The sequence below is a fragment of the Zootoca vivipara genome, chromosome 3 (genome assembly GCF_965207765.1).
Source record: "Zootoca vivipara chromosome 3, rZooViv2.hap1.1, whole genome shotgun sequence".
Taxonomy (NCBI): Eukaryota; Metazoa; Chordata; class Lepidosauria; order Squamata; family Lacertidae; genus Zootoca; species Zootoca vivipara.
This window is the reverse complement of record NC_142586.1, coordinates 6,922,511-7,066,689: the sequence shown is the minus strand read 5'-3', so window position 1 is coordinate 7,066,689 and position 144,179 is coordinate 6,922,511. Positions and strand designations below refer to the sequence as shown.

Here is a 144,179-nt window from a genome sequence, read left to right as displayed (position 1 = left end):
TTCCAGCACAGCTGTACTTTCTGCAGGACAGCCAACTGGTTAAATAGAACTAAAGAGCATGTTTAGGTTAGAAGACCTTATAATTTTCTTCCAAATAAAATCACGACTGTTGTAAATGTTTCTTAAGAGCATGAAAAATATACAAATGTTTTAGGTCCGGTCTAGTCACTATTTTTTAAAAAAAACTTTTAAAAGATGATAGCATTAACTACTTAGCGCAAACAAAAGAGCTTAGTGGTGAGAGCCCTGATGGATGTCATTCAGATGGATTTCAGCTCGTAAACCCACCCATAACAATCACGTTTTGATTTAAGAGGGACCAATTGTTTTGTGGCTTTAGTAGGCTATGTTTACCTACTGTTGAAGCATTTTGCTTCTCTCCTTTTTACTGGTGTGGGATTGGAGATATTACCAGTGCCAAATTTCTCAAATAAGAGATGCGAGGCCTGAAGCGCGACTAGAAGTAGCCCACTGAGGTCTTGAAGCCATGATCATAATTTCCACTGTTAATGGTAAGGGAATGCACTCTGCACATGCACTGCACCTATTCCAGGATTAAAACCCTGGCACTGAATTAAACCTGGGTTCAAGCCATGCCTCGTCTTCTCCCCTAAACTAATCTCCCTTCATGGCCAAAGCTTTGTTTTATTGTCCTAAACACTCTCATTTGATTTTGCCCTCTTCAGAAGGAAGTGCAGTTTCCAGCCATGTGTTTTCATTGTCAGCTAATGACTCCTCCCCCCAATTAAATAGTAGCCTTTCCTATTAAGTACTGTACTCTATTTTGTTGATCTGTTTGGGGTTATAATACCATAATACACAGCTTCCCAGCTGATAGGATAGTGGTACCCCAGTACAAAACCATCAATGGCAGAAGAGGGGGTGGATTTCTGGAGAGTTGCCAGCCAATGACCTTTCTCATCTTCCCCTTGTCTGAGGAAGCTCCCTTTTCCAACTTTGTAAGGTCAGGAAATTGTTATTTTCTTCTTTCTGCAGCACGAGGAGATATTAACAATGCATGCATTGCCAGAATGTAAACTGTTAAGCTCCATGCCAGTGTTAAATCCTTTCTTAAAACCAGTCTTCAGATAAAACCACTCCTTTTCAAGAGTGGAAAAATACTCGAATATACCACTTTTCAAGAGAAGGGGAATTTTATTGCTTTCACCAACGTGATTTATTTTTGTGCATATCAGGTTATTAAAGGGGGACATCTACATATACATATAATACTGAGAGGGTTTGGGGTATGTTTGTGTGTACAAACACCCCAAACCCTCTCTGTATTATCTCCCAAGACAATCGGCTGCAATTATAACACATTAATGAATAATATGCCTTGAGAGTATTTTTTTTTGTTTTGTTATTGTTCATCGCATGATGTTAGACGGCTTTTACAGGCAAAGGAAAGAGAAAGCAAACGGGTTACAAATAGGGAATTATCCCTCGTTTAGCATTAAAATTCATTTAGATAAAATTGCCACAAACATTTAAATGGAGAGATTAGTTCCCCCTCACGCCTTATTGCACACTCTCAATGGCTCCGTTAAGAACATTTTACACGTTGGAAATTCCGCCTTCTCAGCCTGCTTGCTGTTTCCTAGCTACCCACATTCAAAGGAAAGGCAGCAGCAACAGAAAGAGAAGGAGGGAGGGAGAGAGTGTGTGTTGGGGGGGGGGCGGGAGGGGGAAAGTTTTTTTATTATTATTATTTGGCAACCAGACTGCAATTCATACACTTGGATCTGCTTTAAGTAAAGGAGAAAATAAAGAAACAGGCGGTTTCCCTCCCTCTTAAAGCACCCAGTAACCCTATATGGAGAGACAAGCGCTGCTTGCCGTAGCCGTTGATCCACTTCTCCTCTTCCCCACTTTCAAAAACGAAGCTGGGAATGAAGTTTTTCCGAGAGCCGTCTAGCACAAAGAAAGCGAGATTAATTTATGTCTGTATTGGAAAATGCGTGTGTGTTTTGTGGGAGTGGAGCGATGGGGACGGGGCGGGGGGCAAGCGAACAAAGATGTCCTGGTTTCTGGCGCGTCTGCTCTGTTCCGTAGATTCCCAGCGCGCGCGCTGAGCGGTGCGAAAAGGGAAGCTCTCCAGCGCGCGCGCTTAAACGTCTCCCGTTTTGCAGCACTGTGAGCGGAGTGCGGTTGTCTGTATTTAAAAATCTCTGGAGGGATTAGTTTGAAAACAGATCAGTTGTCCTCCTCCTCCTTCCTCTCTCTCTCTCTCTCTCCCCCCCCACCTTCCTCCTCCTTTCTCTCTCTCGCTCTTTTCCCCTCTCGCTGCCACCCGCTGCAGAGCCCAAGGAGAAGGAATGTCAGCTTCGACTGCCATCTTTTGGGGATTTGGAAAAACGACCCGATAGGTAGGAGCCCGCCGCCTCCTCCTCCTCCTCGCTTTCCTTCCCTCCCGTCCTCGTGCTTCTTCTTCCCGAGCCCCCCGAGTCCAAAACTGGGATCCCACTTGTGCTTGCTAGGGAAAATTCTTTGGAGCGCAGGAGGAGACCTGCTCGGGCAACTCGGCGCCTTGGCCATTCTGAATGGAAGCATTTGCAGAGAGGGAGCTCGTCAAGGGGCTTGGCTGGAGGGGGAGCCCCCGATCACGTCGCCTTTTTCTCCCCCAAGTTCCGCGAAAAAGTTTTCCGACGTCCCCGCAGGTCTTGCTTTTTTTGTGTGTGAGAGCTCTTTCTCTCCCCCCGCCCCCGCCCCCGCCCCCGCCCCCAACTCTGCAAAGATTGTCCGACGCTGCCGCATGCGCGGTGGGGCTTCCTGGCTTCCTCTTCGCCTGTTTTGTGCGCGGCGAGGGTACCGTATTGCACCGAGTCGAGCGTCAATTAAGAAATTGCGAGAAAGCCCGCTTAACCGGCGGGGTGCGGGTGTGGACAGCTGGTAGTAGTGGAGAACTTTTACCGTGGTGTTTGGACATGATCCCTCCTCCTCCTCCTCTCCCTCGCCTTTAAACCCCCCAACCAATGTGCTCCGTAGAGTCCTTGCGCGGATAATACATTTGTTCCAAGATTAGGGTCAGTGCGATTAAAACAATACTTTTGTTTTATTCTTTATTTTTATTTAATACACTTTGTCCTTATTTTTTATCAGTGCCGCCGGCGGACCCACCCCAAGTCTGCTGCTGCCCTTGTCACTTTTCCTGTGTGTGTTTGTGGGGGGGGGTGCGTGTGTGTTTGGAGAAGCTGAATAATGGAGATCTTGTTGTCTGCATTTGAACACCCGGCTTCTCCCAAGAGCCTGCAGAGCGGAGTCCGGTGGGGTGGGCGAGAGTGGGGCGAAAGGCCCCCGCTCGAGGCAGCACCCCGGCCCCGAGAGGGTCGGGAGGGACCACTAGCCCAGCCGGGCAAAGGACTTTGCCAGTTCGCCTCTTTCTGCATTCGTCAGCAGCAGACTCTGAAGCGTCTCCGTCCTCCTCCCCCCAAGTTAACAAATGCCACCTCCGGTTCCCCTTTGGCTGTTGTGAACAGAGAGACCTCCTTTTCTCCCCAGCTCGCCTCGGCGCGACCCCGCTCCTCCCCTGCCTTTCCCCTGACTATGAAGTGGCGTTGGATATTATAGGGCAGGCTTATTCAGAAAAGCAAAAAAACCTGAAAGGCAAAGCAGTTGGATCGATACGACACGGATTTGGGAGGGGGATTTCTGTTGTGGTTGCTGTTCGTTTCCTGGGGCGGGGGAGAGAATGCTGGTGTTTGTGTGCTGCTGGACGGAGGTCTCCCCCCCCCCTTTTCTCCGCCTCCCTCCTTTTTAAGGTCCTGCAAAACTTTCCTCGGCCACCTTTGTTTGCAGACAATCCCGCGAAGGGGGAAAAAACAGGAGCAGGCGAGAAAAGGGCGATTTGCTCCGCTCCTTTCTGGTCGTGGGGGCGGGGTGGGATTTCGTCCCGGAACACGTGTCAGCTGGCAAAAGAGGCACCACGTGTGAGTCTGCCCCCGCCGCCTAAAATGCGGCATCACAAGCCGGGATTAGCTGTTATCCCCTCACCCACTCAATTTCCCAGCCTCCTTAGACTCGGAAGATAACCGCTTTGTTTCTTTTCTTGTTAAACCCAGTCTGCTCTCGGTTGTCTTCTTCGGCCTCTAATGCCCACCTCTCAGTACAGCCCTGGCGGTCAGGCCCTGCCCAGCCTCTCCCTCCCCCCCCCGACCAAAGCCCTTTTCTGCGGGTTCCTCTGCACTGGAGGGAGGGGGGGCAGCAGCATCCAGCCCAGAAAAGGGAACCTGGGGACATTTCTGTGCTTGGAGTGGGAGTCTCTCTCCCCCCCCCCCCACGCCTTCTCTCTCTTTCTCCAGTGTCAAAAATCACAGTCGGATTCTTCAAAGTGTGTGCGAGAGTTTAAATAATAGAGCCATCTCCTTACCTTTTCATCCCTTCCTTCCTGCAAGGCGTGCAGCCTGTGTGTGTAACCAACAAAGGTTATTCTTACTCAGACTCAAGCTCTAAACCTACCTCACGTGAGATCGGGGAGATAGTTTAAGTTCCATATATCCTCTTCTACTTATTAAATCCATCCAACGTGTGTGTGTGTTGGAAGGAATACCCGTTTAAGGGGGTGCGCGTGGAGCCTTTCCAGCGGAGCGAAACGCACCCGAAAGTCCGAGGAGGAGGCCGTAAAGGGACCCGGGAAAGCAAAACTCAGCCAGTGGCTTCTCCTCGCCGCTGCCGGTCACAAACCTCCCAAGGCGATCGACTTACCTTTTGCCAGCTGGTGTTCTCCAAGGTGGCGGACACTTGAGTTAAAAGTGGCACCTTTAAAAGTCCTGGGGGTTGTATGTTTGGGAAGATGGGAAGGTGTGTGGAGGGTCCCCCCATTTTTTTTTAATATAAAAAGGTAAACTATGCCATAAAAGTGAATCTGTCTCTCCTCCTGTGTGCAAAGCCTGGCGCGGGAGGGGTCACTCCAAGCAAGGCTTGCTCCACAACTTGTGAATGAATTTTGGAATTGTGCCCAAGTGTGGCTAGCAGTGAAAACCAATTTTAGGCTGACAAAGACACCACCTTCCACGCACACACATGAGCGTTCAGACTCACAAACCCTTAAGGGGCAGGTTTTCAAGGGAACCATTTCAGTTAGAATGCATTGCTGAATGATTGTGTTGAAGAAGGCTGCAACTCACTCACCTAGGAGTAAGCGCCACTGAGCGCAAAAGAATTTACTCCCGAGTCGACCTATCGCATTGCACTGCCAATCGGTTTTCATGAGAAGCGCACCCATCACAACTAGTCAACAATATAAGCAGTTATTCCAGAGAGTTTAGGTAGATGTTTACGCGGGCATCATGACCGAGAATTTTAGAAAGTTTTTCGCAGGCGGCTGTTCCTCTGGGTTGCCTTACCCGTAGATCTTAAACCCATGACTTGTCAGAATGTCCACCCGGGGATCATAGCGAAAATCTCCAAGTGTGTTTGGAGGAATAGGTTGTGGATGTGAAGAGTGTGCACTCTATCTGGTATTCTAAAGCTACCATTCCGTTAGTCTTTGTGTGTCTGTCCTCTTTGTGTGACTTCCTTGTGTTTACTGGAGGTGTAAAAAGGACTCCCCGTCTCAAGGTTTGGAATCACAAAAGGGCCGCCCTTACTTGAGCGTTAGAAGACGCAAACTGCACTAAGACCTTCTGTAAAAAGTGTGTGTGTGTCTGTCTGTCTTGATAAGGGGCGGAGATTGACTTTGCCGAATCGGGCCATTTGTCCTAGAACCGTGATAACGCAAGATCTGCTTTTGTTCAGCTTTCCGAGGTTCTCGCTAGAAGGTAGTTAATAAACTCCTAAGCAGTCTCAGCAGCTTTGTATTTTATGTAGTGGACAGAGGAAAACTTCCAGGGCTTTAATGTGTGAAATAACTAAATGCCCGCGTGGCAGCTGTTTCTAAAGCCAAAACTAACTCTTTGGATCCATGGGGGGGGGGGGGCTGGAGCGGGAGAAGGAGAGTGAAAGGCAAAAGAAAGGACTGCTCTTTTCTTCCTTTTTTTCCTTTGGTGCCATTTTGGATGTCATCTGTTTCCTTGGTGACTGTGTTCAGGCCCCCAAAGCCCCTGGGCTCCCGGACTGTTAGAAAAAAAGCCTGCTATTTTTGCAGCGTCATTTATCACTGTCACCGCATAATGATTCCCCTTGCAGCTTCTTATTGATGTTTGTAATTGCATTATCTCATAAAGGGGAGGGGTGAGATGGGGGGGGGAGTGAGATGATCAATGAAACCGAGCTGTGCATTGTGGGGTCAGGAGATACGCGCGCGCACACACAACACACACACAGAGAGAACTTTAGCGCTGCACAGGGGCGGCGATCTGACGCGCGCTACCTGATTCTGCAGGGACCTCGCCACCACGATTCCCTTCTCCTTTCTTGTTAAGAGGTTGGCGTAACCTTTTGGTGTAATGTAAAATCAAGGCCCTGCCTTGCTGCGTTTCAACGAGATAAGGAGCAAGTCCTTGATGGGGAGAAGGGCGGGAGGCTCGTGATACGCGCTGCCCAGGATACGCGCAGGAAAGTTGAGAATAAGTACCCGCGATTCCTCCCCGCGCCGCCTCCCCGCAACTACCCTCTCTTTTGATGAATGGAGCTCTACAGGGAAATTGACAAAGGCTATATCTGGAAGCACTTAACAGCCCGCAGCACTTTAAAGCCTCTCTTTAAAGCCCCACTTTCCTCCCACCCGCACCCTCCGTGTCGTTAATGCGCGCTGCAGATTTAGCGTGATCGCCTCCAGATTCTCTCTTAGGATCGCGTCGCCTTAGGTAGCTGACAGCCAACGTGTTGGTTACCTGATCAGTCAAGAAAATGAAATCAGTCCACACCTTGTCCCCGACTCGGGAACAGGGTGGCATCGTGGCATGGCGTGGAGCTGACACGAGCCACGGGGCAAATCGAGCCAGCGTGTGGCACAGGAGAGGAGGGGAGAATAGGCAAAGGGCGGCGTGTCTGTCTGTCTGTGTGTCTTGTACTGTACTCCGATCCGAGTAAGTTCGCCTATTAGGTGGTACTGTATGTCCCACTGATTTCAATTGAAGTTAAAAATAAGAAAAGGAAAAACACCCCCCTCCCCATGCTCAGGATTGCAGCACCCCCGCGTAAAGTGTGTAAAATGGTCATTGTGCGATTCTCCGACCCTACTGCTGTATTCGTTACCAAAATATCTAGACACTGCGAAGATTATTTGTTTAGCCATGGACTAGGGGGAGAAATATGGCATATTTATCCTCTGGATGAAAAAACCGCTTGGATATTTCATCCAGAGGATTGTGCCTTGTTCAAGGCAGCAATTTTCGAAATTCGTCATGTTCCCTTTAATATATTTCTATATATACGTAATTTGGATAAGTGGGAATTGTTAACCAGACATCTCTCATCCCATATTTCAAGGCGAAAATAAGAAGCTGATGCTGCTGGAAATTCCAAACTTAGGCAAAGGATTTCCATTTTGCTCCTCCCTTGTTTACTCCACTATGCCACACTTAAAAAAAATATCTCCAAGTCCTGTGTCCCTGCAGGAGATGACCCAACAGCACGAAGCAGGACTTTTAAAATAAACGCAATACGGAATTGAAAACCCATGATGTTAGACGGGTTTCGGTACTCATCCTCGAGTACTGTGTAACAATCGTAGCACACCTATTTTCCGAGCAACAAATCCAGTTAACATTTGTGGGATTTAAGTCCCGAGTAAATGTTATGAAATCTGAGCGCAATTTCATGGCAGTGAATTCTGCGATAAGGACTGCTTGTGACTGTATTTAAAATCGGGGTGTGAGGCATGAAAAAGCCCCTCTCTAGAAATCCAACTCAGAGGGTATTTTCAGTCTCCTGGGGTGTATTTATACTGTCTTTTCCCATTGAAAGTCAATTGAACTGCCACCACCCGAACTTAAACGCCCTTTCAATGAAAAAGGAGGAGCACTCGATTGATGGGGCCAGACTTCAGGTAAATGTATCCGGAATCTGCATGTAAGACGACAGCACCTCGAAAACATGCGGCGCTTGTGGGGTGGGGGCTAAAGCCACCGATCTGAGACCTTTCTGCACTGCGAAATTGCCAGCAGAAAACATTTCCTAGTTAATATTATTGCTGTTTCACTTTTGAGGTCCAAAAAAATTCTGGAGGAGAAACTACACGCTGGCAGGTTTCCCTCCTGCTTAGATAGATCACAGCTTTACAGTTGAGCGTTTCTCCTCGATTTTAAAACGGCAATATCGGCTAATAAAACAATCTGGATGTTAAAGTCATTATTGTCAGGATCTCCTTCCTCTTGCATCTTTTAAAAATTATTTCTTGTTCCGCCCCTCTCTCCCCACCCACTTTTGACCAGTGCTACAACGATGCAGGCAGATAAATATCTTGAATTTTGAAACGACATTTTTTATTTGGATCAGAATTTTAGGTTGGGGTTGTTGAATACCATCTCAGAAGATTTATTTTCTCTTCTTCCCCATTAACGAAATAAACAAAACCTTTGAACGGTTTTTTAAAGGAAAGAGATTGAGTACTGGAGTTCATGGTTAAAAATCCTGATTATTATTTTTTGAAGTCTCTCAGTTCAGAAATTATTTATTTATAGAACGAACATAATTAAAGTTAAAATAAATAAATAAAGTGCAGCTGCAACACCAACAAAAAAGCCCTCCCTGATTTACGATTATTAAATCTTTGATTGCCATGTTAATGTTTCTTATTCTACCTTTCATTTGCATTTTAATCTATCGAATCTTTACAATATCCCTGCCTCCAGTGATTGATTACAGATCTGAAAGGGGTGGGGGCGAGACCAGCGCCGGCCTCCCAGCTCTCTGTGCCTTTTTCTACCCCTCTCTGTGCCTTTTGCTGTCTAGGAAGCCTTCCCCAACATTGTTAAGGCAAACAGGACAAATTAATTATGCTCTTTTAAATGTCAAAGGTATAAATAATTCCCCGCCTCCGCCTCCCAAACGCTAAATTTTTCCGCCCCTCGTTCTGATTGTTAGGATCCTGTTAGTTTGGAATGTGTAGTGTGTGTGTGCTTGTTTGTTTGGTCCCCTCATCCTTATAAAATAGAATTAAAGGCTGTTGTAAAAGAGGGTTAAAAGAAACCGAGGCGATTGTCACTAAATGGTACTCTTTCGCGTGTTTTGTTTTGGTTCTGTTTTTCAAGGTGAGAAGTTCAGGAGTGGGCCGGCCGCGGCGTTTTTCTGCCTTGTTTTGGCTGCAAACCTCGCCAAGCCCAAGCCAAACTGGGAGGGTGGGAGTGGGGGAAGTCGCTGACAGACCAGTAAACGAAGACAAAAGACAGGAGACCCCACCTTCCCCCCCCCCGCCTTGTGTTTACTGACTTTCCCCGGTCTTCCTTTTTGCGCGGCACGGAGGCTCCCCAGAACCAGGAGCGGCTGCGGCGCCCCGATGCTTGCGGCGTCTTTTGCCCTTTGAAGCAAAGTTGGGGAGCTGGGCGACCCCCCACCGACCCCACTCGCTCCCTCCTACAGAAAGCGAACTGAAACCTTCTGTAGGCAATTGCCAACCCTTCATCCCTAGAGTTGCTCAACGAAGTGTTAATGGAGGGGAGAAAGAAGGGTTTTGAAATATATTTGTATTGGGGGCAGGACAAGCAGGGGCGAACCCCGCACTGTTGAAATCACGGGGCGAGATCGGGGTGGAAGGAGTTCGCTGTAGCAGAGCTGGCAGATTTCTTTTAGGGAGGGAAGTGGGGGTACGGCGGGGGGTGTGGAGGTGGGGAGACTCGCCCTGCTGCTCCCCGGCTCCCCTCGCCGTCTTATCTGCCACCCTGAGAGGCGAGCGTTGCTGCCCGTTCCCACGACTCGTGTCCTCAGGTCAGGAGAGATGTGGGCAGCACGCGCTAAGCTTACCGCTTGTCGGGGAAACATCTCAGGCAAGCAAACGGGATGGAAGGGCTCTTGAAGCAGGGGGTGGGGAGTGGGCGGCGGTCTATTGCTGCGAACGGCGGCCGTGGCTTGCTCATGCAATGGAGCTGTCCTTGGGGGGTTAGGAGGATTGTGTGCGCGCGCCAGGGGGAGCCAACCTGGCGCCCTCCAGGTGCTGCTGAACTACAACTCTCTGCTTATTGGCTAAGATGGTGGGGGGCTGGTGGGTGTTGGGGAGGAGGCGTCCGGGGTGCCTGTACGTGGTGCGCGCGCTGGCTTCAAGAACTCCGCCGCACCCGATGTGCTTGGCAAGTCCATCGGCCCAATCCCGACGGCTCCCTTCCAAACGGTGTGGTTAGAACTATAGGGGGTCAGCCGGCCTGCGGCCACTGAATATCCCCCCTTTCTTCTTCCCCCAAAGGCGATTTCGATACGAGCCAGTGTCCTCCTGCAGGTTGTCAAGTGGCGTTGATGAGCCGGAGTACTAAGGCGGCTGCCCCGCTGCAGCAAACCGCGGAGACAGAGCAGCGGGCGGTCAAGCTCGGAGGCATGAAAAGGGGGTCCGGGATACAGATCCGAGGCACGAGCGGAGAGAAGGGGCGGGGGGGGGGACAGGGGAAAAGGCATGGACGACCAAACAGTATTAAAAGGAGCTGTCGAAGGTGAAGATGAGGCCGGGCTGGGGAAAGTGGAAAGAAAGATTTAAAGAAAGATTCTTTAAAAAGTCCGCGCGAGGCGTCCCATCCACCGCAGTTTTCTGGCGGCGGGAAGGAACCGCGCGTGATTTATTTATTGCCGGGGGTGTATAGGGAAAGTAACGACGGAGAGCTGGTCTCTTGGTCTGTTGAGGGGAGCGCGCGCGGGCGCGCAAGGAGAGCGGAAAGTGAAAGTGGCCTCCCTCGCGGCGGAGCAGGAGGGAGAGCGGGCTGCAACGCTGCTACATAGCCAAGGTGACGCGCGCCTCGAGGGGGACTTTTCTCTTCCCTTCTCTGGTTAAAGAGGGAGAAAATAGAGATGTTGCCTTGAGCAGCAGCCGCCGCTGTCTTGAGAGGTGGCGGGAGGTGGGGGCGGTGTTTGGGGAGGAAGAAACCTCTTCCCTCCGGCTCGCCCAAGCGGACGGGGCTTCCGCACAGCACGGGAAAGATTTTCGGGACCGCGCCGGGAATGCTGGCTGGCTAATGCGCAAAAGAGCCCGGCCGAGCGCAGCAAGGCTGGTCAAAGCCCCGAGAGCCCGGCGGGGCGGGGTAATCCCCTAGCCAGGAAGTGGGGGTGGAGTGGGGTGGAGTACAGCCAAAAAGGGCATGCGGCGGCGTGTTGTTCAACATCGGTTGTGGGGGCGGTTTCCCCCCTTAAAAATCAAAAATCAAATTCAAGGTACCACCTCATTTTTTAGCCTTGTGCGGTGTCAGGCCTCGGGGGTGGGCACTGCCCCAGTGTCAGCCCTGTTGCCCGTCCCTGGGGGTCTTTGTCGACCTCCGCTTTGAATTCCGCGGAACCGACCCCCCCCCGTCCTGCTCAAGCGACGGTCAGGGTTAAGGATGTGCGCAAGCCGCGCCCAAGGGCCGCGGCGGAATTCTATAGCCCAACTGTATTTTGGGATCCTAAATCCTCCTGGCCTCGGTGGTTTCTTAGGGCGCTGAAGACTTTCCCCAGGTCAGTGGTGCCCCAAACTCCAGGCTAACACTGCGCCCAAAGGGGGCTTTTTGGAAAGCTCCCTACCTCCAGTCTCCTCTGGCCTCTGAGGAGCCGGAAAGAAGGTGGCGCTCGCTTTAGTTTCGGAGCCACACCCGAATTCCTCCTCTGAGCTGAGCGGCTCCCAGAATGGAGGAGAGGCAGGCACGACCTTGGCGCGGGGTTGCCGAGGTCAGAACCGGCGAGGCGGCCTCAGGGGTCCGCGCTTCTCCACCTGATGTGATCTGATCCGAGAATAGGCTCTGTGTTCGCCTGGAACTAGGCGTCCCGGCGAGCGGGGCCGCATCCCGCCTTGTCTGCCAGGGGATGCGCTGTCCAAAGAGACTCAGCGCATCCGCCGCGCCCTGTGCCCAGCCCATCCTCCCTGCGCCCCAGGTCGCTTTCTTCGGTTCAGAGCTATCTTATTTCAGCTCACAATCACTGCTGACATTCGGGCTTCCCTTTGATCGAGGCAGGCTCAGAAAAGGCACCTGAGACGGAACTGCCATAATCCTGAGGCCAGACCACAGAAGATGTGCGTTTGTAGGAGATGCGGAGGTTGCAAACCGAGAGTCTGAGTCCTGCAGACCTGCGCGCGCCCTCGCGTTTTTTCATTTATTTGGTTTTTCCAGGAAAGGGAGGGGGGGCTATGCTTTCCATGCCATTGAGTTCTAACTGTTTTGTGTGGCACCCGAACAGATTTGTTCCCTGAATTTCCACAAACGACACCTAGCTCATCAAAAATCTATTCCAAATCCCGAGCACCCAACATTTGCCATAACTACGTTCGTGGGTGCGCCTGACCCAATTCATTTTTCCAACACACACGTCTATTCACAGTGCATATAAAGAAAACAATTATTGGCATTCTGCTGCCCTCAGCTTGACAAGTTGTCTGTCTCACTTCAAAGGACGGTTACCTAATTGTTTCCAGAGGTTAAAAGTAATTAAGCTACATTAGAGAAACCTAAGTAACAAAGAGAAGGGTCTCCCCCTCCCTTTCACACTGGACCTCTTTCTTGGACATAGGCGGCTCTGTCTCTTTCTCGGTGTCCTTTTGAAAACGCGAAACTGATGGAATCTGCCAGTTTCATAACGTAGCTGAAGCTCACTTGGCTATAGCTACAGATTTAATTTAAAACCGGGTTATGGTGTCCGATGCCTTAGTTGAAAAAAGCCACGGTAATTGAGCATAGTTAATGCTGAGAGGACACATATTAGCCATCAGATATTAAACTATTTGTACATACGTGTCATGAGAACTTTGAAAGGTATTCTCCCTGCCCAATAATTCTCCCAGGCTATGAGAGTGTAAAACTGCACAGTCCTCAGCAACTGAGAAGTGCATTTGATTACTGTACTTCCAATAATTTGGAATACGCTTAGAATGAACAATTGAGAATTTCCATCTTTTCTGCATGTGTGTGTTTATATAGAAGCCATCACTTCACTAATAATATTTGCTTTCTTGAAGTTCTGATTGCGAAAATAGCACACATAGTAGTAACGGTAGTATTTATGTGAGTAGCCAGGATTTTTTGTTGGGGGGTGGGAGGAAGGACTTGGGGGGACAGGACTTTTGTTTGGGGGGCAGAACTGATGTGATTGGTCAGTTAGTTAAGTGTTTCTATTGTTTTACTTGATCTGGGGGGGCATCTGCACCCCCTTGGCTACGCCCATGGTAGTATTGTTAGCAATTACAAAGCAATACACAAATTACATTACCTGCTTGCCGTGTTCAGAGATGTTTTCCCACTTCTGATAACTTTGGCAAAAGAGAGACAGCCGTATATAAAAAATATAGCCATGCTGTATTTTTGTGCTATATTGGTAAGCAGTTGGAAATGTTGAAAGAAAAATTGTTGATAAAAATGGCCAAATGTCCCAATTAAAATTCACATGACTGACTCCCATTTAAAACAAAACAATAAGAGCATTTTTACAGCATAATCTTAATGGCTGTCTACTGTGAAGCAAATCCCAATAAATTTAATTATAATGCGTATAATTATAATATATGCTAAGATTCTCCTAAGCATGCTTGCTTAGAAGTAAGCTCCATTGAAATAAGTAGGAATTAATGTCAACTTTACAGGCTTAGGGTAGTAAGTATGTGTAAATGAGGAGTGTTTGAAAATAAGGGGGAAACCACTTTCAGATAAGAGATAAAAAAACTATTATCTGAAACTACTTTCCCCCTTATTTTCAAAAAATGGACTCAAAGCATTTTTTAAAATTCCATGCTAGTAGATCATCTTTTGAATTATGGTGCTGGAGGAGACTCTTGAGAGTCCCATGGACTTCAAGAAGATCAAACCTATCCATTCTGAAGGATATCAGCCCTGAGTGCTCACTGGAAGGACAGATCCTGAAGCTGAGGCTCCAATACTTTGGCCACCTCATGAGAAGAGAAGACTCCCTGGAAAAGACCCTGATGTTGGGAAAGATGGAGGGCACTAGGAGAAGGGGATGACAGAGGACGAGATGGTTGGACAGTGTTCTCGAAGCTATGAACATGAGTTTGACCAAACTGTGGGAGGCAGTGGAAGACAGGAGTGCCTGGCGTGCTCTGGTCCATGGGGTCATGAAGAGTCAGACACGACTAAACGACTAAACAACAAAAGTAGATCATCTGCAATTTTGTACATGAGTAAAAACCAAATTTAGGGCACAAACCCCACTATGAACTCAGTCTTTAAAGAGAGGCGATCAGGAGATATGGTCACAAAATATTTGTGTGTGTGGTGGAAATAGAGTTTAGTTAAACTGGTGCTCATTTTTTAAAAGACTTGTGAATACTCTACAGCTCAACATTTTAAAAATCCAGCCCAATCTCTCTTTCTCTCTCCCTCCCCCCTCCCCTCTCGTAACCTCATCAAAAGAAATATGATCCAAGTCAAGACAATTTGCTGCCTGAGGTGGACTGCCTAAATAGTGCCCTCAAGGGTGGTAAAATACAACAATAAATTAATACTTGATCGCCTGTTGCCCTTTAGTGATGCATCCCAAAATCTGCCTCTGGAGGCAGATCTCCTTACTTCCAAGATGATTCCTCATTCTCTCCATCCTTTGCAGACCCATCTCCTGTGTTTGCTTTCATCCAGGAGTAGCCAACATGGTGCCCTTCAGATGTTGTTGGATTCAATTCCTAGCAGCGGAGACCCTTTCCCAGGTTCAAGGGTTCAAGGACACACAAAGGGGAGCTTCCAGTCCCCCTTACTTCAGTCCAGCAATGACCGGGGTCACTGTTGTAAATGCACATTCAGAGGCCATTTCCATTTACAGTGACTGATCACCTTCTGCAGGGGCTGGGAACAAAAAAAAAGGGGGGGGGGTCTGACTAGAAAAGGGCAGTCCAAGTGACACAACTCCATCCGCAAGTTAAGTGTGTTGGAATGTAACCAGTGGTGGACTGAAGGTAAAGGACCCCTGACTGTTAAGTCCAGTCGTGAAAGACTCTAGGGTTGCGGTGCTCATCTCTCTCTATAGGCCGAGGGAGCCAGCGTTTGTCCGCAGACAGCTTCTGGGTCATGTGGCCAGCATGACTAAGCCTCTACTGGCGAATCAGAGCAGCGCACGGAAATGCCCTTTACGCCAGTACCTATTTATCTACTTGCACTTGACATGATTTCAAACTGCTAGATTGGCAGGAGCATGGACCGAGAAACGGGAGCTCACCTCGTCGCGGGGATTCGAACCGCCAACCTTCTGATCGGCAGTGCCACCCGTGGACTTGGGGCTCTCAAATTTCAGCAGTGCCCTGCGCGATGCTAAAATTTGCCACCCCCAACTCTCTTGCCCCGTTCTTCAGCACTGTTGTGGCGCCCCCTGCAGTGTGCCACCCTGGGCACCCGTGTACCAGTCAAGCTACCCTAAAACCACGCCTGCTGGAACTCAGCTTGCACTGGAGGCTGATGTGTTTGCATGGGAAAGAGCAGGCAGAGAGAGGAACCTCATGTTTCCTAGACTGTCCTTCCTAACTTTACCTGTGCTGACCTCTTACCCTGTGATGTAAGAGCAAGTGCCACTTCTCCACCTTTGTTAGATAAGGAAGATCCCTATCTCCAGCAAGCATGTATTTCCTGTAATAAATTCAGCTTTCTTGTTTTTCTAAACTTTGCAATGCGATTACAGTATATCCAGGGTAAAGTGTGCTCTTCCAACATGGATTCAGTGTCAAGTTCAACTTCTGCTGTGCATTTTAACTCCACATCTCAACACAGGGTGGGTGCAGCTTGGCCTGTTCTTCTAGTGCCATGCCTCTGATTTATGCACTTCCCTGTGTGGTCTGAGTTAGGGGTCAACACCCTTTTTTTAGCTTGTGGGTCCTGCAAGACTCTTGTGTTTAGGTTTCTCTGACTCTTTAGGTGCAAAGGTATATACACCCAGCAGGCATAGTAGCTGCAATTGCTTCCTGCCAATGTTCTGGCCAGGATCTTGTTTCCTGAAAATCTTTACAGATCTTGCTGTCAGGTCGAAGGATGAGCCTGTTGCACTTTGCGCCGCACTGGTTCCTCTATAAACTACAGCAGGGCCTTCTGCTGCTTAAAACAACAACAACAAAACCAAAGACAAAAACTTGTGCTGTAACCTATGGCTGTGCTTTATAGGTAATAGGAACCAGTTGCTTCCTTCCCCTCCTTAAACAGAAACCATTCTATTCCCGCTATTGTTGCACTGCAAAACTCAACTCTATTAGTAAGTCCTCTGCCAGCAGCATCTCAGCTGAGGGGAGATGACAGGATACAGGAAAACCCCACCAATAGCTGGTGAGTTAGGCTATCTTTTTAACAACATGCCTGAACAGGGCTCTCCTTTGGTCGCTGAAGTTGTGTTGAAAAGGCTGGTGTTCAAGTGAGTCAGCCAAATTAGTGCTCCAAACCGCAGCGTGAAGGCTGTTTGGAGAGTGAATCATGGCTAAGCTGTGTGCACTTGAATTAATGATGCTAACATTGTGCATGTGGCTCTCTCTCTCTCTCTCTCCTGCACCCCCATTGCCAAAACGAGAGAGAGAGAGAGAGAAGCAAAATACTTATGACCCCAACAGATTTTTGAATGCCTTTGTGATAGCGCAACTGCATTGGAACCACGAGCTTATGAATCAGGAGTGTTCATGGAAATCTTGCAAAGCTTCCTTTCTCTGGCTTAAGTAAAACCGTGCACAGAAGACCACCATGGTAGAGACTGAGATTCCCTACCATCACACACACAATGGTATTCATTTAAGTTGTTTCAGGTGTTCCATATGGGTAAATAAGGAAGAAATTGCTCCTGTCTATGTATCTCTCCAGCTGCCACACCTCCTTCCTTCCTTCCTTCCTTCCTTCCTTCCTTCCTTCCTTCCTTCCTTCCTTCCTTCCTTCCTTCCTTCCTTCCTTCCTTCCTTCCTTTTGACATGTGGTAGGGTTATGTAGGGGTAACTCACTATCCCAGGGATACAAGGGCAGTGTTTAGTCCAGGAACCCCCAAACTTGGCCCTCCAGCTGTTTTGGGACTACAATTCCCACCACCCCTAACCACTGGTCTTGCTAGCTAGGGGTGATGGGAGTTGTAGTCCCAAAATAGGTGGAGGGCCAAGTTTGGGGATGCCTGGTTTAGTCCCTTTAATAATTTGTAAGGGGAATCATGCCTTGTTAGATTTTTGCCACACTCACAGAGCAGAGCAGAGAGCAAATTCATGATATACAAATGTGCAAGGCTGTTAGCTGATTGATTTGTTCTCTGCTTTTGCACCTACCATTCCAAAGTGGCTGCAACCAAATCAGTGATGGCTGGTGTGCATTGGGACTGGTGGAGTGGAGGGCCAGGAGCCCAGCCGTAGGGGGATCTGGAGGCAATGACAGGGAGAGTCAGCCCTCCCCATAGGTTGTATGGAGGGCTGGCCGAGCTTGGTGGAGCAGTGGTCCATTCGCCCCAATGCACTAGCCTCCACTGAACCAAGCAACCACCGTCAAATTGAAATCCCATGCTGGATTGAAAATATGTATTTCTTCCTACAAGAATCCCTCGCAAAGCAAGAAACAGATCCATCCCTTTTCCTTGCTCCTCACTATGCCTGAAGGCGCTTCAGGTGTCACCTCTCTCTCCCCACCCAACAGCCCTCAGACTGACATTCCTGCCCACAGGCATGCAATACAAGATGGGCAGCTTTTCCAAGAGAGGGGAAATAGAAATGCTTGGGGAACAACAGCAATGAAATGTAAGGGGTAAGCAGAGCGGGAATTCAGCTGCAAACATAATGAATTAAAAGAGATGATTTAAGGCGCTTTTTAGCATGAGTAACTGTGTTTGATCACGTTCATTCTCTGTAGCTTTTTGTTAGGGAAGATCTACACCATATATTTAAAGCACATGACTCAAAGAATCATGGGAACTGTAGTTTCCCACTGTAAGCTCTGCAATTTCCATTGCTGTTAACAAAACACAGGTCTAAGGGGGGGGGGGAGAGTCATGTGCTCTCAATGTATATGTATCCACCCTATTGCCTTGCTCTCAAATCACATCCATACCATATATTTAAGGCATACGACTCCCCCAAAGAATACTAGGAAGTGTAGTTTGTTATAGATCTTTGAGGAGTAAACTAGAAATCCTAGGATTCTTTGAGGGAAGCAGTGCTGGGCCTGCCCACGAGGCAGAGGGAAGCAGCCACCTTGGGTAGCAGAATCCCTTGGCACAACACCATCATGGGTGCCAAGCTCACCCCTGTTGCTGCTGCCAGGATTGCGCAGCTGCAGTGACAGCTTCTGGCGAGATCTTGTGAGATCTCACAAAACTCTTGCAAGATCTTATGGAACTCTCACTAGAAGCTGCTGCAGCCACACGATCCCAGTAAATGAGGCTTTGGCAGTGGGTTGCAGGGGAAAGTGTGACCGTCACGTTTTGCCCCAGGTGGTGAAATGGGATGGGCCACCCCTGGGGGAGGGGAAGCCATGTGTATGGTGTGGATTTTTTTTTAGCCAAGGACTCTCTTTTTCCTCTCCTTAAGTTGCCTCCCCTTCCCTCCCTTTGGTTCCTTTCTTTGTTTATATTACTCTGCTAGTTTATGCTGCTCTGTACAGCACCATTCAGGCGGAATGAATAACCACCGCCACCACCAATATCCATGATTGCCAGGTCAAGAAAGAACGTGTGTATCTGCTCACACCCCTGCTTGTAGACAAGGTATTTGAAGGACAATTTGAATCATGTCAAACAGGCTCCTGCTCCACTTAAGCTGGTCCCTTGAGGTTTTCAGGGGAGATGTTGCAGGTCAGCTGAATGATAAATCTATTTCAAGACTTTACTGATCAGCTAACATGATAAAGGTAAAGGGAGCCCTGACCATTAGGTCCAGTCGTGACCGACTCTGGGGTTGCGGCGTTCATCTTGCGCTATTGGCCGAGGGAGCCGGCGTACAGCTTCCGGGTCATGTGGCCAGCAGGACAAAGCCGCTTGTGGCGAACCAGAGCAGCACATGGAAACGCCGTTTACCTATTCATCTACTTGCACTTTGACGTGCTTTCAAACTGCTACCGGTAGGTTGGCAGGACCAGGGATCGAGCAACGGGGGCTCACCCTGTTGCAGGGATTCGAACCGCTGACCTTCTGATCGGCAAGCCCTAGGCTCTGTGGTTTAACCCACAGCACCAACCACGTCCCCAGCTAACATGATAGATATGCCTTAATTCATTGTAGGAGGCAACCACATTTCCAGTTTGTTTCTTTGCAATGAAGAGGGATAGAAAGTTATGAAAGAAGGAGAGAAAAGCATCCTTCATGGTTTGGGAAAGTTATGTCCAAAGTCCATTTCAGGGGCCTAATCTGGCCTGCTGGTTGGTTTAATCCATCCCCTCCTGTGGCAGTTTCCAAGTTTATTTCCTGGGGTAAAATCCTAAAAGAAAAGCTCAACAACTTGGGGGTAAAATCATAAAAAGCTTGACAACTTGAATCCTAAAAAAAGGTCAACAACTTTGGCTGGCTCTTTGGTCAGCCCTCACGGCCCTTCACTTCATCAAATCTGGCCCTCTTTGAAAAACGTTTGGACACCACTGGTTTGGGAGAATTCAGGTTGACGCCCTTTCGGGATGAATGTCTACGCCATATCTTTTGACCTCTTGGTTTGCCCTAGGGTCTGATAACTTCCCATGTAAGGATCTTCCCTCTTTATTTTCTCCACCATGAAAAGACCCACCCTTTAACCATGGAAATCTGAATGGCCTCCCCAGTCCCCCTGAATATTTGGCCTTCCTGAACAATCAAAGATGGTGTTTTGCTACCACAATTGAGTTATTAGGTGGGAGGGAGAGGGATAGAGAACGAACACACCAGATTGTCCCCTCCTGGCTTCTAGCATTTATTTCATTTTATTTCAAAGACCATTGTATCAAAATATAAGATCCCTCCCTTTGCTAAACTCCACTACTAAAAGCAAAACAAAATGCCACACAAAAAGAGGAGGAAAAGGGGACCGAGTTTGACATCTGCGGTCAATAACAATGAACTTTACTAAGCTTGTACGTCACTGCTTTCCCCTGCTTCTCCTTTCAGAGCGATAACAGTCCCACTGACAGAGAATGACAGATTTGATAAAAGATGGTTATAAAACTTCATCACATGCTGGTAACTTTCCCACCAGTGTGCTTTTGCTAGTGCAAAAGAGCGTGTCAAGGTTGTGTTCCATAATCATATCTGCGATTGGTAACAGAATAGGAAGGCCAAAGAGATAACAATTTGAAGCATTGGTTATTTATTCACCTTTGAAAGTTAATGAATTAATCAGCGTACTGAAGGCTTTTCTGATGACCCAGAGGAGAATCTAATTCTTAGATGAAGTACAGCACTCACGGTATAAAACTGTGTGCGTGTACCTGTGACACAAAGTGTACATACCTCACACAAAGATGACGTAAGTCCCAGTTGCTGTTGGGTGTTCCTGCCCTGACTATTCTTTTGACTCCTTAATTGATGAGCTTGTCCACTGCCTCCCAACTCTTTGCTTTTAATTCCTCTGTGGACGCTGACCCTGGATTTATGCAAAAAATAGGACCACAGCATCAGATCCCTGGCTTAGTTTAGTGGGTCTCATGTCTTGCCCCTGGAAATGGCCAGGACTGAGTACTTCAAAGAGAAAGAGCAAGTAACTCTATAATGGATGATTATAGGAACATAGAAGTAGCTTTCAGACTCTCATTAGCTAGTAGTTAGCTTTTGCCCCGAAGCACAAAGGTTTACACATCTCCAGTAAAAAATTCTTCCTTGTGTTACATCCTCATTGCCCATATAAATGCCTATAATCCTTTCTGGGGTGGGGGTGGGAATCTACCAAGCTTCCTGACTTCACAAAAATGAAATGGTACTATGATTTTGAAAGAGGAATAAGCAGCTTATAAATAAAGTTACCAAGTAATGACTGACTGAGCTGTTAAATTTGGATAGCTGATACATAACAAACACAAATAATTCCATCAAGACGTTACAATTCGGCAAAGCCTCTCTGCTTGTTGCTGTTATAAGAACAGAGAGACTGTTGGCTCTTTGCAAAACATTGACAAATTAATCCTCACACCACCCCAAGGAGTAAGATTAAGCCACAATATGAACCCTATTGTACAATTGGTAGAAAGGGGACATGGATAGGAAGGATGGGGTGGTTCTCAGGAAAGCTTGACCTGCAGGGTGTGTGGAACAAACCTCCATCTCCTCCAGGGCTGGCCCACCCATGAGGCAAGGTGAGGGCGCATGCTGCCCACAGGGGCAGCAGATCCAGCCTCCAAGGAATGCTTTGCCCGCTGCTGCTGCTGCTGCCATGGTGGCAACAACGCACCAGTAAAAAACAGACCAAGAACTCAGGCCAATATAACATTCAATAGTGAGAATAATCCCTACTGATAAATCAAATTTGAATTGCAAAAACAAGAATACATATAGCCATACAGAATTTGTAAACTCAAAGCTACAAGGATATATAAAGTGAATTCATATAAAAGGTGATAAATTCTTTCTCAACTTTAAGACACGCAGAGAATCTCCGGATACACATTGATCTTCTTAAATTTAGGTGAGGAACCATATGAGTATATGCTGTTTTACAATTTTCAAGTTTAATCCATGCAATTAATGTATATATATGTTTTCTTATTCAATGTTTATTTTTTTTCAGTTGTTAACTCTGAGAAATGCAAAAAATAATAGGATACACTTATATGATCTCTTTATACTTAGGTGAGGAACCACATGTTTAAATGTTGTTTAATGATTTATAAATGATTTAAAAGCAATGACAAACCTAGACAGCATCTTAAAAAGCAGAGACATCACCTTGCCGACAAAGGTCCGTATAGTTAAAGCTATGGTTTTCCCAGTAGTGATGTACGGAAGTGAGAGCTGGACCATAAAGAAGGCTGATCGCCCAAGAATTGATGCTTTTGAATTATGGTGCTGGAGGAGACTCTTGAGAGTCCCATGGACTGCAAGAAGATCAAACCTATCCATTCTGAAGGAAATCAGCCCTGAGTGCTCACTGGAAGAACAGATCCTGAAGCTGAGGCTCCAATACTTTGGCCACCTCATGAGAAGAGAAAACTCCCTGGAAAAGACCCTGATGTTGGGAAAGATGGAGGGCACAGGGAGAAGGGGACGACAGAGGACGAGATGGTTGGACAGTGTTCTCGAAGCTATGAACATGAGTTTGACCAAACTGTGGGAGGCAGTGGAAGACAGGAGTGCCTGGCGTGCTCTGGTTCATGGGGTCACGAAGAGTCGGACATGACTAAATGACTAAACAACAACAATGATTTATAATTCCAATTTCAATTTATGTAACTGGTACATAAATGTGTTTTCATGTAATGTTTAATACTTCCAGCTGATGAAGGTGAAGACACCGAAACAGGGCCCTGTCCTGGCTTCTGATTTCTGACTGACTTCTGATTTCTGATTAATGATTGAGACTTTAAGACTTTTACATCAAACACGACATTGATATATCCTGATTTTGGACTAGCATGAACTCGACCCAATTTAAAGACTCTCGCATCTAATGCTGTAACAGATTATTGTTGTATATATCCTTGTAGCTTTGAGTTTACAACTTCTGTATGGCTATATGTATTCTTGTTTTTGCAATTCATATTTGATTTGTCAGTAGGGATTATTCTCATGATTGAATCTTATATTGGCCTGAGTTCTTGGTCTGTTTTTTATTGGTGCATTTACTAATGAGAACTCCAATTCATTTAACTTTAGTATCATGGTGGCAGCAATGGCTGTGGCGTGTTCCTTGGAGGGTGGATCTGCCCCTCCCCCATTGACCAATAGAAGGCACTGCTGGTCTCGTCCCACACTTGTTTCTGGTGCAGATCTTTATTCCCCCCCTTGTTCCCAACGTAGATCTTCATTCAACCCTTCTTCCCTAGTTGGAGAGCTGCCATTTGTCAGGAGTATGGGCAGAAGTCAGGCCTGTAGTGCTTTGCAGGACTGGGGCCTGCCTCAGCTTGTGCTGGAGAGGCAAGGAGTGGTCACTCAGGTGAGGCCACTTGATACCTCACTGCACCTGGTGGCAGGAGCTGGGAGGGATAAAAGCTCAGCATTTCCCTTCAGCTCTTGGCCACAGCAACACTACCCCTGCCTTGTTGCATCTGGCATCCTGTTCCTTGATCCTTCGCCTTGCTCCTCGACACTTGGACCTTTGCCTTGCCGACGCCTTGCTCCTTGGACCCTCGCCTTGCCGACACCTTGATCCTCGACCCTTGGACCTTTGCCTTGCCGGCGCCTTGATCCTTGACCCTTGGACCCTCACCCTGCCGACGCCTTGCTCCTTGACTCCCAGACCTTCGTCTTCGCCTCTGCCTTGCTCCTTGACCCTGCGACTGCCTGCTGCTGGACCCTCAGCCCTGCACCTGTTCCTGCTTCTACACCACCATCTTGACTCTGGTCCTGACGTCCTCAGCCAGGGCTTCAACCGCCCGCCGACCGGACCGTGACACCATTTTGTGGTTCTCCTCTGGTGCCTGATCTCCCCTAGCATAAGTTTTGGACTGGAAAGCTTCTTGCCTTCTTGTTACTCTTCAATGCCTGGTGGTTCACAACTTGATCCTTGCTATCCTTGCTATCACCCAGCAAGGCAAGGAGGGCCATCAATTACATGGACTTCTGCAAATGTTATCTGCCTGCAATTCTGTGTGCAGCCCAAACAGCAATATCCATGCACAAGGGGGAAGTTTCAGCAGCCGCTCCATAGTTTAGTAATAAGCTAAAGCTCCATAGTTTAGTAATAAACAATTCTTTTATTAGAGGTATTTTCTGTCTTTGCATGGAGAAGGCATTCTGCAAATACTGTGTACAAGTATTTTTCTTTGTTCCTTGGTACTGCATCCTTTAAAATAAAATATTCTCAAAAAGTAATGTTCCCCAAGGAGTCTGGTGAGGACTGAGCATGCCCAGAGGATGATGTCTCTGTTGGGGACAGGGAATGGAATGGACTGGCTAGGAAAGGACGATGCAGAAGGCAAACATAGATATTTATAGGACAGAACCATTTCATTTTCTAGATAATTCACCAAGAATCTGTTTCCAAATATCCCTAGGAAGAGAGTTGCCCATATGTGGAGAAATCTAACATTTCCATGTAACTGAGACTGGGCACTAGTGTGTCCTCTCCTGCAATAAACTAGCCCAATAAACTCTGGGCACGATCCATGTGCATTGAATGCTGACTATTTGGGGAGGGGAGACCCTAAAACAGAGGGTCTTTTTTGTGAAATGGAGTGTCAGGAACCTTGCACAAACTCCACGTTTCAAATTGCCCATGAGCTCTGCTCTCCTACTAACATACTGTATTAGCAAAGCTCCTTCTTCCTGCCTATAATTGGCTGTCACAACATGCAGGTGAACAAGTAAGACCTCCAATGAAGTTTTTGGAATTTGAAACTAAAAAAGTATTTAAAGCTCCACCTCCAGTAAGAAAGGCTTTAGCAAGAGGGGATGCATCCTTTTCCTAGATCAGTGATGGTGAACCTATGACACGTGTGTCATACGTGACACACACAGCCCTCACTGCTGGCACACGCCCCATCGGCCCATTCGCGCTGTTGTTGTTGTTGTTGTTGTTGTTGTTGTTTCCCCCCATTTGTTCTCCCGTTCCTCCTACAGCTTGTCTCCGCTAGAGCTTGTCTCCACTGTTAAAACCCAGGTCCTTTTTTGTTGTTGTTGTTGTTGTTGCTGGTAGCCAGAGATTGGTTGTTTAACTCTTTCTGTGCTGTTTTTTCTGGCCTTTGGCAGACTATGATTGGGTGTAACAGCGTTCATTTTTTAACCCGTTCTGTGCTGGGTTTTTTTGGTGCTTTGGCAGACTATGTCGGTGCTGCGTGTTAGTTCCAGCGAAGGTATTATTCATCATTTATTTCTGTTCTCTTCCCCCCCCCCCAAAAGCGCAGCAGCTTTGGGGCATCACCCCCAAAACAAAGCAACTTTTGCTCCCCCCCCAAAAGCCTCCAACTTTGATCAGCAGTTCCCCAAAAAAAGCTCAACAACTCTGGGCACTTTGTGATAAATAAGGGGTTTTTGGTTTGATTTGCTTAAATAATAAGGTTTTGGTTTATTAAATACAGTTATATATTACAATTATACATTTTTGTTATTTAAACTATAAATATCACAAAATTATGGTTTTTTTCTTGAAGTGACACACCACCCAAGTTATGCTCAGTTTTTGGGTGAATTTTGACACACCAAGCTCAAAAGGTTGCCCATCACTGTCCTAGATGATCCCACACCACTGGGCCAGAGGTGATTTGTCATCTCATGCACACGGCAGTCAGAGTTGTATTGCTCTATGCCCATGACCCATAACTTTGCAATATTGTTTACTGGACATGCTCAGAATAAATGTGTGTTTGTGTGTGCATGCTGTCAGTAGCAGGATTCCAGGATCAGATGAATCTGTATTTGCCTAATGATAGGAAATGCCCACAATGATGTTGAATTTTCCATTCTTAAAAACAGGAATAAATTATGATCTTATGAGAATGGTCACCCAGTCACCCTTTTTATGGTTTACTACTGTATTTTGGAACGTTGTTGTTCTTACCCTTCAATAACACCATTGTCGTCATCAATTGTCATCATGATCAACATCAGCAACCGAGACAGAAATACTTGTAAGTGAGAAGGAACATAAGATAATCTAATATGCAGCTGATACCATTATTCTCTTTCCTAATTTAATATTAGACCTCCAAAATTTAATTAGCTATTGCTTAAGCAAATTTCTGGTTTTAAAATTAATTATTACAAAACAAGCTTTGACTATTCCTGTTCCTTAGTCTTTTCAAATTAAATTAGGAGGTACAGTACTTTTTCTAAAGTCAGCTAAAAAATATTTTCCCAGTCAGAGCAGAAGGGAAGTTGGTGTGCCTATATCCAAAGCCTATTATGGGCAGGTGACATTTGTATCACCCACAGATGTCATCTTTCCAAAATCTATTCTCCATTGCTTGTCAGCTACATTTATTAACATCTGCCAACCTATTTCCCTTAGCTACATAACAGGTAAACTGGTGTATAGTATGTACGCGGCACAACTTTACTAATCTAAATGACCCCAACAACAATGATTAGCGATGCTGTATATGTTAAGTTTGCTCTGATATGGAGCAACATGAGGGATTTGTAATTAATACAAATAAACCAGATTTATTAACAGGCATTCTTAAACTAGGCCAGGGTGTCTACTACTACACAGACACCCCAATAAATTAGCTAGTTTATTACATTTATATATCGCTTTACACATACAGAGGTACCTGAAGTGATTTACAGTAATAAAATGCAAAATTTTATTACACGAGAAATTCAATAAAACAATGCAAATATAAAATACTAAAAATGCTCAAAGAAAAGCAATCTAAAGCAGCACCAGGGGGAGCACTGGGGGGTGGAGAGCAGGCAGGGCGGGGCTGGCGCACGTCCTGGGCTCCCTCTGGACTCCTCTTCCTCCGCCAGTGAGCAGCACAACACAGGAGAGGCACCAGCAGCTATTAAATGTCAGGCCACCAGGGCTGTTCAAATGCCCAGTGAATAAAAATGTATTTGCTTGGCGCTGAAGAGATGACACAGTCCATTTCCTTGGGGAGTGTATCTCAGGGTATCTGCTGTCTGAAGCGGTTGTCCCTCTTTGCCTAATGGTTGGGCTGGTCCTGGTCCTATGCTTACCTTCCAAGTCCCGGACTGCAGAATCCGGGAGCGGCAGCCGTGTGACACCGGAAGTTGCGTCGACGTAACTTCCGGTGTCGCTTTGCCCTTCTATGGGCACCAAAAATGGCCACTGCCGGCTTCGAAAATCGCTTGTACGCATGTCAGGAAGTGCGTCGACGCAACTTCCGGTGTCGCTCCGCCCATCTATGGGCACCAAAAATGGCCGACACCGGAAATTCAAACTCCACGTTTCAAATTGCCCATAGAAATTGCGTCTATGCACTTCCGGACATGCGTAGATGTGACTTTTGAAGCCGGCAGTAGCCATTTTTGGTGCCCATAGAAGGGCAAATCGGAAAGGAAAAAAATGGCCGACGGCAGGAGAAAATAACAGAGAAAAACGGGAGACGAAGTGATACGGGGGGCCACTGGGAAAAGGTAAGTAAAAACGGGGGTTTCCCGGGGGAAACGGGGTACTTGGCAGCTATGGTCCTATGTCTGTAATCAAGCATCACTGAAGATGTGGATTTTCTGATACATCATGCTACTGATATTGTTCACCAGTTTCAGTGCTCACAATCTTCTCAGTCTTGAGAAGCTGACATGGACAGGCATGAGGCCAGCCCAGTTTGTATATTTCACAGAATAACATCCTCAAAGCTGTCGTAGGATTTGATCCACGCTTTGGTGTGCATTTCCTTGGGTATGGGCAAGATTTGCCTGGAGGAATAAAACAAAAGTTACACACTTTAACCTCATCAAAGGCAAGAGGATGGATACAAGCTCCGTAGAACTGAGTATGCTTACAATTTTCTGTTGGGGGGTGTCGGAAGGATTCAGGGAGATAGCTCTATTATCATTTCTATCTCTCTGCTTAACGAACTTTGGCTTTATGAGCCATAGATTAGCAGGCAATGTCAAACTTAAGACTGTGACTCAAGAAAAATGTAAATGTTTTTGAATTAATATAGCTGACCTGGCCATAAGTATTTTTATTAAATACACACACACACACAGACACAGACACACACACACACACACACACACACACACGGCTCCCCAATCTATCACTCTGTAAGGAATTTATGCATACAATTCCCATTACTGTTAATGGGAAATAATCACATAAATCCTCTTCACATCAATAAGAGAATAAACCATTAAATCATTAAGCTTTAAATGACAATAAGAACCAAATTCTCCTCAGATTTTCATCTTTGAATTGTTGCTGCAGTGATCAAAATGTGTTGCTGAAGGTGCTGCTGCTTAGAATAACCTGTCTCCTAAGGTTGCCAGCCAGATTGACTGAGGGATGAAGCTTCATAATATTTGGTAATTGTAGGAAGTTTAAGCTCCTTTTTTTGTCTTCCAAAGAAATATGCATATGGAAACATGACGAGGTATTGGGCTGTTATAAGCAGTTATAAAAGGGAAACAGGTAAAACCAAAATCAAACCACATGCCAGTAAAATATTCAACAATAGATGGAAGACTGGGAGGAGAAAGTTTTTTCGTGCATTCAGAAATGATTGTAAGGATGTCTTTTGGTAGTTTAAGCGTAGGTTGACAGCATTCTGAAGGTTGTTACGAGGAAGCATTTATTTATTTATTGCATTTATATGCCACCTTTTCCTCCAAGTAACTGAATTTGGTGTACCTGGTTCTCTTCTTCCCCATTTTATCCCCACAACAACTCTGCGAGGGAGGTTTGGCTGAGAGATGGAGACTGGCTCAAGGTCACCCAGTGAGCTTCATGCCTGAGTGGGGATTTGAACCCTGCTTTCCGAGGTCCTTGTGCAACACTCGACACCATTACATTGAAATGGCTGTCCAAGTGAGTATTTGTAAGTATGTAATTTGTATATCTAGACCAGTGTTTCCCAACCTTGTGCCTCCAGCTGTTTTCGGACTACAATTCCCATCATTCCTGACCACTGGTCTTGCTAGCTAGGGATGATGGGAGTTGTAGTCCCAAAACATCTGGAGGCACAAGGTTGGGAAACACTGATCTAGACATCATGCCAGTGAATCCCATTCAGAATGGAATTTGAGATGTAATTATGGTTCTTTTCATCAGCTATAAGTTTTCTATATATTTTTATTTCTTCTTTGCTTTTCCCCCCAAGTATTTGATGAATGTATCTCAATGCTTGTTTTTTTTCTTGTTCTTTTTTACATGAGTGTATTTTAATGATTTCTTATCTTTGCAATAAAATTTAATAAAATAAATGAATAAATAAAAAATCAGCTATAAGTTTGTCTCATTCCAGTGCCGTTTCCTCAGACATTATGGGCTCAGAGAGGCCTCCTGCGTCTACGTAGTGCAACACGGCCCAATGGTGACAACATTATTGTACCACACTGGTGAAAAGAAGCTTCTGCTCCCTTGTGGCTAAAAGCAATTTTGGTCCTTCCTGAACTGCTGGGTTCTCATGCGCACTGGCACTGAAACTGCATTTCAGAATCTGAAATAGATTCCAGAGCATAGAAGCTTGGCAAACACGAAACGGATTCTGGAGCAGAAACCAGCCATTCTGTTCTTCTTTAGATGTGTGAGTCATGTGACACATTTGTGACGAAGAATTGATGCTTTTGAATTATGGTGCTAGAGGAGACTCTTGAGAGTCCCATGGACTGCAAGAAGATCAAACCTATCCATTCTGAAGGAAATCAGCCCTCAGTGCTCAATGGAAGGACAGATCCTGAAGCTGAGGCTCCAATACTTTGGCCACCTCATGAGAAGAGGAGACTCCCTGGAAAAGACCCTGATGTTGGGAAAGATTGAGGACCCATAAGGAGAAGGGGATGACAGAGGACGAGATGGTTGGACAGTGTTCTCCAAGCTACCAACATGAGTTTGACCAAACTGTGGGAGGCAGTGGAAGACAGGAGTGCCTGGCGTGCTCTGTGTGGCGAACCTATTTAGGAAGAAGGTTGAGCAAGTAAGGGGTTAAGTTTGGAACCTTAGAACCCTCAGGGGCAGGGTATAAAAAACCCTTCCCAGTGGCAGTTAGGGCAGTTGAGTTGAGTTGGGGTTGGAGTTGGAGTTGCAGGTGGGGGAATTGTGGAAGGGAGGTGGAGGTGTCAGTGAGAGTCAGAGAGCTAGGTGGATTATTGGGGGAAATGAACACACAGGATAGGAGTTTGAGGTGAAACTGGTGGCGTGGTTTAATTAGAGGTATAGGCCGGTAATTAATTTAGCAGGTATAGGCCGGTATAGGGTAATAGTTATAAGTTTATGTATGGCTTTATGCTTTCAGTAACCACACGCTTCTGTACCAACAAATAAAACACCCTTATTATTTAAAACCTATCCTGGTCTGTGTTATCTGAATAAAGTGCAAGTATCCAGCTGGCAGCCTGAGGGAAACTGCAGCCGCGGATACAAAGTGTCATTGGTGCAGCATCAATCGATCGAAAAACATCCAGTGGTGCTGTACAGGTCCATGCAGGACCGTGACACTCTGGTCCATGGGGTCACGAAGAGTCGGACGCGGCTAAACGACTAAACAACAAAAGTTCAGTGATTAAAATGTCCAACTAAAACTAAGGAAGACTCAGGTTCAAATCTGAATTCAGCCATGAAGTTTATTGACAGTACTCTGGCCGACCTTTGTTACCTCACAGGGCTGTTGTCAGGATAAAATGAGGAGAGCAAAAGCACAAACACCACTGTGGAGGAAAGACAGGGTATAAATGTCATGGTTAAAGCAAATAAGTGGCTAATCAATAGGACGGGTTGTCATGGTGGGCACAGGTGTCAGGAGATTCCTAAGTTCATCTGGCACCTTCACAATACTACTGTCGGAAAATGTCCTGGTCTTTGACATCCAGGATGTGTTTGCTTTAGGACCCACCCTATTCCTGTGACTGTGATATGTTTTAGCTGTTTTTAATATTGAACTTTAGTATTGAACTTTAATATTGAACTGCCAACCTAGCAGTTCGAAAGCACGTCAAAGTGCAAGTAGATAAATAGGAACCGCTACAGTGGGAAGGTAAATGGTGTTTCCATGTGCTGCTCTGGTTCACCAGAAGCGGCTTTGTCATGCTGGCCACATGACCTGGAAGCTGTACGCCGGCTCCCTCGGCCAATAATGCGAGATGAGTGTGCAACCCCAGAGTCGGTCACGACTGGACCTAATGGTCAGGGGTCCCTTTACCTTTACCTTTAATATTGAACTTTAAATATTTTTTTTTAATAATGTGGTGGTGGTGATGAAAATAACAATAATAGACAATGCCCGAGAAAGAATTTGGTGCCGGAGTCTTGCTTCCCTGGGCTGGCTACTGTCTGAACTGAGGTGATTCCAAGAAGCTGAAGAGAGAGCATGCTAAACTAACCTTGGAAGAAGGATTAACTTACATTCTTGAGTCTTCTTAGATGTTTTGCCAGAAAGGAGCTGGTTGGCAAGATGACTTTTAAAACATCTTTCAGCTAAATTAGAGATCCGAAGGCAACATTTAGCATGAAAGGGATATCATGTGGGTTTGTGAGCCTCCCTTGAAACACTGGTGCGAAAGATAATTAATACTTAGGCCTACCCTCATCCATAAATTTCATTGTCTTATCTGAATTGGCAGTGCAATTTCCATGGAACCGTTTCAAGCAACCACATGTGAACACAAGAAAACAGACGGGAAAATTATTCCTACAGCATGTTAGAATGACATGAAAGCATTTCATAGCATGAGGCCAGGCCTCTTGGTGGGGGGAAAAGGCTTGGAGCAGATTTCCAGCTGTGCCGAGTTTTGCCGAAGTCATCGCCATATGATATAGGTTTGACATAAATGTGACTCACATACTTATGAACAAGGACTGACTTTGACAGCCACGGAAGGTCGACACCTTCTTTATTTCATGCACAAAACTGGAAGCAGCCAAGATGCCGACTTTTCCACGTGGCATCCGGAAGTTAGTGTTCTGGTTTGCGAACTTTTTTTTTGGAAGCTGAATGTGCTCTGTTTTGAGTGTTACACTTCCGTTTTGAGTGTTACACTGATGATTTGAGTGTTACGTTTCCGATTTGAGTGTTAACGCTTCCAATTTGTGTGCCACGCTTCGGTTTTGAGTGTTACACTGAGGTCTGTCTGTTTTTGCTATTTATTTTGCTTTTTTTTGTTTTTGCTGCTCTTTTTTTTTGGGGTGACTGTGTAGAACCCAGTTCAGCTACTGATTGATTGATTGATTGTGTGACTGCAGTACATTGTTTATTGCTTTCATTTTATGGATCAATGGTCTTGTAAGATACTAAAATTCACGTTAAATTGCTGTTTTAGGGGTTGTTTTTAAAAGTCTGGAACGGATTAATCCGTTTTGCATTACTTTCTATGGGAAAGTGCACCTTGGTTTTGGAACGGACTTCCAGAATGGATTAAGTTTGAGATCCAATGTAAAACTGTATAACCATCCTTTCTGCCATTATAAATGCAGATCCTGGCTGTCTAGAGGTTTTCTGCATTTCTACTAGACCCAAAATGTTTAAGCAACATGACCTAAAGTCACTTCTGGGGTCCCTTTGATATTAGGGGCCCTGAAGCTTAAGCTGTGGGATGGAACACTGGGGCAGACAAGTCACAACAGTTCCTAGAGTGTCCACTAAGAGGAACTCACCTGGAGGGACACCTGACTAAGCTCAGTTCCTGTTCCTCCAGATATGCAGATGAGATGGATTAGCTGGCAGAGAAAAGCCCCTAGCCAGCAGCCATTCTCTCTCTTAGCCATTTCTCCTTCAACGGGAACACATCTCCAGAGAATCTACAGTTAGGATGGTTCTCCCTCTTGGCCTGCTGCCAAGAGAGAGACCAGATGGAGCCTCAGTTTACTAAGAAGACTCCAGATGTATATATTTGTAACTTTTCTACGTGAGCCTGCCTTTCTGAGATTATGCTGTTAACTCAGGATGTCATGTGAGTAAACTCTATCTTATTTTAATACTATTGTGTTGTGTATTTCTTTTAAGAGGGAAAAAGGGGATTTGCCAGGAAGTGTAATATTGAAGTATAATATTGTTGTAGAGGTTCTAACAAACCTAACGCTCACGCTTTGCTGCGCACAAAAGGGGAATGTCACTCTGGTGATATTGGAAGCTTACTAACACAAGCTTGGATAGGATCTATCTAATAATATATCCTAATCCACATCCCTAACATTCCCACATAAGCTTCATTCATTTCATAGTAGATCTGCCCCTGTATACGGGTGCTGGCATTGTGTCAGAGTGGAGGTAGCACTCTTGGTAGGTAGCTGCTGCTTGGATGGCCGGAACCTTTCGACATTCTTTGCTCTCTGAATTTAAGCTGTAAGAGAAGAGAGTCTTCAGGATAAAAGTTTCTCTTCCTTAATTTCTTGGAGGCAGATGAGAAATGAGTGTGTGGGGTGGATTTTATTTGGCCAGTCCACAAGTGGAATTATTTTTCCTTTTTGGGAAGGATTTGAAAGTTTGTTTTTTGAGGCAGAGGAATGGACTGGAAGAGGAATTGTTTAGAGAAGATACATACCCCATACTCAGTATGCGACCTGTGGGCAACTCACTTGTCTCTCAGCATCACTAGGCACCTCCTGCTAAACAGGTGTTAAAACTAAATGATTGGTTTAGAGTCTGGGGCTCAGACTCTTCCTGTGATGGTACACAGTGGGTGGTCTTGGGCAAGTCATTTGTTTCCACCAAGTCCAACCTTCTGTTCCGAAATGGTATGCTGTTGTGGGGATGTTTTCGAAGTGTGTTGTGGGGATGTTTTCTCTCCAAGTGGACCCATTGTTTCGTCTCGTCTTCTAGAATATACAGTGGTACCTCTACTTACGAATTTAATGCGTTCCGAATGCACATTCATAAGTCGAAAAAATTTGTAAGTTGAATCCCATAGGAATGCATTGGGAGAAAAAATTCGTAAGTCGAAGCAACCCTATCTAAAAATTCATAAGTAGAAAAAATCCTGTCTAAACCGCATCCAAGATGGCGGACGGAGCTCCGTTCGTAAGTAGAAACATTCGTAAGTAGAGTTATTCGTAAGTAGAGGTACCACTGTACAGGATTATGTGGTGAGATATCATTATACTCCTGTAAATCAATAATAATAAGATAACTAAGGCTGCATATGAACTATACCTTTTAAAGCACATTCAAAGCACATTCCTTTCCTTAAAGAATTTTGAGCCCTGTAGTTTACCCCACACAGAGTTACAATTCACAGGAACCCATAACAAACTACAGTGCCCAGAATTCTTTGAGGGAAAGAAGGTTTTTTTGAATGTGCTTTAAAGGTTATAGTGTGTACACAGCCTTGGCCAAGCAAAAGAGAATGAGGCAAGAGACTTGTAAATGCATGCATTTTTTTTAAAGTGGCATGAATGATGTTTTAAAAAGCAGAGAGAGGGAGAAAACATGAACCCTCTCTGAAATGCACAGAGAGGTTCTGGTGATACCATAAACCATTTGCTCTTTGCTCCCCAGGTTTATGATGATGTCACCAAGATTCCTTGAAGCAGGGCCCTTTTAATTCTTCATTGCCACAGTCAGCTATAATTTATTTGATAATGCACCTGCACACTTTTCAGGAACAATTAATCAGCGCACAAGTAAAGTCTGCAGTGGGAGACACACTTCAGACGGGCTTTTTCCTTGTTCTGAAATTCAGTCAAATGGGTCATTTTTCAAAAAAACCACGAATGTTACAATCAAGAGACATTATAGAACAACAGGCGCTGGGGACAAGATTAATTGATTAGCAGCCATTTTAGAGTTTTAGAACACCCGGCGATGTTTTAATTGAAAGGTACAGCAACGAATGCATCAGTTGAATGCAGCACAGTTTCATATCAGATGTAACAATGTTTGACATTTCGATTTTCTTCTTCCCAATTTACATAATGGAGAAGATTGTACTGTAAAAACACTGCTGCTGTAAGTACATTTTTGCTTGCACCTTTTCTTTTCAGGGTGGCAAAATTGATCCATGTTTAGAATGTGCAGAATTCTTAACACATGAAGGAGGTGTTCAAAGAACGTCGTGGCTTCTTTCACCTGTAGTATGAGATTAAGATGTGTTCTGGAGCGTAAATCTTTGAATAACTCAACATGTGTATCCGCCTAAAATGTTGGCGCAACATCCTTTTTATTTAAGTGTCATGTTGCTTGTGACATTATACTGTTGCTTAAGCTAGTTTATACTCTGATACAAGGAAATCTTTGTACAACCATGCATCTAGACAAACATGAATGGGCTTCAATAACCAACTTAAATAAGAAAAATAAGAAAAAGCCAAAAGCGGCTTAGTTCTGTTGGCCACATCATGCTGAAGCTGTCTGCGGACAAACGCCAGCTCCCTCAGCCAGTAAAGCGAGATGAGTGCATCAACCCCAGAGTCATCCGCGACTGGACTTAACAGTCAGGGGTCCCTTTACCTTTACCTTACCCAACCAGAACTTTGATCAAAGGGTTAGCCGGCTGAAAACCTGGACCTTTGCAATAATGAGATTAACATTCACAGTGTGCCAGAATGTATAACTATTCACACTTCCCCATGGACAAGGGCTAATAATATTGCTCATCTTCTGTGTGATATGCATCAAAACCTGTTTAAGCATACATATACCCTGCTAGGTGGGTTGTGCATATAAGACTGAAGCCCCCTGGGCACACTGCACAATAAACAGCTTCCCTAAACACTAAGACCCCCTGCTAGTGTATCAAGCAATGGTTGCTAACGATGTAGTTCACTGGGCAAAGGGACATGGGTGGCCACACTGCAGTGACAGAGGCAAGAGGGACCTGTGCATGCAAACCCACAGTTGCTAAGCAGAAGGTAGTTTGGTCACAGGCACAAGCTGCTGACATCATTGGGGCAGCAACATGTCCCACGAAAGGTAAGGTGTGAAGTCCTTCCTCCACTTCCAGCACCATGGGTTTCGATTAAGAACTGCCTTAATGGCAGGAGCATAAAAAGGCAGGATGATGGACTACAACCCTTCTCCTTGGCATCCAGTTTTCTGTGTGGAGAGAAGTTTTTATATGAAAGAGAATTTGATCAAACGTGCCGCAACCTGTTCCTTGAACTGGTACAGTGTGGGGATTACACGAGGAAATGGCGCTGGCATGTGTGGGAATGACTGAGATCTGGTGCTGGCAAGCCACACCGATCTTCGAGAGTGTGGGCATTAGCGCGGCAAACCAGTTAATGTCAGAATGGGAAACACGTGAAGATGGACAGGTCAGAGGCTCTGGTCAGCAGGGCAACAGGTCACAACAGAGCTAGAAGGATCAAGGAGGATCTGGACGGAGGTGGATGAATCAGGACAAACCAGATGGGTCAAGCCAAGGAGGGCAACACAATGGGAATGAGGAGGGGGTGTTAACAGAGTGACATGTGCTTGGAGCATGGACAGAGGGCATGGCAAAACAAACACGTGGGCTATGGAGGATGTCTTGGGGAGTGACCGGTTGTGACGTTACAGGAAACATCACCTTGTATGGGACTGCACTGTTGTAATGGGCTAGAAGTTACACTGTCGTTGTAATGATTAACTGTCATCCTGAGCTTTCAATAAAAGGAAGCGCTCGAGCTCTGCTCTTGGTCGCCTTCCCATTGAGTTCAACCTGCCTTGAGTCGTGTCGTCTTTGCCATTACAACAGTACAGCCCACATACTGGTTTAGTATGTCTGAGATGGGAGAAGAAGAGACTATTTGAAACTACAGTATTGTATCATTTGAACCATCAACAGGGACACATTATTACGGCGGCCTGAGTCCTTGCTATTTCTATGTGACCTTCAGTCAAGAACTCCCAAGTTCTTTACTTATTCATTATGGCCAAGTAGGACCCAGCCATCTATAATGATGGAGCCTTCATGCATTCCCCTAGGTTCCAGAACTACTTGTTGATGAACACAGGAGCATTAATGGTTGAAAGTGGTTCAAAAGAGATATTATTCACAAGGTGTAGGCAAGTTTAAGAAAAAGAAAATAAATTGTTTAATTAAAAAAACCCAATTTCAATAGATTCTAGCAGCAGCAGCAGCAGCAGCAACAACAACAAACCCCACACCCACCTATTTCTTTTGTCACTTATCAGTAAGTAAAACTTTAGGTCTTGAAGTAATAAAACCCTTCCCTGCAAAACTTGACTACTGTAGGCAAAAGTGGGTTGAATCACTTGAATGTAGACATCGAAAGCCACAGTTCCTCTCCAATGACCTTCAACTCTCTGGAAACAGCAACTCATGCTTGCAATTTGCAAAGTTCTTAAGACATCTAGTGTGGGGACTTGGTGGGAGGGGGTGGGGGTGTATGGAGGGAGACGAGAAAAGTGGGGTGGTGCAGGGAGATTTGTGTGTGAATAGGTGCTTGGGGTGTGCATTGTGGGCGACAAGATGAATAGGGGTGCAAGGATGTCCTGTGCCAGCGCTGCAGCTCTTGCCTGCTTCTTCCTGGCACTGCCACCTTCCCCTGTCCTCTTTTTGCTCTTCAAAACATGGCAACCCTAACTGTTGAAATGTATAAAGTAAAAATGCTTGCCTACCTTATTTTGGAAAGAGCTTCAATCATCTTAGGGAAGCTTGCTTAAAAGTAAAAATCCACAGTATTGGTTCCTATGGCTTTCTTACTTGCTATAAACATGGGATTGAACTGCTGTATTTTCAAAATTAATCCGAATAGCCATCATTTTAATACCAGCCCTTTGCTATGCTTCTTGCATTCTTCCCTACATGGTTTTGAAAGGCAGGTTAAATATTAAATAATAATAATCTAGTTATTACAGATGGTGTACACAAAACTGAAACAAGAATTCTTCCAAAAAAAGAATTAAAATAAAGCAATTCACTCCCTTCAGTTTTCCTTTCTCACCTGAATTTGTTAACCACATTTCATCTAAATACCTGACACAACAGAACCAATTATTTACGCATTACTACAAAACTGACTTGGATGGGAAAATGCTGTTAAACCTGTGTCAAAGAGAGTAACAAAAGTAGAAATATTGCACTGTTTGCTTAATGAGCAAGAAGAAGAAGAAGTGTGAAGGTGAAAAGACAGATTCTGGGTTAGAGTGACAAGGCGAGACGGTGTCTTGATCACACTTATTGTGGTGGTGGGGAGCTGGAAACATGGCTGTAAAATCAGCAAAGAACAGAACTGGGTATCATGAGTTTTGGCTCCTTACGGCCGAAGGGGAAAGTGCCTCTGGCTCGTCTTCCATCTTTATCCCCCTGTTTCATGGGAACTGTCAGTTTGCTGCAGAAACTTTTAACTGGTTTATGAGTGACACAAAAGTCAAGTTGCCTATTCTTTAGACATCTGCTTTTGCTTTACTTCCCCCCCTCCCCACCACACTCTGACACTACATGAGACATCTCTTCATATTCCTGATTATCAGCTTTGTGGCATCTAGTTGGCCACTGTGAGAAGATGCTGGGCAAGATGGGCCTGTGGCCCAATCCAGCAGGGCTTGTCTTATGTCCTGGCTTTTCAGGACAATGCCTACTTTCCTTCAGAATGATGATGATGGTAATGATAATAATGATAATAATGATAATAATGATAATAATGATAATAATGATAATAATGATAATAATGATAATAATACAGTGGCACCTCGGTTTATGAACACAATTGGTTCCGGAAGTCTGTTCATAAACTGAAGCGTTCATAAACTGAAGCGAACTTTCCCATTGAAAGTAATGGAAAGTGGATTAATCCGTTCCAGACGGGTCCACGGAGTACTCAATCTGAAGCGTACTTAACCCGAAGCATGAGTGTAATTGGTTCCGGAAGTCTGTTCATAAACTGAAGCGTTCATAAACTGAAGCGAACTTTCCCATTGAAAGTAATGAAAAGTGAATTAATCCGTTACAGATGGGTCTGCGGGGTTCGTAAACCGAAAATTCGTAAACCGAGGTGTTCGTAAACCGAGGTTCCACTGTAATAATAATACCCCACCCATCTACCTGGGTTTCCCCAGCCACTCTGGGTGGTGTCAGAAAGCCATTGGAGCTGGACCTCAGTGTCTGGGCTGAATGATGGAAGTGGAGACACTACTTTGGGTTTACAAGGCTGAGGCCGTTTGTGGCTTTAAATGTCAGGACCAACATTTTGAACTGAGCTTGGATACATACAGGGATCCAGTGAAGATCTTTCAGGTCTAGTGTCCCAGAGGCCCGTCCCAGTCACCAGTTTAGCAGCCACATTCTGGATTAGTTGTCGTTTCCAAGTCACCTTCAAAGGTAGCCCCACATAGAGTGCATTGCAGTAGTCCAAGCGGGAGATAACTAGAGTGCACAGACAAGTAGGGTCTCAGCCAGCATACCAGATGGAGCTGGTAGATAGCTGCTCTGGACACAGAATTGACCTGTGCTTCCATGGACAGCCATGATCCCAAGATGACTCCCAGGCTGCGCACCTGGTCCTTTAGGGGCACAGTTACCCCATTCAGGACCAGAGAGTCTCCCACACTCGCCTGCCCCATGTCCCCCAGAAACAGTACTTCTGTCTTGTTGGGATTCAACCTCAATCAGTTGAAAGCCATCCTCCAACTGCCCCTAGACACTCACAAGGGACATTCACCGCCTGTGCTGGTTCTGATTTAAACAAGAGGCAGAGATGGGTATCATCCGCATATCGGTGAATACCCAGCCCAAACCCCCTGATGACTGCCCGGGACTTTCCCCTCTCCTCACCTTCCCTCCAGAACACACAGCTTGGCTCTTTTGGAGTCCTCCTTCTACAGTCTTCCTTCCCAGGACACACCCTCCCTCTCAGGAACATAGATCAATGTGGCAGCTGAAAATTAGCATAGATCATAAAAGGGCTTTAGTTTCTTTTTAAGCACGCAAATGCTACCCTTCTTTCTATAACTGCAGTTTTGTTGTCTCTGTGTATGAAATAATAAGTGACTGTCTTTAAAACTGGCAGCAGCCTGCTTGTTTTACTTTAATGTAGACAGGAACTACAATTTGAACTTGCATCCCTTGGAAAGACCTTGTAATATGTATTCCGTAAGTGGATAATGACAGTGTGTGTAGTTTTTTTTAAAAAAATAGCTGTCATGTATCTAAAACTCTCATTATCTTACTGTTGCTTATCTAAACAGTTATTCAGCTCCATTGTGTGTTTACTTCCTACAGTTCTGTTTCAGTAAAGACTAGTCCATCTTCTGTCCAAGACTGCCTCCCCGTAAGTTCTGTTTAGAGCAGACCTAAGTATGAATGAACTTCAAGGGGCTCTGAGGATGCCTACCAATGGATACAGCCCCATATCTTTGCATTACCTTTTGGCTGACTTTGAACCTGACCTCATTCCTAGGCAACCATAATGATGGTACATGCACTACAGATTCCTTCTTCAGCGTGGATACTTATGGACAGATGCCCAGCCTTTTCATTCAAACTGTTATATATATAACATTTCCTCTGCTTGGATGTCCTATGGGTCTTTAGGGTGACGTAGATTGAATGGCAGCTGCCTATCTAGAAGTATAAGGCGCTTCATTGAGAGTTGCCAGGCTGACATCAGATTACCCAACCAAACATTACTTCAGGTCATCTGATAATAATGTCTGCAGGTCCGAACGTATGTCTGCCCACCTCTTTCCCCTGAAGCACCCCATCAGTGCAGCCAGAAAAGGTGCCATCAAGAAACGAGGAGGAGACAACTAGGCTTGATTCTGTGAACTAGTGCCCCCCTGCCAGCAATGCCCCATATCAGTTAGGAAATGGCTCTGTCAGTGCACAGTCAAAGTCAATTATTACATAAGCAGCTAGTAGACCAGTTCTCCCCTTGCCCTGTCTCCTACTTCTAGTTCTGAAAGTGTCCAGCTTTAAATTGCAAACTGGATGGACAGGCTCTCCATTTCATTCAAAACACTTGTAGTCCTAAAAGCTTCCAGAAGGGAGCTGCTGCAGGAAGAACAAATGTGAGGGGTGAGTCTTCATGCAAGAGCTGTTTCAAGAGGAAGACCTGCAAAGGAAGAGTCATTCTCTGATGGCCACCAGGAGATGGTTGGTTTCACCTTCGTTGCTACACCTTCCAGTCCTAGCAGCCTTTATAAGCGAGTTGCCTAATGTATATTTTGACTTGACTGTATGCTTATTTAAATGTCTATACAGTATATATATTAAATGAAATGTTATTTGTTGATTGTGTGTGTTATATTGCAGTGATATCATACGTCTTATTATTGTTGACTTTACTTTATTTAGGCTTTGATTTTTCTGTGAACTGCTTTGATTACAGTTTTTACCGTGGAAAATTTGGTATAGAAATAAACTGACAATGACTATGCTTATGCATTTTTAGTATTTTTCTTTCGGTCAATCAGTTAGGAACTTTTTGCAGAGAAAAGCAATATATAAGTCTAAGAAACCCAAGCCTTGTCAGGCATTTTTGAAAGGCACAGGCATCATGCTACAAAAAAGTGGTAGCCCTTGAGAGACCATGTACCAAGGGAACACTATTATTATTATTATTATTATTATTATTATTATTATTATTATTATTATTATTATTCTGCCCTTCACCCACAGATCTCAGGGTGGTTCACAACATAAATTTCTAATATAAAACCACAAAATGCATAGTAAAAATAAGAACAACAAAAAACCAATGATCCCCCCCGCCCACGACATATTTAAAAACACTACAGTAGCTGGAAAGAGCGATGGGAAATTCCAGCTTCCACTCAACCCCTCACTCGGAAATAGGCTACATTTCCATTTCCATTTGGAAAGCGTCTCGCTCGTTTTAAAATAATGGTCATTATTCATTTGAAAAAAAGAAGGAAAGCCGAAAGATGCATTTAGTCAAAATAATACACGGGAGGAGGAAAAGCTTGAAGAGGAATATCCTTAACCAGCTCATTTGCAACCCAACAAAATCAAACGGTAGGGGGAAAAATCCTCAGTAGATTTGTACAGCACAGCAATAGCCTTTATGCTTGGAAATTTATGGGCCATGGACAGTTTATAAGAAGCGATGTAGTTCATCAGTGAGCCAAACTGATGGAGCACATGGGAAGCATTCTGCAGAGGAAGTTGAGTTTTGGAATAATACTTACTTTGATAGAGTTGTTTTGTTAGCTAAGTAAAACAGTAGGGAAGCCTATGGCCACTTAGGCTTCAAACATAAATATATATTTATAAGTCACCCAGCTGCTTAATTGAGATCCCTAATGTTTTCACAAAGTATATCTTATCCAAAAAACAATAAAACCAGAAAACAGAAGCGGCGGCCAAGACCTGCTCCAGGCTGAAGTTCGATTAATCAGTCAGCGGTCGCTAGGAAGTAACAGAATGCGACTTAAGGGCCAGATTTGGATCAGGGCACAGAGCTCAACAGACAGTCTAATTTTGGAAGCTCTCGAGAAGGAAACTTCACGGACACTGGAGCGCCTGGGTTAAAAGGTTGATTAAACACAAATTAATATGGTAAATTTAATTTCAAGCTGATGTCGTAAGCAATATGGTATTCTCCTGGATTGGGAGTGGACGGGCAGGGCATAGGAAATAAACAAAGAAGCAAATGCCTGGGATTCAAAGGGTGCTTGGTGGTCATCTGCACATGCTCAGAGGCTCTGAAGGTTTCAGCTTCTGACCAGAGGGTACCATTGCTTTCAGCATCATTTGTAGAGGCCCTGAGAAGCCTGTGCTGTGCTTGGCTGGCTAATTTTCCAAGTCTTTCTGACAAAAGAAATAGAATCCAATCCAAGTCAAATGTCTGAGTACATATGACTTGTAGCAGTGACCTAAAAGTGTAGATCTGGACACACCAGGTTTGTTGCCAGAATATTAGCAATGGCCTGTACAGCAGAAAGGAACTAATGTCTGGGGCTCATGTTCTATCTGTTTTTGAGGGATTAATGGGAATTAATTAACATGATGGGAATTAATTAATATAAGACCTGAAGTAACAAAATATGAGAAAAGTAAAAGCAAAACTGAGTAAACGTCACAAGGATTGTGCAGAAACTGACTAAAAATCACAGGTAAAATTCAGGTATTTCAATTAAATTTCAATTAAATGTGGAAATACCCAAACCCGATTCATGAATGTGAAGACTGCTATTTGTACTACTCCAACTTGCAATGAGTAGGAAAGGACTCTTACATTTTGGAGATAATATTTGAGTAAGGGAAGTCTACATTTTGTAATGAATGAAATGATCTTAAAAAAATGTTCAAGAAAGTGAATCTTATGAAGCATCATTTAATGGCTCATTTTCTCGTTGAATGGTTAGACTTGTCTCACCCCTGTTGTTTTGTTTGAATTTTTCTTCTTTCAATATAAAATAAACTTTAATTCAATTCTTCATTTGAAATAAATTATGAAAGCCATTTACTCTTCACAAGCAGGAAAGAGACATCTTGGGGACTTTTCCAAATCTCTGCTTTGTTTACAAAGGAAAAAAAAAATACAATTTCACTGGATGCTTCCAAACCTTCTCACATGGAGGTTAAACAGGAGGCGGCTCATTAAATTTGAGCAGAGAACTGGAAAATGAGATTTCACACTCCTGGGATGGGGGGAGCTGGCATGTTTGGGGTTTCACAAAATCTTTTAAAGATATTTGGCAAGTTGTGTGCATGGTTCATGAAATATTGTGGAGCTTAAGTGAAAATATTATTGCAAGTCCACTCCAACTGGAGTTAATTGGGTTTATCTACTCAATCAAAGGGTAGATTTCATGATAGGAAGCTCACAGGTTTTCAATTAGGCATAGGCCCTTAATCAGTAAAGATTTGCTGCCAAACCGTGCACTGATTAGAGAACAGGAACAAAAAACCACCATAAGTCAGTAGGATCCATGATAGATCTAGCATGTGCTCAGCAATTGCTTTAAAACATGTATCTATGCTTAAGTCATGGAGGTGAGAGAAAAGGCCTGCCAATTGCACCCACTTTCCCTACTTTCATTACATTTTGAAACCTGTCTTGAGTTGAGTTTGGCTAAATAGGGTTAATGGTCAGGGGAACCATTATTTAAGAATAGGTAGCTAGAATTACTAAAAATTCAGGGCATAGTTCAGCTTGAATATACTTATGCTTGCATTAGAATGGGAGTGCAACTTAATTTTATTCTACCTAAACTTTCCCCCAAATGGTTGATTTATTTATTTGAGGAAAATAATCCAGAAGTGTGGGACCCAGGTGGCGCTGTAGTTAAACCACTGAGCCTAGGGCTTGCTGATCAGAAGGTTGGCGGTTTGAAGCTCCCGTTGCTTGGTCCCAGCTCCTGCCAACCTAGCAGTTTGAAAGCACGTCAAAATGCAAGTAGATAAATAGGGACCACTACAGCGGGAAGGTAAACGGCGTTTCCATGTGCTGCTCTGGTTTGCCAGAAGCGGCTTTGTCATGCTGGCCACATGACCTGGAAGCTATACGCTGGCTCCCTCGGCCAATAATGCGAGATGAGCGCCGCAACCCCAGAGTCGGTCACGACTGGACCTAATGGTCAGGGGTCCCCTTTACCTTTACCTTAATCCAGAAGTAGCATACTCTCCAACTGTTTTCCAGGGACAATCCTGGAATTACGAAGGCCACCCTGGCTTCTGATTTGATCCCAGAATCTCCCTATTTCCCTTGCTAGTGCTGCCAAGCTCCAAGAGCAGGAGGAGCTGGCGCTTGTGGTGGCAGCAGCGAGGCAGCATCCCCAGGCCTCTCAATGGCCTCTCCTTTGTAGGTGCTGCTCGTAGCAGCTGAAGGAGAGCAGGCGAGGAGGAGGAGAGGTTGCCGCCACCATGGCTTAGCCCCTTGTGATGCACCAGCTGTGAAGGGCAGGCAGGGGGACAGGGCAAACCTGGGCAGGAAGAAAGGGGAAGCAGAGAGGAGAAGTGCAAGGCGTCTCGATTATTATTATTTAATGCTTTGTGCATCTGCGTCTAATCTTGCCCCTTTCTAGAATTTATTTATTGTTGTGTGTTTTCTTAGGGTGTGTGTGTGTTGGGGTGTGTGTTATTGCTCTTGTTGCTGTCTTTTTATTTCGTCATTTTAAGGCTTATGATTTATGTAGAAATTTTTCAATTTGGTTGTGTACTTTTTGAGGTTTTGTTATGTTTGTAATTATGTAATAATTTTGTATGTAGCATATGGAAAGGCGGCATACAAATAAAAGATTGATTGATTGATTATCTCCTTTTGCCGCTGGCTGAAAAATCATTTGAACCAAACTGAAACTGTAATAAACACAACCAAAAAAACTGCTTTTCCAGGAGAAGAGGGTTTGAAACCAGAAATGTAACATATGCAGCTTTTAAAATGGTGAATCAAATGTAAATATTTAATAGATGAATTATTGAGCCCTGCTGTGAGGATGTTTACAACACCTTGGATAGCTCCGATCACTATATGCCAGGGGTAGGCAACCTAAGGCCCGTGGGCCAGATGCGGCCCAATCGCCTTCTCAATCCAGCCCGTGGATGGTCCGGGAATCAGCATGTATTTACATGAGTAGAATGTGTCCTTTTATTTAAAATGCATCTCTGTTATTTGTGGGGCATAGGAATTCGTTCATATTCCCCCCCCAAAAATATAGTCTGGCCCCCCACAAGGTCTGAGGGACATTGGACTGGCCCCCTGCTGAAAAAGTTTGCTGACCCCTGCTTTAAATGTTAATTCACAACCTGCATTTGTCACATATCTGCTGCATACAGATGCCAGGCCATTTTCTCCCATAATATCTCTCCAGTGGCCTTGACCCTGCAGAAAATGGCCTGGAACATATATCTATGCGTTCAACTTTTACGTCTCTTATAGGGTTGCCATATTTTGTACAGTGAAAATCCGAACAGAAAAGTTGTTGAGCTTTTTTGGGTGGACACCGCTGCTGGCTGCAGTATTCCGGATGTGTCCGAGAAATTCCAGACGTATGGCAACCCTGTCTCTTATCTTGTCCTCTTTCATTAGGGAGAAAAATGCCCCTACATACAGGTGCTTTTCCTTTCACATAGGAAATAATGGATTTTGTGGATTGCTGTTGTAATCTCTACCAGCTAAGAAAATCATGCCCATTTTAGCACACCACTGAATTCACACAGGTTTTTTGAAGCTTCTACAAAGTATGAATGAAAGAATTAATGAATGGGACGCGGGTGGTGCTGTGGTCTAAACCACTGAGCCTAGGGCTTGCCGATCAAAAGGTCGAAGGTTCGAATCCCCACGATGGGGTGAGCTCCCGTTGCTCGGTCCCAGCTCCTGCCCACCTAGCAGTTCAAAAGCACCCCAAAAAGTGGAAGTAGATTAAGAGGTACCGCTCCGGTGGGAAGGTAAACGGCATTTCTGTGCGCTGCTCTGGTTTCGGTTTTCCGTTGCACCAGAAGCGGCTTAGTCATGTTGGCCACATGACTCGGAAAAACTGTCTGTGGAGCGGGCTCCCTTGGTCTGTAAGGTGAGATGAGCGCCATAACCCCAGAGTCGTTTGCGACTGGACTTAACTGTCAGGGGTCTCTTTACCTTTACCTTTAAAAAGTATGAGCTGGAGCAGAATCAGTGACCAGGCCTAAATCAGCACATGCAGAAGTTAAGGTTAAAAGCTCAACACTTCTGGGGATATCTACAGGCTCATTGGAATGCTGTTGCTCATCTTACCTATTTGAAGGCATGGTCATCTGACGGGTAATCAGTAGCAGATGGCATGGTGGGGTGCAGATGCTTAACACTCCCAACAGCCAGTGGCATAGTGTGGTTTGCCAGTGCACGGGGCGGAGGGGGAATGTATGCCCACTGGGGCCGATGCACCCCTTGGCAGGCAAATCCCACCGATGCTCACAGAGAGGAGTGCTAGGCGGTGCCGTTCTGCCTGCCTCCCTCTGTCTGAGCCTGCTCACCGTCCCAGGAATGTGAGGAGTGAGCAAGCGCTGGCCAGCTGGCCATTCAGCAAGGGGGCTGGGGATGTGGCAGGAAGACCAGGTTGGACTTTGAGGCCCAGAGACCCAAACAGCAGCAACTCAGCTGATGGTAGGCCAGTAAGTGTATCCGCTCAACCATGATGTCTGCCCCTGAGGGTAATGTGAAAGGGCATGGTATGAAATGAGGGCTGTGCAAGTTGCTCTTGCTCTGGAGCATGAATAAATTGTATGGTTCATAGAGAGGGGGGAATGAGTAGTGGAATGGGAGCACGCATAGACTAAAGGTCAAAGAGCGAGTTGGCAGTAAATCACACCGTTGAAAGTTGGAGTTAACTCTTTCTTAGCAGAAATACAATTTTCACAGATCTGGCTGTGTGTCAGGTCCAATGAGTATAGCCCGGTTCATGCCTGGTTCATGCCCGGTTCACACCCCGATTCACACCCGGTATGAATCAGTTGCCAAGACTGAATGTCTCTGCCGCCCCACAGCTGTCTAAGTCCTCTTCTCTCCAGGGCTTTCCGCAAGGAATCAGAGACTGCCCCTGCTTGCAGCCTGTCACCACTCTCTGTGTTTCAGCCCTCTTCTGGTTCTGGGAGGCAGGGGAGGAGAGGGGATTGTAGCAGCAGGAGGGGGAGATGACCGTGACTCTTCACCAGCCTGACGTATCTCTGCTTCCTGGTTTCCCTCCTCCCACTTCTGCCTCTGCCTCTGGACTTCTCTCTGCCACGGTTCTCCCAGCTCACTAAGCCTTGTTATGTCTTCAGCTTCCAGCACCTGCCCTTCCCAGTCTTCTCCCTGTGGCCGCTTCTCGTTGTTGGCTCTGAACCTTCTCCCCTTGGTGGTTTCCCAGCTAGTTCCCAGCTAGTCCAACCAGCCCATGACTCTAATCATCTCCTGCATAGTCCTTTCACACTGTCTGAATATGTGCCTGTGCACAGGACTGGCTTGGGATATTTTGCCACTTGAGGCTAAACAGGAAATGGTGCCCCCCTCTCCTCAATTGCCAGCCACTGAAGCACCCTGCTGCTCCCACCAAAACTGCCTCCTTCTGCACCCATGGTTGCTGCCCTGTGGGGAGAAAAAGGAGGCTAGGGAGGAGCAGGCAGCAGAGGTGGTGAAGCAGCAGGCAGTTCTCCCAACTGTCCCCCCCCCCCCAATCTGATGCCTGAGGCAGCAGCCTCACTATACCTCATGGGTGGGCCTGCTTGTGGATCTTTGTTGGAAAGACTTTGGGAAATCTGGAAGGACCTTTTAGGGATGGGGGGGAGGAAGAAATCACTTAAGAAACAAAAACTGAGACACAAAGGAGTACATGGGAGCGGTGTACTCCGAGCACAATTCAAAGTGTTGGTGCTGACCTTTAAAGCCCTAAATGGCCTCGGTCCAGTATACCTGAAGGAACATCTCCACCTCCATCATTCTGCCCGGACACTGAGGTCCAGCACCGAGGGCCTTCTGGCGGTTCCCTCGTTGCGAGAAGCCAAGTTGCAGGGAGCTAGGCAGAGGGCCTTTTCGGTGGTGGTGCCTGCCCTGTGGAACGCCCTCCCAACAGATGTCAAAAAGGAAAACAACTACCAGACCTTTAGAAGACATCTGAAGGCAGCCCTGTTCAGGGAGGCTTTTAATGTTTCATAGATTATTGTGTTTTGTTTTTCTGTTGGAAGCCGCCCAGAGTTGCTGGGGAAACCCAGCCAGATGGCTGGGGTATAAATAATAATATATTACTATTACTATTACTATTACTATTATTATTATTATTATATCACCTCCTCCTGCCCCATACTTGTGTCCACCTGTCCACCTAAAGTTGTTCTCGTTCTCTCTCTCTCTCCCTCTCATGGCATATGTCATGAGTTGATGCTCTAATAGCAGCAAGAGGGATTTCCAGAGGAAGCACCACTTAGAGCTGCTTCTGGTGTCGTAAAGAAGGAGCACTAAGTAGGAAACATCATAAGCATGGCACGTATTTTGTCTCATATGACATTGTGCATTTTTGTTTCATTGTGATCATGTGCCAGGAAACTACCAGCCAACTGCAATTTCCCAGCACAGTGAAGCATATGCATGTTTCAATTGCCACACATGATTATTCAGTTTCCGCTCTCCCCTGCCCACCCCAACCCCCAGCAAGTAGTGATATTCATGTAGATAACTTGTCACATTTGCAGTGGCCCTTAGGAGAGAAGCAACCAAGCAAATCTGTTTGATCAGACCTTTCCCACTCATTATGTAGACTGTTATCTGCATTAAAGCTTTTAACCATTGCGTACACCAAAGAGCTAAAGCTATTGTTAACTTAGGTGATGGATTACAATTGAGAATGTTAATGTTACCTAAAGGAACACTTCTAATGTATGTTGCTGTAAAATAAACAAGGTCATCAAAATTAAATGGGATGTCAATGGTCTACGAAGATCACAAAGTAAACAAAAGTTCTTAAAATAAGCATGAAACCTGAATACCCATGAGATTGTCGTGTATCAAAGACATCTGTTTATATGAAGTAAAGAGAAAATTACTTACTGGTAATGTTGTTTGTCATAAGTCTACATCTAGGCCCATCAGACTGCAAAAATCCATCATGATGAACAATGCTGTGTCTACATCTAAGAGGAGGCAAGGGGATGTGAAACTGACTCACTACATTCAATTAAAAATATATATAATATTATGGGCTTGTAGCTTATTCACTGGCAAGTCTAAACAATTGCCGTTCAGTTCTACTGTAAAATAATCAATAATCCACTTTAATGCTTTCCAATAACACATCAGATAAGTCCAAATGAGGCTCATTGGGCAAAAGCCTATTGACAACAAGTTTGTCGGCTATAAACAAATTATTTTAAAGGCCATGCTGTCATTACATTTCTTTATTCTAATTTTTAAAATGTTTGCAGGGAGGCAGAAAGAAAAAGCCAATGGGTGCATTTTTTTAAATAGGAAAAGATTCAGATATTGCTCCCAGAACATGCCCAAAGGTTCACACATCTTGTACCATAGTTATTTGACTCCTCTTCTTCTTTTTTGGCGATCACTTGTATCCTAGTAAGATTGTCTTCCATAAACACGGTTTTAACAATGGGTCCGTAAGTGACTGTGGAGGCTAATTCTGGATCCACACGTCCTTCCACAGTGGGGACATTGGTTTCCGAGCGGGAGTTGATCACGGTGTGGATTTGCCAAGCGTGCCTTCCTCTTAGCACATTTCTCCGAGTGTCTTCAAAGCCCATGACACCTTTGCTAAAGGCTGTTCTCCAACTGGAGCGCTCACAGGCCAGTGTTTCCCAGTTGTCAGTGTTTATACTACATTTTTTTAGATTTGCCTTGAGACAGTCTTTAAACCTCTTTTGTTGACCACCAGCGTTACGCTTTCCATTTTTAAGTTCGGAATAGAGTAGTTGCTTTGGAAGACGATCATCAGGCATCTGCACTACATGACCAGTCCAACAAAGTTGAATCATTGCTTCAACACTGGTGTTTGACTACTGGGTACTATGGGTACTCTTCAACTGAGTTTTACGCAGAGTAGACCTGTTGAAATTAATGGGCCCAACTTAATCATGCTAATTAATTTTAATAGGTCTACTCTGAGAAAAGTTAATTGGGTACTACCCAATGTATTTAAAGCGTTTTCCCTCTCCAGAACATGGTCATTCTGCTTAGAACTGCCTCCTGAACCTGAAGACGTCCAACTCCCATCAGCCAAAGCTGGAGGGCACCAGGTTAGGGATGGCTTGTTTAGAATGTGCTTCTCAGATGGAAGTTGAAACCTTATGATGAAATTAAAGAATTTCTGACTGGATGGCTGCAATATCACCAAGTAAATGATGTGTTTATAAATGATAAGAAAACAGGTTTTGAAGATAAAAGGTCCAAATTTCAAATAGAATTGTTGGAAGGCCAGGACAAAATTGTTGTCAAAAATGTATGATTTGTTGTTAGAATGGTATACGAAGGATGAATTGACAAAAGATGTGATGATAAAATGAGCAAAAGATTTTGGGTATAATATTGAATATGATGTGTGGTTGAAATTGTGGAATCAAACATTGAAATTTACTGCATGTACTGCCCTGAAAGAGAATGTTTTGAAGATGATTTACAGATGGTATTTAACACCAGTAAAATTAGCCAAGATGTATAGGATGAGTAGTAAAACATGCTGGAAATGTAAAGAGAAGGAGGGTGAATTTTATCATATGTGGTGGACATGCGAAAAAATTAAAAGATTTTGGGAAATGATATACAATGAACTGAAAAATATTTTTAAATATACCTTTCCCAAAAAACCAGAGGCTTTTTAATTGGGTCATATAGGACAAGAGATTGTAAAAGAAGATCAAGTATTATTTATGTATGCGACAACTGCGGCAAGGACTTTGTTATCCCCAAAATGGAAAACTCAGGAGTTACCGACAATTGAAGAGTGGCAGACAAAAATGATAGACTATGCTGAATTAGCAAGACTGACTAGCAGGATCCGAAACCAGGGAGAGGCAAAGTTCCAAAAAGACTGGAGTAAATTTGTGGACTATATGGAGAGGAATTGTAGAAGTTTAAAGACACTTGCAGGACTGAAATAAATCCTACGAAATGACTTTAAGTAGAAGGAGTAAAGGAACTGCGAGATAAGAGTTGATAAGAAAACCAGATGAGGGGAGGGAGGGAAGTCAAAGCTCGGCAGAGCATTGGGAATTCGAGATAGATGAACAGGTGTTAAAAAGAGAAAAATTGTGTGTGTTGTGTTTGTTGTTGAATGTTTTGTTTTGTTTAAAGTGTTTAATGTGTTTATTTGAAAAATTTAATAAATTGCTTTTAAAAAACAACAGAATGTGCTTCTCAGATATTGAAGAATGAGATAGGCCTACTGGAGTACATGGACATGAACCAGAAGATTAATGTAAAGATTTTAATTTTTGGTAACCACCTTCAAATAGCCTTCAGAAGGTGCCTCAGTGCCTTTGTTGGGACTTTGCCATCAAGGGCAACATTAGGCATGTACCTCCCGAAAAGGCTGGTTCACATCCCTTAATGCCAGCCATCCATTCATACCTTGGCAAGAGGTTTGTGGACTGACTAGTTGTTTCCTCTAGGAAAAACGAACATTTGGTTTCCTAACCCATATGTCCTGGGGGTGGGTTAGTATTATTTTTTAGCTGACCCCCCAAAAAGTGTAGGGTACCTACACTTCAGTACCTACACTGAAACCCAAGGAAAACCCAAGATAACTCAGTACAGGATGAAGTAAAAGCTAGATGCTAGAATGTGAAATGGCTTAATGCTTTTACTAGTCCCGATTAAGTTATATCCAGTTAATGTTTGTGTGTTTTTCCTCCTGAAATTTTACACATGCATGGCTACATTCCAAAATATATCAATGAGAGTTCAGAACACAAATGCCAGTTTTCCCTTTTGTAAATCTGCTCCTTTTACATTGTGATATGTTCCATGTGGTCATTCATTATAATTGCAACAGAAGTGGGATAAGTATGTTTTTTTGCACAAAACAAAACAAAAAAATGAGAGGGCCATGGGGAGGTCACCCATGGAGGTGATGAAATTGACCCATGGGAAGAAGGGGGTATTTAATCTCCCATCGCTGATAGGTTAAGTGTATCTTAGAGTTGGACAAGGAGCCAGCCATGAAGGGAGGTTTTCTGTTCAAGATAAATGAGTTCCCTTCCTTCACAAGGCCATTCCCTTGGCTACCTGATTTCTTTATGACATCCTGGCAGCCACTCCAGTTTGTCTCTCACTGTGAGACAGTCAGCACCACACTCCTAGCACGGCAGGAAAAATAAACTCATCCGAACCAAGTAAAACACTTGGAAAAACATTGTCATGAATTGTGGTTCACTTGAAAGTTATGCATAAAGGTTGTTGGTTTTTTTAAAATGTGGTAGGGAAGGCAAACCATGTGGAGACAGGCACTTCTTTATTCAAGTTCCTTTGAGCTTCTTCGAGGGATGCTGGCTTGGAAAAGGCACATGAATGCGGAGGTTGAAATGAAAGGGAACAAAATCCGTTGAGTGCAAGCTATGTTAATTTGACCACAGATCACTTGACCTCGTCCAGAGAAATGCTCAGACAGGACTGTGATCACATGAGCTTCCTGAGGTGAGCAGAAAGTGTGCAGGATGTGAAAATACAACTGTCACTTTCTCTGGTTCCACTTTGGTAATCTTCATAAGGCCAAAAATAACTCCACCCACTCAATAGTAGGGCTGGGTTCTTCTTCATCATGCAGGGAGGACGGTGTTGATGCCTCTGAGAAGTGGGCATTGCAGGTCCAGCTGCCCATGTTCTGGGGCTTTGGCCTCCTCAGTGGGCAACTTATAATATGCGACTGGCAGTTTAGAGAAGAAACTGTGCTGATAATAGTGATGAGGATAATTTTTTTTCAAAGACACATCTAGGGCAGGCATCCCCATCTCCAGCTGTTTTCGGACTACAACTCCCATCATCTCTAGCTAACAGGACCAGTGGTCAGGGATGATGGGAATTGTAGTCCCAAAACAGCAGGAGGGCTGAGTTCGGGGATACTTGATCTAGGCCTGTCAAAGGCCTGGAAACGATGCCTTATGAGGAACAGCTTAGGGAGCTGGATATGTTTAGCCTGGAGAAGAGAAGGTTAAGGGGTGATATGATAGCCATGTTCAAATATATAAAAGGATGTCATATAGAGGAAGGAGAAAGGTTGTTTTCTGCTGCTCCAGAGAAGCGGACACGGAGCAATGGATTCAAACTACAAGAAAGAAGATTCCACCTAAACATTAGGAAGAACTTCCTGACAGCAAGAGCTGTTTGGCAGTGGAATTTGCTACCAAGGAGTGTGGTGGAGTCTCCTTCTTTGGAGGTCTTTAAGCAGAGGCTTGACAGCCATCTGTCAGGAATGCTTTGATGGTGTTTCCTGCTTGGCAGGGGGTTGGACTGGATGGCCCTTGTGGTCTCTTCCAACTCTATGATTCTATGACTTACAGAACCTAGGACAGGGAAGACTGAAGGCTCTGCATCTGTGTGCGAAATCTTCACAACCCACTGCCTGCACTCCAAATCAATCCCTGAAACGTTTTAGGTTCTGCCTGTGTTAAATGGATCCTGGGCTTGACCTAGCTGAGCCTACTGCAATGCCCCTCATTGCACCATCCCATCACTAGTGCCCCAAACACCTTCTCTATGCTCTTCACATTGCCTAGACCTGCCTCTCTTTGGCCACACCTATTATATTCCGCTGTTGGACGTGAATTGGGAAAGCTAAAGGCAGTGTTGAAATGAAGCTGGGAGCGATGCCAGGCTCTGGAACCCCGTCCTCAGGGAACTTGCCATCTCTTTCATGGTTTTGTGCCATGTGGCAAACGGATTTAATTGCCAACCTTCCTCCTTGTCTTTTAGGGACATTTTAACAGTGAGGTTTGATTGCTTGGTGTTTCTATATTACCACTATTTTAAGTCAGGGTAGCCAACCAGAATTTTGGACCACAATTCCCTGCAGCTGGCTGAGGCTGATGGGAATTATAGTCTACCCCTATTGTCACAGAATCATAGAATTTAAGTGGGTTTTTTCTTTTTCTTTATTGCTGTGAAATGTACAGTATATTTCGTTCTGCTACTTCTGGGCATTTAACTCTGCCTTCAATAATTTTCTTTATTTTCTTTTTTAAAAAGTATTTAACACCTACTGTTTTTAGACTATTAGCTACCTTGGCAAGCTATAAATGCTTTAAATAATATAAACAAAGTCTGTCTTAGCTCATCTTAAGGGTTTTGATGTATATGACATCTGCTATGGGATATTGGGACATGGGTGGCGCTGTGGTGCAAACCACTGAGCCTTGGGCATGCCGATCAGAAGGTTGGCAGTTTGAATCCCCGTGATGGGGTGAGCTCCCGTTGTTCGGTCCCAGCTCCTGCCCACCTAGCAGTTCAAAAGCACGTCAAGTGCAAGTAGATAAATAGGTACTGCTCCGGCGGGAAGGTAAACGGCGTTTCCAGGCACTGCTCTGGTTCACCAGTAGTGGCTTAGTCATGCTGGCCACATGACCCGGAAAACCTGTCTGTGGACAAATATCAGCTCCCTCGGCCAGTAAAGCGAGTTGAGCGCCGCAACCCCAGAATCGTTCGGGACTGCACTTAACGGTCAGGGGTCCTTTACCTTTACCTATGGGATAGCAAAATTTCCAGCAATACGTAATCCTAGTGCTTTACCATTGCAAGCCTCTTTACCAAATCTGGAAAGGCAACAGATTCTGGACTGAACACAGTTGCCAGATGCCCAGTCAGGTTGCATTTTATTCCCTTCTTAGCAGCTGGAAGAGAAGAAAACATGCATTGATGTCCTTCTCAAACCTGCAATACAGATATAAAAGGATTAAATTTGATACAGGCAAACATTAAGTGCTTCAAAGTTTCTGCTGTTTGAACATCATTTGCTTGCTTGCCCTGCAAACTTTATACTGGTGGTTGACTAGGGTTGCCCCAAAAGTTGTTGAGCTATTTAAAACACGAACGCCAAAAGAATGTGATTTTTCAGTTGACTTGCCTAAGATCCAGGACAAAGCACCACCTTCTGGACATGCTTCCTGGACGTATGGCAGCCCTAGGTTTACAATGTTTCCTTTTACAGGTGTAATCCCCCAAAACACCACTGCTCCAAAAAGTGTCAAAAATTGAAGAGTTCTCCAGACTAGTTATTGATAGAAAAGAAAGTCATGTTGAAAGCCACAGAATGATGTCCTCTTTGGTTCTGGACCAAATGTGAAGACATATTTCCATAGCAACTGTTTGTTTATTAATTAAGATGTTTGTTAATATTCACAACTGGCTAAAAAGATATTAAAGCATGGACTTTGCGCAACTACCCTGAGCTCCTCCTCCTCCTTTCCTTCCTTCCTTCCTTCCTTCCTTCCTTCCTTCCTTCCTTCCTTCCTTCCTTCCTTCCTTCCTTCCTCCTTTCATAAAGTGTGTACCTGTTAAAGATTGCTCTAAAATGGATAAAGCAAGAAATACACTTTGGTGAAGTATGGACAACACTAGCATGACATACTCTACAAAGACGAACCCTTCAACTGATATGCAGTAGAGCTTCTATTCATTGAATATGCAAATAAAAATTAAAAAATGCAAAAAGTCTTAAATGTATGCTTGAGCAACAAGAATATAAGTAAGAGAGAGCTCTGTTCTATGAGAGTGTGACTGAAAATATGACAGGAAATATTAAGCTGGAATGTGTTTCTCTTCAGCTTTCTGTAGTAAAAAAAAAATGGGGCAGAGAAAAGAGAAGTCGTTCCAGAGGATTTCTTGACCACTCTTGGTTGCAAAATGTTTTCTATAGGGAAAATGTTGAGTTAGGAAATGTAATCTTAGCCACCAACGTGATACTATAACAAACTTTTTTTTCTTCTCGCATGCTGTCATGGAATCAGCTCTTGTCTCCAACAGTAAAGTTCCCTTCTCCATACCATTGGTGTGAATTTCCTTCTACTACAGAAGGACCCAGGTTGTGCATGCAACATGTGGGAACATGACAAATGTCATATGCTGCTGATTTAAGCCACAGATGTCTGGAAGATAGGCTACATGCAATTCTGCTGGCAGCTGGATTAACCCTGAAACGATCATCTTCCAGTGAATCAGAAGATCCTTTGGATAATACATTAATCTCGCAAGTTGCCCACAAGAACGGAATGGCAGATGCTTATGCTGGAATATCTACAGCTGGCAAAGCTAACTGACACAGTAAGGGGATCATCAACACAAAAGGTATTGAAAGAATGGAAGTGTTTACAAAAAGTATCTAAAAATGTATTACCCAAATAACTCTTTATTAGCAGAGATAGAATGACGTTTGAGAAAGATAAAGATGAGGAGAATAGAAAAAAATTAGGAAAAGGAAATAGAAAATCTATAATGTCAATCCGTAGCACAGAAAGAATTTGATATTGTATAATAAGAAGGACGGGAAGTATCGAAGAGGAAAGAAACAGGAAGAAATACTTTGGTTATATACTGTTCACATTGCGAATAAGTAACTTTGTGTTTGATTGTATATTTTTTGGTGAATTGAAATACTGTATTCTATATTTATGTTATACTTATGTAACTTTTTTAAACAATAAAGCTTATATATATATATAAAAGGAAAGTACATTAATGACCAAGAATTGTACATCTCTCTGACTAATATTAAGAATGCCTTTCTGGAGAGTGTAGGTTTTAATTTGGGCGCCATAGCTCAATAAGCTTGTGTGTTATTCACATTATGTGCTGAATGGGTTTTGCCAGTCATCTGTAAACTGCCTCCTTTGACTTCTCTGGTGTAGAGAGAAAGAAAAAAATGGTTGTATTTCAGTAGCAGAGAAGTGCTGTTGTGTTAATTAGTGATACCAGACTCAAAGGTGTTAAGAGGCAGAACTATAATCCTGGCTTTCATTAACTGTTTCATTCTGAATCTTTACATGAATTTGTATATTTAAATCAAGAATCTTGCTTTGTAATTGCTCCATAAAAATCCCTGTAAAACTATTCAAAGGGAATTTTTCTACACGGCGAATAAAACATTCAAACCCTTCAAGTGCTATGAACATTCTCCTATTAAACCCTGACTATTAATTGTTAGGAATGGTCTATTGTGGGGGAATCCTGCAAACTAAACCAAGCAAGTCCCTGCAGCCTGATCCTTTGCAGGTTTAAGTAGAATGCAGGTTTAAGCCCATAGGAGTGCAGCCTCAATGCGATGCTAAAGCTGGAATCCTAAACCCGCTTACTAAAGAGGAGATCCCATAAAACACAGAGGGGCTGACTTCAGAGTACAGTTTGCAGCTTTGGATATTATTGTCTCCATCTAACCAGAGGCATCTGCAATGGGCGGAGATTCTGCACCAAACAACTGATGCTCATAATCTCCGATGGTATCCCAGGCACCACCCAATAAATGCCCATTGTTGTTGTTTAGTCGTTTAGTCGTGTCCGACTCTTCGTGACCCCATGGACCAGATCACGCCAGGCACTCCTGTCTTCCACTGCCTCCCGCAGTTTGGTCAAACTCATGTTTGTAGCTTCGAGAACACTGTCCAACCATCTCATCCTCTGTCGTCCCCTTTTCCTAGTGCCCTCAATGTTTCCCAACATCAGGGTCTTTTCCAGGGAGTGAGGTGGCCAAAGTATTGGAGCCTCAGCTTCACGATCTGTCCTTCCAGTGAGCACTCAGGGCTGATTTCCTTCAGAATGGATAGGTTTGGTCTTCTTGCAGTCCATGGGACTCTCAAGAGTCTCCTCCAGCACCATAATTCAAAAGCATCAATTCTTCGGCGATCAGCCTTCTTTATGGTCCAGCTCTCACTTCCATACATCACTACTGGGAAAACCATAGCTTTAACTATACGGACCTTTGTCGGCAAGGTAATGTCTCTGCTTTTTAAGATGCTGTCTAGGTTTGTCATTGCTTTTCTCCCAAGAAGCAGGCGTATTTTAATTTCGTGACTGCTGTCACCATCTGCAGTGATCAAGGAGCCCAAGAAAGTAAAATCTTTCACTGCCTCCATTTCTTCCCATTCTATTTGCCAGGAGGTGATGGGACCAGTGGCCATGATCTTGGTTTTTTTTGATGTTGAGCTTCAGACCATAGTTTGCACTCTCCTCTTTCACCCTCGTTAAATGCCCATACAACAACCCTATTCTCAGGTGGAGCCTCATCTGGTGAAGGGGAAGGTTGAGGGAAGACTGTGGTTGGCAGGGCAGCGCTCCATTTGTCGTGATGGACCAGCTGCCTTACTCAGACAGCAATCCAATGGTCCCTGGAAAGGCGTCTCAGGGACCACCGGATTGCAGTCTAAGCAACAAAGTTACTTTGGCCTTTTTTCACCCTAACGTTTGAGCTTCTTTCTTTTCCTTTCCAGATTCCATTTCTTTCCACATATCACCCTCCTCCCCTCCATGACAACGTTGACCAGACATAACCCAGATGGCAGACAGCAGAGGAAAAACCCTCTCCATCACTTGACTTTATGCACCCATTTAAAGATAAAACACAGGAACAATCCAGCTAAAAATAATCATTCCTTGTTATTTTTTTCATTCTTCTGGGGAGAGAGAAAAAAGATAAGCCTGCAGTCCTCAACACTCTTACTCATTAGTTAAGAGAAACTCTCAATTAAGGCTGACATTCCACGCAGACTCGCCTCAGAGGTACATTCTAGTTAAATCAATGGAACTTATTTCCAAGTTAATAAGTTTAGAATCGGACTGCAAAAGAATTTAGAGTTGCAGCTGATATATTTCATGAACAGCAGAAATAAAATCAATGAAGAGTTTTTAGTTTCAATGCTCCTGTAAGCCACTTCAGGCTTTCTTAAAAATCAGGGCCATTTCTCTCATTACAGCAAAGCTGCTTGTGATTCACAAAAGTATAAATGAGTAAAAGGAATCTGATATTTAAATATATACACATCCAATAGATCAACAGTTCAAATCCATCTAGATTAATCTTTTAGAAAGGCATACCTATCCAATTATTAACAATATCTTCTATTTCTGTTTCTGTTCTTTGCAACGAGTGCCATTGTTTAATAAGACAAAAATGACAGTGCACACATATAAGAAGGTGACATCAATAGGCTCAGGGATACCTGAGATTTGTAGAAGTGGGGGGGGGACAGAACAAAGCCTAAGCAGGTGGGGAACCTCAAAACAGCCCAATGCATACTTCGTTGCTGTAGAGATCAGCAAAATTGAAAGCAACACGGTGGCCAGAAACAATTACAGTATAGAAAACTTTATGGAATAATGCAAAACATCAAAACTATCAAACTGAAGTCTCTGAAAGTCCTTGAATAAGTCATGGTGCCAGACTTTACCCGGCGAAGGTCAAGCTTGTAAAGTTTTGTATAATCGGCAAATGTCCAATTCTGATCTCCAACTCTGAACTCTGCTGAACAGTGTTTCCGGATAGCAACCACTGTTTCATTCAGTTCTTCATCAGCCAATTAAAATAAAAAAATCCCTATAGTAGCACCTTAAAGACCAACTAAGTTTTTATTTTGGTATGAGCTTTCATGTGCATGCACACTTCTGGTGGGGGTGGGTGGGTGGGAATGGGTGATGGGCTGATGGGAGTGGTAAATCTGTAGATGGCTGTTAACAGCTGCTGATGACTGCAATTAGTCCTGGGGGGGGGGAGAGAAAGCAAGGGCTGAGGCACTAAAGAAAGCTTGATCATGCATAATGAGATAAGAATCCGATGTCTTTATTCATCCCAGGTGGCTCCATGGTTTTAAGCTTGGTAATGAGTTCCAATTCAGCAACTTCTCTTTCCAGTCTGTTCCTGAAATTTCTCTGTAATAAAACAGCTGCTTTGAGATCTTGCATAGAATGTCCTGGGAGATTGAAGTGTTCTCCTACTGGTTTCTCTGTCTTATGGTTCCTGATGTTTCAAGTGTATCTGAAGAAGTGTGCATGCACACGAAAGCTCATACCAAAATAAAAACTTAGTTGGTCTTTAAGGTGCTACTATAGGATATTTATTTTATTTTGCTTCGACTCAGACCAACACGGCTACCTACCTGTAATCAGCCAATTAGTTCAACAAACACTCGCAAGTATAAAGATGTGTAATTTCTTCATTAACCAATCTTTTTTTGAATTGATATAATATACATGAAAATGAAAAATAGTCTGAAACAGTGCTCATGCACAGGGGTTTGTTTTTTTCTTTACTCGTCGTTGCTGTGGATGGCTGCTTTGAGAGGTGAGGGGACTCTGAAAGCTGGGTGAGACAAAGAATGGAATATGGTGGCCAAGAAAGGAGGATGAAAGAAGAGACATGTAGAGGGAACCATCTCATTGTCTGGAATGGGCACCCGAGTGCCAGCCGCCCCCCCCCCCATTCAAAAAAGAAAGAAAGGGGGGAAATCCAGGGAGAACTAAGCATATTTTCTGGGGATGGCATGCTGGGTGACTGTTGAGGGGATAAAATGACACCCTTGCCACTGTCCACAGAAAGTCAGAGATAACTATTATTAGAAAAAAAGTAACAAACGTAACTTTCTATATGGAAAAAAGATACACACACAAACAGAAGGTCGGAGATAATGGGACACTGAATGGTGAGAGGGGCAGCAGGAGAAGCTATGTTCTTCCCCTTGCCAGGAATGATGGGCTGATGAGCCCTTGCTCAGCAACACTGACCACATTACTTGTCCTGTTAAAATGACATGACTAAACTGTCCATTTTTATTTCTTGGAAGGGGAAGGGGGAGTGCAGAAGCTCCATTCCAGAGCAGGCTCCCACTCTGGATTGGGGGCCCACACCAGTTTCTGCAAATGCATGGTCCTAGGCCTAAACTACAGAGCCTAGGGCTTGCCGATCAGAAGGTCGGTGGTTCTAATCCCTGCGACAGGGTGAGCTCCCGTTGCTCAGTCCCAGCTCCTGCCCACTTAGCAGTTTGAAAGCACACCAAGTGGCAAGCAGATAAATAGGTACCGCTCTGGCGGGAAGGTACGGTGAACGGCGTTTCCGTGTACTGCTCTGGTTCGCCAGAAGCGGCTTAGTCATGCTGGCCACATGAACTGGAAGCTGTACGCCAGCTCCCTCGGCCAATAAAGCGAGATGAGCGCCGCAACCCCAGAGTCATCTGCGACTGGACCTAACAGTCAGGGGTCCCTTTACCTTTACGTAGGCCTATTAACACTTTAAACGGATGGAGAGATGAAAGGTTACCAGCACCCTGAATTGGGGCCGGAGGAGAATCACAGGTTGCCACAAAAGTGGAGGAATAAGTTCTCACCTTCCAACATGCATCAGCAACAAACCCTTCTAGCTGAAGCTTCTGACTCCTTCTCAAGGACACACCACACTTGAGCTAAGATATCTAGAGTGCATTTTACTACAATATTAATCAACAGGATCAATTTTTATTATAAGAAATTGGGATCTTATTTGAACTTAAGCTGCTATAAAACCAGATTTTGGTTTGCCTGCCGTGTCACATGATGGCTGTTCGTTATGTTCCCTATATAAGTCCCTCTGTAAATTGTCAGCCTATTATGGGGTACGTTTGCTTTATTGCTGGTGGCGGTGGGCTGTTGCTGTTCAAATTTCAATTGTTTTTGACAGCAAGATTATGCATCCTAACAAAGGGGTGGAGTGGGGAATAGCCTCTATATCTGTCATCTTTGCAACTAAGAAAAAAACGAAGCCCAGATTTTTGGGTTACTTGTGGGGTGAAGGGAGATGACGACTGTTTCAGTGCACTTAAGCAATACATTTAAATGTGTGATTTATGCAGTCTGACATTGACTTTAATTTAGCTCATGTTACAAGTCAAGTAATTCGGTCCTTAATGAAGTGTGTTTCGCATGACATACTGAACATGTGATCTGACAATTGCTGCTTTTAAACAGGCCTAAGTTACATTTTCTTTTTGTCATTGAAAGTGGCCTGTCAGTTCATAAACTTGAAACAAGGCCTGCTGACCTGTCATTTTCCCTGAACTGTGTTATTGAAGTCTATGGAAGGCATACATTACAATACGCTCTTGTTGTAATCGGATGAGAGGCAAGGAAAAGGGGCACACTGGTTGCACTGTTATACAGAACACTTCAGAATTGGGTAGGCAAGTCCCACCTCCACGCACACATTTTTGAAAGCAAATTAGCGGAGGGAAAACAAAGAGATTTCTTTAAAAAAAACAAACCCCCAAACAGAAGGAAAGTACAGTACTCATCTGCTCAAGGAGAGGCTGACCACGAATATCCAGCAATTGAGACACCCCTAAGGCAAGAGCAACTGCTGAACGCCGCTGGCCTAAAACATTTTGATGCCTGAGGCAGAGGACAAGATGGTGCCCACTCCATTTCATGCCATTTCACATAAGTGGACTGCTGGGCATAGCTGCCAAGTACCCCGTTTTCCCTGGGAAACTCCCGCTTTTACTTACCCTTTCCCGGTGGCCCCCCGTATCACTTCGTCTCCCGTTTTTCTCCGTTATTTTCTCCTGCCGGCGGCCATTTTTTTCCTTTCCGATTTGCCCTTCTATGGGCACCAAAAATGGCCACCGCCAGCTTCAAAAGTCTCATCCACGCATGTCCGGAAGTGCATAGACGCGACTTCCGGTGTCGGTGTCGGCCATTTTTGGTGCCCATAGATGGGCAGAGCGACACCGGAAGTTGCGTCTGCGCACTTTCTGACATGCGTAGAAGCAACTTTTGAAGCCGGCGATGGCCATTTTTGGTGCCCATAGAAGGGCAAAGCGACACCGGAAGTTACGTCGACGCAACTTCCGGTGTCACACGGCTGCCGATCCAGGATTCTGCAGTCCAGGACTTGGAAGGTAAGTTGCTGGGTGAATATTACCTCAACACTGTGCTGGGAAACGCCAAGGCCAGTGCCTCTCCCCCAACGCAGCGCCGCCCAGGATGATTCATCATCACTCCAGTGTCCCATCACGCTGATGTGACCCATATCCAAGAACATGAGCACACGACAGCAGCAGAGTCCAAACGGAAGCCGAGCCTTGAGGTGTGACATCTAAGCCTAATTTGTTATGTATAAAATCAAATGTAAGAGAACAAAGAAAACATGGCTCCTCTCCTTCTTTCTGCCTCGGAAAGAAGGGAATAGCAAAAGCAATACAGAACGGAACGTCCACTCACAAGACTCCAACAATCAGTGCTGGGATGTAAACACACAGACATGCGATAAAACTGGGGTAGTATAAACACTGACAACTGGGAAACACTGGCCTGCGAGCGCTCCAGTTGGAGAAGAGCCTTTACCAAAGGTGTCATGGGCTTTGAAGACACTCGAACTCAGGACGCAAGGGAGAAACATGCTAAGAGGAAGGCATGCTTGGCAAATCCACACCACGATCAACTCCTGCCCGGAAACCAATGTCCCCACTGTGGAAGGACGTGTGGAAGCAGAATTGGCCTCCACAGTCACTTACGGATTCATTATTAAAACCGTGTTTATGGAAGACAATCTTACTCTCCCACGAGTGATCACCAAACAAGAAGAAGAAGAAGAAGAAGAAGAAGAAGAAGAAGAAGAAGAAGAAGAAGAAGAAGAAGCCCAAATGTGGAAACTATAGAAATTACCAATGATTGAGGAGTGGCAGACGAAGATGATGGACTATGTGGAGTTGGCTAAGCTGACTGTTAGGATCCAGAACCCAGGCGACCAGAAATTCCAAATAGAGTGGAGTAAATTTATTGGGTATTTGAATGATCATTGTAAAAATGTGAAGACACTAGCAGGAATGAAATAAATCTTGCAACAAAATGTAAAAATAGTATCTGACCATGGAGAAGAGAGGATCTTAAATATATAGGACAGAAACTGACAGTTAAAATGTGCATACAATCTACCTGGATTTTTTTTTAAAAAAACACCAGTAGAAGGGATTTGTTATTGTAATGTTGGTATATTTTAAAAAAGAAAATAATAAATTTTTTATTCAAAGTCAAAAAAAGAAAAAGGGCAAATCACTAATGCTGCACCACAAACAACCACAAGTGCCATGTGTGTATGTATGGAGTTACATAATATTTACATCCCAATGGGGTTAATAATCACAACTACAAGGATGCCCATCTTGACAAGTTTAGGAGATGGTTGTAGTTGAGGATTGCATATTGGTCTGTATTAGGTTACAGCAGCTATTTATTCAGTATCTCTACATCATGCGCTGGGCTAGGCAACAGGAGGCCAGGGGTAAAGGAAAACAGGGCTCCTGCACCTTTAATAGTTGTGCAGAAGATTGGGTTTCACCAGGTGTAGTTTGTAGAACAAGCATCAGCATCTGGCCAGCCTCGCTGGCAATGGAGGGAAGGGAGGAGGGGAGTATGAAAAATACGCTGATTTTTTAAAAAAAATATTCTACATAACCTTGAAGGCATGAGAAGGAGCCCTTATCCTTTGGGAACTTCAGCAGTCAGGTTGTCAACAGGGCAAGACAGTTTGAGCATATACCCCAATCCTGGCCCAACTGCACAGGCTGCCGCCTAGCTTCTGGGCCCATTACAAAGTGCTGGTTTTGACCCATAAAGCTAGAGTTGCCATACGTCCGGACATATCCAGAATACTACAGTCGGCAGCAGTGTCCAGGCAGAAATTGGTAAAAATATCTGGGAAAATCTGGACATATGGCAGCCCATGTCAGAAGTGCTGTTTTTCCATAAAAATAGCTTAGAAACTTTTTTTGGGGGGGGGGGACACAATTTTGCTCAAAATGCTCCAGAAATTTGGGCAAAAGTAAAAACAGTCTGGATTTTCACTGTCTGAAATACAGCAACCCTCCATGATGCCTTAAACCTACCCAGACCCTGTGATCATCATCAGACCCTTTTTCATATGCCTTCTCCGTGAGAGGTCAGGATGGTGGCAACACAAGAACAGGCTTTTTTTGCAATGGCTCCCCATTTGTGCCAATGCTCTCCCTAGAGAGGCTCAGCTGACACCATCATTATATATCTTTAGGTGCCAGGTGAAAACATTTTTCTTTTCTCCTTGGCCTTTGGCTAATTCAACAATCTGTGGCCTTTTAAACTCTATGTGTGGTGTTATTGTTTTTGTTTGTTACTATGTTATGTACTTTTGTGCTTTCATATTGTAAAGTGCCCTGTGATCCTCAGATGAAGGACAGGATAGAAATTAAATGAATAATATTAATTATATCCTCTTCTGCAGCTGGCCATCCTAGCCAGGCCAAATCATAGCTGTCAAGTTTTCCCTTTTCTCGCGAGGAAGCCTATTCAGCATAATGGAATTTCCCTTTAAAAAAGGGAGAACTCGACAGCTATGGGCCAAGTGCCATTGCTCACGAGAAGGAAGTCTGCCTGTAGCCCTTCTGCAGAGCTGCTTTTTAAAGGCATTTGGTCCTTATTTTGCATTCTCTTGTTTTGATCCCCAGTTGTGCCGGCTGAGCCTGCAATCTAATACACATGACCAGAGGATAAGTTCAGCTGAACTCAGCGGAGATTTCCTCTGAGTAGACATTCATAGGATTGCGTTGTTAAGAGGCTTCCTCTTGTGAATTGCCGTGATCTGACCAGATGTCTCATTTTTCACCAAAGCCGACTAAGTAACACTTTGCGCTCATGTTTTAAAGCGATCAGATTGAAGCCGGTGCCCCAAAATATCAATTTCCCTTTTTATTGCAGCAAAGCTAATGCCAATGTTTCTAATATAAACCCTTGCTTGTAAAAATTAATCATTTTGCCAACAAATGTCTCCTCCTGTTGGTGTAGGGCAAACCATTAAAGTAGAAGGGAAAATCCTCCTTGGAATATGTTTGTTTAAACAGTTGTATTCAGTGTGTTTTGCTTTATTAATATTGTATGGAAAGTGCTGAACAAAAAATAAAGAAATGGGGCTTTGCTTACCCAATAGGGCATTTTAGCACTTACCAAATTCAAAATGAAGTTTAAAGGACCATCTGCATATCACAGCTCTTCTGTGCCAGGAACATTTCAATCTGGTTGCTTTATTAATATTTGAAATCGAGCAGTGTTTTTGTGGGCAAAAGCCAAGTGAAGCTGAGTCTCATTGATTTCATGTGCCTATCCACTGAAATCAATGGGACTTAAAAGTGCTGAACATTGGCTAAAGCCTAGCAAAGATTCCACACTCCTTTGATGAAACATCTATTGTAACCACACAATTTCCTGTGATATTTGATGTATGTTATACAGCCCTGAGAAAATATTAGATTATGTTGTAATCCTGCTTTAAGATGTTACGTACAACAGTGTGTTTCTTCCCCTCCAATGTTGTGTAATTTCTGGAATTTTGTGTGCTAAATCTTCCAACTGGAAATTAGCTAAAGCGATAAGACTGAGCACCAGTAAGTTTACCTGGCTGAAAATCCCCGTAGACCCAGAATATGATAACTATTCTCCCCCATGAATTGTGGAGATGCCTTTAACACAGATGGAAAGTCAGACCAAATTGTAGCTCAATGTTTAAGTGTACTTTCATCTAAGAGGTTTCAGGTAGTAGCCTTGGAAACAGGATGAAATGAGAATGGAAGATGAAAGAGACTGGGATGCAACAGAGGGAAGCTGTAGCTGTAATAGTTGTGTTAGTAAAGGGAATTTCAACAGGGGCAACTTTTTCCAACTCCTTTATGCAAGACTTGACCCACGCCATGAATTTGGAGTTAAATTCAAAGCAAAAGTGTTTTGGAAACAGACAACTATAGCAAAACTCCTATGGCTTTATTGGACTGGGATTTCACCAACTTTCCTGGAGCATATCAATGCCACAAGACAAAAAGCTCCTCCATACAGCCCACCCCAGGGTGAAAATGTCACATGTTTCCTGAAAATCTTCCAAAAGTCATTCTATTTCAGTTTTATTTCCTCATTTGCAAGATGGGATACAGAATCGCTCTGCCCTGCAGGGTTGTTGTGAAGATAAAGCCTTTGGGTGCTGCTGTCCATTATGTCTTTATATGGGAATAAATAAAGCTTGCTTCTGAGTAAACCTATCCATGAAAATGGCTTTATCAATTGTTATCAACAGTTCCATTTAGATGGAACATAGTTCTGGCATGAACCAGTCAGAATGGAAAAATCTGGTCTGGATGGGGGGGGGGAAACCACCTAAACAGCAGAACTTTCCAGGGCAAGCTATCCCAGGAATTCTCCAACAATGCCTGCTTGTCACCTTGTGGTTTGCATACCGGGAGGCTGTGATTTAGCCACGGCATCAGCATACCATTTATATAAATTAATTAATGTTTGCTTGACCACTTTTATCCAATTTCTTTCACCAGCACATAAAAGAAAACCAGACATAAATTTCTCTTTCAAAACAATTGACTTACCAACTGCTGACCTTCTGTTCTGTCGTTCCAAGGATTGATTGGATATTGTTGAATTGTTTCATTCTACAGTAATTAAACATAAAATTAATTATGCTGGTAACCCATTATTTCTTTGAACCAAGGACTAAGTCATTTATTTTTGCTTGGTTACTCAATCTGAGAGTCTGACATCAGGCAGGAGAAAAGAGCCCCATTGTTGCAGGCAAGCGAAATAACCGTAGTACGAAGGAGCAATTTATGAATCAAAATATACCATAAAGGCTTCTAATTTCCGTATGCCCAGCATATTGTATTAAACTAATATAATTTGGTCTATCAATCTTTTAAACCATATATTTGGTAATTTAAACATTTCCTGGATGACTAATCACGCAGAAAGGAAAGCATCGAGAGGAAACACACTTCAGAAAAGAGAGCGAGAGGGAGGAGAAGAAAAGATAAGGGATAACAATTGGATAATGCTCAGTGATCCCAGGACATTATTGAATGCAGTGCTCGAATAAACCTTTGCTATGTTCAGCTTTGGAGCAAACGTCTAATATTTTCTTGCTGTGAAAGGATTATTAGTTCCATATGCATTGATAGAGTTAGGTGAAGACAGGACCATTAGAAAGGCATTCTGGCCCTGGCCAAATATACAGGCAGGTAGGCAAGCTCAGTGCCTTTTGTGGGGGCTGGTCTTTATTATATGCCATATTAATTGAATTATAATTATAATTTAATCAGAATTACTGAAATGTAGAAAGTGATCTTACTTTTCGAGCCATCCGATACCAGGGACTGTTCTGTTATTTACTTGTGACTGATGTAATGCTATTTGCTAACAAAAATATCAGCAGGCTACATTTTCACATTTAGACTTTGCTTGAAAGGTGACAAGAACCAGATAAAGCTGAAAGAATAAACATTATCCTTCCCCCCTGGTTGTCCTCCCCACAAATAAACAAAGTTTCTCTGATTCCCACTCAGTAAATCTGGATACTGGTGGTCACTTTGTTTTCTTTTCAAGGCAAGGTGCTAAGTTTCTTGCCGATATATCACACATGTGCACCCCATTTCTTTAGAAAGGTCATCGGGCCTCTTGGTCCTTATTTTTCTAAAGGTTTTGTCTGTCACTGGGAATTTCACATTCTCTCACTCTGGTGCTGAGCAAGAGACCGACCAGTCTACTGGGCTCCTACGCCAAGGCAGCGGGAACAATTTTAGAGTAACCTCCTCCTCCCCACTTTTATAAGGAAGCCTCCTCCTTCATGTTAGCAAAAAGGAGCAGCATCCTCTAAGGAATTGTGCCATCATTATCAGCAAGGAATGTGCATGCTACTTTTTAGCAAATAATGAAAATAATGAGGACTATGCCTGATCCTAGCTCAACTCAGATTTTGCCAAATGGATAGTGGATCCCTTTCATGGTTTGGAGTGAAAGATTTGTTCTGGAGTGCCCACAATTCACCTGGTATCTTCCACTAGTTGCCATGTTTGCTGGCTGTAGGCTCCCAATCCGTGGACTCCATTAAAACAAACTAGCAAAACCCACTGTGTCTTCATCCTCAGAAGAACACCTCCAGTCATTCATGAATCATTTGATGACCTTGTGATGCTACAGGAGAGATGTTGGCTACAGTTTGAAGGAAGCAATGAGCTAAAAAAAAGATGTCTGAAACAAGCAGGGGCCAAAGCCACAGCTCCCTTCAACAATACTAAAAGAATATTAAAACAGGAGACATGTTTAAGATTATTTTAATTTTTGCACTCAAAATTCACGAATGGCAAAATTGAGAAGGCCATTTTGCCAAATAACCTTTGAGGGAGGAATGAAATTCTTCAGCGGTTCAGGAGGATCCTCGAAAAGGAGATTTTCAAACAAGTATTTGCTGTGAAATTTTGGCCTACCCTTATTGTGAGCTACAAAGGGCTTTTCAGCCCCCACTGCCACATTTTTTCATTAGATCTTGGGTAGGAGTTTCAAACTGACAATCCTTTAAAAAAAAAGCTTTATTGAAATTAAAATACATATAGAAAATCTAAACAACTAAACAAAACAGAAAATTAAACAAAATTAAACAAAACAATACTAACAAAACCCAAATAATAAATAATATTGGTTAGTCAACTAACAAAGTAAAGAAATGATAATTACAGATTAATACAAACTAAGGCTTAAATAAACAAAAATTTAAACCCAAGTATAATAATTCATATATCTAGTTACAGGTAGGTAGCTGTGTTGGTCTGAGTCGAAGCAAAATAAAAAAATTCCTTCAGTAGCACCTTAAAGACCAACTAAGTTTATATTTTGGTATGAGCTTTCGTGTGCATGCACACTTCTTCAGATACAAATTCATATATAAATCATATATAAATGTATATATATACATCATTTATAAATCATATATAAATCTTAATTCAACACAAAATCAAATTATACATCAGGTTCTTTGTTCCATCTGACTGCATATATATACAACATCCTAACGAATAACCAAAGAAACTTTCTTCTCCCCCTACTTTGCCCCCCTCCCCCCTCTTCTCCCTTTAAAAATTGACTTCCAGTCCCCCTTTGCACTGGTCTTTTGTTTTTTGGATTGTGTTTTTAAACATACTTTTTCTCCTCTCTTTTTCTTCTGTTCCTTTTTTTGTGCCTTTTATATATCCACTAGAAGATTGTTTTTTTCTATTTGTTTTTTCTGGTATTGTTTAAGTAAAGAGCATTTGACTGCAAACTGACAATCCTAACTGTTGCATACATATGTTATAGAGCCTGTTCTTCCCTGTGAAACTCTCTGGTTTTGATTCATGTGTGCTCATTCAAATAAATCAGATGGTGTGTGTGGTTGTGCTGGGGCAGAGGCACTTACCTGACCTCCTGGCAGGTGAGTTGCTGCTGCTTACTGGGAGGGGAAGATGGCGGTGAGGTTGGTGTGCTGTATAGGCACTGGCCAATCCAGTCCAGCTTTCCTGCCAGTGCTTTTGGACTGTTGGTACTGATAAGGCCATCGCTTCTGCCTCCTACGAAGCAGCAGCAGCAACAGGTAAGCGTCTCCACCCCATCACATTGAATAGAATGAAACCAGAATTGTGGAAATTATTTAAGGCCAAGGGGGAAATACACGGGCAATCATTGTGCTTTTGAATGTCCAAAGTGTTTGATATACATTGTACGATAGGAGTCAGTATTGCTATCCATATTTTGCAAATGGGGATGGTGATGGTTGAGAAATAGTGGCACGCCTAAATTTTACTCTTTTCTATTGCAATGTAATTACCTTGTTAGCTATTTCAAGAGGTGTTTTGGGGCAAGTTAAGAAGCTGAGAAATGGAATAATGATGATGGTAAAAACCAGTAGTGGTCAGAAGGGCAGCTGCGATTACCTGACCTCCCTTCACTGCCCTGGATGTTCCAGGGGGTGATGGGAAACAAGGAGCACTGTTGGAAGATTTCACCCAAAAGCTTCCTGGTTCCCATGCTTGGATACTGCACTAAGCCAATGGTGCAATGGAGCCAGAGTGTGGAGGGGGAGGAGCACAACTTGAGAACTCCCACCCCACAAGAGATGATACAATCTTCTACCAAGGATGATGACATCATCTCCCTTCAAGTCCATGAGGTGATAATAAGGTTTTCAATTTTCCTTTTGGTGAGAGATTAGCAGAGGATCAGACATTGTGGAAGATAACCAAGCAGACCTGACCTGCATACTTCTTTTCTTAATGGGAGTTCCAGCTTCATGCTAGTAGTTTCAGTGTTAATGCTTCTTAAAGGTAAAGGTAAAGGGACCCCTGACCATTAGGTCCAGTTGTGACCGACTCTGGGGTTGCGCGCTCATCTCGCATTATTGGCTGAGGGAGCCGGCGTATAGCTTCCAGGTCATGTGGCCAGCATGACAAAGCTGCTTCTGGCAAACTAGAGCAGCACATGGAAACGCTGTTTACCTTCCCGCTGTAGCGATTCCTATTTATCTACTTGCATTTTGACGTGCTTTCGAATTGCTAGGTTGGCAAGAGCTGGGACCATGCAACGGGAGCTCACCCCGTCACAGGGTTTCGAACCGCCGACCTTCTGATCAGCAAGCCCTAGGCTCAGTGGTTTAGCCCACAGTGCCACCTGGGTCCCTGCTTCTTATCAAGACTTTTTTTGCATTTCTAATTAAAAGTGAAAGGCAGCATTTGAGCTGGCTCAAGGTCATTTGTTCAAACTCATCTGAACCTATACAGTTAGGAGTAAACACCACTAAATTCAATGGAATTTATTCCCAGGTAATTATGCTTAGGATCACAGTTATGCCACACTAGTAATCAGGGGTGTGAACTGAGGACTGTTCAGCCCAATTCCTGCAGGGAAACAACTAAGTTACCCATTGCCACTTCAATATGCTCTTACTTTCCTTTGATCCTATCCTTCTCCTAAGATACAAGGCTAGGGAGTCTATCATGAAGAGTTTCCATACATCATGGGTAGGCAGGGGGCAGGATGAGGCCCAATCGCCTTCTCAATCCGGCCCACAGACGTTCTGGGAATCAGCATGTTTTTACATGAGTAGAATGTGTGCTTTTATTTAAAATGTATCTCTGGGTTATTTGCGGGGCGGCCTGGCCATTGACCCGGCCGGAGGGCGGGTCAAAGGCCAACCAGAACCTGTGTGTGTGTGTGTGGGGGGGTACCTGTCCAGGTGTGCCTGCCTGGTGCCACAAACCCCGCCCACCTGTGGGGAATGGGAGTGCAGATATTGCGGGGCATAGAAATTCGTTCATTTCTCCCCCCCAAATATAGTCCGGCCCCCACATGCTCTGGGGGATGGTGGACTGGCCCATGGCTGAAAAAGGTTGGTGACCCCTGCCATACATCAACATTTACCCCTACACCACAGTATTAAACCACTTCTCATTTCCCTTTCGGGGTAATTCTTTAGCGTTTGTGGACTGTGGTGCAGTGCAGGTTTTGAGCCTATGCTTTTGTGGGGGAGGGATTGCACACCTGCCAAGTACGCAATTCTGTTTAAGCCCTGAACCATATCTGTGCAATGCTGGTAAACTTCTTGATCTCCTTTCTACGCAGTGTCTCTCAAAACTGCTGTTAGTATATAGATACAATGTTCCAATGCATAATTTTCTAGTTTTGTACATTTGTGGACATACAACTCAAGCTGATCTTTTATCAATGAATGAAAAGAAGAGGAAACATGAAAGGAGTTCATTGAGGTCCAACGGAATTTTGAGTCTGCAGATTCTTTTTTTTTTGAAGTGCATCAGTTTTTCAATGGGCAGCTAAGGCAGTTTTGCATGCTAACAGACCCTTGAAGAAACTGAGAGAGAAGTAGATACTGTAGCTTGGTTGCTGATAAAGAGAAGTGAGCGAGAGAACTACTGTACTGAGTTTCATGCTTTAAGTTTTGCGTTTTCCCTAGAATGGAAGAGACAAGAAAGAAAAATGATCAGCTAAATCTAGTCTTAAGACTGAAGTGGCTTAGCATGCCCTTGCAGATAATAAGCTGCTGAATAATGAATTAGCCAAGGGAAAAAAAGGAAAGAGAGAAAAAACACCCGTGCTAATGATAGTTTATGGTGGCAGAAAAGAGAAAGAAGAAAACCTGTTACCATGTGCTGCTGGTGTTTTCAGATTAAGATGGGGGATTAAGGAATTTTACTCAGCAATTTGAGATGCTTTGTTAAGAATAGAGGAGATTTGAACTGCTTTGTTCTGAAATCACATGTTAGTGAAAAAGCAAACAGGCACTTAATCCTGACAGACAGCAGAATTTGACATCAATTTGTCCCTTGGGAGGTGACCAAGAGTTCTTTGGGACAGACTAAGACTGCTGGGACCTAAAATGGCTTTGAGAACTTAATGCCAGCCCTTGTACCCTCATGGAAGCCCTCGAATGCCATAACTCACAATGGCTGGGGACCGGTCAACAGTTTTATAGACCCAAACAAGGCTGAGTGTTTAAAAAACACATACAAGGTGCCAAAGTGTTTACCAAATAGAGTTAAAATATGATCTAGTTTAAGGTCATGCCTTTAGCCTTAAAAGAGACGAAGCCAAGAGCGAAGAAAAAGCTGATAACTTTCCTGTTTGCAATGTTGGATGGTTTCCTGTAACAATAAAAATATAGCAACTGACATCTAGACAGTTGAATATATACAAAGCTATATAGTGGCCTCCGATATACACACAGCACTATCTTATGCAGTTCTTTAAGGGGGATTAGTTGGGTTGTGTTTTTTTTTAGACAACAACAACGCTGAACAGCTTTTTAAGGTCGGTCATAGTTGACCGTACTTGTTCCTTAAAAAATCTTATTGAAGCTGGCTTTATTTTTTCCATCTAAATTCAAAGAATGTGAACGTCTGGCAGCAAAGCTCAATTCTGATCCAACATTTGACTTCCTTAGTCCTGTGTTTCAAAGTGCAAATGTTGTACTGTGTAGAAAACTTGGCAAGTTCACGTTCCGAGCCACTCGCTACTCAGATCTACTTAGAGCACTCTTCTTAATAATCTTGTTATAGGAACGGGGGAGGATAAACTAAAAATTAATAGCAGCCATTCTGTGGTTTAAGTTTTACAATACAGAGTAAATGTATTCAACACACAACGCATGCACAAACTCTGTAAAAAATGCCCCCCCCATGGAAATATAAACAGAGGGAAGTTGCAGTTCTACAGATCCCATTACTTAGGTAAGTAAACAGCACCAACCCAATCAAGTAAGAGCTGTATTGGATCGTTTTTCTTTCCTCTGCAGTTTATTAGTACTGAAATACCTTTTTTTAAAGAATAGCTATCTAGGTCCTAAGGAGACATACTTTAGGTAATTTGATAGACTTTTTAAATCTGCTTATATTCCATTTACAACATCCATAGCTCGTGATCATGACCTGGTAAACTTTTAATAGCATAGTCATCTATTGACTACAATATAAAATTTACATGTTTCAAAAATCCCCCCTCTTTTTTGGATTAAATATCTTTCTTTCCCATTAAGAGAAGGCATATTTCAACATAAAATACAATAAAATAACCCATATATGATCAGGGCCAATGACTATATTTTTAAACTTAAAGCAAAGCACAGAAAAGCAACCCCCCCAAACCCTCTCCTGTTTCTGGTTTTTAATGATCACATTAGGCAAAAGATACTCGAAGAACTATAAAAGAATACCTTGACCCTCTGTCCTTTTGAAAATGATCAGATGCTTGTTAAAATCCCGACACACGATGCATGATTTTCATTACCTTCTTGTACATAAAATAGCAAACGCTGAGAGTTAGATGCTATATCCTTCATAGGAAATACCAATTTGTTAATTCTGCTTTTGTAGAAGAGCAGATAACCCAAATCTTCTCTCTCTCTCTCTCTGTGTGTGTGTGTGTGTGTGTGTGTGTATAAGGATAGTGAGACATGGTTTTTTAAAAAAAGGATCAAAGAAGGGGTGAGTTGAAATCAAAAACACAGTATTCATTCATTTAGCTCTGCTATAGCAGAGCAAATCTAGGGTGACTCAAGGGACACAGTGTCTTGTAAAACATATGTACTTAATATAAGGGTCATAAAACTTATTAAATTAAAAGCTAGGTTAAAAATAGGAAGAAAATTTATGCGGCTGTCTGAAATAGCAATAATTTCCCTTTGGCCTTTCCCTTTGCTTGCAACCAACATGAGCTTTCTTTCTTTTCTTTTCTTATCCTTTCTTTCTCTTTCATTCTTTTTGGCAAAGAGATCATATTTTGGAATGGAAGTGTCTTAGTAAGTAGGCGATTTGATTACAGTACTCATACACTGTGACTAAACCTTAAGGCTTAAGGTAAACATAACTGGGTGCTAACAAGGAAAGGGGGCTCTTCAACGCCTCATTCCAGTGGGAGAGAAAGAGTGAAGATGGCTGCGATCCAAAGTCTGAACATGCAAAGTCTTCCTACTTTCTGACATAGAAGGAAAATGGTTCATGTGCCAGCCAGGGAGCATTTTCTGCTTCAGAAACTGAGCAGTTCTCTCATAAAATGATTCTGGGATACCGCTGGCAGGCATGGTCACCAGACCACAGGCGCTACTTTGTGGAAAAGTGCTGTGTGAAATTCTTCAGCAGGCAGAAGCATCGTCAAGCATGCATTCACCTTACCTGCTCACTCTGATGTCTGGTATCAGTTCACCATGTGACTGAAGCAACACCACATGATGACTTTCATGTCTAAATCAAGAGTCTGAAACAAGAGTCTTCTGTCTGCAATCACAATGTTTTTCGATGGAGATACAAAACATTAAATGGAAAGCAACCAAGTGATGCATAGCCATATGTGAAGCAGTCCTTTACATAGCTGCCAAGTTCCGGACTGAGAAATAAGGGACCGGTAGCAGACCGGAAGTAGCGCTGCCACCATTTTGGAACTGGGCGGAGCATGCTCAGAAGCTACTTTTGATGCTGCTCTGCCCTGTTCCAAAATGGCCGCCGCACCAGAAGTCGCACTGCAGCCATTTTGGAACTGGGCAAAGCAGCATCAAAAGTCGCTTCTCAGCATGCTCTGCCCAGTTCCAAAATGGCCGTCGCACCAGAATAAACTGGGGAAAAACAAAAAAATCTGTTTTTTGGGCTGGGGACAGCTGGAAAAACGGGGGTTTCCCGGGGAATATGGGAGACTTGGCAGCTATGGTCCTTTATGACTAGACACTCAATATGTGAACTGACACCAAAGAAAAGTATTGTTTCGGAGCTGGCATGGCTTGATAGTGTGACATCCAAAACAATCCATTTATGCAAAATAAAAATAAAATGGAAAAATTCATTGCAGTAGCACCAAAAGACCAACTAAGTTTGCCATTGGTATGAGCTTTCGTGTGCATGCACACTTCTTCAGATACACTGAAACAGATCCATTCATGCATGCAAGTTATCACTTGGTATTGCTACCATCAAGTGAGGAACATGCCGCTGTGAACATTATTGATTTGCCTAGGCCCGAAAATGTTTCTAGCTTTCCAAAACATGCCTGAAGTGGAATTAAAGCACCAGACATTGTTAGCCATAGCTTGCAACCAGCACTTCAATGTTCAACCTGATGTGATGGCCCATTCTAAAACAAGCCATCTGAATTTAAAACTAAGGCTCAGACTCATCCGCTCATGCTCATGCCTGAAACATAGCTGTTTTTATTTTGGTGGAATTTAGCCCAGGGGCATAGGAATTATTTAGGTTTGTGTGTCTTCAAAGTGACTTATCGCACCATAAGTAGCCATTACGTAAGTGGGTATTATGTAGGGAACATAGTCAGGCCAGAGAGTGTGACTATGCCAATTGCTCATGCCCCAGAACCTCACTTTTTAGAAAGGTGAGTGAGCATTTGTCAAAATTATTGCCAACTTGGACCTCTTCTTCCGATATCAGGTTTATTTGGTGCAAGTTAGAAGGCCAAAAACCAGCCCACTTTTTTCTTGGGGGAAAATGACACTATAATTGGCAGCCTTTATGAAATTTAAGCACACTGCTAATCATGTAATTATAGATGAAATATTAAAGAAGTGGACTAATTACACACAAGACTCTTGAGCCCAATTAAAGGAGCATCTGTAGTGTAACGTAAGGGTATTCTCTTCCACTAATAAGAGATACTTTTTTTTAACAACAGAGAATAAAACAGCTAAATTGGATAGGCAGTGGAGATTATAAATTTCCTATTAGCATATAAAATGAGGATTAACCTTATTTAATCACTTCATGCTTGATCATCAAAAGTCATGTTTCACCTCTATAATGTAGCAGTATCTAGTCTGAGGGGTGGGGGGAATCATTAACACGTTCAGTTAACAACATGGTTTTCATCTACTGATAAGAGCTGATAGCAACAAGTAAAGCCCCCTCCCAGGTCATTTAGAAAAATAACAAAGAGCTGCATTCTTCCAGCCATATAGTTAGTTGGGTGTCCTTCAACTAAAGTCAGAGGGACTCTGGCAGCCTAGATCCCGTCCACTTACAGGCAGACCAAAAACAAAACCAACCATTGGATTTCAGGACACTGGTTTTCAGGTCCTCCTATAATTCCTTCACCAAAGAGGAACGCCAAAGAAGGTAAAAGTAGTGCTTGTGATCCTGATATAGCTGTGTTCCAAGGAACTGTAAGTCATTCATTTAAAGACAGACAGGAAGTCTATGAAAGTGGATGTCCTGTGTAACAAAGGGTTTTCTGGGATTATGTTGGCCACCCTGCAGCGCCTAGTGTCACTTCTATTGCTGTTCTGTAGGGTCCTGCGACCCTATAGAGAAGCTTTGCAGGGCATACAGGATTGGGAGCTTGCCTGCAAAGAGTCTTACACAACTGTGAGCAAATACAGGACTTAAAGAAAAAGCCTCTGCACAATAGAATCATAGAGTTGGAAGAGACCACAAGGGCCAACCCCCTGCCAAGCAGGAAACACCTGATAGAGCCCTTGAAAAAATAGATAGAGCCCTTGGTCACATCATTCAGTTCCTAAGGAACTTCTCTGTTCTCTTGAATTTTATTTTTTAAAACAATGAAATTCTATCATTTCCCTCTCTTTCTTTTTCCCCGTAGAAACTTCATTTTGCCTCCAACCACCTATGAATTGTTGAAATAATGACATTTGTAGGTTCAGCGCAGGTTGGCTCTGCAGCGACCTAGCTTGCCCAACACACTCAGTGAGCTCACAGGGGCATCCAATGTTCATTTCTTAGGATGCCTTGCTGTAGATATGCACCCAATGTGTGGATAGGGTCGAGGTGTGTTTGGCACAACGGGCAGGAGCACTTGCCACCCTGCTCCCCTGTTGTGTGATGTTGAACACCTGAATAAGGCTATGTGCACATCACAGGTTAACCATATTTATTTATTTATTTAAACAATCGGTAGACCACTTGATCACGTTCATCTCTAAGTGGTGCACAAGCCTAATCATATGCATGTTTGTTTGGAAGCAATCCCTACGGAGGTTAGCGGGATTTATTCCTAAATTGGAGTGCACAGGATTTCATCTTGCATCTCTGAAGGCTTCTTTGATGAATGCTGTGGTTTGTGGACCAAAGAGGAAGGTCAGGATGTCCTCCTTCCAGTTACTGTCCAGGGGTCCTTTACCTTCAGTTGGGGAACTAATAAAGATTCATGAATGATTCCTGTGCAACCATTGATGCTTTTCGCTCGCAAGGATCAACATGCCACATTCTCAGGGACGAGAGGAAAGATATTATGAAGTGCCTTTCATGGAATGCATACGAAGAAGAAGAAGAAGAAGAAGAAGAAGAAGAAGAAGAAGAAGAAGAAGAAGAAGAAGGAGAAGGAGAAGAAGAAGAAGAGTTTGGATTTGATATCCCGCTTTATCACTACCTTAAGGAGTCTCAAAGCGGCTAACATTCTCCTTTCCCTTCCTCCCCCACAGCAAACACTCTGTGAGGTTAAGGTCTGATTTTCCTTGTACACATGGAATGGAGGTGCTACTGGGAGAGGCAGTGTGGCATAGCCACTAATGCTGTGATCTCTGCACTGAAAATCCAGAGTTTGTCTCAGACATGGGGCTCATCCATACTTCTGCTTGTCCTGCCCCTTGGGAAAACTCAATCTTGACCACTGAATCACACCACAGCATATGCCAATCGGGTTTTCCTTAGATTGACGGTTTCCCTGCTTTAGTGCCAAAGAGTGGGTTTGCCCCAGGAAAGCAGCGGGACAAATAGAAAACTGCTTGGGCCCTTGCCTAGGAAGCATGGGGGCAAGAGGAAAATCGCTCAGATCCACAGGACAAGTGGAAGTTTGGACAAGCCCCCAGCCGTGTCTTCAGAGGACAAGCGGCTATTTCTCAGTCTCACCCCCTTCACAATGGAATATGCGAATAAAAAGACTGTCCTCTCTGACATGCCTGCTGCAAGGATTACTGGGACAGTATGTATGTGGGATGCTTCAACAACTTAGAAGGAAAGTGCCATGTGAGCACTTAGTATTCTCAGGAGAACAGCGTGCTGGGGAGGGGTGGGGGGGAGTCAGATATTTCCATGATTTCTCCCAGAAAGTTCTCCAGCAAAATTGTAGTCTTTAATTTGTTCCTGCTAGTCTTTTGAAACTAGTTCAATTGGTACAAACAAATAAATGAAAGCAATATTGTAACTAGATGGAGACTGTTTGTGTGTGTGTTGCATGCACATAGCAGGAGTGTCGGTAAACTGCTGCAAAAGCAGCGCCACATTTTAGTGGTCAAAAGCTCTAAATACTTCTAAATACTGAAAACAGTTGTGGCAGATAGCTGTTTGTGTTCCTAAAGTGGTACTCTTCAAAAATTAGCACTTGCCGAAGTCATCTTTGCCGCTCACGCCACCTTTCCCACTTGTGGTCTGTTTCTCTTGCTTATTTTTGGTCTGAGAACTCACATCTAGTAAAAAATCTAGTGCAGCCTCGGATGCAAATTGAAAGTGACTGGGAATAAAAAGGGCTTTGCCATTCTGAGGGATTTGAGGTGTTGCACTGTCAGAGGACTGCGGGTGAAGTGACTGAATCCAGAAACATATCGAGAACTGTAAGGTTTCCTGCCGAGTCTGACATCAAACACACATGATAGAAAGTCCGCTGCATGCTTTTGGAAATTTGAGTTCAGGGACATTGCTGCAAACAAAATATGAGAACATATGTAAAGTAGCCTTCTAGTTTTCAAGGTAAAAGAGGTCTCTGCTCCCCCCGCCTCGCCTTTCCCCTTTACTTCTAAAAATATTTATGCTTAATTTAATCTTCACTAATGCCAAATGTACAAAACATATTTTGAAAAGCCTGCTCTCAATGCCAGTTGAAATGTTATGGTGAAATGTCATGGAAGCTACCCAAACTGCTGCTTTGTGGCAGTGGTTCAGTGTGGGGGACATGATGACATAAGCTGCTTTTTCACATGCATCAGCCCCAGATGTGTTTGTCCCAGAAATGACCAAGAATGTGTGGCACCAACGCAGAAACCCCCCATGTTGATCAAACCAACCCACATGTTGGGCTACCTGCAAATGTTATGGGTCCTTTGTGGAGTCCCTGTGTGTGCCCATTTTATGTTTAATGAGGATGCTGTAATATTTGTAGCCTGTTGTCTTTGTCCATGGAGTTTTCTTGGCAGGGATACTGGAGTGGCTTGCCAGTTCCTTCTCCAGGTGGATCACGTTTAGTCAAAACTCTCCACTATGACCTGTCCATCTTGGGTGGCCCTGCATGGCATAGCACATAGCTTCTCTGAGTTATTCAAGCCCCTTTGCCATGACAAGGCATTGATCCATGAAGGGGATCAATGGATTCCCTTCATGGGAGGCAGTGGAAGACAGGACTGCCTGGCGTGCTACGGTCCATGGGGTCACGAAGAGTCGGACACAACTAAACAACTAAACCACAACAATATTTGTAGCATAAATGGACTTCCTCAAGCCACTTGAAATACCTGTTGGCCCACAAGGAAGAATATGGGGAAAGCAACTGTTTCGCCTGGTCAGCCGTAAGTTCAAAAGGAAAGGAGAGGAGAGGCAGGATGAAGGGGGCAGGCAAGCTAAAAGTGTGCTCAGACTGGTTATTACAATCACAATGAAACAGAATGAAATTTATGTGGGAATGTAGAGGGTGGCAGGAGAGGATATATTGTTTATTAATATCCTTCCTAATTTGTGCTAGCAAGTTTCTTCACTTAGCAGAGTGTGCATACACTCAATCGTGCCACGTGTGTGCGCAGAAGCGGCGCCTCTGCCTATGGGACTTTTCGGGTATTGGAGTATTGGAGCCTCAGCTTCAGGATCTGTCCTTCCAGTGAGCACTCAGGGCTGATTTCCTTCAGAATGGATAGGTTTGATCTTCTTGATCTCCATGGGACTCTCAAGAGTCTCCTCCAGTACCCTTGCATAGCCCCCCCCCCCCAAAAAAGCACTGACTATTCCACAACTCCCTTTCAAATTTCTGGTGCTCAGAAATGTGCCCACAGCCTTTATAAAGAGAGCAGCATCAAAACATGGCCTCCAGGAGGTCACCTAAGATGGAAGCTTCAACTTCAGCTTACCTGAAGCCTCTTGGTTGAAGGTATCACCTGAAAAGGGGCACACTAAAAATGAGCACGGGCATTAAAATGTTTGAACTGATGCTTCAGCTGCAAGCATGTGATAGTCCTCCGTGTGTGTTGCATTAGGACACTTCTGCAATGTGTGATGTTGCTCCGGGAAACATGCAAGGGAGCAGACTGCAGAAACATCTAAAGTGGCTCATACCAAAACAGTGATGAGCCTTGTGAGAAGGCCAGCAACAGTGGCCAGAAACTGGAATATCTTCTGTTGCCATGCATCCATTTTGCCTGTATCAGCTGTCTGAGCTGGGTATACCCACTTGAGCTGGCCTTCAGACATTACACTACATCAGGGGTCAGGAACCTTTTTCAGCCGTGGGCTGGTCCACTGTCCCTCAGAGCATGTGATGGGCTGGACTATATTTTGGAAAATAATAATAAATGAACGAATTCCTATGCCCCACAAATAACCCAGAGATGCATTTTAAATAAAAGCACACATTCTACTCATGTAAAAACATGATGATTCCCGGATTGTCTGCGGGTCAGATTGAGAAGGCAATTGGACCGCATCCGGGCCCCCAGGGCCTTAGGTTGTCTACCCCTGCACTACATCTATGCAAGGGCAATGATCCCTGTGTTAGGGTAACAAAACAGCTGCTGTGCTCCAGGATTCCTAAAGAATTGACGGGTCTTCCAAAAGAGGTTGATGTTTTTCAAATTTACTGAGCACCTGGCGTTCTCCACCCCCCCCACCCCCTGCTAGTGATATTTGCCCAAGTTTTGGGATGCTAAGAATGCTGGATTAAAGCAGAGCTGAGCTCTTTTGAGAAATCTTATCCCAGCAACAAGTAATGAATCAAACCGAGTGCTAATTTTTCAGCATGAATATGCACAGCAAATTAGTCTCAGATTTGCTGCATTGGAGGTAAGTGGTCTCATTGTGATTTTAGGTAGTTGTAACTTCGGTAAGATGGCTCTGACTGGGAAATGATCTTTATTGACAAGATCAAAGGAATGCAAAGAGGAGGGTTGCCGTTTCATTGTAACAAGAAGACAGATGATCTCCCTGTGTCCTTATTGTAATTCATTGCTTGTTTTCAGGGCCCCTAATAAAAGTCTGGCATAATACATGGAGGACTTGGTTAAATTGTAAATGTGAATTACTTCAAGCACTCTGTAGAAATATTCTCCACTCCCTATTGCCATGCATTATTATTTTTTGCTAAGCTTATAGTAGCTCACATTTCCTGGAACTATCCCACGCGGTTTCATTCTCCCTACACAACATCGCTTTAAAATTGTGGAGCTCTCTTTTTAATCAACCTTTGTATCAGCTACAAATTTGCCGTATGACCTAATTTGAAAAATGTCTCAAAGTGCTGACTCAAACTGTTAGTGAATAAAGACCAGTCATTACCACCATGACACTAATGTGATGCAAAATAAAATTGAGTTGTATCAGCTGAACATTAGTTTACAAAAATGTTAGTGATTGAAGCCATTTTCTCTTCATATTTTATTTATACTTTTGAGATTTATACTTTTTTCCTTCTTTCAAACAGCTTGGCCACAAAATTTCCCTGAGTGTGAGCGCAAAGAAACATTTTAATCTCTCTCTCTCTCTCTCTCTCTCTCTCTCTCTCTCTCTCTCTCTCTGTGTGTGTGTGTGTGTGTTTGGTGGCGAGGAGGAATCAAGCCAAAAACATACATTCAATCTGCATTATATGCTCATCAGATCCTAAGTCTGTCTTGCATAAAACAGAGGAATGCACATTATTTTACAACTTTTATTAAAATATTTATACAGAAACATATGAGAACCTTCATTGTAACAGGCCATTTTAGTTTGCCTTCTTGGATGATATTTCACAGCTTCCCTCCCCCCCCCTCTGGTAATAGAGTTAAGAATTTAAACTGCATGCAAACCTGGAAATGGAATATTCAAGTGTATGAAGTGTATGTAGGGCTGTTGTTTTCAGATGATTTCCTTCATTTTAAGAGAGTGGAAAATATAAACAGAAACACTATTATTACTATTGTTGTTGTTGTTGTTGTTGTTGTTGTTGTTGTTGTTGTTATTTTTACTATTATTTTGCAAGAAAACAAAAAAAAGTGTTATAAAGGATAACCTTTACATTTCTCACTTTTGTTTGTTTCTAGAAATTGTAGTTCTTGAAGGAAGTTTTACCCTTTCATTAAGATTTTCAGATCTGGTCCTGTTGCAAATGTCACCTACCATCAGCAGGTGGAATTCTTGGAAGCGACATCTCCTTTATGGAATTCCCTTCCTCAGGGAGATTTGTCTGTCTGCCCTTCCTCCTTCTGTGAGAAAGCAGGCAAATCCTACTTTCTTTTGGCAAGAATCTAGCTTTTTAGAATTGTTCTTCTTGAACTGTTGCTATTTTCTTGCATTATTTTTGTATATTATTGATGAATGTTGTGTTATAGTGCTGTTTTAATGCTGGAGTTATGTTTAATGTAAAATGCTTTGGGAGCTTTTTCATAGATGATGATGATGATAATAATAATAATGATAATAATAAATAAATAAATATTTTTTTATTTATACCCCGCCCTCCCCAGCCACGACCGGGCTCAGGGAGACTAACTCTGAATATAAATATAGTAAAAACATTAAACAACAACAGCTGATTAAAATATAAGTTAGAATACAGTTTAAAATACAGCTTAAAATGCAGCCTTGTTTTAGTGGTAGCATATAGATTAAAGGTAAAGGTTAAGGGACCCCTGACCATTAGGTCCAGTCTTGACCGACTCTGGGGTTGCGCGCTCATCTCACATTATTGGCCGAGGGAGCCGGCGTATAGCTTCCAGGTCATGTGGCCAGCATGACAAAGCCGCTCCTGGCAAACCAGAGCAGCACATGGAAACGGCGTTTACCTTCCCGCTGTAGCGGTTCCTATTTATCTACTTGCATTTTGACGTGCTTTCGAACTGCTAGGTTGGCAGGAGCTGGGACCAAGCAACGGGAGCTCACCCCGTCACAGGGATTCGAACCGCCGACCTTCTGATCAGCAAGCCCTAGGCTCAGTGGTTTAACCACAGTGCCACCTGGGTCCCAGCCTATAGATTAGGCATCCCCAAACTTTGGCCCTCCAGATGTTTTGGACTACAATTCCCATCATCCCTGACCACTGGTCCTGTTAGCTAGGGATCATGGGCGTTGTAGGCCAAAACATCTGGAGGGCCGCAGTTTGGGGATGCCTGCTATAGATCAAAGCCATAAGGGGAGAAAACGTCAAATATTCACTGGGGCCAACTATCCATGCTACATGAGCCAGCAAAAAGAGCTGAGGGAAAATTTATATACAAAATCCCATATAAGGGGTTCCATCAAAATAAATAAATACATGAGAGGGGGGTTTAGACTGAGTCCAGCCCAAAGGCCAGGCGGAACAGCTCCGTCTTGCAGGCCCTGTGGAAAGATGTCAAATCCCACAGGGCCCTGATCTCCTGCGGTAGGGCGTTCCACCAGGCCGGGGCCAGAGCTGTTGCTGTTCTGGATTTGTGAAAATATTCATAGTGACTCTCGTTTCTTTCTGGGTTCAAGCGCTCTAAAGTGGACATGATGCTTTCAGGTTTGCAACATAGGAAAGTGCCTCGTATCAAGCCAAACCATTGGTCCACCTTGCTCAGATGTTGTCCAGTGTTTCACCTGGAGTGAACCTGCAGCCTTTTCCATGAGAAGTAAGTGCTATGCTCTTTTCTTACACCATCCTGAGCCATGGAGATGCAACATAGAAATGTATTCTGTAAGTAAAGTTCTGCCCCACTATTTTCTATGTGGAGCATATATTTTTTTTGTATGGAGGAATGTGAGTTGGGAGAGCAGGGAGGAGAGAGATTGTGTGAGCTGTCCTTACACAACCATTGGACATACCCCTTAGAGTTAATTCAAGAAAATGGCATCCCCTTTAGATGTAACGGGGTGTCTACATTATAATGTTAAAAAGTAAAGGTAAAGAGCCCCTGGCAGTTGCGGATGACTCTGGGGTTGCGGCACTCATCTTTCATTACAGGCCGAGGGAGCTGGCGTTTGTCCGCAGACAGTTTTTCCAGGTCATGTGGCCAGCATGATTAAGCTGCTTCTGGCGAAACCAGAGCGGCACACAGAAACTTCATTTATGTACCTTCCCGCTGGAGTGGTACCTATTTATCTACTTGTACTTTTATTTTGGGGGGGGGCGTGCTTTCGAACTGCCAGGTTGGCAGGAGCAGGGACTGAGCAACAGGAGCTCACCCCGTTGCGGGGATTCGAACCGCCAACCTTCTGATTGGCAAGCCCAGGGGTCCCCAGACTTACCCGCCTTCGGGCCAGTGCCCGCCGCGCCGATCGCGCGACCGGCCAGAGGGCGGGAGAGTGCGCGCGCAGTGGGCCGGAGGGTGGAGGAGTGCGTGCCAGTGCGCATGCGCACACCCATTTACTGGCGCGGTGGCGCGCTTCCAGGCCGAAAAAATCGCCGAAAATTGTTTGTGCACATGTGTATGGCCTCCCCCCGACCCGGAAGTGCACCTCCCCCGACCCGGAAGTGCACCGGAAATGACCTCTTCTGGGTCGGGAGAGGCCCATACGCATGCGCAGAAACAATTTTCGGCAATTTTTTTCCGATCTGGAAGCGTGCCGCCGCGCCGCGCGCCGCGAGAGCAGGCGGCGGCAGCGGGCGGCGGGGGGCGTCGCGGGCCGGATTGGGAGGCCAATTGGGCCGCATCCGGCCCGGGGGCCGTAGTCTGGGGACCCCCTGGGCAAGCCCATGAGGCTCAGTGGTTTAGACAACAGCGCCACCTGCGTCCATTATACTACATTATAATGTAGGTGTCTACATTACCACCAGGTATACCCACAAACATAAAAAGGAAATGAACTATGAAGCATAATTACTACGAACAGATTTTGCTCTGCAGCTATTATTTTAGCTTGTTTTATATGACAGATTTCACTACAATTAAAGCATGTCCTTTTTTAAAAAGTCTTTTCCCCACTGGGTATGTAGGTATTCTGTTATTCCAAATTCTCTTGCCTCATGTTCTTAAATAGACCTCTGACCAGAGTCCAGTCCTCCACCCATCACTCTCCCCAAAGCAGATGTCCCCAAGCTGTCCTCTTCCTGTGGTCTCTGCTGAAATTGACCAGTTCAGGAGAAAGCAGCTTCAAGGCAGTTTTACTAATACTAAGCAAAGTCCACTCCTTTCCTTTCCACCATTGCTGCTGCTGCTGTGAGGATGGGAAGGGAAGTCTTTGCTGTTGTTTTCCTTCAAAGGGATATGTGTGTGTACCAGCATGGTGGGCACAGTATCAATCAATCAATCAATCAATCAATCAATCAATCAATCAATCATGAGCACCAATGGAACTCACAAGGCTTCACTCTCTTTCCCTTATGTCAGTTTCACGGTGGAGTAGGGAGAACATTGGAGTACATGGCAAAGGGAATATTTCTGGGATTGCATGAGAGTTGTCACAGGGATAGAACGGATCGTATTACCATGATTTACAGGATGAAGGTGGGATATCAGGCAGCCTTCAGGATAGGCAAGTGGGGGGGGGGGTTTGACCTTGCAGGGTGGGTGAGATATTTAAATCAGGAGTAACATAACTGGTGAATTGTTGTAATGCACATTAAATGAAGTGGGGGAAGATTTCTGAGTGATAATTAAAGCACTTTAAAATGCATGTGTAATTTCAGCCTTAGTGATAGTGGCAGATGTAAGAAAGCTGCTGGCGTGTGTTCTGCTTCCTTCCTTTTCTCTCCCCCACCTCTTGAAGCCTTTCTTGGTTTTTGGTTGCTTTTTTTTTTTACATTTTTAAAATCTAAAACATATGTGTATTTTATGCAACAAATACCCAGAACCATAGCTTTTTTTTAAAGATAAAATGAAAGTATTGCCACTCTTGATAAGACATCAAAGCAAATTCAGATTATTGCAAATGATATGAAAACCTTTTAAATTTTTTTTTGCCCTGTGCATTTGTAAAGTTCACAATGATTTGTGAAAATATAATATTCATTATTATGTTGAATTGCATTTTCTGCAGCCCCATTCCAGGGCACTAATTAATGTAGCACAAGGATGCCGACCATCCTTAGCACTGGGCTGGGTGTCTTTGCCCATCCTTGCAAAAGCTGAGGGTAAAGAACCACCTGACGCTTTTAAAATTGTTGTTTAACCTCCCACCTTTCACTTCCCATGCACTGCTTTTGGACAATGCCTGATGATCTGCAAGCTTGTTGAAAAACCCTGAGACAAATACTAACTATAATCAATATATTAAAAAAAATAAAAGGGGGGTGGGTAGAGGGAGGGAACGCAATGAAAATTTATGACCTTAACATTCCTTCAGGGTCAAGCCATTTATCAAATTCTCTCACTCTGGTTTCAATTACACCGCTTTTGTGGAAGGAACTTATTTTAGCAGGTCCATTTGCCTCAGTAGGGAATACAGGTCTTTGGCCTAATGCTTCACCTTCAGTGCAGGCTATTTGAGCCTTAGAACAAATACCAATCATCACTCTTTGGGAGAGGAAAAAAAAATCTGCATCAGAGTGGCCTATTGGTATGGGATTCCTGTCAAGGTAAACGGTTGTCGGCAATGACTGTGGTAGAGTGGGTGATAAATCCCATTTTATTGCTGAAAAATTCCAGCCTCTCTCCATGCCTGACAGCTCCCCACATTCTCATACACATTTGGGCAATTTCTGCACTATGTCCATCTGGTTCTTATTACCTCTCAACCTGCCTGTGTCTGGTCCAGAAAAAAAAGGTCACAAACAGGGGAAAGAAACCAAGGTGTTGGGCAAGAAAGAGAGAAATGATCAGGGCAGCAACTAAGTCTATCAAGCTAGTACTTTTATAGCCTGTGTAAATATACCATCAGGTAGCTGTGATCAGAGGCATAAGGTTTGAATGGACTAAATCAGATACTTAAGAATGCATAATCTCTCCATTAGAACATAGTGGAAGCAAGTTCACACACCCAAGCTCCCTGCCCCACCCCCGGCCCTATGATCCAGACCAGCTACAATTATGGAAATTGGGCTGCATCATCAGTTGCAGCCAAAACGTGTCCTCCCTCAAAGAGGGCATGTGTTGCGGTGCGTCCTGGCAACCAAACCGTGTGTTGTGGGTGGGTACGATTGGATAGCCACAACACCCTATTGGTAGGTCCCTTGATGCTGGGTTTAATCAGACCAATGGGACGCTAGCCAAACCGATCAAGGGACCTATATATGCCCATGCACATGACTCAGAGCTTCCTCTTTAGGTCAGTGCATCAGAACACCCACCCACCTCTCCCTACTTTTAGGGCTTGCGCGCTTGACCTTGCTATGCCATCGTGTGTCGTCTCTCATTGGGACAGGGGCACGGCAGGAATTTCCCCCACTTGGCTGATTGGCTGGTGCCACTTGGATTTTGCCTGCCATGTAGCAAATCATCACAACTTGTAAGGTTGTGGATAGGCTCTGGTTCAGGTGATAGGGATGGGGGAACGCTCTCACTATCTCTGTGTGAAGGGTATTCCATTAAAGGAATCCAGGGACTCAACGGTTTGGTCAACCCTGAGAGGGGTTGTGGCCATGCCCGAGTCCAGGGGGACATCTGGGTGGTGGACATAGCCTGTTCCCAGCTTTCCGCCATTCTGGGTGTTCATCCTTGGCTGACCTATGCTGGTGCCCTGGGTCAGTGCTACCTGCAAGGGTGCAGGGAGCTAGTTGAACCAGAGCCTATGCAACCACTCACTTGCTGTAATCAAGAAAGTTGTGGCCTAAATTCTGCCAAAAACCAAACCAAAATTTGAGTATGGTCTGAATTTATTTAAGGGGTGGGAGGTTTAAATGTCTAAACACGCAATAGCAATTTGGTCCATGGGCTGCAATGGCTGAAGACCTTTTCTGAAGCCTGGGTAGCCCAATCCTAGAACCACAAGACAGTTCATCCAGATGGGGAGTGCTTTGGTAGTCTCTGTGTAATGTGGACCACTACCCCGAATCTTAAGACATGTTTTTAAAGATAGTGATCTGCATTTAGTAGCTTGTAGACATTTGTCCTAAGGGACCCAGGTGGCGCTGTGGGTTAAACCACAGAGGCTAGGGCTTGCTGATCAGAAGGTCAGCGGTTCGAATCCCTGCAACGGGGTGAGCTCCCGTTGCTTGGTCCCAGCTCCTGCCCACCTAGCAGTTTGAAAGCACATCAAAGTGCAAGTAGATAAATAGGGACCACTCCGGCGGGAAGGTAAACGGCGTTTCCGTGCGCTGCTCTGGTTTGCCAGAAGCAGCTTTGTCATGCTGGCCACATGACCCGGAATTTGCGGACAAACGCCGGCTCCCTCGGCCTAGAGAGCGAGATGAGCGCCACAACCCCAGAGTCGGACACGACTGGACCTGATGGTCAGGGGCCCCTTTACCTTTACCTTTAGACGTTTGTCCTAAGGCTATAGTCACAGGCTCATTCAGTATGAAGCATGTTTCACTGAGGTTAGCTGAATTTGCTTCCATGTTAAGAATGTTGAGAAAAAGGCTGCCCTTTTAAAAGCAGATGCTGAAGGCAAAAATTAATACAAAATTATTGTTACGTTGTGTCCAGGATGCTGAATGCTAGATGGTCCCTAATGAGAAATAAATGCACATAAGACATGCCAGATGAATCACACAAACTCAGTGTTAAAAAGTATGAAACATTTGAGTATTTTATTACATGAAAGGTGTGGGATATTTCAGGTAAAAATAAACCTTTTACACAATCCATCTTAACTTTCTAGCTTCTATCTGCTCATTTGATTCATTTGAAAGTAATTCTAGAGTCTTTAGTTGACTCCTTTGATTAAATCTCATTTTAAAGACTGCTTTGCAGATACCTTTAGAGAGTGGTTTCCTGCCAGTGTCTGTTCTTGTGCATGCAGCTGTAAAGGGATTACTGTACTAGATAAAGTAAATTTTTTGAGACAAAATGTATTTTCTACAACATCCAAGAACCAACACCTTCAAGTTACAAGGAATATACAGAGTGAGAGCTACATCTTTTTTTTTGATGCGCACAATTTTTCCATGGCCTGTCCTTCTTGTCATCTTCTGGTATATGGATATACCATGAAGTGTGATGTTCCCCTCTTGAAAACCTTCGGCATCTGGGATCTCTTTCCTTTAAAGATGACTTTTATATTAGAACTTTAGCATTCATGGGATATAGGTTGTCACCTGCATAAACAAGTTACTTGGTTCCAGCACACCAGTGTTGCGGAGCATGGGGGGATGGGGAGATCCCTGTTATCAGACCAAAACTATGATGTGCCCATGGGCAGGGGGCTTGCTGCCAGCTCCATCTGGTATGCAGGCTGAGACCATACCTGCCTGTGGACTGTCTCGTCAGAGTGGTGCATGCTCTAGTTATCTCTCACTTGGACTACTGCAATGCGCTCTACATGGGGCTACCTTTGAAGGTGTCCCGGAAACTACAACTAATCCAGAATGCGGCAGCTAGACTGGTGACTGGGAGCGGCCGCTGAAACCACGTAACACCGGTCTTGAAAGACCTACATTGGTTCCCAGTACGTTTCTAAGCACAATTCAAAGTGTTGGTGCTGACCTTTAAAGCCCTAAATGGCCTCGGTCCAGTATACCTGAAGGAGCGTCTCCACCTCCATCATTCAGCCTGGACTGTGAGGTCCAGTGCTGAGGACCTTCTGGTGGTTCCCTCATTGCATGAAGTGAGGTTACAGGGAACCAGAAACAGGGCCTTCTCGGTAGTGGCGCCCGCCCTGTGGAACGCCCTCCCATCAGGTGTCAAAGAGATAAATAACTACCTGACATTTAGAAGACATCTAAAGGCAGCCCTGTTCAGGGAAGTTTTTAATGTGTGACATTTTAATGTATTTTTGTTGGAAGCTGCCCAGAGCTTGTTTGTATCCCTGTTGGAAGCTGCCCAGAGTGGCTGGGGAGGCCCAGCCAGATGGGCGGGGTACAAATAAATTATTATTATTATTATTATTATTATTATTATTATTATTATTTCATTCTTGGTCAGCTACCAAACGGCAAGGGTGCTGCAGCCTAGGTTCTTGTGCCCAGAAGGCCTGGCGATCCACAGTGGTCCAACCTGGGTTGCAGTCCATTTCGGTAGTAAGGCACTGCTTGACACTCATTGTTGTAGGAAAAGTGGAGGCTGGGAAGCCTTTTATACTGGGGACTACCGGAGTGGGGGGGGGGAACGGGGGATCCAGCTGGAAAAGAACCATTCCTCGTTTCTCTTTTGCATCCCGGAGGCCCTCGGTGGCAGGGAGAGCTCTGGGGTACGGGGGGAAGGGGGGAAGGGAAGGAGATATATATATATATATATATATATATATATATATATATATATATATAAAATTATAGATAATTGGAGTGAATGTCTAAATAGATAAGGATAAATTAAATGGGATTAAAATGGTTCGTGAAAAATGAGAAATGTAAAAGTAGATTTGACAAATGAAAATCAATAAAGGGGGGGTGGGGTTTGGGGAAGCCCAAGGGACAATGTTTAGGAAAGAAGATAAGGTTTAATTTTTTTTATGTTAATGTTTTGTTTTTTATTTGGTCTTTTTTGTTGTTTTTTTCTTTTGATTTGTAAGTTTGGAAAGATAGTTGGGTGGATAACCGCCTGCTCATCTTCTTTTCATCCTGGGGCCTCTTGGCGGCGGGGGGGGGCTCTGGGGGGAAGGGAGGGAGGGGGGAGAAACCCAACTACAAAACGAATCACCTTCGATTGCCCACTTTCCGGGGGATTCTCTTGTGGGAGGAGGGGGCTCTTGGAGGGGGGTAGGAGAAGGTGGAAAATATGTTATGTATGTGTATGTTTTCTTTATTAAGCAAAATCAATAAGAATTTATTATAAAAAAGGGAAGTCTTTTATACTGACCAGGGGCTGACAGTAATGAGAAGTGAGTCAGCCAGTCCACATTGTGGCCAGTTCACAGCAGCCACAATTACGATGTTATCATCCTGGACTGGGTGTTCCTTGTATAAGCCACAGCCTCCAGTACATGTATAGGAGGTCCTCCACATGACCCAGTATAGCTACGTGCCCAATGTGCTCCATCCCGTTGCAATGCAATCGGGAGTTTCCCAGAACCAAGAAGGTTTTCTCTAAATATGAATACAGGTGAAAGATGAGCCACCATCTTTAAATAACATTTTTGAAAATCTAATAGCAATACACGTAACAATATGTTTTCAAAGGCTGTTACAGAGGAGGCTATGAATTAATATAAACTGGAAAGAAAAGAACCAAGTTGTAAGAGTTTGCATTTTATTTAAGATCAGATAATTTGGAGAGTTGATCAGAAGCTGGCTGGTTCTTTAAAACACTCAAGGCATATGCCTAAGTCACATGATGGCTCAAGATACATGCAAAGAAGTAGTCTTTTAACTTAACTAGGGTCTGCATACATATAAACCAACACACCATGCCTGTATATATACATTTCAGCACTGGAATGGTTAATACATAGGATAGCCTGAAAAGAGACTATTGGTTAACCCGAAGGGATGGCTGACAATTGTTAGACTCATCAGAGGAAGATAATCTCCTCAGATAGCTTTTAGGTTTGCCTAGCTGACGGCAAAAACACAGTAACACACATTTTCAGAAAGGAGTGTTTCATATATAGAGACTCATGCAACCAAGCAGCTCAGAAACACTGAAAATGAAAAGATGCAAAGCTTTCCTGCATAACTGACTAATGCGTGGTCAGAAATATGAAAGTCTTCTGTGCTTTGGCCTTCTTTAGATCATTCCTTATTTGTGCCACCTCTCCCTCTTTGTTTCAGATTGTAATTTAAATCAAACTCTCTTCTGTGACTCTCTGTTATGCAGCATTTCGGCAAGTCCCATTCCCCCCTCCCCACAATTTAAAATTATATCTATATTTATATCTCTGTATACCCTAGGAAATCTATACCAGCAGCGCACTTGACAGAGTAAAATACATGTGATAATCTTTTAAAACCAAGGAGAAAATTGTTTCAGCAGAGGAGCATGTGGAATTGTACATATGCATAGTGGAATGCCATCCAGAACGCTAAAATTGGAATGTGCATGTATGACACACACCCAAACTCCTATTATAAATTATTCCCAGCATTGAAACCATTATTGGGTGAATTTGGTGAATTGGGATGGTATTTTATTTGGCTTCTTCTTCTTCTTCTTCTTCTTCTTCTTCTTCTTCTTCTTCTTCTTCTTCTTCTTCTTTAAAATAAGACGTTCTTTGAAAAATGACACAAAAGTAAATAGTTTTGCAAAGCAACAACCTAATCAGTCTCTCAAGCAGAATATAAATCATGGATTTCATTAACTGTTGGTAGCCAGTTTAAATTGTAGTCTTGTCCATAATGTCTGTCTATCTATGTATGTCCGAGTTATATTAAAAACCTTTAAATGGCTTTGTAATACCAGCCACATCTAGCTATTATAATAATTAATGATAGTGTTTTATAAATCAATATATGTATTCTTGATAAATTCATATCCAGTTAATGGTGTAATTTAAATAAAAAATTAATGCAATAAAGGACATACAGGCATAGGCAGAAAATCTTTAAAGGTTAAGAGGCAAATTTGTCTAAATTCTTTTTTTTAACCTCTCATTTTTGGGGGCAGCAGGCCTGGGGGGGGGAGTATTGCCCACTGAAACCTATTTGCCATTTGCCTAGAAGAGTCAACCTTATATTTTGTTTGCCATTTGTTTTTACTATTATCTATAATTTCGCAAGCCTGATACTTCAGAGTCTATACTTCTGTAGAAGATTTAGGTTACAACAAATCAGGAGTTAGAGCAGGTGCTCTCAGCATGGATTCGAGGAGGTGGGGAGGAAGCCCTTTTTAAAATGTAACTTTACATTATTATTTTTTAAAAATATGAACTTTTGTTCCAGATTTCGGTAGGTGAATGTTCTTTATTATATGTGTGCTTCATACTCCATAAATATGAAAACGCAGCTCCAAAATCATAAACGCATTGCAATGATTGTGTAAATCCTCAGGAATGTTTTCAGCCAACAGAAATATGTTCCTTATCTGCTGTTCTAAGTACAGTTAATCCAGTTTATTAAAAAAAAATATAACATGGGAGTAACTTGGGGAAAAAACTTATCATCCCCCTCCTTTCCTCCCTAAGCTGCACATTCATATTAAATTACATAAAGTTTCTTTTATGGGTTATTGTATAGTTTACAGTTTATTTATACCCTATAACAAAATGCATCCTGAAAAATAACACAAGATTAGGGGGAAAAAAACAATCCTCACTGTGTATTATCACCCACAGCAATCTTAAACATATAATAATAATGGTTGCTTGTTTATATGTTGAACATTAAGCAAAGAATAGCTCACCAAATTCATGCAAAAAATTAAGCATGACTATTGAGGCTGACATGATGCAGAATGTTACTTTAATCCGGAGAGATTTGTTTCTGACGTTTTTCTTAACATCACATTGCCTTATTTAGAACAGTGAAAGTGATTCGTCCAATCTCCCTTGACAAGGATGGAGGAAAAAAGGAACGGATTTGCTGTTCTTTCCCTTTAATAATACACCTTCATAGCCGATTTTTAATGTTTAAAAGTTTGCATTTACATTTCCACATGCAATTATATATAGTGCAGTGCTTGCTGGAGGGGCAGGGAGAGGAAAGATGTGGTGGGGGAGAGGAGAGATAAAAATAAAAGTACAGTTAATAAGTGCACGTCAAAGTGAGCTGGAATAATGCAATGCATTTAAGATGTATTGTGATTTTAGGGAGAAAAAACATGCCACAGATTTCTAGGAAACCTAATAAAAGAAGACGTCAACTGGTACAGATAAGTGAAACAATGAAGTATGTCAAGTTTTTAAATATATAGCTTTGTCTTCCATTGTATTTTTCCTCTTGGGACTACATATGTTGCTCTCAACTAGCCCCCGCCTCCGGATTATATTATGCAACAACAACCACCACCAGCTACCTGAATCTTAGGCTTTATTAGTCTTTAAGCACTTTAAGGATATTTCCTCTTCATTACATGAAGTGAAACAGCAATCTTTAAAATACTGATCCGCAAATATCTGTAATGTTTTTTTAAGAAAGTGTTTTTAATCAAATGTAGGATGTTTCATTTTTTTAAAGCTTACGTACAAATAACAATATTTCTCCACTTAAACGAATGTTGTCTGCTTTTAACTCACTATACTCATTTTGTGGGTAAAAATCAATGTACCTGATAATTTTGCTGAAATTATTTTTTTCCTCAGGATGTCTGTCAAGCAGCCTAATATACAACCAGTTAATATTTAGATTTAGGTGGATTTAGTCCTGCTAACTTCCATAGGACTCTCAAGAAAATCCTCTACAGTTAATTGGCATATATAAAACACTTACTTTTGGAGATCTCCCTTTTTTTTTACTTCAATGAGACCATTTTCTGGACTAGACAGTTTAAGGCTTTGCTATTGACAGGCCAAAATCCAAGCAGGGGAGTTTAACTGGTTTGTGGATCAAACATTTTGTTTCCTTGTGTATCCCCTTCAACCATGTGAAGTGGATTAGCATCACACCCACAAGTTCTCTCAGGATTCAAACCTGATTTCAGAAGAAACAGCATCCATGTAAACAAATGCCTGTCCCAGCTGTGTACAGTCAAGCTCTCATCTGCAGATATTTACATCCACAAAACCACATTGTTAGAGCCAAGGAAATTATGCAACAACAGTGACTTGTTAAATAGGTTTTCCTCATCAGATAAGGACAAGTTTAAGGAGCGCTCGAGGCAAAAGCGTCCTGATCTGGTCAGCTGACGGAGACCAAGACACAGGTAATTATTGCTATCACAGAACAATAGGTTAAAACAAGGAACCAGCCTCATCCATTCAACTGGACCAAGAGGGAGTTTATAAGGATATCCTGTTTGGAACATCGTAAATGTATGATCAGGTTTGGCAGCTATAAGCTGGCAAATGTGTTGAAGAAATCAGAGAACACTTCTCAGTAACAGCACAATCCAATTGGTTAAAAACATCTGACAGATATGACCATTCTCTGCAGCCCACATCATCCCAAATTCCACTGGTCAGGCAGAGAATTTAAGAAAAGCAAAAGTCTTCATTGCACAGCAAAGCCGCTTTGCTTCTTCACATTCCTTGTGAGCACCGATTCCCTGTGACTGAAAGCAGTCCTTGCTTATTAAGATGCTAAAGCTTTTCCTCTAGAGGACCTACTAATTTCTGTGCAGGAATCACATGGTGTCGTAGGGAAGAGTCCCGGTTTCCGAGGCACACATCATGATTTAAGGAGGCAGGAGCTGAGCGTAGCTGCAATTTCAGTGTTAAAAGCGGTAATCTGTTTATGAGGTTTTGCCTGAAGTTATATATATATATAAAATAAAACCAGAGGGTGTGGGGATAAACACACACACGGCAACATGCAACAAACAAACAAACAGCTGGTTTAAAAGAACCAAACATTTTGCTTATAATTACTGAGCTCAGTGTAACTAACCATTCTGGGTGGATTCGCCTTTTGAGAATATTTCTCGCTTTAGCAGACAGCAAGTTGCCAAAGGGTTCTTCTGTGGCATGCAGAGGATTCTAGTAGCCACGATAAGAAATGTATTGCAATTCTAAAAGGCTCATACAAAGCCACTGGGAGGAGGTGGAATCTAAACAAAGGATGTGTAAGCAATTTCATTTATTTTGATAAACCTCCCTCCTGCTCAAGAGCATTTTGCTGCCTTTGTCAAAGTGAATGACAACAATTTGGCCAACTCTCTCTAAGCCACACTCAGCAGTGACAGGCAAATTATCAGAGGCCCTGCACTCCTTATTATCAGAGAAGAAGTCATCAGGAGGACGCGTGGAGGATCCCTCTCCCCTGTCACTATTTGTCAGTGGGACAAGGGCCACTGCTATGGGGAGCTGACAGGTAATTTCAACAATAACAATTACTCCTATTACTGGTGTCATAAACAATTCGCCCAAGGCATGACAATAGCAAAGCTTTATAATTCAATGCCATATAAATAAATGCCAGCAGGTAACAAGTAATTTAGCTCCAATCAAGCCTTGGCCCTAGCATTAATATTGTTATTGCACGAAAATGGAAAATTGAAAAAAAAAATTCAATAAGTTAATGAATTAAGAAAGGGTTCAAGGGCTAGCAAAAAGCAGAAGCTTTCAAAATCACCCTTTAAGATCCATTTTGCATTTGCAATACTGTACATTTACTGTTTCACAAGATAATACTAGAGGCATGGTTCAGCTTGTGTTTCTGCCCTAGAGAAAATGTGAATTTCACTGTATTCTTGTTTGTCTTCAGTTATTAAACTGCATATTTTAAAAGTACATTAAGAACCAATGCGTCCCTGCACTTTCCTATTTGTTTTAATACAAACAAAAATCGAATTGAAGAGGTCATATGGCTTAAGATAAGCTATTAGAGAGAACTGGGACTTACATCAGGTTTAACCCTGTTAAGTTCAATATAGCAGCAATTCATATTTACTAAGCCATGAATTAGGCTAAGAATGTGTAGTTCAAAAATCAGTACATTGTATTTTTTCCTTTTCCATTCAGGTTTGATGAGACAGTAACTGAAAGTTGTTTTATTATAATACAGTGTTGCAACAAAATGCTCTTTTCTCTGTTAGTTTCCTGCCTCACTTTTGTAAGCAGAGCCACAAAATTCAAATACTGACGTTAACAAAATAAAGCACAAGCTAGTCTTATTCCTCCATGTTGATCCACCCAATTTGCAGTTTTACTCTTTGTCCACTAAGACAATGTGGCATCACTTTGACAGGAGTAAAAGAATTTGAAAATCTCTAATTAGAAGAGCTGTGGAGCAATTAACGCATGTCAAATTTCACTTCATCAAGTGCCACTCTAATTTTCTCACTAAAAATTAATGGACTTTTTTTTTTGTATGTGCATGTCCCCTCAAGGCAATGTTGATTCAAATCTGCTCAAGATGCAGTGTTGCACAGCTAAGCATCTTTTTGATTACAATCCGACACACTTCTAACTGCTTTCATTCTCACTGCCACAGATACTTTGTCAACAGTCAAATTACACCATGCTGATAACAATGCATAATGGTGTTCCTCAAAGGAGGTGCCTGTCATGGAACAGTGTTTCATAAAATGCACCACCTTCTTCACTAAGAAACGCCACTGTTTTAAACCAAACTTTTTGTGTGGCTTCGGCAGCGCTTGGCTGTGCATCTTTGCCTCTGTTTCATTGCAATTTAGTTATTTCTAGATCACAGGAAAAGACAGTTGTGACTGCTTAAAGATGGCAAGGGTAGAAGGAAAAACAAAGGGAGGATATCACTTTTCACCATTTCTTCTCCAAGACAGGTTTCTATGTAGTGTCCTGGAATTGCCCAACAGCTATTCAGCAAAAGACAAAGACACGCCTCATATGAACTGCCTTGCGATGTCAGTCGTAAAAGTTTTCCCTGAGCAAAAGCTGCAAATTTTGGCATAAATACTATAAACATAACAGAAAGTGTTCTTTTAACGGATAGTATTTTGATTCCAGCAGAATTTGTATAACGGTAGTATTTGCCAGATTCCATCAAAAATAAAATAAATAATTAAAAGCCGGAAGAGGCAAGTGACAAATAGCTTTTTGCATTTGGAAAAAATAACTCTCGAGTGTTGCAAGATGTGGAAAAATGGGCTCATCTAAACATTTTTATTTTTAAAGTTTATTTATTTATGGTTGATATGCAAGTACAGAAAAGCTTTAGGAGAAGGAGGGGGATTCCTCTTCTTTGATCAAAGCTGATTCTCAAAGACCTTGGAAAATTTCCAGAGTTATTCAAATGCCTCTCCCCCTCCCCCAAATTAAAACATGTCTATGTTGAACCACTAATTAGTGACTTAACTACCGTAATATACAACTTTGCTACAAATGTCAAACGTTATCTTTTGTGTTTCATTGCTTCCCATCATTTTAAACATCTTATATTTACAGTTTTTGTGCCAAATTCATCGCTGTCTAAGTTCTCTTTTTCTGGAACTTAATTAACCTGAATGGAAAGAGACCATCGGATAATAGTTCACATTTTCATTACAGTATATTCCCTTACCATTTTGACCATGTTGCCACCAGCAGCTTGGTGTAACTTTATAACAATGCCACGCAATCCACAGATATCTCCTTTAGAAAATCTTCAGGCATTTTCAGAGTTCTGTGGACAGTCATTTAGATTTTTCCCTTTGTCCCAATTTTGGCATTTATGTTCACAGAAACCAGATCTCAACACAAACTGCTGAAGCATTTAAAAGTCCTCAATGGTATTGGGATGGGAACAGCGTCATCAAAAGTTAAGCAAATCAAACTGATAAGATGTGTTTCCTTCTTACTAATGGTGATTCCATATGCCTTTAAAATGATAATGTGGGAATTAGACAAGATACATAGTATATCAAAGACCATTTTAAAATGTACAATCATTCTGGCATTTAAATAATAAGCAGGCAATAAATTGAACCCGAGGATGACGAGGTAAAGCAATACACGGATAAAAATTTGAAAATATAACTTCAATGCAAAACAATTTTTTTCTTCAGGATTTTTTCTTTTGTTTATAAGATGCTAAATAAACAATTCATAATGCATCCCTCATCAGCCGCAAACCATGAGGGCTCTGCACTCAAATAACAGGAAACATATTCAATTTTCCTAACAGAAGACAGTTCATTAAGCTGTGCCACATCAAATAAAACTTTAATTTCTTCAGCATCCGAGTCGCAATGAAAGCAATTGATGAAGATGAGCCATATGGTACTTCTATCAGCAAACACATATTGCTCATTCCCCAAAAGTTTTCTAATTCTGCTCCCCAGGCCTGTGTAATATAGATAATGTGCTCTGAGAGCAGCAACCATGAGCTATCTGGTGTACATTCCTAATACTGTATTTAATGGGAAATAATGAATCATAAAAGCCTGCGGAAGGCTGCTTTTGCTAACCTAAATCTCAGCTGTAATTTCATCGTTCTGTGCCTAAGATGCTGTTTGCCCTTTCCAAACAACAGCAACCGAATGCAATAATGCAGCCGCTTCGAACCTGGGTGGGAGGAGAAATCCTTCTTAATACACCCAGGCTCCGTTTAACTCTTGAGGCTCCAAAGACACCGAAACTCGGATTAATAAAAGAGTATTGTATGCTATAAAAATATTACATACATGTGTACACATGCACACAGTCACAAGGCACATGGAAATACTTATTTTCATCTGTATCTATATGACTGTATTTTTTTTTTAAAAAAATGAAGCTCTCCCAAACAGATAACTAAATGTTTGGTGGTGGTGGGGAGAATGATATGAGACTCCAAAATTTGGAACTTTCCTAGTAGCAGCTGCAAACACCCAGACTTTATAAGAATTCTTTAAAATGATTTTTTTTCTATGTACCGTACAAAAAAAATGAAAGACAATTCCTGAATGAATAAGTCCATATAAAAGTATCAGTTTACAAGGTTAGATATTTTGTTTTTAGATTTATACATTACTGATTCATGCAACCTTTTTTTTACAAGCTTCTAGATTATATTTTTATATCCAAAGAGGATTTAAATATCATAAATTGCTAACCAAAAATAGATGTGCTAAAGTTAAACTTTACATGGCTCAGTAATGCAGAGATATAACTGCACTGTTCTGATCATGTCCTTAAATCTGCAAAAAGTTCAGACGTTAAACCAACACGTTTTCTTAAAGATATGGTACTTCCACCATATGCATTGGAAACATATTTAAGTGAATGTGTTTGGCAATATATGAATCCCAAACAATCACATCGCAAAGGAAGCCTTAAAAAAAGTTAGAGATTGCCTTTAAAAGCTTATTAAAATCAGCATGTTACATGTCTGTCTTTGAATTTAGAGATGTGATTGCCTTCATTAATGCTGCCTGTTTTGGGGTGCTTTTCCGCAAACGTTTTAAGTGTCTGCTTTCTCCACACCTTCTCTCACCCTAATGCTGATCCCACTTGGAGTTTTCTCCCAGTAAAATCTCAAACGACAAATTAATCTTCCTTAGGCAGCAACATTTTCCGGCAGGTGAAATATACCAAAAACAACACAGTATTGAATGCAGTGTCCTCAAAGAATAGGTAAAATAAACCTGACCACCTCCAGCGTGAAAAAAAATAAATACCCATTTCCAAAACGAAATAAGCACATTGGTTATATTTCATGAATGTCTTAAAAACAAGTGTTTAAAGAGTCGTCGTCCCCCCCTCGCATCCAACCTCTGCCTGCTTAGATGGGTCACAATGACAATGGTCTATTGCAATGTAAAACAAGCTGCAGGATAAAAAAGGTGCTTTCTGTTACCATTTTATCAAAGCTGTTCATCTTCTAGCTGCAGGCAGCATTTTGCTGGAATTGCAGATATTTCTCTGTCCAGGCGCCTTTGTTTGTGCATCTCATTTGCATATATTTATCTCCAGCTGAGGGTGCTTTCAGCTCATTAAGGCCTCCCCTCGCATTATTTCATAAGCCAGCTGCTAGGAGGGATTTCACCTGTGGTGTCTGAGAAAAGAAGGGTAGAATAATAATAATAAAAATAATAATAAAACTCCAAACACACAACACTCGCCCCCCCGTCCAAATTCTTCATAAAAAGGAAACCCTCGGACTCTCTTCCCCTATAAATGGGCACCATTTGTGTTAAACAGCTTCTTGTCGTGATAGATGCCTCCGAGGGTCAGGGGTGAAAGTTGATTTGAAGGTCAGCAGTAAAACAACAGACAAACCAGACGCCAAACTGGTTCCTGGGCTGTCGGTGGGAGCGCTGGTACAACCAGGTCTTGAACCTTTCCCAACCTCTAATAAAACAGGGTAAGAATCTGAAGTGGATCAAGCGGGCCCCTGAGGAAGCTGCACAGAAACACACACAAATAATATCAATATCATGCAGCAACAAGCAACAACCTGGGCAGCTCTCCCACAGTACGGGCATGCTTCTATTGTTTCAAGAGCCGGGGAATTAATTCCACTTATTTATTTAAGGCGTGTCAGCTCACTGCCTAAACCTGTTTCAGTGTCAAGATGAATAAAACTTTTATGGCTCATAAAATGGAGTAATTCATCTCAATGTTCTTTGTGGTGCCTTTCCCCTCCCCTGGCACAGAGAGATAGGCCTCCGTTCGGAATGGTTGTAGCCCAATGGACTGTTGCTACGAGATGCACCATACGAAAAAGGGAATTTTTTGGAGATCGGCACAAACAATACAGCAGAAGAGGTTGGAAGCTGAGTCATCGCCTCCAAAATTCTCACAGGCAGAACCTTCCCTGGCCTGCATTTGCAAGCCTGCCTCTCTGCAAGCAAAGAGTTGCAATGTTTACTCTAAAACATTTAAAAATAAACAAATTCCAGGGAGGAATGGTTTTTTTTTGCACATTATGTTGCTCACCTGCTTCTGCCTCAGTCATCCATTTGTTTATTAAGTTGGCGCTTCTCAGTTTTGTACTAGTGCGAACAATACCAAATTTATTAAAAAGTAGACCTAATCTCTTAACTGTAGACTCGTCGGATTTTGCTACCCAGGTGTGGGGTTTGCAGGTGTAAAGCCTCACGACCCAATTGTTCCCACCCACCCATGATGTGTTTAGTTCACAGCAGTTGTAAAAAGCATAGTCTGAAATTTAAAGCATTTGAATGTGCCATATTTGATGAGCGAGAAGCAGATCAGACTCTCTCAAATAGCAAAGCTTAAACGGATTATCCAGGTTTGTAAAGAGAGGGCAAATGGGCCTGCAAGTTGTTTTTAAATAGAACGAGGACACATTTGAATGTAATGGGAAATGCACCAGAAAAATAAAAGACAATTTCAATTTTAAGAAATGTCTGTAAAATAAACTTTTAGGGCATGTCTCTAAAATAAATATTCAAATATTGGTCTCTGCTTAGATATTTCTATTATACTTAGTCATTGGTTTGTTTATAGTGAAAGGGAATCTGGAACAAACAAATGCCATTTTGTTTAGTGCTTAATCCAAAATGCTCGTCACAGTAACACGGTGTTTTCATTGTCTGAATTGCAGGTTCTCTTCAAACTTACGTTTCCTTTACAAATTCAGTTCACTGTCACTTTTTCAGCATTCACTGTCTACAATGTGAAGACACCCCCATTTTTAGCTTCAGCTCATCTTATCCGAAACAAGCCTTGACTCATAAAAACTCTGAAAGAAACATGAAAAATAGGAGATATTCATAATGACCAAACTCTGCCTCAGCAATAGCTTGCATTTCCACCTTTGCCTGCATTTAAAGTATTTCCTTTTATTTCACCTAAAGAAAGAGTGGCTCTGACCGAAATGCCTTTAAAACTTTTGAAATCTTGTTCCTACCTTGATTTATTTATTTTTAACAACTGGAACAAGTTCATTACGGCTATCTTGGCATTTGTTCTCTCTTAAGAAACAGAGAATACACCCCAGGTCCCAAACAGATCTTACTCCCCCCCCAAACATCTTTAACCATGTTTCTCATTTTTCTTTGCCTCTAATCTAATCGCTAATTCCTTCACTTGGTCAAGAAGTTAAAAATGTTAAGTGCTAGCAGTGCCTCCTTCCTCCCCCTCATATCTGTCTCTGTTTATGGAACGGGCCCTGGTTTCCTCCTCCGCTTGTTCAGCTCCAGGTCAGGAGACTGTAAATACACACAGCACTGCCCCAACCCATAAATCTGAGCAAAGGGCAGGCATATATATTCAGATAAGCAATGTGGAGGGGAAAGAAAGGAAAGTCAGAACAAACAGGGTCTGTAGAGCGCCAGGCGTTTTCCTAGAAACAAAATTAAAACGCCAACAAACCTCTCCGTAAGGCAGTGGAAAGGAGAGAAGTCTTCTTGCTGAACATTGGCCTCTAAAAGACGAGTTTGGAATGATCACCTTTCTCCTCCCACTGTTTATATACAAATGAGTAAAACAATTGCATTTTATTACCTTCGAGACAGTGAAAACAAACAAAGGCATTGCATTTACATTCCAGCATGCTGTTCTTGTGCCTCCCAATTGCAACTGGTTGTTTTGGTACCCAGTTCCTCACCAACTTGAGACACCCCACAACAGCACTAATTCCTTGCTGCAACAAATCCCAGTCCCCAAAGGATCCAATGAGATGGTCTGAAACCACCTTACCAACCCCCCCCTCCCAAAAATATTCAATTATTTCATCAAATAAGATTTGGTGCTAATGTTTGACAAATGGCACATGCATTGTTGACACTCACCTCTCAACATGTATGCAAATTATTGTCGACATCCTATAATAATCTAAATCTTTGGGTGGCTTTGGCCAACCTCCATGATGGCAGGATACCACCACCTGCCTATTCCTAGCATCTGAGTAGATAGGTTTTTAATGCTGGGATCAAGAACAAGCTGGGAAGAAGATGCCAGCATTTCACAAAGCAATCTAGGTAACAATTGCAGTTGCCTCCTTGTAGTGTTGGCTGGTGTTCCCCGAGCAAAGAAAGCAGAATTGACTTACTTTTTGCTCTTACACAAACATACCAAACTTCACAAAGCCTTCCCTCCTTAGCTCAGGCTGACATTTCCTCACACTGCTCTCATAGTCACCTCTCCTGCTCTCTGATATCTGGTGTAAATAGGAGCTGCTATTAGACAGCTTTCCTTTTTCACTTTTATTCAGGTGAGGTGTAACATACTGCAGATGTACCAGTGATAGAAGACATTACACTAAGAGCCTTTTTCCCTTCCTCAGTTGAAAAAGAAGTGAAAACTTCAGTTACTTGGCAGCCCTCTGCAGAAAACTATGGCAGAGAGAGAGCACAATTTATTGTAAGGCCTATTCCCTCCTCAGTCTGATTTTTTTTTTGCAGTTACACGAAACAAATGTAAATCAATTGTCATTAGTTCTGGCACATGCTGGCAAGTTATTGAATTAAAGGTTTTCAGTCATATGACAGAAGTTGTCTCCTTCCACACACACACACATTCCAGGCCTAGTCTTTTCCCATCAAAATGACTTAGAAGAACATTTTCAAGGTTTCAAAACATTTCAAAGAGTATTCGTGTGGGTTTTTGATTTAATTTTTTAAAGTCAAATCTTGATTTCGTATGTATTAGAACGGAAAAACTTTTACATTTAAAATAGATTGTTACACGAAACTGTTATACCAATATTAGTTCCATTGGTGGAAATGACTGATACAGACAAACGGGGCAAATGGTAATTTGTTAATACATATCCAAGAAATTGGTAATAACTAGTTTCTTAATATTTACTGATGTGATAAGACTTTTGCATTTTCTCTATGTCATAGCTGCCAAGTTATCCCTTTTTTAAAGGGAAATTCCATTATGCTGAATAGGCTTCCTCGCGAGAAAAGGGAAAACTTGGCAGCTATGCTCTATGTGGATTTTAATTTATTTGACTTGAGGTAATTACCTAATTTTAAGTCTTGTGTCTTCGAAAGCAGGTGATGGTTTATGTTCTGCCCTGTTGTAAAAATTATCTGCAACACAGAAATGTTTTAAACGTTTGCTTAAATGCTCAGTAGGAAAGCTCTCTAAAGTACAATTGGCTTTTAATTTGCACAATTTTTCCCTTACAGCGTGGGTCCAGGTTATCATAATATCCGCCTGATTCATTATGTCCCAACCTTATCACTGAGCTTTTGGGGAGAGTCTTAGTTGGTGGTCTCCCATGGCGTTGGTGGTCTCCATCAGATGGATGGTTTGTAACTACCAGAAAATGTGCAGTCAGTTTAGTGGGCTCGAGACGGCAGAGCTGAGAGTCGACAGGCACCTTCCTTACTGAACCCCAGGCCCAGGAACAAGACTTTCTCGTTCTGTCAGGCCTTTTAAGGTACCATGTTTGGTTTTATGATTCTTTTTATTGTCTTGTTGCATGGATAGTTCAGTCAGTAGAGCATGGGACTTTTAATCTCAGGGTTATGGGTTCGAGCCCAACAATGGGCAAAAGGTTACTGCATTGCAGGGGGTTGGACTAGATGACCCCTGTGGTCCCTTCCAACTCTACAATTGCATGATTCTATGATTAGGTTTTCTGTGGGTTGTTTTTATGCGTACCACTCAGAAATATAAATCAATAAGCAGTATAGAAATGTCTTAAATAAATAAAATGAATGTATACAAACTTTGTAAATGCTCAGGTAGGGATATAAGAAATATTTACAGGGAAGTTCATACTAAGGTCAATGAAAATGAATGAAAATGGGGGGCAATTTCATCAAAAACCAATTTGGGGTTTCTGGGGTTTGATGGGCAATTTCATCAAAAACCAATTTGGGGTTGAAAGGCGGGCAGGCGGGCAGGAGACCATTACTGGGATCTTACTGGAAGCTGGAGCGCCCATTACCCTTCACTAATGGTCAGGGGTCCCTTTACATTTACCTTACAAAGGTAAAGGACCCCTGACAGTTAAGTCCAGTCGTAGACGACTCTGGGGTTGCAGTGCTCATCTCGCTCTATAGGCCGAGGGACCCGTCGTTTGTCTGCAGACAGTGTTTCCGGGTCATGTGGCCAGCATGACTAAGCCGCTTCTGGCGAAACCAGAGCAGCGCATGGAAACGCCGTTTACCTTTCCGCCGGAGTGGTACTGATTTATCTACTTGGCATGCTTTCGAACTGCTAGGTTGGCAGGAGCTGGGACCAAGCAACAGGAGCTCACCCCATCACAGGGATTCAAACCACTGACCTTCTGATCGGCAAGCCCAAGGCCCAGTGGTTTACGCCACAGCGCCACCTGCATCCCTTCTTATGCCAAAACAATTGCCAGTTTTTGTCCAACAAAGAAAATGGGTGCATACAGATGCTTTTGTCGCGCCCATTGAAAAGTTACTCCTGAAAATTAGCGGGGCGGGGAAAGATTCTCCGGAGATGCATTTGATGTAGAGGAGGCATTGCAGTATGAAGCAACAATTGGCAAAGTCCCCATATGTGCATATGGATGTACTTTAGGTGTCTTGAGTGAGCTTGTTGGGTCCATTCCAACTATCAGTATAAATCGAGAACATTCAATTGGTAAACTTTGTAACCCTCACTTTACAACCCTATCCATGAATAAATGGAAAAGTTGTATAATATCCCCCCCCCCTGTATATACAGGCAAGTTTCATGTTTTCTTAGGCAATTTGTCATATTTTAAAAGGGAATAAAGCTAATTGGTTTATAGCTATCAGATTCCTCTGAAATTGTCAGAGGCAATTCGTATGAAACTTATAGTGTCTGAGTGTTTGGCTGGATAACCCTAAAAATATTCAGGGCTTATCTAAGCCTCAGTAAAACCTATCAGTACCATTTTAAAACTCTGGACACTGAGCTAAAACTGTCTTGAGAGAGGTATCTTTCTTTGTAAGATTACCACTACTTCCTGACTGAAACCAGACTTGAGAAAATATGGTGAGAATCACTTTTTTTGTGGTATTTCAGCTTTCAATCCCAGTCAAAACCAGGAAGTGCAGAAGTAGGTGAAAATTAAAATCACTAAGAAAATAAGTTTCACAAAGGCTTGATTCCCAAGACCCTTCTGGAAAGTTGAAAAAAAAAAAAGCCATTAACTCCCCTGAATGTCCGTCACAAGGAATGCTTTCCACAGTCAAATCCTACTTTTGTAGACTGAATCCCCGTGTTGTCTGCTTCCCTCAAAAGTCAGATCTGTTTGCATTTTATCCAGGCCAGTACATAAATCCCAAGCCATAAATCTTTATGCTGTCCCAGACTGCTGGATTTTGCATCTGTAACTTTGGAAAACGGAGAGCAAAAAGATTTACACGACTGCATGTAGACAGAATCCTCCTTGTTGATTCCTCAGAAGATTCCTCTGTTGCTGATTTGAGGAAGAATATTTTGGACAGAGAGTCTTCTATTGAGATGTATATTCCTGAGATGAGGCTAAATGAAGACATGATTTCCTAGTTGCACAGGGCTTTTTGGAAGGGATTGGACAGGCTTATTTATTGCACTTGGGTCGTAACAGTCCACTTACATGCGTATCTTGTGCCTGCACCAGCTTGCTGTTGTCCCAGTGAGGTGAATGTAGGCAGCATTTATACTCCATATAGCAGAAGCCACGCTGCAGTGCTGGCCTGCCATTTTCTGCCCCTGTGCCTAATTCTCTGGAAGCTCTAAACTAGGGATCCCCAAACTAAGGCCCGGGGGCCGGATGCGGCCCAATCACCTTCTAAATCCGGCCCGCAGATGGTCCGGGAACCAGCATGTTTTTACATGAGTAGAATGTGTCCTTTTATTTAAGATGCATCTCTGGGTTATTTGTGGGGCATAGGAATTCATTCATCCCCCCCCCCCCCAATATAGTCTGGCCCACCACAAGGTCTGAGGACAGTGGACCGGCCCCCTGCTGAAAAAGTTTGCTGACCCCTGCTCTAAACTGGTGGTGTGTAAGGCTATGCACTCACCATGCCTTTAAAGCATCAGATTAAAAACTGTAATATAATAATAATAATAATAATAATAATAATAATAATAATAATTAATAATAATATTTTATTATTTATACCCCACCCATCTGGCTGGGTTTCCCCAGCCACTCTGGGTGGCTTCCAACCGAATATTAAAAACAGTACAGCATCAAACATTAAAAACTTCCCTAAACTGGGCCGCCTTCAGCTGTCTTCTGAAAGTAGAATAGTTACTTATTACCTTGACATCTGCTGGGAGGGCGTTCCACAGGGTGGGTGCCACTACCGAGAAGGCCCTCTGTCTGCTTCCCTGTAACCTCACTTCTCGCAATGAGGGAACCGCCAGAAGGCCCTCGGTGCTGGATCTCAGTGTCCAGGCTGAATGGTGGGGGTGGAGACGCTCCTTCAGGTATACTGGACCGAGGCCGTTTAGGACTTTAAAGGTCAGCACCAACACTTTGAATTGTGCTCAGAAACGTAGTGGGAGCCAATGTAGATCTCTCAGGACCAGTGTTATGTGGTCCCGGCGGCCACTCCCAGTCACTAGTCTAGCTGCCGCATTTTGGATTAATTGCAGTTTCCGGGTCACCTTCAAAGGTAGCCCCACGTAGAGCACATTGCAGTAGTCCAAGCGGGAGATAACCAGAGCATGCACCACTCTGGCGAGACAGTCTGCGGGCAGGTAGGGTCTCAGCCTGCGTACCAGATGGAGCTGGTAGACAGCCGCCCTGGACACAGAATGGAACTGTGCCTCCATGGACAGCTGTGAGTCCAAAATGACTCCCAGGCTGCACACCTGGTCCTTCAGGGGCACAGTTACCCCATTCAAGACATTTATTTGTTTCTTTCATTTAATTGTTTAAATGAAATTTATTTAGTTATTTCATTTAATTTATACACATTTTGATTGTAAAAAAAAAATCCTCAAAGCAGTTTACAAAAAGATACAATGCACGAGAAATTGGGTCCTCCCTAACAAGAGGGCAAGTGTTGCGGTGGGACCCAGCAACCAGGCCTAGGTGTTGGGGCGGGGACAATTGGAGCAGCCACAACACCCTATTGGTGGTCCCTCTAACGGGGAGCAATTGGGCTATGAGCACGCCAGTCAAAGCATTAGAGGGACCAATATTTAACCGCTGCACGTGACCCAGAGCTTCTCTTTCGGGTCTCAGTGCACCGGAACACCCGCCTACCTCTCCCTAATTTTAGGGCTTGTGCTTGACCTTGCCATGCCGTTGTGTGTCGCCTGTCTTTGGGGCAGGGGCACGGCAGGAATTTCCCCCATTTGGCTGATTGGCTGGTGCCACTTGGGTTTCGCCTGCCGCATAGCAAATTGTCACAGCTTGTAAGGTTGGTGGATAGGCTCTGGTTCTTGTTGATAGGGGTGGCAGGATTCCTAGCCATCCCTATGCATGGGTATTCCTGTAAAAGGAATCCAAGGACTCATGGTTGGTCTCCCCCAAGCGGGGTTGTGCCCCGAGCCTGAGTTCAGGGCTCATCTGGGGGCATACCTGCCAAGTTGCTGTCGGAGAAATAAGGGACCGGGCGGAAGTAGCAGACGGGAAGTAGCGCTGCCGCCATTTTGGAACTGGGCGGAGCATGCTCAGAAGTGACTTTTGATGCTGCTTTGCCCAGTTCCAAAATGGCCGCCGCGCCAGAAGTCGCACTGCAGCCATTTTGGAACTGGGCAGAGCAGCATCAAAAGTCGCTTCTGAGCATGCTCCGCCCAGTTCCAAAATGGCCGCCGTGCCAGAATAAACTGGGGGGAAAACAAAAAATCCGTTTTTTCAGCTAGGAACAGCTGGAAAAACGGGGATTTCCCGGGGAATACGGGAGACTTGGCAGCTATGTCTGGGGGAGGTGTGGCAGACACCCCACCTGCCTCTGTCCCAGGTGTTCACCCAAGGCTGACTTCTCATTGCTAACCAGAGTCAGCGCTGCCTGCAATGCTGCAGGAGCTTGCTGAACCAGAGCCTATGCATCCACTCACGTGATTTGTAATCAATAAAGTTGTGGCCTAAATTCTCCCAAAAACCAAACCAAAATTTGAGTCCTGTCTGAATTTATTTCTAGGGCAGGTTAAGGGGTCTCCACACGCAACATGAGCTGGACAGGAAAGGTTTAATTGGGGGGAGGTTTCCTTGTTTTATTTTTTGCAACCAGAAAGAGAAATCTAGCCACAGTTTCTGATAATAATTGATTCCGATCTGCTGAAAGTTGGAAATTTTTGAGGGAATAGAGGCTGAGTGGTTCTCTGGAAGGGGTACACTTAAGTTGGCCATCTGATAACACAGAAGGTAAGCAATTAACCTCCCTTTAGTGAAAATTAAAGCATATTGCATAGCTGCCAAGTTATCCCTTTTTTAAAGGGAAATTCCCTTATGCTGAATAGGCTTCCTCGTGAGAAAAGGGAAAACTTGGCAGCTATGATATTGGGGGGGGGAAAATAATTTCCCTAAGTATCTTGCATGGCTTTCTGGGGAGCATGGAACAAACCCAGATAGAGCGGGGAACAAACCTTCTGGGCAGAGGACATAGAGTATCAATGTTCTGAGCATGGAGGTGCCACATGGACTGAGTGCAGCTGTGTCTCGGCCCTCCAGATGTTTTGAGACTACAATTCCCATCATCCCTGACCACTGGTCCTGCTAGCTAGGGGTCATGGGAGTTGTAGGCCAAAAACACCTGGAGGGCTGAGGTTGAGGAAGCCTGCTCCAGAGGGACAGGCTCATATTGGACGCCTTGAGTGGAAATGGACCTCACTCTCAATAAAGCGGGGAACCGGGGCAGGGCTTCTAGGTTCATCATGCACCTTCCAGGTGGGTCCTGAGGATCCCACTGGCGTAGCATTTGCTTGAGCTGGCTTAACAATGGGCTTAACAGTATATTGTAATTGTTTTATAGATGATGTGTTAATTACTTTATATTATTTATGCCGTATTTGTGATGTTCTATTATGCTTTATTATGTTATTTACTGTGTGTAAGCCACTCTGAGAGTCATACACAATGAAAAGCGGCGTAGAAGTACAGCAAATCAAATCAATCCAATTAATTCAACGAGCCATAGTTGATTTTGCTTGGTGATAGCCTAGGGCAGGCATGTCCAACAGGTAGGTCGTGATCTACCGGTACATCACTGGACGTCTGTGGTAGATCACTGGTAGATCTCTGGCTCCCCCCAAAGAAGCTCAACAACTTTGGCTTCCCTCAAAAATGCTCAACATTTTAGCCCTTCACCCCCCCAAAAGAGGGCTTTCTTCCCACCTCAGAAAAGCTCAACAAGTCTGACCTGAACCCCTAAAAAATGGGCCTTCCTCCTTCCTAAAAAAAATCTCAATAACTTTGACCTGAACCCCCCAAAAGGGGGTAGATCACTGCCAGTTTTTAACTCTGTGAGTAGATCGCAGTCTCTTCGGAGTTGGCCACCCCTGGCCTAGGGTAAGCCAAAAGTTTTATGGATAAACCTAGCAATTGTTATTTGTTGTTAAGGGTCTTATATGACCCTTATAAGCTGATATACCTGTCCCACTGGAGGATGAGCAGAGAGGCCCCAAGGGGAATGTCAAAGGATGCCTTGGTATTCTGATAGAAAGAGAAATAGTTCTGTCTATAGCAGATGGTACTGTCTGCCAGCTCCTTACTGCATGTTTAAACCAGGATTAGGCTATGTGATGGTTACAGATGTATTTGTTTAAATTTCGTCTGCTCCAAAGCTGGAGTGGAGTAGATTTTTTAGGGCAGAAGGCAGCACACTGGTGACAGGAGCTGAACTCTCCTTGTACTTCCTGCTGCTTATGTTTCCTTATAGTTCTCCTTTCAGGCAGGATCGCTTTCGACATCAAAGTCCACACTGAGAGTGAAATTTCAGGGAGCTAAGCCCCAGACTGGGAACACCTGCAAATTTGATGAGCATCCGCTCCATTCCTTTGTCCTAGTCATTTATAAACATGCTGGGCCCAGGGCAGAATGTGTTTCAGTTTGAGGGTCTTGTTTTATTAGTTATTCAGATTTTTTTAAATCTATTCGTACATATGAAACATATAATACTTTCAGGACATTCACATCTCAGTGCTGAAGTAAGCAAAAAATAAAAATAAAATAAAAATAAATGGAGGCCGGGTTTTTAAAACTTCAAACTCAAATGTGGTCAGGGATTTTAAAAATCTTACCTATGGAGAACCCATTTTAGAAATGCTGGTAAAATTCAAACAGCCCTACAGAGACTCCTGGCGCATGGAATGCACAGGAAACCTCTTCAAACATGGAATGGGGGTGGGGGTTTTTCCCCACCAGTTCACCCAAGGGTTACTTAAAAATTACCTTTTCTCTTATTAATAGCATCCACCATAAAGTTGTTCTGATCCTTTTATTGTACTGCACTAATTAAAAATGCTCTGCAAGAGCTAGTATTGAGCTAATGAAAGGCCAATAAAATGAATTTGCAAATAGCACAGCTCTGTAATCAATTATCGCGTTTCCCCCCCCTTTTTGGTAAAGGCACATTCATCTCAAAGAATAAGATGGAGTCATCTGGCTATGAGCAAACTGGATCTCTAAATGTTAATGAGCCCCAGATTTACCACCACTATAGAGAAGGGTTTAATGGGGTGCAAATCCAATGCATAGCACCACTCTGGGCAAGGCTATAGATCGAGCGATTTGTTCCTTTAAAACCAGCATCTGTAATATTTAAAATTCCTGTGACTTCCGTACTGCCAACTTCTGAAGGATGTTACTGAGAACATAGTAAAAACATCTCATGAAGATATGCCGAAATCATTAATTCAGTTATATTCATAATTCTTTGGTGTTTCCTTTCCATAAGTATGGGCCATTTAGTTTAACTAGCCCTGGAAGCAAATTACAACGTTTTATGCTGAATGCCTTTTTGCAGCTGTTGAAGACCAAAAGCTCAACCCAGCCCAACCCTCAACATTCAATAGCTCTGTAGCACTGGGTGATTACAGACCATTTGCTCCAATAGGCTCTCCTTTTAGCTTTCTGTACTAAGATCTACCTTCCAGGAACTCTTTTTTACATTTTTTGGGGGGTGGGGTGTGTGTAATTTCTATCTTACTTTGATTTCCCTGCAATGAGGAACTTACGTTTTGCTAACACACTTTTGATCAGATTTTTGTTCTTCCCATATCTCTATGATATGTGGATGACATGCGGTGCTGCCATTTCACTTTTATTCCAGCAGAAACATCTAAGAGGAAGGGGGAGAATTTTATTCCGTTCTCCCATCCCTCGTAAACTCTTGCACTACTGTCCACCCCATTCAGGGCCAGGTTTTCAGAACACTGTCCAACCATCTTGTCCTCTGTTGTCCCCTTCTCCTTATGCCCTCCATCTTTCCCAACATCAGGGCCTTTTCCAGGGAGTCTTCTCTTCTCATGAGGTGGCCAAAATATTGGAGCCTCAGCTTCAGGATCTGTCCTTCCAGTGAGCACTCAGGGCTGATTTCCTTCAGAATGGATAGGTTTGATCTTCTTGCAGTCCATGGGACTCTCAAGAGTCTCCTCCAAGCATCAATTCTTTGGCGATCAGCCTTCTTTATGATCCAGCTCTCACTTCCATACATCACTATGATATATGAAATACAGTATGCCAAATAGGACAGGACAGTAAAAACTAATTCAGCACAATACAATCCATTAATTAATTAATTAATTAATTAATAGGATTGTGGCAGTAAAGTTTCTCTCAAAACCTGGTGTTATGATTGCCCTCTTCCAAAGGCCTGGGTGAAGAGTGGATCTTCAGCTCCCAATGGCATGACAGATACACTTCTGGAGGAGGTCATTCTAGAGATGGGGCACCACCACACAGAAGGCCCTTTCATTTGCACCTACCTCATTTACTTCAAGTGTGGACAGGACCGTCCATTAAGATGTTCTCCTAAATATACCCTCCCTCTCCACCTCTCCATCCACACATCATTAAAGGTGTTTTAAAATATGAAGTTCAGATTACTTATTGTTATTATTTTTATCACACCCAGGAGTTCAGAGTGGTATACAGTACAAGCTTCTCCCTGGTGCCTACCAAAGCAACTCTCTGAGGTAGATTAGGCAGAGAGATAGTGAATGTTCTAAAGCAGGCATCCCCAAACTTTGGCCCTCCAGATGTTTTGGACTACAATTCCCATCTTCCCCGACCACTGGTCCTGTTAGCTAGGGATCATGGGAGTTGTAGGCCAAAACATCTGGAGGGGCGCAGTTTGGGGATGCCTGTTCTAAAGCAACAGACTGTTTTTCATGGTGGAGGAAGTAATGTAATGATTGTTGCAATATAATTTTGGTATTTATAAAAATAGAGTGAACCTTTGGAACAACATTATTGTAGTATTCATGTATAAGGCTATAGGGGGGGGAGTCAAGACGTGATCTTTCCTTGAAAAATGGAGACATGAGAAACTGATTCCACTTTCTCAATCTCACTTCCACAGACTTGTCAATAAAACCAAAATACATTTATGGCCTGGGATACTTGTATCCTGGCCTTCTTCCGGAGTGGGGGCCCATGTGGCTGATGGTTCGAGCTCAAATAGTTTCACTGTAATAACCATATCTTTGTTTTTAGAGGGGCAATTGTGTTAGTCTGTTGTGCCAAGAACAAAAGTGTCTCTTTTGGCAACTTAATACTTTTGAGCTTCCAGCCCTACAGATGTTGTTAGTCTATAATTTCCATCATCCTTGACCATGCCGGTTGGGGCAGATGAGAGTTGGAGTCCCACAATATCTGGAGGATCACAGGCTTCCTTCCCTGCCTTGATGCCCAACAGAATCATAAGCTTTTGTGGACCAGACACTACTACTTCATCAGATGCATGAAATGCAATCTTCAGTTGGCAGGTAGGGCCAATTGGGCATCTAGAAGTCTTTGTAAAGTTTGACGTTAAATTGCAAATGAGATGAATAAAGTGCAGCCTGTGACAATTCAATTAGAGCTTATATGAATACAAAACAGAAATTGTGTGACACTTCATAATGTCAGTAACTGGTGATAACAGAATCATCTTAGTTCTCTAGATTTAGAAGTCAGTACATCACAAGAACTTAATCGGGGTGAATGCAGAGTAGGAGAGTATCTTTTGCAGAAACAAACCAAATTGGGTTAGAACAAATCCCAGCCTCTCCTCCAAACCTCAAACTGATTAAGATGTCAACTATGGCCTTGAAAGAACTGTGCTTGGAGTTCCAAAAACTTATGTCAAGTTTTTAAATAAATTGCTTTCTCCAGTTGATTGGGTTATTGGGTGGAACTGGGTAGAATCTTGTATTCAATAACCATAATTGGAGAGCAGTTTGCCAACAACCTTAAAATAATGACCCCCTGGATCCATGTTGCTTCATTCTCCACATTTATCTTTGCTTCTCATAGAAGTGCTCCCATAAGAATACAAAATGGACACGTGCATTCTCTTCAACTCCTTAAACTTAGTTAAGATCATGTTTCTTTAAAATCTCCCTACAAGCCGAGCAGAGTTGAGAAAACTCAAAATTGCTTACGCTTGAGTCTCATGCTATTCCTCGTGGACCACTTTCCCCATTAAACTCTTCTTCCCAAAGTGGAATTTTTATAGTGATAATAGCAAGGTTAAATTAATCAGCTAATGATGTCCCTAAAGATCATTTGCTGCTGCTTAAGATCCACACCTGGCTTTCTTTACTTATGTGTTATTGCTTTCTTCACTAAATTGGTTTCTTAGGCTGTTCTCTCTCTGTTCCCCACATTTCTTTGCTTTGGCAGCACATGAAGAGCCAAACTTTATGTGACAACAGGCTTGATGTAATTTTATCTCCAAGTTTCACTATTATCTTTTTAATAAACCTCCCCCCACAAAAGCTCACCTTTAATAATTGTAGCCACAGTAGGTGGGTGTGGGAGTTGACTGAATCCCCTGCTCCATTATTCCATTGGCTCCTCCTTACTGTTTGCCCTCACCAACAGCATTGTGGTTCTGATTTGATTTAGGCATCCTTGCAGATGCTTTTTTAAAAGCAAAAGCAAAAAAAACACCCTCACAACTGACAAAGTACCTGTGATTGTGTTCAGAGAAATTCTATAGGTCCTGAATCTGCATTAGCAATTAGTGCCTAGCAGTCTTGAAGAAGAAGAAGAAGAAGAAGAAGAAGAAGAAGAAGAAGAAGAAGAAGAAGAAGAAGAAGAAACCCCATGAAAAAGTACAACTCAGCTGCCATTACCGGTACTTATTGCCAGACAGATTTCCTTGCAAAACACTTTAAATTACTGTGCCAATTGAATTTCAGTTTTATTTTTTAAAAAAGTATTAGAACTGGCACATGAAATAAACTGGAAATTTAATGCTGTAATTTCTCGCCGAGTGGAGACGAAAAAGTCTTTGCCACATTTCTGCACCTGATCAGAAATTTATCAAAGCAGTAAGATACTCGCCACTTGGTAGGACAGCCGAGATGCCTGGGTAACTAAATTGCTACCTGCACATAGGTAAGTTACCAAGTGGTAAATGGTATTGCAAGACCGGCTGCAGATTTGTTCATATTGAAGTTACTTTGAACTGACATCAAATCAAAAAGAAGGATGGCAAGATGGAATAGGGGGCAGATGGTTGATTTTCCTCTTGCTTTATTGAAAATGAACTCATTCATTCAGCCACCATCCAGATTCCACCTTGCCATGTGTTTAGCTGATTTTGCACATCATGAAAGTGGCCCCAGGACTATAGAATATAGTTAGGTGAAAATATTCCGACACAGTGAAAATATAGACGCAATTCGACACACAGCCCCTTTGAACGGTTCTGTGAGGACAAATGGTGAAAAGATGCCATAATTTTACAAGTGAATGGGAAGAAAAAACCAGAACATATCCTGGCAACATGTTTAAGAAGTTGATTTATGTCTCATGCTGAGCCTTACACCTGCAGTTCAAGCAAAACCCAACTTTGCCGCCCCACAGAGTCTACTTTATTAGGTATGAAGGAGTCACAAGAAGCCATGTAATTAAAACTGTAATTAACTGGAAAGAGAAAGTGCCACCTGAGTTTTGAGAGGCTGTCAATTTTATTTGCCTTACAGCTCTCCTTCTGGTTCTTTTCTCTGTGTGGGCTTATTTTGTTCTTAAATCTAATCCTCCTTGCCCATTCCCCATTTACCCCAAATGTTCAGCGTATATTCTCATCAGCATCATTAAGCAGAACAAGTAATCTACATGGAAATCTATGTTATTTAAATATCATTCATTCAAAACTCAAACTTTATTCTGTCCCTCATATTATGTCAAATGCAACCTCCCTTGATCTTAGCCTTTGATTACCAGAGTGCTCTATATATTTTATAGTTATGTGTTCAAAATGTGGAACCAATCCATATCCTTGAGGCAATGTTGACAATCTTTTATGACTGGAAATATGGAGGTGATACTGGTCATCCAGTAGTCTTTATGTATTCAGGTGGTAATTGTATATAACATTAAATATTGTCAAACAATATTTATCAAAAGAAGCATCTGAATTTGGAGAATCCACGTTCTGAGGAATCAGAAGTCTTCGACTTACATTGAGAATACGTATATCTTCCAAGCTTTTGGTAGGGCTACTAAAAGTGTATCAGTTCCAGGCTGCTAATATGGAAACTGTTCCCCCCAGAAGTAGAAATGACTGATATTAATGGGAAGCAATCTATATAGTAGCTTCTTTTAACACTGTCCAGGATGAGTGTGTGTGTGTACATACCGGTACACATGCACACTGAGATAAATAAATAGATGTATGTATAGATATATATTACAATACTTTCATTGACAAATTGCATGCAGAAGATGCATTCCATAGCAAGATGATTTGCCTGCTAAAAGTAATGGAGTAGACAATGGACCAGGCTCTTGGCTGGTGTAAATCAGCACAGCTCTGAGAAAATAGAAACTGACACACCCCAGCTGGGGATCTGTAGCAAAATTGTCAAGAACATCATCACCTGGTAATGCAAAAGGTGTTCCTGCTGCTTGTGTTTGCAGCTGCCCAGTTATTCAACTTGGTTCTCATTTCACCTGCAACATTTCCTTTCTGCCTGAAAGCAGAGGATGAAGAACATTAACACCATCTAGATACAATGCTAATTATCTGAAACAAATACAATGAAGCAGATTATACACCCCCCCCAAAGAGCTCTAATATGTGAGTTAATATAGTTTCTTCTTTAGCTGCTTAAATTGCTCTCTCCTCACTTCATATAGAAAGCAGTCTCTTTCTAATACATTCTCCTGGAACTAAGTTCCACAAGTGTTCTTTTGAATAAGGGTACTTTAACAAATACTATTGTTCTAAAAATCAGCACCCGGGAACAGGACATTATAGCAAAAATATGCTTCTTGCAAAGTGATGGGGTCAAAGTGTTATTATCATCGCTAAGGTGGTTTTTTTGTTTGTTTAAAGGAACATACACACCATATTCTGCACAGACCACAAAGAACTGGCTATCATGTGAATACAAAAGAAAGAACAAACAGAACAAGATAAGATTTTGGTTTTGTTCCCACGTGTATTTCTCTTGAAGGGACAAATATTCATTTTCACTGAGCAGATGAAATTTAAAAATAATTGGTTTTTTAAATTGCTTCATCTGGTAGGTCTTAGTCTGCTGTTCCTGATCAAAGCTGTGATCTTCCAGTTTGTGTCATTGGCTGGTTGGTCGCAATAAACACACTACTATTGTTACCTAGTGGGAAAGTGCTCTGCAAGGCAGTCTGTGACACAAGGCCAGAGACACAAGACACTGACTTGCACCCAAGATGGAGGAAGCCCGGCATGCACAGTGCGCATGTGATGCCATGTGTTGTATGTGTGATGTCATGCACAAGGTGCACATTGTGTGCATGTGACATAAGGCATGCAACATGGCATCATCAGGAGGAGGCCGAGCCCAGAGCCCAGGACAACATGGCTTCAGTGGCCGCTGGCTCCTTCTTAGTGGTCAGTGTTGGTGCTGACCTTTGAAGCCCTAAATGGCCTCAGTCCAGTATACCCGAAGGAGCGTCTCCACTCCCCAAAATTTATTATTTATACCCTGCCCATCTGGCTGAGTTTCCCCAGCCACTCTGGGCGGCTTCCAACAGAAGTATTAAAATACAACAATTTATTAAACATTAAAAGCTTCCCTAAACAGGGCTGCCTTCAGATGTCCTCTAAAAGTCTGGTAGTTGTTTTTCTCTTTGACATCTGGTGGGAGGGCGGGTGCCACTACCGAGAAGGCCCTCTGCCTGGTTCCCTGTAACTTGGCTTCTCGCAGTGAGGGAACTGCCAGAAGGCCCTCGGCACTGGACCTCAGTGTCCGGGCAGAACGATGGGGGTGGAGGCCCACTGGAGGCCAACATAGAACCCTAGAATTACCTAGAAATAAGCCCCATTGAACTTAGTAGGACTTACTGCTGAGTAGAACTGCATAGGATTGTGCTCTTTAACACCCATTGATTTATACAAGAAATATTTAAGCATGTACTTAACCCTTTCATTGAAATTAACATGATCTAGATGTGCTTAACATTGGTTGAGTCACGTCCATTAAATTATAAGGAACAAACAAAAACAGTGAACTAAACTAAAACCTAAAACCAAATGCTTATTTTGCAGAGACTCGAGATAATAGCGTTAACCTTTCCCCCCTTATCGATTTGCCAGATGACAGAAAGCATCAGTTTAAAATCTCAACCCTGGAGAAAGGAAGCTATAATTCTTACAATTCATTTTCCTTTCATGTAGTTCATTTGTATCTGCCTTTGTAAACGTTACTCGTTTGCAGTTGCCCCCACTTTCGCAAATAGGCCTCTTAATTGCAAGTTTGCTGGTTCCTGGAATCTTTTAACATTAGGAGAGATCTCTGTATCAGCGTATAATTTCGGAAAGTCAACTAGAGGTATCCACAGCGCATAACGTGCGGGGCTTCGCTTCTTATTGAGGTACAAGCCAGCAGGGGCAACTCCCTGGCCATCTGTGTTCTATAAATTACAGTAACACTGGCACTTGCTGCTACTAAATCACCAATGAACAGGCTTTACCTTGTGACACACTACATGAACCCTGTTGGATATTCCAATAAACTTCCATAAAGCATCTGATATAAACTCAGGATTATGTTTCCTTCAGGGGTTGGGAAACTTACATTATTCTTTCTTTGTGGGAACGTCTAGTACTTACCATGTCAAAAATGTCCGCATTGGTACATTACCCGTTTCCAAATTAGTGACTTGCACCATATAAGAACAAGCTGCTATCCACAAACAGGTTGAGGCTGAGGTAATTCTGTTTCAAACAAATGGCACTTTAAACCGCCCCCCCTTCATGGAGTTTCAGTGGAACTTGGTTTCCAAATTATAACTGTGCTTAGTAATGCAAGCTTTCCCCATTAAAATGGTTTAAAACAGCTCAAATTAAATTTTTTTAATTGGTAGGACTTTTAGCTATTATTGTGGTAGTCCAGGTATCCCCATGTATGTGATATTTTTGATTCATCTCATATAAAAATATTAGTAGTAGTAGCAGGAGTATTCGTACCCAAGGGAGGTTGCAACAATAACATACAATATTCATTCACTACGTCTTCCATCTCACAAATCAATATTACAATATTAAAATCAATTTAAAATTTTACCTTTCTAGCAGATAATATGGGGAATTTCTTAAAGCTATGAGGTTTATATTGTTCACGTCAGAATATGATGAGCAGGGGTCTAATCTTCCTTATGCTAGAGAAAAGGAAAATCATATAGAGGCAGTTTGCTGTAAAAATTTCAGAAGAAACTTTTAAAAGTGCTACCTCTGGTTACAGAGGAGACTTTACTGTATGCTTGTCTTTGATATATTTCTTTTATTTCTGATATAGTAATGATGGATATTGGATCTAAATCTTAAAGAGTCCCAAAGTACAAGTGCACAACAGCCCTTCAAGGAAGGCCCATTTCTTTTTCACCAGCTTCTCATGAGTAGCACAGAAACAGAAGTAGTAAAGTTGGTTCTCATAAAGATTTCAAGATTTCTTTTTATAAAAAAAACAAAACTAGAGTCAATATGTTTAGGAGAGTCTTAGACTCTGTGGGCATGCATGCTGTATATGGAAATGATAAACACACACATTGTAAACCAAAATTACAAGAAGAATATGACTAATCAAACATCTGAAATGCCATTGCTGCTGGTTTGTATGTCTGCTTGTTAACAGAGCAGATATTTCATCTTGAACATACACTTCGAACATGACCGATTGCAGATATAACTTTCAGCAACTTTAAAACACCTAATCCAGTTCTTTAATTAATACAGTCTATTCTGAAACTTGAGGGATTTATTGGTGCTGGCAGAAACATTTGAAAATAACTTCAGGAAGTTCATGACATACCATGTATCTCAAGGGAATTCATTCATTTTCCTACATATTTTTTCTTTGCCACCATCAATAAATTCATTCAGAGGTTTAAAATATACTAAGCTAGAAGGCAGTTAAAACGCTGTTGGAAATTTTCAATAGTATGATTTAAAAGAATATAAATGTGGACAAAGAGATTCACTGTATTATTATTTGTTTTATAAATTTATATTTAAATATGTCTAGGGTGGCTGCAGGAGACTCTTTAAGTTCTCAAAGAAAAACAAAACCAAGGGATACCCAGATGAACTATGTTGATGTGTGTTGATGTAGATATACCCACACATACAGGGTAGGGGTCAACTAAATCCCATAAGTGGAAGCACTCCACAAGGACTCCTGCTTGTGTTGTGGGGCTTCCTTCCCCTTTCTCCGCTCCTTTTGTGTTCCCTGAAATTGGCTCTGGAAGGGTTCCAGAACCCCTGGAACAGCACGCAGAAGGAGGAGAGGGGGAAGCCCCAATGTATGAGCAGAAGATCTTGCACAGGACTTCCAATGATCACCTTGGTGCGATAATGAATTGCTCCTACGGTCATTTAGAAATAAGCTAAGCGCTAAGGATTCTCAAATTGGTTATGTCAGCACATTAGGATCGGGGTGTGTGCCCCATTTTCCTGCCTAAGGCAAAATGGGAAGGTGTTCCCCTGACCCATGCTGTGCCCCCCTGCTGCCCCCGCCAAACCCTCACTTACCAGGCTCACATGGCTGTGACTTCGAGGTTTTGGCGAGATCTTGTGAGAGCTCTGTGAGATTGCGCAGAGACCTTCAGATGCCTCGCACGACCTTCCTCGGACCTTGGTAAGGGAGACACTCTGCCTCACTTACACAGGTTTCAGGAAGGTCGTGCAAAGCCTTCTCGTGGGTGTCTTGTAAGATCTCATTGGAACTTGGAAGCCACTGCAGTTGCTTCTCCTTCCTTCGCTGGCAGAGGTGGTGTTGGGCACCCACAGAAGCACTCCTTGGCTTCCATCACCTGAGGCATTTGCCTCAGTCTGCCTCATCATAGCTGCCAAGTACCCTGTTTTCTCCAGGAAAACCCTGATTTTACTTACTTTTTCCCGGTGGTCCCCCGTATCACTCCGTCTCCCGTTTTTCTCCGTTATTTTCTCCTGCCATAGGCCATTTTTTTTCTTTCCGATTTGCCCTTCTATGGGCACCAAAAATGGCCGCCACCGGCCTCAAAAGTCGCATCTACGCATGTCTGGAAGTGCATAGACGCGACTTCCGGTGTCGGCAGCGGCCATTTTTGGTGCCCATAGATGGGCGGAGCGACACCGGAAGTTGCGTCGATACACTTCCTGACATGCGTACAAGCGACTTTCGAAGCTGGCGGCGGCCATTTTTGTGCCCATAGAAGGGCAAAGCGACACCGGAAGTTACGTCGACGCAACTTCCGGTGTCACACGGCTGCCGGTCCCGGATTCTGCAGTCCGGGACTTGGAAGGTAAGTGCCTCATGGCTGGCCCTGATTAGGTTGGTACATACCAAAGCTATGTTGGATATTACAAAAACATGAGATTATTCCGGCGTTATATTGATGTCCAGATGCAGGGCACATGTTAGGAACATGGTGAATGGCCAAGACATTTCAGTAGGAAGTTGGGTTTGAGGAAAGATTCACACAGAATTGTTTACAAGGTAATAATATAATTACATTTGTCAAGGACATCCACTGTCCAAAAAAATATGGCAGACACAGTTAAAACATATTGATGGGTAAGACAATACTATCATGTGGTCATGCTATCTCTTCCACACCTTTGTGATATAGGATTATTAATACCCTTTTGGTTATGGAGAAATGGTAAAACACACACACACTGACTTGCTCAAAGTCACCTATTACAGCAGGAAATGAAATAATCCAGTGTCAGTACTGTCAACAGAAAGAGCATAGATAAAGCTCTTTTATGGAAGCTTTTAATGTTTGATGGATTTCTGTGTTTTGATGTTTTGTTGGAAGCCGCCCAGAGTGGCTGGGGGAACCCGGCCAGATGGGCGGGGTATAAATAATATATTATTATTATTATTATTATTATTATTATTATTATTATTATTATTATTATTAAGAGGTCTTGGTAGTACAAAGGCACTGTGCCATTTTGAACATTTGTAGCCAACTTTTTCTTAAGTAGTAGCTAAATGAGTACTGATCAAGCTGTGTCTGGAGCTCCTCTGACAGAGGGAAGTCCTGCAAAGCACCACTTAATATTTTATGATGCATTCTACCTGCAATATGATGGTAGTCGTTTTAAAGACTTAGTGGTGAGAGGCATGCTGTAAAAACAAAAACAAATGTTTTTATTTTATTTTCTAGAATAGCACAATGCAAGAAGAGGGTCAGATTCTCTCACGCCTCTGGCAAAATTGTACCTCAAGGAAGGAGAAATTCTAGGAAGATCGAAGAGCTCATCTGATAAGTTAACTGCTCTCCGCTGAACTTTGCCTTCTGTCTTGTTGTACCATTCATGTGAATGACTGAAGTGTACATCTGCCAAGCACACCAGTGAGAGGTGGCAAAAAATGGCCGGCGCAGGAAAAAGGAAGTGCGGAGTGGTTTCTTACAGAACTGAGGTGAGAAGCTTGCGATGAAGGGAATGCAGCAACTACTTCATTCACACTCACAGTGTGAACACTAGCAATACATGCCATTGTTATGATTAGCTTTCCAGGCAACCAGTGGTTTGTGGAATGAATATACCTGTTTCTTTTGTGCACAGTCTAATCTGGAGCTTGAGTTGCAAGGAACCACATTTTCTAAGCACCGAATCCACCATGTTTTATGCAACGTCTCCCCCAGAGATCGCATTCACTGAGTCCCATTGACATGCTTACTAGTGTTGAGAACATTCATGCTGAAGGAGTGAGGCAGTGTTTTTGGCCTAGTCCTGATATTACATCCCCGCCACCATGTCACCTCGACCTTCACAGGTTCAGCACTGAGTTGATCACCCTACTAGGCTACTGCAATCTCTTAATAGGGCCAAGTCTTCTTCAACTTTTGTGGGAGACTCCACCAATGAGTAGTATGAAGAGGGTTCCCAAGAATGCATTTCTTCTTTATCTGCAGGCTTTATGGGTAATATAAGGATAAAGTAAGGTAAGGGGAATCAAGGTGTTGGAACACCCTGCTAATTAAATAAATTCTTAAAGCTATCATCCAGCGAGTGCAGAATGCTGCGGCGAGACTCCTTACGGGGTCATCACCACGGGATCATAGAATCATAGAGTTGGAAGAGACCACAAGGGCCATCCAGTCCAACCCCCTGCCAAGCAGGAAACACCATCAAAGCATTCTTGGCATATGCCTGTCAAGCCTCTGCTCAAAGACCTCCAAAGAAGGAGACTCCACCACACTTCTTGGCAGCAAATTCCACTGTCAAACAGCTCTTACTGCCAGGAAGTTCTTCCTAATGTTTAGGTGGAATCTTCTTTCTTGTAGTTAGAATCCATTGCTCCATGTCCGCTTCTCTGGAGCAGCAGAAAACAACCTTTCACCCTCCTCTATATGACATTCTTTTATATATTTGAACATGGCTATTATATCACCCTTTAACCTTCTCTTCTCCAGGCTAAACATACCCAGCTCCCTAAGCCGTTCCTCATAAGGCATTGTTTCCAGACCTTTGACCATTTTGGTTGCCCTCCTCTGGACACGTTCCAGCTTGTCAGTATCCTTCTTGAACTGTGGTGCCCAGAACTGGACACAGTACTCCAGGTGAGGTCTGACCAGAGCAGAATGCAGTGTTACTATTACTTCCCTTGATCTAGACACTATACTCCTAGATCACATTCACCCAGTGCTCTACTAGCTGCACTGGCTCCCAGTGGAGTACATAATCAGGTTTAAGGTGCTGGTTTTAACCTTTAAAGCCCTATATGGCCTAGGACCCTCGTACCTATGGGACCGCCTCTCCTGGTATGGCCCACAGAGGACCTTAGGGTCTGCAAATAACAACATCCTAAAGATTCCGGGCCCCAGAGAGATCAGACTGGCCTCGACCAGAGCCAGGGCCTTTTTGGCCATGGCCCCAGTCTGGTGGAACGCTCTCTCACAAGAGACTAGGGCCCTGTGGGACTTGACATCTTTCCACAGGGCCTGCAAGACGGAGCTGTTCCACCAGGCCTTTGGTCGTGGTTCAGTCTGACACATTTTCTCCTTGTATAAGAACAAGCATGAAGGAGGTTCCCAGTCCACTCACAGGTGCTGATAATATCAGTGGAAACAGTTGGGAACCGCCTTCAATTTTAACCTGAAGATTGCCACTTGTCCAGTTTTAATTTTAATTTGTTTGAATTAATTGTGGGATGCATCTTAATTTATTGCTTGCTTGTTTTTATGCATTGTCTTACTTGTATGATGCTAGCTGCTCTGAGCCCGGCTTTGGCCAGGGAGGGCGGGATATAAATAAAATTTATTATTTATTATTATTATCCTAAGCACCAAGTGTCCACCACAGAATTTTACCTACAGTACAGTGGCAAGATCTGTGTTATTGGTTGGGACTGGTTTCTGCAGAGAAACTAATAATAATAATAATAATAATAATAATAATAATAATAATAATAATATGATTGGGAGCCAAGCAACTTACTCTTAATGCAACCCTTACTTCCAGGGAGTCTGGCATGCAAGGGCTGATGATGCTCCTCTCTGGCACTGCTGCTGCTTATAATAGCTCCAACATAGGGAGTTCTGAAAATGTTTCCATATACAGTACTGCATTGCTCATAAGCTTTTTCTGCTGCAGTACTTGATGGTTATGGAACCTCTGCTTTCTGTAATGGGTGATTGCTACCTTGTATTTTATCCATTAAAGAACCTTTTAACGAGGGTGAAAGAGGAGAGCGCAAAATATGGTCTGAAGCTCGACATAAAAAAAACCAAGATCATGGCCACTGGTCCCATCACCTCCTGGCAAATAGAAGGGGAAGAAATGGAGGCAGTGAGAGATTTTACTTTCTTGGGCTCCATGATCACTGCAGATGGTGACAGCAGTCACGAAATTAAAAGACGCCTGCTTCTTGGGAGAAAAGCAATGACAAATCTAGACAGCATCTTAAAAAGCAGAGACATCACCTTGCCAACAAAGGTCCGTATCGTTAAAGCTATGGTTTTCCCAGTAGTGATATATGGAAGTGAGAGCTGGACCATACAGAAGGCTGATCGCCGAAGAATTGATGCTTTTGAATTATGGTGCTGGAGGAGACTCTTGAGAGTCCCATGGACTGCAAGAAGATCAAACCTATCCATTCTGAAGGAAATCAGCCATGAGTGCTCACTGGAAGGACTGATCGTGAAGCTGAGGCTCCAATACTTTGGCCACCTCATGAGAAGAGAAGACTCCCTGGAAAAGACCCTGATGTTGGGAAAGATGGAGGGCACAAGGAGAAGGGGACAAAGGCCTGGTCAAAGGCCTGGAAACGATGCCTTATGAGGAATGGCTTAGGGAGCTGGGTATGTTTAGCCTGGAGAAGAGAAGGTTAAGGGGTGATATGATAGCCATGTTCAAATATATAAAAGGATGTCATATAGAGGAGGGAGAAAGGTTGTTTTCTGCTGCTCCAGAGAAGCGGACACGGAGCAATGGATTCAAACTACAAGAAAGAAGATTCCACCTAAACATTAGGAATAACTTCCTGACAGTAAGAACTGTTCGGCAGTGGAATTTGCTACCAAGGAGTGTGGTGGAGTCTCCTTCTTTGGAGGTCTTTAAGCAGAGGCTTGACAGGCATATGTCAAGAATGCTTTGATGGTGTTTCCTGCTCGGCAGGGGGTTGGACTGGATGGCCCTTGTGGTCTCTTCCAACTCTACGATCCTATGATTCTATGGGACGGCAGAGGACGAGATGGTTGGACAGTGTTCTCGAAGCTACCAACATGAGTCTGACCAAACTGCGGGAGGCAGTGCAAGACAGGAGTGCCTGCCGTGCTCTGGTCCATGGGGTCACGAAGAGTCGGACACGACTAAACAACAAAAACAACATTTTATCTCTTCTGATTCTTCACAAATGTTTATTGGATTCATGCTACTTTGCAAATCCAGCCTTCGTGCCAGTGTGTCTGCAATGCAGCCTCACTTGCCCCCTTCCCGGGAAAAGAGCAGTGACTCAGCTGTTGGGAGGTCAGATGAATACTGCTGCCATACCAGGCCACCCATGAATGGTGCTGCTACTTGTCTGCTTTCCATTTCAGCAGTTACTGTAGCTTCATAAGATCAGTCCTCTTCCTGTGATGCAGCAGATTCCTGACTTGAAGCCGTGGGGTTAACTCTACTTGGTTAACAGTTTGTGAACCCAGACATATCACAAACCACAGTTTGCACAAACTGTGGCTTGCAAACCGATTTCAAATCATGAACTGATGTGCTGGTTTGGCAGCTCCTCACAAACCATGGTTAGTAAGATGGTGTAGGTCAAGCATCTCCAAACTTTGGCCCTCCAGATGTTTTGGACTACAATTCCCACCATCCCTGACCACTGGTCCTGTTAGCTAGGGATCATGGGAGGGCCACAGTTTGGGGATGCCTGGTGTAGGTTCTAGCACTGAACCATGGGGTTCAGCACTGCCTAAAGGCAACCTTTGCCTTTGGGCAATTTTCCTGTTAATAATATATATCTGAACAAAATAAAATCAAATACATAAAAAGAACCCCAGAAGAGGGGCAGAGAATTGGCTGCTGGTACAACATAATGAAAAGAGCACCTGTCCTCCATAAAACCTTCAAATGCAGAGGTTTTAAAAATTATATTTCTATTTCAGCTTTATGTTCAAGGAGATGTACTACTTTCAGAGCACCTTGGCTATTGATGCTTCAGAGTGAAACAAAATTGGCAGTGAATGAACCTAAAAATGCTATCAAAGATGAAAAAGAACAATGAAAATGAAGAAGACTAAATGCATGGTCTTTGCTCTGAACCTTTTACTGATAGAAAACATCTAATTCCCTCAAACCAGTTCCCGAAAAGCAAAGCTTCAGGTAGAGAAAGAGCAGCCCAAGTATGTAACATTCATTTTTCTTTTTTGCTTTGATGCTGAAAACAAAGGAGCAATTCTGTATTTTTCAAGATCTTGGTTCCAGCATTTTGAAATGTCAATTAAAAAAAATAGACATTGTCTCACTTCCTCTATTTTACTCTGCTCTGGGATCAATGCTTTCACAATACTACTGATATAAAATGTTTTTATCCATTTATGAATTTGTGTGTATTATATTTATTATTGTGAGTGCCCTGGGAGGACATGATATGTACATGCTTGCATTTGGCTTTTGGTCCACTTGAGGTATGCAGATTATTGGTGCAGAATAAGGTAAAGGTAAAGGGACCCCTGACCATTAGGTCCAGTCGTGACCGACTCTGGGGTTGCGCGCTCATCTCGCATTATTGGCCGAGGGAGCCGGCGTATAGCTTCCAGGTCATGTGGCCAGCATGACAAAGCCGCTTCTGGCAAACCAGAGCAGCACATGGAAACGCCGTTTACCTCCCCGCTATAGCGGTTCCTATTTATCTACTTGCATTTTGATGTGCTTTCGAACTGCTAGATTGGCAGGAGCTGGGACCAAGCAACGGGTGCTCACCCCGTCACAGGGATTTGAACCACCAACCTTCTGATCAGCAAGCCCTAGGCTCAGTGGTTTAGCCCACAGCGCCACCTGGGTCCCTTATTGGTGCAGAATAAACCTGTGTAAATGTGGGGGGGCGGGGGGGGGCAAATGCAAGAAACTGCCTATTGGTAAAAATCTTGACCATAGTCTTAATCTCCTAATGTAGAAGTTCTAAATTTGCAGTCAAATGACTTTCAAGAAATCCTGTTAACGGGCTCCACAGTTTTTGACCTCACTCCCTTTTCCCTACATCTTTTCTTCCTTACTTTCTGTAAATTTAACAACTGCTGTCGTGTTTATAGCAGGAAGACTTGGGGGCGGGGGAAAGTTACCTGTTTAATTAATGTAGTAAATCAGACAATTCTTTAAAAGCCCAGGAGTGGGATCTATGAAAATGTATCACCCCCTACTCATGCAGACAGTTAGAGAGACTCAAAAGGAGGCAGACATTCCTAACACTGTTTACCGCACAGCTGAAATCTGCTGTGATCAGAGAGTCATGCTGGTCAGGCTTTTGATATATCTGCGATGCAGAAATAGTTCCTGTGTTCTGGGTTATGGGCAATTTTAAAGGAAGTAAGCCCAGAGAGCAAGGCAGGCTCATGAATATACTTCTTCTCTATCGGGGCTCCACTCAGGCTGGGCCTGTGCCCTGCAGAATATCCACAAAACAGTTAAATACTTGAAATACTTGGATTTAATTCTCCCAATTTAGTTCCACTGCCTTCGCTGGGTCTTAGCTAGTTTAAATCCAAATCTTGCAGCTTAACCAGGTCAAGGAGTGGGGTGTCCACTCAACACATCTGCCTCCTTTCCTTTTTCTTAAGCGCATACTGGATCCACTTGCCACTCTCACTCTTGGTGAAGATCTTTTGACAGCATGGGCACTGTGGTGGTGGTGACTTCTAAAAGTGTAATGCTACAGACCCAGACTGGGCCAGACATATGCAAGGCATCTCAGCCATCACCTTTGCTCTGACGCCACATCACTCACTGCCCATATTCCCCACTCTGAACAGAACAGGACAAGGCCAGGGGGGAAATGCAACCGAAGTGTACTGAGCTATTAGTGTGCTGCATTGTTTTCAATCTTAATATAACAGGACAGAATAAAGAGGGATTAGTGCTGAAGTTGAAGTTTTTATTATGTGAGGTACTCGATGGGCTGCTCGGGGAGTTTCAGAGATAAAGAGAGTACCAACCAGGGAAAAAAAGGTATTTATTTTGTCAAGCCCCTTTCATCTTTTCCTTAGCTCGCTTTTAAGCCCGTGAATTACAAGTGTTAACAAATTTGATTGCCCTACAGTCTTCTAGGGCGATAAGGGAAATTTCTGTGCTTTTGCAAAAGTATACGCAGTGTGCTTGTGGAATTCAGCACATCCCATTTTTGGAGGGGTTTGGGGCGGCGGCACCTTGGAGCAAGGTGGTTTCCTTCTGGGCAGGCTACCCACATTCCAGAGCTCTCATAGTTCCTCCCAAATGGGCAGCACAAACCTGTCTAGATGCAACAATAAAAGGCTTCTGTCACTGATAATTGGCTGGCAACACCGAAATGCCCCATTCCAAACAGATATCAAATTGGTTAGGGTATATCATTTGCCCTTGAGCAGTTGGACTATGGACTGGAGATTCACTAGTTACAGTGGTACCTCTACTAAGCCCTGTTTAGGCAAGCTTTTAATGTTTGATGGATTTCTGTATTTTAGTGTTTTGTTGGAAGCCACCCAGAACCGCGGCTAGGACTTTGTTGGCCCCAAAATGGAAAAATCAGGAACTACCAACGATTGATGAGTGGCAGGTGAAACTGATAGACTATGCTGAATCAGCAAAACTGACATGCAGGACCCGAAACCAGGGAGAGACAAAGTTCCGTAAAGACTGGAGTAAATTTGTGGACTATATGGAGAAAAACTGTAGAAGTTTAAAAACACTCGCAGGATTGAAATAAATCCTACGAATTGACTGAAGTTAGGACAATAGTGAACTGCAAGACAGGAGTAAATAAGAAAACCGTGGGAAGGGAGGGAGGGAAGTCAAAGCTCGGCAGAGCAAATTGAGATGATTGAATTTAAGATGAATTGTGCTAAAAATGTGGTTTTGTTTGTTTTATTTGTTAATTTGGAAAAATTGAATAAAAAATTATTATAAAAAAACAGATGGGCGGGGTATAAATAATAAATTATTATTATTATTATTATTATTATTATTATTATTATTATTATTATTACGAATAACTCTACTTACGAATGTTTCTACTTATGAATGGAGCTCTGTCTGCCATCTTGGATGCGGTTTAGATAGGATTTTTTCTACTTACAAATTTTTAGATAGGTTTGCTTCTACTTACGAATTTTTTCCTCCCAATGCATTCCTATGGGATTCGACTTACAATTTTTTTCTACTTACAAATGTGCATTCGGAATGCATTAAATTCGTAAGTAGAGGTACCACTGTACTCTGGTTGTTCACTAGTTGGTGTGGCCCGTGTGATGTGCTGGACCAGGACCTGGGAGACCAGGGTTCAAATCTTCACTCTGCCATGAAGCTCACTGGGTGACCTTGGGTCAGTCACCATCTTTCAATCTAAATTACCGGACAGTGTTGTTTTAGTGAGGAAATGAGGGGAGGACTGTGAGGAATATAAATGCAGTAATAAATACAAATACCCCAATTTATAAATTCTATAGGTGTTTGCTATGTGTCCTACTTGTGATTTCTGGAGGTGTTTGGATGATGAGGATGTAGCCCAAACCTTGAACATACTTAAAGACCACGCAGTGCATGCTGCCTCCTCATTTTTAAAAAATCTAGACATAACACTTAGTTGGGTTAACTGGCTCTTCATCTGTTTTCTAATCAATAGTAGGTGATTCATAAAGAAAATAGTGTCCCTGAGTACATCTAGCCTGCATTTGTCATCCAACTTAGAGTGCCATAACCAACTGACACAGAGTGGAAATACTTCCAGTTCAGTCAGTGGCAATGCTTCTTTAGAGGACCTGATGGATGCAGAGTTGGTGCTGCAGGTGGATGAAGTCTTGCACATGCTTGCTGTGGCTGATGGAAGTTGCACCTAGAAGATGGCACCAGGTGAGCAAAGTTTGCCTTACACTTGCTTGGAAGCCCTTTCTGCAGATTTCTTTTGTCTTACATTTCCTTCTCTTTTCCCTTGGTCGTCTCTTTATCCTTGTGCTCCTTCTCCTCCTTTTATATGCATGTTTACCAATGAACACATTTTACCCAGATGACCAGTGTCATTCTGAAAAGACCAAAGAAAACCCTGCATTATAATCCAAGATGTTGAGATATGCCTTCAAATATTTCCTCTCCCAAGGAAAAATGAGGTGCACTTACTCTCACTGAAGACAGGAGATGAACTGCTTTTCATGGAAGGGGCTGCAAGATAGGATAATATGGTTTGTGTTAAAGACCTCTCCTTCTCCTATCCCTACTGTTAATCCTTATCTCCAAAACAAAATATTTCTGCCATTAAGCACATTCCCATAGCAGCAGCCTTTTCTTTTCCAGTGGCCAGCTGGGTGCCAGTTTGGATTTTGCACTGCAGAGAGATCACTTTAATCTATTTCCATTTCCATTCCAAGAACACCATTTGTACGTTGTCCAGCTTGAAAATGTTAACCTGACACCATTGGCCATGATGAGCTATTTCTCTTCAAGTGGCAAGTGTCCAACTAGCTGCCAGTTGAGTATTTACGCTGGAATGTTTCCTCTGCACACCCAAAATATACGGTTTGTTCCCTTATAAAGTGCACATTAGCATGTTAAGCACTTTCTTGGCCCCAGGCAGGGCTCAGTCATGAGGGCCAGTGCATGTGGCAGTTTATTATTATTCCGCAATGCATGTGGAAGTATTATGGGAGGGGGAAATTAAAGTTGCATGTCTTATTTTTGTTTGTTTGTTTATAGAATTTTAGAGTTGCAGGAGACCTTGAAGGCACTGGCGGAGGAAGAGGAGTGCGGGGGGAGCGCACTGCCCTTGGCAGCATGATCCCGGTGGGGTGCCATTGTGGCTGCCCCTCTGCCCGCGCTGGGCGCCACACCCTGCAGGTGGCATGCCACGCTCCCAGGATGCAAGCCACGCCCCCAGGACGTGTGCCAGCCCCACCCCCACCTGTTCTCTGCCCCTTGGTGCCAGAGCATGAAGCTCCGCCAGATGTCATATTCAACCCTACTGCTCAGTACAGGAACTGCAATGCAGGATGCAATTACTGTATATTATTCCCTGACAGATAGCCACCCAGCCCCTTCTTAAAACCTCCAGCCATTTGTTTGTTTTAGGCTCCCCGCAATATAAAAATCCCAGGTAATTGCATTTTAATAAAAAACATTAGAACAAAGAGCAGGATTCAACTAATGAGTTCCTTAGAGGTAGGCCTGCCTGCACAAGGACTTTAGCTTGTGCAGTGCTTCTCTGCCTCTCCTCTATCTGTGCCCCCACCCAAAACTTTGGCTCAGGGTGTATGTATTGGGAAAACCCCGAGAATAACATGTAAGGGGGGAGGCAGAGGGTGGATCACACCACCTTGCAGGCTTAAATGCTTGCCCCCGACGGAATGATTGGTGTAGTAGTGCAATGTTTAATTCCTCCCAAAACATCAAAGAGAAAAGCACAGCAAGGGTAGCCAGGAACCCTATAAAAATCCAGCTGAGATATAAAGAATAAAGAGGAGGAGGAGAAGCAGAATCCAAAGTCAGCTGAAAAACATTCTGAATTGCCTGGGCAAAAGATAAAGAAAAAACCTTGCCCCAGGGACAGATAGACAATGAGGCAGGCAGCAGGTAAGCTTCCCTGGGGAGGGCATTTCATATGAGGGGCACCACAACTGAAAAGGTCCCTTCTCTAGTTACTACCTTCTGAAACCTGGATAGGAGGAGGACCTGGCAGAGGCTCCCAGATGAAGAACAGAGGTTTCAGGTTAAGATAGGTTAAGATAGGCCCTTCCACAGCTGAGTCCCAATGGTGCCTCAATATAGACGGGCAGCTATTTATACCCATTTCAGCACTGGTGCTCTATATCTACATCTAATCTATATCTCATCCCAGTTAGCAGCCTAGCAACTGGGTTTTATGCTAACTGAAGTTTCTGACAGGTCATCTGAGAGGCAGAGGTTACTAGAGAATGGGTAACTCTGTCCAAGCTAATTCCACTCCAAAGGAGTTGCAACCGTTGTACCAGTCACACAATGTGTGATGTTGTTGTTGTTGTTTAGTCATTTAGTCGTGTCCGACTCTTCGTGACCCCATGGACCATAGCATGCCAGGCACTCCTGTCTTCCACTGCCTCCCGCAGTTTGGTCAAACTCATGTTCGTAGCTTCGAGAACACTGTCCAACCATCTCGTCCTCTGTCGTCCCCTTCTCCTTGTGCCCTTCATCTTTCCCAACATCAGGGTCTTTTCCAGGGAGTCTTCTCTTCTCATGAGGTGGCCAAAGTATTGGAGCCTCAGCTTCACGATCTGTCCTTCCAGTGAGCACTCAGGGCTGATACTACCTGGATATCCAGTGACAATGCTTGATCTATCGGTACCCTTAAAACTGTGGACCTTATCTTAAGGAGCCTAAAAACTTATCCAGGAGAGGTTGCAAACCATCTACCCAGTCTGACAAACTATGTACCAACTAAACTTCACATTGCTGGCATAAAGGTTCAGTTTATTGGCTCTAATAAACAATGTAGGGGTTCATATGACCTTATCTGGCTCTGATGAACTGGAGAAGTAGATCTGAGAGTCAGAACACTGCCACCATTGACAATTTGTCTTCCTCTCTGCTGAAGGACTGCTCCTGGAGTATCTAACTTCAGTGATTTCAGCTTTTGTATCCCAGCTGCTTGTTCTTGAACAGCAGCTTGCTGCCACCAAGGACACTAAGCTCTTAATTGTCCTTCAGCTTCTTCCCCTGCTTGCTAGCTCCAGTTTCTTCCTTCTCTCCAACCGGACTCTCTTCAGAGTCTTCTCCAAACCGTGTCATACATTTTATTGTCTCCAACCAGAACCATCTAACTAATCAAAGATTCCATCTGACTGGACTATAACTAAGGACCAATGACCTCTGATGAAATATCCAATTAATAGTGTATGGCATCACAGCATGGCCTTTGGGATTCTACTGATTCATATGCAAGTTGACTTCTGCTGACTACTGTTAATGATAATGACAACAACAACAACAACAACAACAACCTCACAAGACACCTACACACTTCTTAACTAACTGTATCACTCTAACTCAGGGGTCAGCAACCTTTTCCAGCCATGGGCCGGTCCACTGTCCCTCAGACCATGTGGTGGGCCAGACTATATTTTTTGGGGGGAAATGAACAAATTCATATGCCCCACAAATAACCCAGAATAAATAAAAGCACACATTTTTAAATAAAAGCACACATTCTATTCATGTAAAAACACCACCACCACCACCAACAACAAAACCGTTTATTGTGAGCACCATGCCTGTACACAAATATCAATACAACAATAATTAAAAACAATAATTAAAAATGTTAAAATTCATTACATACTATCCCAACAAAACCTTCATCCCACAAAACAGAAAGAGAAGGAAAACAAGCAACGAGTTAAACAGACGATGAAGGGGTCTTTGCTTTATCATCCATAAATCTTTCCCTGGCTTTCATGGCCTTCATCACAAAGACCGCTATCACATGGGTAATTCGTGGGTTAGCATCAACTAACAAAAATTTTACTCTATCTTCAGGATTGATTATAGAGTTGGGTATAGTTTGCAGCATCGCGTCTCTAAAGCCCGAGTAAATGGGGCAATGGAGGAGGTAATGTATAAGATCCGTAAAAACACCAAGCAGGCCCCACAAAATAACCCAGAGATGCATTTTAAATAAAAGGACCCATTCTACTCATGTAAAAACACGCTGATCCCCTGACCGTCCGCGGGCTGGATTGAGAAGGCGATTGGGTCCAAAGCAATGAAGCTGGGCCTTTCCAAAACTTATAATTTTGGTTTTTAGCAAGAGCAATGAACACAACTTTTTAGAATTTTCTCCAATTGTCTGTACCCTACAGCAAAGTTTTAGGACACTCATCTTGTTTGAAGTACATGCAACAGGCGTATGAATGGAGTCCTTGACTAAAGACAATAAAGGGATTCCTAGGGGACTCTATGAAGGAGATTGCTATTACTTCCAGCAATACAATTTATGGTTCCTGAAAGAATATTACACTTTGGGCTGTCTTCCATAATTGAAATAAGAAGTTGTGGTTCATTTCTGTGATTTGGCATCAGGGATGTTATGTAGCAGGAAAGGGTGTGTTTCATGTACTTCATTTCAAGCGATTCCCAATAAAACATATCCTTTCTTTGTGCTTCTCTAGTAGCTGGAGGAAATTGGAGGCGAGGAAAAGAGTAAGACTATGACAACCTGAAAACATATAGTTCAGGAACAGAAAATCTCTCTCTTCCTCCTACTCAGAAGACTCTGGATTAGGTTGGGGGAAATTCTGAAAGCTGCAGAAGGGAAACTAGGACAACAACATATCTGTCTTTTCCACCTCACCAAATCTGATCTCAACAAATCCAGCGCATTCACTTTTTACAGCAAAACTATGTGACCTGCGAGTTTTTCACTAAGGCTCCAATCCTGAGGCTCTCACAGTTACTCCAAAGTAAGTGCCATTACAGTGGAACCTCGGTTTATGAACACCTCGGTTTACGAATTTTTGGTTTACGAATGCTGCGGACCCATCTGGAACGGATTAATTCACTTTCTATTACTTTCAATGGGAAAATTCGCTTCAGTTTATGAACGCTTCAGTTTATGAACAGACTTCCGGAACCAATAACACCCATGCTTCGGGTTAAGTATACTTCAGGTTGAGTACTCCGCGGACCCGTCTGGAACGGATTAATCCACTTTCCATTACTTTCAATGGGAAAGTTCGCTTCAGTTTATGAACGCTTCAGTTTAAGTACTTCGCGGACCGTCTGGAACGGATTAATCCACTTTCCATTACTTTCAATGGGAAAGTTCGCTTCAGTTTATGAACGCTTCAGTTTAAGTACTTCGCGGACCGTCTGGAACGGATTAATCCACTTTCCATTACTTTCAATGGGAAAGTTCGCTTCAGTTTATGAACGCTTCAGTTTAAGTACTTCGCGGACCGTCTGGAACGGATTAATCCACTTTCCATTACTTTCAATGGGAAAGTTCGCTTCAGTTTATGAACGCTTCAGTTTATGAACAGACTTCCGGAACCAATTGTGTTCATAAACCGAGGTACCACTGTATATTCAGCTGTCTGCTACTTTGAAGACCTTCATAAAATATTCACTTTACAAGAAAACTATGTGTAGCTTACCTTTGCAGTGAGAACGGTGATACTGGTACTGGTATGTTGACTGTGGAGCCCAACCTACCCCATCTCTTTCTTGGCACCCTTTGTACTTTGCTGTTAATCGTAAAAATGAACTGCTGAATCTAGGAATACAGGCTTTTTTTTTTTAAATGACATTACCTGGTAATTTGTATGAAATGATTGTCACAGACACCTTTGAAGGGCACAGGTGATAGCTGACAGAGACCTGAGGAGGCTTCCCAAATTCTTCAGCTGACTTCCTTCAAATGGTACATGCCGTAGGGGTTTTAGGCTCCTGAAAGGTAGTTTTAATCAGTCAATCATTTCAGTGGAACATTCAGTAGCTAGCTCATTATTACAATGTACTTCCATACAGGGTAAAGGACCCCTGGACGGTTAAGTCCTTTATATTGGATTCCCCCCCTCCCATTATTGGTGCATCAGGAACATCTTGATTTAGTTCAGGCACCCCCAAACTGTGGCCCTCCAGATGTTTTGGCTATCTACAACTCCCATGATCCCTAGCTAAGAGGACCAGTGGTCAGGGATGATGGGAATTGTAGCCCAAAACATCTGGAGGGCCGAAGTCTGGGGATGCCTGATTTAGTTGGAGGCAAGTGCAGTCTGCCACTTGGATGTCTAAAGGGAAAAAATAAAACAAAGGAGAGAGTATCAAATCCACATTAGCAGCTTCAAATCCACATTAAACTTCAGTGTGGGTGAGCCCATATTTCTCAAAAAACAAAAACAAAACAAAAAACCCAAAGCAGTCTTTTTTGAATACTTTTAGTAAGTTTGACGAACAGTGAGCTGGACTCAGATGGTGTGTGCTTGGAGTTAGGAAACCAAAGCAGACATCCCTGAAGTCGGTGAGAAGAGATTTGGACTCCAAGGAAGGGAGAAAACCAAGTGTTTTTTGGAAGAAATTTAGTCACCAGGGGGAAACTGTGAGTGTCTGCAGAAGGATAATGGGCCTGAAAAAGAGTGATTGGAAGACTGGGAAATAACATCAGGCTCACAGAGAGGGAAAAAGCTTCGTGGCTGGAGATAGGCTTTGGGAACTCATAACTGAAGAGGCCTGGGGCTAATCTTTGTTTGGGTTCTCCCTCCTCCCCCTCTGTTTGTTTTGCTCAATCAGATTTCCGAGCAATTAGTAAAATATCATGCAAATATTTCCTGGGAGACTGCATGTGAATAACTTTAATTTAGCTAAACATTTGTCTCATTGCTGCAAAATTCATCTGCTGTTTGCATTAACTTAATCTGTTCAAATATGGCAACCTGAGTTAAGGTTTTTTAGAACGCATTTATGAAACAATTTCATAACCTGTTATATGGTGCCCTGGCCCTGGGAGTATATGTGAGGATCTTTGATTACATGGTGACTAGAAGCAAGTGGATGCAGAACCATTTTGTCAATAACTTCCAGTTGGTTGTGTTGTAAATTTTAAGGATATATATATATATATATATATATATATATATATATATTCATAAACATGTACATGAATGTACAGTACAGGCACATGTCTGAAGCAGTACAGGAAGACAGGCCTGACTGACACCATTTTGACTCTCTCTGACCAGAATCACACACACATTTCCACATGACTATCAACTTGGGAGCCATAATCCTGTAAACCGGAGGCTCTGCCAACTGGACATTTCCCCATCAATTGTGCCAGACTACTAGCCATCTCATTCACAAGAAGACTCCTCCGAACAAAAGATAGTGATCAACTTTTAGGAGCTGAGGCTCCAATACTTTGGCCACCTCATGAGAAGAGAAGAATCCTTGGAAAAGACCCTGATGTTGGGAAAGATTGAGGGCACTAGGAGAAGGGGACGACAGAGGACGAGATGGTTGGACAGTGTCCTTGAAGCTACGAACATGAGTTTGACCAAACTGCGGGAGGCAGTGCAAGACAGGAGTGCCTGGCGTGCTCTGGTCCACGAGGTCACGAAGAGTCGGACACGACTAAACGACTAAACAACAACAACAATTTCTCTTTGTGTTTAGGAATTCACACCTGGGATGGGTGAGAGGAGGACTAGGAGAGGTGTCAAAGATGCTCGGATTTCTACCTTGAACTCTCCCTTTTAGTGAGGTATTGATTACGTAGTGGTGATGTAGGAATGATGTATTTGGGGGTTGTTTCTTGGGGATGGGAAAACTGATAAAAGTGGAGGTTCTCTTTTGTTCTGGGTTCCTTCCTTGATCTCTTGTGTGAGGGGAAGGACCCTGTTGCAACAGCAAAAATAAAGGCTTTGCTTCTCAAAATTCTCTGGTTGGCTTCTGTTATATTCTCCGACCGATGGAGAACCCAATAAGGGCTCTTGTGTACCCCATAAGGGAATAAGAGCAGATTTTTGCTTATTACAGTTGAGAATAGTTCAATGTATCCCAGCTCCTAAAAGGATAAGGATATTGCAATTATTGCAAGCTCTTAAAGAAATGGGAGTGCCTGATCACCTCATCTGTCTCCACCTCAAGAGAAGAGAAGACTCCCTGGAAAAGACCCTGATGTTGGGAAAGATTGAGGGCACTAGGAGAAGGGGACGACAGAGGACGAGATGGTTGGAGATGGTTGGACAGTGTTCTCAAAGCTACGAACATGAGTCTGACCAAACTGCGAGAAGCAGTGGAAGACAGGAGTGCCTGGCATGCTCTGGTCCATGGGGTCACAAAGAGTCGGACACAACTAAACGACTAAAGAACAACAAATTGCAATTGAACTGTCGCAATGCTTCCTCCTTACTCATATAGGACATCTGTCTTTTTACCTATTATCACTGAAACTTCCTCGCAGAACACTAGTGTGATGTTCCTCAACTCATGTCCTTCTAATCCCTCCTCAAAATACACCTTTTCCGCAAACTCTTTAGCATAATTTTCTACTATGCTGTGCTATAATTAAGTCTATTAATAATAAAAAACCCTGCGTTGCAATCTTCAAAACTGAGACCCAAAAATTAAATTAATTAAGTCTATGGCTGCATTCAGACAGCACTTCATTCCATAGTCCCAACTTTCCCTTGACTGATAATTGTCACATTTTATGTGATCATTTACATGATGTAAAAGTCTCTTCTGGAAAGCTAGTTAAATCTAATGTAACTTGGGTGTTCGTTTCTGCATTAATTGCTTTCAGAAAAAATCTGCTTGCAACTTCCTTAACCTAGAAAATGGTGAGAGTTGTGTGCTGTAATTTCTTGGTCATGTGATAAATTTGGGGGTTGCCTGATGGTGCCATTGCGCCCTAGAAATAGAGGAAATCTTCAAAGCCAACCATTCCAGCTCTAGGTCTAGATTACTTTAAACCTCAGACAAAGAGACAAACATAAGCGAATCTGATTATTATACCTTTAATCAGATTAGGACAATAAATACATATGGTGAGAGTTTGAGTTGGAATGATGGCCTCAATGAATAAACTGATACTTTTGCAAACAAATGTACAACTCTGCCTTAGCTAAATTATAACTCCTTTACTCCTCTGGAGAGCTCAATCAAGAGAATTTAGAGTACTTCTACAGCTAATAGACAAGATGCATATCAGGTGGTGGGTGTTTATTGCTTTTACACATCATGAAAACAGCTTTCAGAGACCATCATGCTGAGCTGATCCAGGGACCAATTTCATGCTGTGTGAACACTCTAAAAAAGAATGGTGTGGCCCAATAAATCTATCTGAATATCCAAACTTGACTTTAGTAAGAACAGCAGCAGGGTTAATATTTTGTTGACTAATAAGAGTTTGACATTGCTGACTTAAAACTTAAAGCATTTTTGAATCCACATCAACAGACGACGACATACCAAAGCTGCATTTGTAATTGCTCTAGAACTGATGACCAACATTGATGCTTTTTCTGCTTTGGCTGCTTAATGAATTTGTAGTCAAACAAGCAAGAACATATATAAACAGAAGATGTGGTACAAAAACATATAGATTGCCAGTGGAGCCCTGGAACTCAAATGCTCCATTACATTATTTGTTTTAGGAGTGCTGAAGGAAACTATAATTTATACTTACATTTAAATCAACTGCAGATGTTTTTCCTTTTAAATTATGCAGAGCATTTATGACATTGACAATTCTCTCTCTCTGGTTTAGCAAATGCGTCTGAGCACCATTGCAAAGAACTGTCTGCAAAAAGGGTTGCATGGAGTATTGCACTGGATATGTGCCCTACAGCAAAGGGTTGACGTAGTTGGCATTAGTATATGGTTACCAGATTTTTTTCAATGAATCCGGGGACACTTTTTTTGGGGGGGGGGGGAAATCTGAGTAGCAACAGCAAGTCAGTAGTGGGGATGGTGAGGCAGAAGACTCTGGGCCCAAGTACACATGCATGTTGTGTAAAGGTGCAAAGACCTTCTTTCACACTCTGTGAAACATAAATGTGCAGAGTTTTTAAAAAACTGGGCAACGGCGCGCCACTTGCCCATGACTCCCAAGCCTTCCCCAATCTCCTTCCCCTTTCCCCCTTTGTTTTGACAGATTGGGGGAGGCTTGGGAGTCGCGGGCAGGTGGCCGTTGCCCAGGAGGGGCGCAAGGCACACGGTTTCTCTGCCAGGAATGGTGCGGAGCCCTTCTTTTGCACCCTGTGAAACATAAATGCCCAGAGTTTTTTCAAAAACTGGGCAACGGCTGCCTGCCCACAACTCCTGAGCCTCCCCCAATCCATAGCTGCCAAGTTCCGGCCTGAGAAATAAGGGACTGGACCAGAAGTAGCAGACCGGAAGTAGCGCTGCCACCATTTTGGAACTGGGCAGAGCATGCTGAGAAGCTACTTTTGATGCTGCTCTGCCCTGTTCCAAAATGGATGCCGCACCAGAAGTCACGCTGCAGCCATTTTGGAACTGGGCAAAGCAGCATCAAAAGTCGCTTCTGAACATGCTCCACCCAGTTCCCAAATGGCCGCCACGCCAGAACAAACCGGGGGAAAACAAAAAAAATCATTTTTTCGTCTAGGGACAGCTGGAAAAACGGGGGTTTCCCGGGGAATACGGGAGACTTGGCAGCTATGCCCCAATCAGTCAAAACAAAGGATGAAGGGGGCAGGAGATGTGTACTGCCGGACGTCCCTGGTTCCTCTTTGGCAGTGGCGGTGGCAGCAGCTGTCAGCAGCCCAGAGCCAGCCTGGTAATGCAGTTGGCTCTGGCTGGCTTCAGGAGCTGCTCACTGCTGTGGGGCCCACCATTTTTCCTCGCCGGAAGTCCCCATATGATATGTTGCAACACATCATATGGGGACTTCCGGCGAAGAAAAATGGCGGGCACCACGGCAGCGAGCAGCTCCTGAAGCCAGCCAGAGCCAACTGCGTTACCAGGCTGGCTCCGGGCTGCTGAGGCTGCCACTGCTACATTTCCCAGGGACAGATTTGCAAATCTGGGGACATTACGGGGATGGAATATGTCTGGGGACAGTTTTGCCAATCCGGGGACTGTCCCCGGGAGTCGGGGACGTCTGGTAACCCTACATTAGTAAATCTAAGTGTAGGCAGCAATGCCACATTTTTACTTGATGCCCACAGTAGCATTGCAGAAAGTGATGCTGTGGTAGCCATGCCCCCTGGCAGGGCACATTCTTCTTATATATTTTGCCCTTTGCAGAGTAATCTATGGCATTTAAATCAATCAATAACATTATATAAGGAAGCCAGCCATCTTTTACTGAGTCACTTTCAAATCATGAGTGTAGCCTATAATTGGTGATATATTCTTGGATAAAGAAGAAGAGTTTGGATTTGATATCCCGCTTTATCACTCCCCAAAGGAGTCTCAAAGTGGCTAACAATCTCCTTTCCCCTCCTCCCCCACAACAGACACCCTGTGAGGTGGGTGGGGCTGAGAGACTTCAAAGAAGTGTGACTAGCCCAAGGTCACCCAGCAGCTGCATGTGGAGTAGCGGAGACGTGAACCCGGTTCCCCAGATTACGAGTCTACCGCTCTTAACCACTACACTACACTGGCTCTCTCAGA

The 144,179-nt window shown here is 43.3% G+C and overlaps 3 long non-coding RNA genes across 10 annotated transcripts; 1 reads left to right on the top strand and 2 right to left on the bottom strand.

Moving 5' to 3' along the window:
• Nucleotides 1–25,080: 25,080 nt before the first annotated feature.
• LOC132591825 (uncharacterized) lies at nucleotides 25,081–74,846 on the bottom strand. Of its 4 annotated transcripts, none has more exons than XR_015948843.1 (6): nucleotides 74,520–74,846; nucleotides 67,363–67,425; nucleotides 54,746–54,886; nucleotides 49,064–49,146; nucleotides 39,379–39,481; nucleotides 38,844–38,970 (listed from the first exon to the last, which is right to left on the bottom strand). It is a non-coding gene; the product is annotated as an uncharacterized LOC132591825 (long non-coding RNA). The 4 variants fall into 4 exon arrangements; XR_015948844.1 differs by having other exon boundaries at nucleotides 54,746–54,846; XR_015948842.1 differs by lacking the exon at nucleotides 54,746–54,886 and having other exon boundaries at nucleotides 38,818–38,970.
• Nucleotides 74,847–99,089: 24,243 nt separating this feature from the next.
• On the bottom strand, nucleotides 99,090–105,181 carry LOC118082886 (uncharacterized). Of its 5 annotated transcripts, none has more exons than XR_009557285.2 (4): nucleotides 104,912–105,178; nucleotides 104,233–104,323; nucleotides 103,480–103,600; nucleotides 99,090–101,938 (listed from the first exon to the last, which is right to left on the bottom strand). It is a non-coding gene; the product is annotated as an uncharacterized LOC118082886 (long non-coding RNA). The 5 variants fall into 5 exon arrangements; XR_015948839.1 differs by having other exon boundaries at nucleotides 99,090–101,947; nucleotides 105,001–105,177; XR_004692312.3 differs by having other exon boundaries at nucleotides 99,090–101,947; nucleotides 104,912–105,173.
• Nucleotides 105,182–124,549: 19,368 nt separating this feature from the next.
• Nucleotides 124,550–129,428, top strand: LOC148686150 (uncharacterized). The gene is made up of 2 exons (XR_015948837.1): nucleotides 124,550–124,806; nucleotides 128,996–129,428. It is a non-coding gene; the product is annotated as an uncharacterized LOC148686150 (long non-coding RNA).
• Nucleotides 129,429–144,179: the final 14,751 nt, after the last annotated feature.